At 46.0% G+C, this 144179-nt stretch overlaps 1 protein-coding gene and 1 long non-coding RNA gene across 2 annotated transcripts; one reads left to right on the forward strand and one right to left on the reverse strand.

Moving 5' to 3' along the window:
- Window positions 1–31531: 31531 nt before the first annotated feature.
- LOC144486004 (uncharacterized) lies at window positions 31532–45435 on the reverse strand. Its single transcript, XR_013496209.1, has 6 exons — window positions 44717–45435; window positions 44310–44386; window positions 41682–41767; window positions 41406–41464; window positions 36857–36967; window positions 31532–32722 (listed from the first exon to the last, which is right to left on the reverse strand). It is a non-coding gene; the product is annotated as an uncharacterized LOC144486004 (long non-coding RNA).
- Window positions 45436–46953: 1518 nt separating this feature from the next.
- On the forward strand, window positions 46954–100149 carry LOC144486002 (NACHT, LRR and PYD domains-containing protein 3-like). The gene is made up of 12 exons (XM_078204111.1): window positions 46954–47060; window positions 50945–51109; window positions 54364–54459; window positions 57466–57632; window positions 59833–60004; window positions 60091–60156; window positions 69564–71349; window positions 77921–78007; window positions 85589–85759; window positions 89760–89930; window positions 95193–95360; window positions 98273–100149. The coding sequence occupies exons 3-12, from the start codon at window positions 54396–54398 to the stop codon at window positions 98358–98360; spliced, it is 2940 nt and encodes a 979-aa protein (XP_078060237.1). The 5' UTR covers window positions 46954–47060; window positions 50945–51109; window positions 54364–54395; the 3' UTR covers window positions 98361–100149.
- The last annotated feature ends 44030 nt before the right edge of the window (window positions 100150–144179 follow it).

Below are 144179 nucleotides of genomic sequence, written 5' to 3' on the forward strand. Positions count from 1 at the left end.
TTTGGGCAAATGGGATAGACATTTTTTACACGTTGTTGGGTAGATGCATTGTAGCTGCACTGGAACAGTTGTGTTTTTAGGAGAGCAGCAAGAGAGACCATGGCTTCTTACTGTTCAGCAAATTATTCTTCCTCTAATTTCATCAGGTCTGCGAAGTGAAAATGGGCAAAATCACTAAACCCACCATATCCTGGACTTACATGACTTTGTTTCACACCAATATGATCGCATGTTGCAAACATCAGACAGAGTCTCGCCACTCCTTCAATCGCCTGTTCTAGTCTGTCCCGGTAGAATTTGGTCAACAGCAACAGTTGGTCATCTTCACAGTTTGTCAAGAACTCAGTGATTTTAGAGTTTGGATCTGTGAACAGAAATTGGAAAAAAATGAAACACAATGAGTTCCTATCTAGACTGTTTTAATTTCCCGTAAACTTAAAACAACCCACTTAAATGTCATGTGAGCCATGTTATCAACTATCTTTCAGAAAACATTCATGATATTTATCTCATTTGTGAATAAAACCCATGTATCCAGCTGACCTCCAAATCACTTCATACCCCTGGTTAGTAAGAAGCAATTAACATCAACTTTCCAATATCAATTACCTTTTTTGCAGGAAATGTTTTTGCGTTTCGAAGCATTTTTCAATTTCATTCCTGAAAGGTTTTGCCTTTATTTTAACTGCAATCGCCACAGCCGGGATTAGTCTATTCAGGAGCTTGTCTCATAAGAACATAAGAAATAGGAGCAGGAGTAGGCCATCTAGCCCCTCGAGCCTGCCCCGCCATTCAATAAGATCATGGCTGATCTGACGTGGATCAGTACCACTTACCCGCCTGATCCCCATAACCCTTAATTCCCTTACCGATCAGGAATCCATCCATCCGCGCTTTAAACATATTCAGCGAGGTAGCCTCCACCACCTCAGTGGGCAGAGAATTCCAGAGATTCACCACCCTCTGGGAGAAGAAGTTCCTCCTCAACTCTGTCTTAAACCGACCCCCCTTTATTTTGAGGCTGTGTCCTCTAGTTTTAACTTCCTTACTAAGTGGAAAGAATCTCTCCGCCTCCACCCTATCCAGCCCCCGCATTATCTTATAAGTCTCCATAAGATCCCCCCTCATCCTTCTAAACTCCAACGAGTACAAACCCAATCTCCTCAGCCTCTCCTCATAATCCAAACCCCTCATCTCCGGTATCAACCTGGTGAACCTTCTCTGCACTCCCTCCAATGCCAATACATCCTTCCTCATATAAGGGGACCAATACTGCACACAGTATTCCAGCTGCGGCCTCACCAATGCCCTGTACAGGTGCATCAAGACATCCCTGCTTTTATATTCCATCCCCCTCGCAATATAGGCCAACATCCCATTTGCCTTCTTGATCACCTGTTGTACCTGCAGACTGGGCTTTTGCGTCTCATGCACAAGGACCCCCAGGTCCCTTTGCACGGTAGCATGTTTTAATTTGTTTCCATTGAGATAGTAATCCCATTTGTTATTATTTCCTCCAAAGTGTATAACCTCGCACTTCTCAACGTTATACTCCATTTGCCATATCCTCGCCCACTCACTCAGCCTGTCCAAATCTCTCTGCAGATCTTCTCCGTCCTCCACACGATTCACTTTTCCACTTATCTTTGTGTCGTCTGCAAACTTCGTTACCCTACACTCCGTCCCCTCCTCCAGATCATCTATATAAATGGTAAAGAGTTGCGGCCCGAGTACCGATCCCTGCGGCACGCCACTAGTTACCTTCCTCCAACCGGAAAAACACCCATTTATTCCGACTCTCTGCTTCCTGTCGGATAGCCAGTCCCCAATCCACTTTAACACACTACCCCCAACTCCGTGTGCCCTAACTTCTATCCCTACATGCTCTTGTCCTCTGGACATAAAATCCAACATTAAATTGTTTGTTTTACTTTATGCTCCCTTTTCACGATATTTTAACAATCTATATTCAGGAATTCCCAAGGTTCTGTAGAGCTTCCAAGTTTCTAGGTTTTCCACATTTGGAAAGGGCCCTGTTCTATCCCTTATTGAAAGTGAAGGACCTGATATTTGCCTGCATTTTAATCTATTTGCCACAAACGTGCCAATTCACTTAATTTACTGATATTTCATTGCATAAGGCGGGTAACTACAGGTCGGTTAGCTTAACGTCCGTAGTTGGGAAGATGCTCGAGTCCATTATTAAAGAGGAAATAACAGAGCACCTGAATAAGAATGGTTCGATCAAGCAGACGCAGCATGGATTCATGAAGGGAAAGTCGTGTTTGACGAATCTACTGGACTTTTATGAAGATGTCACTAGAGCGGTTGACAGAGGGGAACCGGTGGATGTGGTGTTTTTAGATTTCCAGAAGGCGTTCGATAAGGTGCCTCACAAAAGGTTGCTGCAGAAGATTGGGGTACACGGAGTTAGGGGCAAGGTGTTGGCGTGGATTGGGGATTGGCTATCTAACAGGAAGCAGAGAGTTGGGATAAATGGGTGCTTTTCTGGTTGGCAGTTGGTGACCAGTGGCGTGCCGCAGGGATCGGTGCTGGGGCCTCAATTGTTTACCATTTACATAGATGATCTGGAGGAGGGGACTGAATCTAGGGTATTCAAGTTTGCTGATGACACGAAGGTGAGTGGGAAAGCAAATTGCGTGGAGGACGCGGAAAGTCTGCAGAGAGACTTGGATAGGCTGAGCGAGTGGGCGAGGATCTGGCAGATGGAATATAATGTTAGCAAATGTGAGGTTATCCACTTTGGAAGAAATAATAGTAAATTGGAATATTATCTAAATGGAGAAAAATTACATCGTGCGACTGTGCAGAGGGACCTGGGGGTCCTTGTGCATGAATCGCAAAAACTCAGTCTGCAGGTGCAGCAGGTGATCAAAAAGGCGAATGGAATGTTGGCCTTTATCGCGAGAGGGATGGAGTATAAAAGCAGGGAGGTCTTGCTGCAACTGTACAAGGCACTGGTGAGGCCGCAACTGGAGTACTGTGTGCAGTTTTGGTCCCCTTATTTGCGAAAGGATATATTGGCCTTGGAGGGAGTGCAGAGAAGGTTCACCAGGTTGATACCGGAGATGAGGGGTGTAGCTTATGAGGAGAGATTAAACAGATTGGGTCTGTACTCGTTGGAGTTTAGAAGGATGAGGGGTGATCTTATAGAGACGTATAAGACAATGAAGGGGCTGGATAGGGTAGAGGTGGAGAGATTCTTTCCACTTAGAAGGGAAACCAGAACTAGAGGGCACAGCCTCAAAATAAGGGGGGGCCGGTTCAGAACAGAGTTGAGGGGGAACTTCTTCTCTCAGAGGGTAGTGAATCTCTGGAATTCTCTGCCCATTGAAGTGGTGGAGGCTTCCTCGTTGAATATGTTTAAATCACGGGTAGATAGTTTTCTGATCGATAAGGGAATTAGGGGATATGGGGAGCAGGCGGGTAAGTGGAACTGATTCGCTTCAGATCAGCCATGATCTTGTTGAATGGCGGGGCAGGCTCGAAGGGCCAGATGGCCTACTCCTGCTCCTATTTCTTATGTTCTTATATTGCCAGCTATATTGACGACAATGTTTCAATAACTTTCTGTCATAATCAGTTTTATATATCCATTTTTTTATTCCAACATCTCGGCTGTCAATAAATTTGGTTAGTAATTGTGAGTCTAACACAGATGCTTCTGGAACACAGCAAGTTGCATCCTGACAGTCAGCCTAAATCACCGTTTACCTCATCTCTATCCCTTGCTTTTCCACCAATTTCACAATCAGGTCACAAATTTGCCTTCAATTGCATGACAGAAATTTTAAGAAACTCTGTCCAAATTCCTTCTGGATGTCCATGTAAACAATGCCTATCGACATGCACTAGACATTGCTTTCAGCACAACTTCATTATATCAGTTTTACTGGTTTATAATTTGCTGCCGCTATGTTCTTCTCTGCTCCTTGTGTGAACTGCAGGTTCATGAATGAGGTCTGGATTCATTAACAGGACGGTGAAAACTTGGGAGTATTTTCTGAACCTACCATTGTCCAAAGTCAATCTTTTTGAAGATATTGGATATACTCCGCTGTTGAAACCTGCAGCCATTTTTGTGACAGGTGTTTTCGATTCTGGTGCTCTGAAATAGACAAATCCAGAGCAGGGTTAAATGGAAACTGTGAAGTGAAAATGCCTTGTTTGTATCTTTAAGCAGCAATGTGATTTCCAAATTTTATATGGGGACAATCTTTTAGTATTTACAATCTCACAAACACCATGTAGATATGGTAGATCTGACGGTGACCCCACAACCTTGGTACTGCCTCTTCAAAAAATCATCTTGATCTCATTTGCCCTTGAAAATCCCTGGCCCATGTCCAGCCTCCCTTTTCTCCAAAACACATGACGATAACTTTACCTGATAAATGTAGACATACCTTTCTTGGAGCTTGTTTGAATACATCTAACTAGGTTTCCACCTACCCCACAATACTGAAACAGCTCTTATCAAAGTCAAACATTACATTCTAGCAGAAATAAAATGGTCAGTGAAGTATCTTCAGCCGACTCTACGTCTCTGAAGCCTTTGGCACAGTTGATCACATGATCATCCTCTTCACTGCCTTCCAGCTGTGTGGAAATTATCCCTGTCTTTTTGTTTATCCAGTAAATCGCAGAGCACATATCACTGGCATTGGTTTATCTTCCCAATCCCATTCTCTGGAGTCCCACTGGGTGGGCTATCCGTTTCTCATAAATATATTGCTAGTCAGCAAATAAAAAATATAGTGTTACACATGCAAGATGATCTTACAAACTGCCCTGAAACTTGTTTCTTGTATCCTAACTTGCACCACGTCTCATTAACCCTAGATCCGTGTACACCATCTGGAACCTCAATCGAGCTTTTCAAATATATCCACTGACTCACACGTCCCAGCCAGATATTATAGTCCAGCCTTAGATGTTGGCAATATTTCCGCGCTCCCGAAAGTTTGACCAGCCCTTATGTGGATTCTTCGACACATGGGCCCCTTGCCTTCAGCTGCCAAGAGACTACGCTCTGGAATACTCATCCCAAACATCTTCCAGCCTGTGGAACCCTTTCTTTAATTGAGATACTCATTTAGAGCTATGGATCTGAACAAACTGGTTTAGCATTGGGAGATATAGTGGCAGAGTGGTTAGCACTACTGTCTCACATCTCCAAGGACCTGCCTTCGATTCCCGGCTTGGTCACTGTCTGTCTGGAGTTTGCACATTCTCCCCGTATCATTGTGGGTTTCCTCAGGCTGCTCCGGTTTCCTCCCACAGTCCAAAGATGTGCGGCTTAGGTTGATTATTCATGCACGATTGTCCCTTAGTGTGGCGGGATGTGTTAGTTAGAGTGATTAATGGGGTAACTGCGTGGGGTTGTGGGGATAAGTCCAACATGCGATTGTTGTCAGTGCAAACTCGATGGGCCGAATGGCCTCTTTCTGCACTGTCGGGTTTCTATTATTTCTGTGAGGTTTCTGGGTGTCCTTCCTTGTACTTCTTTTGTATCTTGGGATACGGCATCAAGTAGGCAGACTACCAGGGGAAAATTGAAACGTCAAAACACAATCTCTGTAAAGAGATTCAATCTCTATCCCAGACCTTGCAAATGCCCTCCAGGTAAGGAATTTCTCGCTCATGCCGATGGACATGGCATGCTCCCCTTCCAGGGAAACCAGCAGTAAACCTGGCCACAGAAAATGAGTAAATTGTCTGAAGGAGAACTCTATCGAATCTGGTCTTCCTGGAGCCAGTAATAGCCAAATTGTGGAATATCTAGTTCACAAAATCATAGTGCAGCGTTCATCACTTGTGGAGGAAAAAAGCTCCAGACCCCAAGAATATGTCCGAGCTGAGGTCATTTTTGGGTTTGGTTAACTTTTACGGGAAGTTTTTGCCAGATCTTTCAGCAGTGTTGGGACCACTGTATATACTGCTTCACAAAGAAACCAAATTAAAGTGGGGGTCAGCATAAAAGAAAGCTTTCAAGGATGTGAAGGCTCTGCTGCAATTAGCTAATCTGCTCGGTCACTTTGAACAAGACAGGAACTCATTCTATCATGCAATGCCTCATCCTACGGTGTTGGGGCAGAACTCCCTCATCTGATGGAGGACAGGTCAGAGCAAGCCATTGGTTTTGCAGCTCATACGCTGACAGAAGCTGAGAAGGGATATTCTCAGTCAGACAAGGAAGGTGTAGCCATCGATTTCGCTGTGAAACATTTTCATCAGTATCTTTGTGGTCTTTCATTCACCATATGCACAGACCATAAGCCATTGATGAGTCTTTGCAGTGAATCCAAGCGCATTCCCCCCAAGGTTGGTAAGTCGCCGGGACCGGATGGGATGTACCCCAGGTTACTGTGGGAGGCGAGGGAGGAGATTGCGGAGCCTTTGGTGATGATCTTTGCATCGTCGATGGAGACGGGAGAGGTTCCGGAGGATTGGAGGATTGCAGATGTGGTCCCTATATTCAAGAAAGGGAACAGGGACAGCCCGGGAAATTACCGACCGGTGAGTCTAACCTCAGTGGTTGGTAAGTTGAAGGAGAGGATCCTGAGAGACAGGATTTATGATAATCTAGAGAAGTTTAGTATGATCAAAAGTAGTCAGCACGGCTTTGTCAAGGGCAGGTCGTGCCTTACGAGCCTGGTTGAGTTCTTTGAAAATGTGACCAAACACATTGACGAAGGAAGAGCGGTGGATGTGGTCTATATGGACTTCAGCAAGGCGTTCGATAAGGTCCCCCATGCAAGACTTCTTGAGAAAGTGAGAGGGCATGGGATCCAAGGGGCTGTTGCCTTGTGGATCCAGAACTGGCTTGCCTGCAGAAGGCAGAGAGTGGCTGTGGAGGGGTCTTTCTCTGCATGGAGGTCAGTGACCAGTGGAGTGCCCCAGGGATCTGTTCTGGGACCCTTGCTGTTTGTCATTTTCATAAATGACCTGGATGAGGAAGTGGAGGGATGGGTTGGTAAGTTTGCTGACGACACCAAGGTAGGTGGTGTTGTGGATAGTTTGGAGGGATGTCAGAAGTTGCAGCGAGACATAGATAGAATGCAAGACTGGGCGGAGAAGTGGCAGATGGACTTCAACCCGGATAAGTGTGTAGTGATCCATTTTGGCAGATCCAATGGGATGAAGCAGCAGTATAATATGAAGGGTACCATTCTTAGCAGTGTAGAGGATCAGAAGGACCTTGGGGTCCGGGTCCATAGGACTCTTAAATCGGCCTCGCAGCTGGAGGATGCGGTCAAGAAGGCGTACGGCGTACTAGCCTTCATTAATCGAGGGATTGAGTTTAGGAGTCGGGAGATAATGCTGCAGCTTTATAGGACCCTGGTTAGACCCCACTTGGAGTACTGCGCGCAGTTCTGGTCACCTCATTACAGGAAAGATGTTGAAGCCATTGAAAGGGTGCAGAGGAGATTTACAAGGATGTTGCCTGGATTGGGGGGCATGCCTTATGAGGATAGGTTGAGGGAGCTTGGTCTCTTCTCCCTGGAGAGACGAAGGATGAGAGGTGACCTGATAGAGGTTTACAAGATGTTGAGAGGTCTGGATAGGGTAGACTCTCAGAGGCTATTTCCAAGGGCTGAAATGGTTGCTACGAGAGGACACAGGTTTAAGGTGCTGGGGGGTGGGTACAGAGGAGATGTCAGGGGTAAGTTTTTCACTCAGAGGGTGGTGGGTGAGTGGAATCGGCTGACGTCGGTGGTGGTGGAGGCAAACTTGTTGGGGTCTTTTAAGAGACTTCTGGATGAGTACATGGGATTTAATGGGATTGAGGGCTATAGATAGGCCTAGAGGTAGGGATATGATCAGCGCAACTTGTGGGCCGAAGGGCCTGTTTGTGCTGTGGCTTTCTATGTTCTATGTTCTAAGGCCTCAGTGAGAATACAGCACTGGGCTCTCACACTGTCACCAAACCAGTATAACATGGTGATCAAGGCTGGCAGGGAAGGACAATGCAAACGCAGACACAGACACATGTCGTCTTCCTTTACCAATGTGCCGACCACAGGAAGAAAATGCTGCTGTGGCAAGGACTGCCAGTGAACTCTGCTTTTGGAGTGGATGACAGACATTCCTGTTTGGATTCTCAACCTACTCCTACACCCATAAATCCACATCAACTTTATATGCTGCTTCCTTTGATCTGACACAATCCTTGCTTTGTTTCCATTAGCCATGATTGGAACACATTCCTTTCTGGGTTTCAGATTGTATTGCTATTGTAAACTATGTATTAATTCTATAAATGTTAGCCATTGTCTGACAGCTGTCATATCTTTAAACATAGTTTTCCAGTCCACCAAATTCAATTTGATCCTCACACCTTCAGAGTTTCTTTTGTTTTAATTTAATGCCCTAGTTTCTAATGCAACTTGATCACTTTCAAACTTAAATGTAAAATTCTATCATGAATTATACTGTGAATGGCAGAACCCTTGGGGACATTAACATATCTCGGGACCTGGGCGTGCAGGTCCACAGTTCCTTAAATGTGGCGACACACGGTGTTTAAGAAAACATATGACATGCCTGCCTTCATCAGCCAGGGCACCGAGTACAAGAGCTGGGAAATCATGTTGCAGCTATATAAAACCTTGGTTAGGCCGCATTTGGAGTATTGTGTGCAGTTCTGGTCACCACACTCCCAGCAGGACCTGGAGTTTTGAGAGAGTGCAAAGAAGGTTCACCAGCACGAGGGTGCTCATTATGAGTAGAGATTGAACGAACTAGGATAGTTTACACGGGAAAGATGGAGGCTGAGCAGAGACCAGATAGAGGTCTACAAAATTATGAGGGGCATAGACAGGATGGATAGACAGAGGCCTTTTGCAAAGGTGGAAGTGTCAATTACAAGAGGGCACAGGTTCAAGGTGAGGGGGGGAAAGTTTAAGTGAGGTGTGCAGGCAAACCTTTTCACGCAGAGAGTGGTGGGTGCCTGGAATGCACTGCCTGAGGGAGGTGGTGGAAGCAGGCAGATCGAGTAAGGGCTGGAGGTTTTTTTTTGTTTCGTTAGGGCATCAGGATCGGCACAGGTTTGGAGAGCCGAAGGGCCCTGTCCCGTTCTGTACTTTTCTTTGTTCATTGCTCTGATAACACTTTCCGAAAGACTCCTTTACAAGATCATTCATTAACACATTTAGTCTCCTGTTTTCGATTCCCTCGTTGGTTCTTCAATATACTATTCTAGAAAATGGCTCAGGATACTTTCAAACAATTCATCCCCCACAACATTAATTAGGTTTCACCGAGTCTCGATGTAGATTGATTACTGCATTACCCTTCTTAAACACACCTCAAACTTCCTGACGTGCCTGAGATTCACATTCCATCTGCTGCTGGGTGACCTACAAACACTTCACACCAATGGATTTTGCCCCTGGCTGTTTCTTAGGGTCACCCAACTGATTTTACACTTCGATCTTCAAGAACTAAAGGTCACCTCTGACTGCACGACTAAAGCCCTCTTTAATTAACATAATTGCCCCACCACCCGCTTCCATGTTTAGCCTTGCTGCTTTGTCACTTGCCATCTCAGTTTCAAACTTCCTTGCCTGTCTGCAAGAGTGTCTCTCTCTCTCCACCTCTCTGCTTTTTCCTTTCTCCTTCACTCCTGTCTGTGTCTGTTTGCCCTGGTCTCCCTCTCCTTCTGCCTTGCATAGCTGATTGCTTTTGTCTATCTCCAGAATCCCGCCTCTCACATGGTGATCCCCTCGCCTGGCCCCTACCCATCCGATTTCTCTCCACTAATTGGTGTCCGTACCTCTGCCTCTCGTACTGAGTAAGAAGTCTCACAACACAAGGTTAAAGTCCAACAGTTTTATTTGGTAGCAAATACCATAAGCTTTCGGAGCGATGCCCCTTCGTCAGATCTCGTACTGAGGAAATCCATCAGCAAATATAACTGAAAACGGAAATAACAAAACCACCATCACACACCCTCAGTTCAGTTCAGAGGAAGATTAACCCAAAATAGTCAGTTTGTTTTAAGTTAACACTGAAGCTGCGATTCCAATATTGCACAACTGATATAACAAGGCCGAACACTGCGGTTTTATTAAATTAAAGTTTGAGACAAAAACTGATCAGCTTGACAGTAAATAACATTTTATATCCTCGATACCTGGACTCAGTGCTCAGACTCTCCATACCTCTCACTCAGCATTTCTGACCTCACCTTGTAACCTTTCTGCACTGTCTACAGGACCGGAATAAATGCAACTTTCTCTCACCTTCCTCTCCAGAAAATATACGGAAGTTCTTTCAATCTCAAGGTCTCTCTCTGGTTGGCACTCTCACAATCCTGTGCTGGTTCACCTCTTAGTCCCGCAGTCCACACTCCTTGCTTACTTCCAGCTGTGGATTTTCTCAATCAATCCAGCATTCACCGGAGATCTGATTAAAGCAGGAATGAAAAAAAAAGTGACGAATAGTGCCAGGTGAACGAGAACGACAATTTTCTCACTCCCAGGTCAGCCCATAAACCAGAACTGAAAGAAAGATTCAATAAGACGGTTGGAAATGTTTCAATTAGAATGGCAATTTCCTCAATCCTGGGACAGTCCATCCAGTGAAGCGAACAGGGAATTTCAATAGGAGTGTTGGAAATGTTTAAATTACTGTATTTTCATTGGACACATTAATGAAGGTTACAAAATGTCTCATCAGACCATCCTAATTTTCAATCTGGGGTTTCATAAAATCCCGAGGTTGAAGAAGGGGTTTATTTGACCCATCGAGTCTGCCCCGATGACAATCCCACCCAGACCGTATTCCAGTAACCCCACATATTTACTCTGCTCATCCCCTGACATTCAGGTCAATTTAGCATGGCCAATCAACCTGGCAAGGAAGGTGGAGTCCCAAAAGAAGACCCAGAAGAAGAACCAGGATTCTGTGCAAACAGAAAGAGCATTTAAGACCGATGATCCAGTCCATGTGAGGAACTTCAAGGACGGCAACCATTGGACCCCCAAGATTATAACAGAAAAGACAGGGCTCATGTTGTACAAAGTCCAAGTGCAGGTCAAGATTATCAGGAAGCACCTGAACCATCACCAGAATAGAGAACCTGTGTCAGTACAGGCGACAGTACCAGTCACAGGCATGGCCACTGCCAGCGACGAGCCATAAATGGAGATCGAACACACGCTGGCCCCTCCAAGTGATTTGATTTGTTATTGTCATATGTATTCAGATACAGTGAATAGTATTGTTTCTTGCTCGCTATACAGACAAAGCATATTGTTCATAGAGAATGAAAGGAAAGAGTGCAGAATGTACTGTTACAGACATAGCGAGGGTGTAGAGAAAGATCAACTTAATGCGAGGTCGGTCCATTCAAATGTCTGATGGCAGCAGGGAAGAAGCTGTTTTTGAATCGGTTGGTACATGTCCTCAGACTTTTATATACTTTTCCCAACGGAAGAAGGGGGAAGAGGGAATGTCTGGGGTGCGTCGTGTCCTTTATTATGCTGACTGCTTTGCCGACGCAGCGCGAAGTGTAGACAGTGTCAGTGGCTGGTTTGCGTGATGGGATTGGGCTACATTCACGACTCTTTGCAGTTTATTGCAGTCTTGGACAACGTAGGAGCCATACCAAGCTGTGATACAACCAGAAAGAATGCTTTCTATGGTGCATCGGTAAAGGTTGGTGAGAGTTGTAGCGGATATGCCAGATTTCCTTAGTCTCCTGCTACGGACTCCGACATGGAAGTGCAGAAGTCCAGTGCCCCTGGTGAAGCGGGGCCTCAAAAGGAACCAGATCGGTGACTTTGCCACACTTTCTCCAGAAGCAAAGGTCCCCCCATCCACTTCACACCCACTGATCTGGTCCGACCTCCAGCTGACCCAAGGCCGGTCACTAAGCAGCAGAAAGGATGCTTGCTGGTGGGGGTGCAGGGAATAAATTGAATTGCGGGGGGAGAGAGGGATGTTATGATGGCCATGGGGAATCATCAATAGATCTCTGCTGGACCTCTTTTCCTCTGAGTATCAGCTCCCCTAGGGAAGGAGCAGCTGGTGGGGGAGGGGGGAGGTGAGGGAAGGGGGCGTTAAAATCAGTTGGCTCCACACAGGCCAGCAGTTGTTGACTCAGGGCTTATTTACACTCTACAGCAGTCGAATGGCACTCAACTGCCGCTGTAAATAAATGGGTGTATGGTGATGGAAAACTGGCCTTGGTAAGATTACTACACCTTGATATTATTTATTTTCATGGATATTAAAATAGTTTAAAACGCAATCAGCAGGCTCTGATATCTGCACTGGCTTTTTGTGAGAACAAGGTTCAATTTTTCTCACTCTGACATCTTCTTCCTACAATCATTTCTCTAATTCCCTTCAAGGATGTCGGGGTCTGTTCTGAACCAGAAAAGATTCAAACCATCCCCTCCCAGTTTAACGCACTGTTTGATCTAACAATTCAATCCTGATGGTACCACAAGTAACCCGCTGTCTTACTGAACGGGTATTTGTTTCCTACCCATCAATCTTTCAGAACATGAACAGTGCTTTCTTTCCTTTAACAGGATTTATCATTTTAATGAATGGAATTGACAGGATCTTACAGAGTAAGATAAAAAAATGGGGGCAGAATATTAAATTATACCCAATGCTAATTCATCCTCAGAAATATAACCAGTTGAACTAGTCTATCAGCAGCTCAGTCGCTGCACCTCAGGTATTAACCTAACAATTACAGCTCAGCTCCACCTGGAGCCATTGTGGGCGCTTGGAATGGAATTCAAAGCTGAACACACTGAGCTCCAACTAACCTCATTATAGCGACCTGTAAAAACTTATTCAAACTGAATCCAACATATACTGATTTCTGTATCAAGAATCAGTCTCAGCATGACCATCTGTCATTCATTTCCTACTCCATTCAAATCTGTCGCTTTTAAATCCAAAGAGTATTATCTCACATTGTGCCCCAAGAAGGTCCTCCCACAATCTCTTCACTGTCTGTGGAGACCCTGTGCTCCCTGTCCCTGGTTAATCGCATCACCTCTTATTCAAAATGAGAGGGATGGTGGGGAGTAGAAACAAGTTGAGCTGTGAGGGTCCCAGTGTTGAATAAACTGTTTCTCAGTTACTGCCTGAGCTCACAGTGAGATAATAGCTACAGCCACAAAGGATGGATTCACTGCGGGAGCTCACAGTGAGATAATAGCTACAGCCGCAAAGGATGGATTCACTGCGGGAGCTCACAGTGAGATAATAGCTACAGCCGCAAAGGATGGATTCACTGCGGGAGCTCACAGTTAGATAATAGCTACAGCCTCAAAGGATGGATTCACTGTGGGGAGCTCACAGTTAGACAATAGCTATAGCCGCAAAGGATGGATTCACTGCCTGAGCTCACAGTGAGATAATAGCTACAGCCACAAAGGATGGATTCACTGCGGGGAGCTCACAGTGAGATAATAGCTACAGCCGCAAAGGATGGATTCACTGCGGGAAGCTCACAGTTAGACAATAGCTACAGCCGCAAAGGATGGATTCACTGTGGGGAGCTCACAGTTGGACAATAGCTACAGCCGCAAAGGATGGATTCACTGCGGGAGCTCACAGTGAGATAATAGCTACAGCCACAAAGGATGGATTCACTGCGGGACCTCACAGTTAGATAATAGCTACAGCCGCAAAGGATGGATTCACTGCGGGAGCTCACAGTTAGATAATAGCTACAGCCGCAAAGGATGGATTCACTGCAGGGAGCTCACAGTTAGATAATAGCTCCAGCCGCAAAGGATGGATTCACTGCGGGAGCTCACAGTTAGATAATAGCTATAGCCGCAAAGGATGGATTCACTGCAGGGAGCTCACAGTTAGATAATAGCTACAGCCGCAAAGGATGGATTCACTGCGGGGAGCTCACAGTTAGATAATAGCTACAGCCGCAAAGGATGGATTCACTGCGGGGAGCTCACAGTTAGATAATAGCTACAGCCGCAAAGGATGGATTCACTGCGGGGAGCTCACAGTTAGATAATAGCTACAGCCGCAAAGGATGGATTCACTGCGGGGAGCTCACAGTTAGATAATAGCTACAGCCACAAAGGATGGATTCACTGCGGGAGCTCACAGTGAGATAATAGCTACAGCCGCAAAGGATGGATTCACTGCGGGAGCTCAGAGTTAGATAATAGCTACAGCCGCAAAGGATGGATTCACTGCGGGAGCTCACAGTGAGATAATAGCTACAGCCGCAAAGGATGGATTCACTGCGGGGAGCTCACAGTGAGATAATAGCTACAGCCGCAAAGGATGGATTCACTGCGGGAGCTCACCGTGAGATAATAGCTACAGCCGCAAAGGATGGATTCACTGCGGGGAGCTCACAGTTAGATAATAGCTATAGCCGCAAAGGATGGATTCACTGCGGGAGCTCACAGTTAGATAATAGCTACAGCCGCAAAGGATGGATTCACTGCAGGGAGCTCACAGCGAGATAATAGCTACAGCCGCAAAGGATGGATTCACTGCGGGGAGCTCACAGTTAGATCATAGCTACAGCCGCAAAGGATGGATTCACTGCGGGGAGCTCACAGTTAGATAATAGCTACAGCCGCAAAGGATGGATTCACTGCGGGGAGCTCACAGTTAGATCATAGCTACAGCCACAAAGGATGGATTCACTGCGGGGAGCTCACAGTTAGATAATAGCTACAGCCACAAAGGATGGATTCACTGCGGGGAGCTCACAGTTAGATAATAGCTACAGCCACAAAGGATGGATTCACTGCGGGGAGCTCACAGTTAGATAATAGCTACAGCCTCAAAGGATGGATTCACTGCAGGGAGTGGAGGAGAATAATCTCCCTGGGAGGCGACACATTTAAATGGAAGGAAGAAAGAGATACTTCACAATAAAGTGGATGAGCTTAGAGCGTGGATTGCTGCTTCGAATTGTGATGTGGTGGCCATTACGGAGACTTGGATGTCTCAGGGACAGGACTGGGTGCTTCAGGTGCCGGGTTTTAGATGTTTCAGGAAGGACAGGGAGGGAGGCAAGAGAGGGGGGGGGAGTGGCACTGTTGATCAGGGATAGTGTCACGGCTGTAGAGAAGGTGGACGCCGTGGAGGGATTGACGACGGAGTCTCTGTGGGTGGAGGTTAGGAACAGGAAGGGGTCGGTAACGTTGCTGGGTGTTTTCTATAGGCCGCCCAATAGTAACAGAGATGTTGAGGAGCAGATGGGGAAACAGATCCTGGAGAGATGTAGGAATAACAGAGTTGTCGTGATGGGAGATTTTAATTTCCCAAACATAGATTGGAATATCCCTAGGGCTAGGGGTTTGGATGGAGAGGAGTTTGTTAGGTGTGTTCAGGAGAGTTTCCTGACACAGTATGTGGATAAGCCTACTAGAGGAGAGGCTGTACTTGATCTGGTGCTGGCTAATGAACCTGGACAGGTGGAGGATCTCTCGGTGGGTGAGCATCTTGGGGATAGCGATCATAATTCTATCTCCTTCACGATAGCATTGGAAAGAGATAGGATCAGGCAGGCTAGGAAAGTGTTTCTCTGGAGTAAAGGGAAATACAGTGTCATCAGGGAGGAAATTAGACGGGTAAATTGGAAGGAGGCATTCTTGGGGAAAAGTACCGAAGGAAAGTGGAGGATTTTCAAGGAATGTTTGTCTGGAGCTCTGCATGACAACGTTCCGATGAGACAGGGGGGTGTTGGTAGGGTACGGGAACCGTGGTGCACGAAGGTTGTGATGAACCTGGTGAATAAGAAAAGAGAGGCGTACAGAAGGTTCAGAGAGCTAGGAGGTGTTAAGGATTTAGAGGAGTATACGGGATGTAGGAAGGAGCTTAAGAAGGAAATTAGGAGAGCGAGAAGGGGTCATGAGAAGGCCTTGGCGGGTAAGATTAAGGAGAATCCCAAGGCTTTCTACAAATATGTCAAGAGTAAAAGGATGAGATGTGAAGGCATAGGACCCTTAAAAGGTGAAGGGGGAAAAGTTTGTGTGGAACCGTTAGAAATGGCGGAGCTGCTTAATGAATACTTTACCTCGGTATTCACGGTGGAAAGGGATCTGGGTGGTTGTACTGCTGGTTTGCGGTGGACAGAAAGGATCGAGCATGTGGACATTAAGAAAGAGGATGTGTTGGAACTATTGAATGGCATCAAGGTTGGTAAGTCGCCGGGACCGGATGGGATGTACCCCAGGTTACTGTGGGAGACGAGGGAGGAGATTGCGGAGCCTTTGGCGATGATCTTTGCATCGTCGATGGAGACGGGAGAGGTTCCGGAGGATTGGAGGATTGCAGATGTGGTCCCTATATTCAAGAAAGGGAACAGGGACAGCCCGGGAAATTACCGACCGGTGAGTCTAACCTCAGTGGTTGGTAAGTTGATGGAGAGGATCCTGAGAGACAGGATTTATGATCATCTAGAGAAGTTTAGTATGATCAAAAGTAGTCAGCACGGCTTTGTCAAGGGCAGGTCGTGCCTTACGAGCCTGGTTGAGTTCTTTGAAAATGTGACCAAACACATTGACGAAGGAAGAGCGGTGGATGTGGTCTATATGGACTTCAGCAAGGCGTTCGATAAGGTCCCCCATGCAAGACTTCTTGAGAAAGTGAGAGGGCATGGGATCCAAGGGGCTGTTGCCTTGTGGATCCAGAACTGGCTTGCCTGCAGAAGGCAGAGAGTGGCTGTGGAGGGGTCTTTCTCTGCATGGAGGTCAGTGACCAGTGGAGTGCCCCAGGGATCTGTTCTGGGACCCTTGCTGTTTGTCATTTTCATAAATGACCTGGATGAGGAAGTGGAGGGATGGGTTGGTAAGTTTGCTGACGACACCAAGGTAGGTGGTGTTGTGGATAGTTTGGAGGGATGTCAGAAGTTGCAGCGAGACATAGATAGAATGCAAGACTGGGCGGAGAAGTGGCAGATGGACTTCAACCCGGATAAGTGTGTGGTGATCCATTTTGGCAGATCCAATGGGATGAAGCAGCAGTATAATATGAAGGGTACCATTCTTAGCAGTGTAGAGGATCAGAAGGACCTTGGGGTCCGGGTCCATAGGACTCTTAAATCGGCCTCGCAGCTGGAGGATGCGGTCAAGAAGGCGTACGGCGTACTGGCCTTCATTAATCGAGGGATTGAGTTTAGGAGTCGGGAGATAATGCTGCAGCTTTATAGGACCCTGGTTAGACCCCACTTGGAGTACTGCGCGCAGTTCTGGTCACCTCATTACAGGAAAGATGTTGAAGCCATTGAAAGGGTGCAGAGGAGATTTACAAGGATGTTGCCTGTATTGGGGGGCATGCCTTATGAGGATAGGTTGAGGGAGCTTGGTCTCTTCTCCCTGGAGAGACGAAGGATGAGAGGTGACCTGATAGAGGTTTACAAGATGTTGAGAGGTCTGGATAGGGTAGACTCTCAGAGGCTATTTCCAAGGGCTGAAATGGTTGCTACGAGAGGACACAGGTTTAAGGTGCTGGGGGGTAGATACAGAGGAGATGTCAGGGGTAAGTTTTTCACTCAGAGGGTGGTGGGTGAGTGGAATCGGCTGACGTCGGTGGTGGTGGAGGCAAACTCGTTGGGGTCTTTTAAGAGACTTCTGGATGAGTACATGGGATTTAATGGGATTGAGGGCTATAGATAGGCCTAGAGGTGGGGATGTGATCGGCGCAACTTGTGGGCCGAAGGGCCTGTTTGTGCTGTGGCTTTCTCTGTTCTATGTAATCAGTTCAGAAACTACATTCCCACTTGACCTCAACCACACCGGCTTCACTGTCACTGTGCAGGTCCTGCCTTTGTCAATTCAATGCAGCCTGGTTATCTCAGTAGAAATCATACCAATCATCTGAGCTGACCCTGTTTATAATACCCGTGTCTGAGTTTCACCCTCTGGTAAAAGTTATGAGATTATTTCGAGGTTTCTATTTATAGGAGAGAGTAACCAATTGAACCAGTTTGACAAGTCTGCACCCAATTCAGCTGGAAACAATGTTTGAGGCTGATTAGAGAGGTTATCATTTCCAATTCAGTCAGTGCAGTGAATTTCTATCTGTAACATTACGAACAGTCACAGTGTACATCTGATATTTTGACTTTTAACCAAACACTTGAGAGTGCGGTCATTCCCCGAGTATTGGTTGGAGCAGGGAAATGCAGACTGTGCAGCTAAACTCTGTATGTTGAGGGCATGATGTGGAGATGCCGGCGTTGGACTGGGGTAAACACTGTAAGACGTCTCACAACACCAGGTTAATGTCCAACAGGTTTATTTGGTAGCACAAGCCACTAGCTTTCGGAGCGCTGCTCTTTCGCCAGGTAAGTTGGAGTTCTGTTTGCAAACGGGGCATATCAAGACACAAACTCAATTTACAAAATAATGATTGGAATGCGAGTTTTTACAGTTAATCAAGTCTTAAAGGTACAGACAATGTGAGTGGAGACAGGGTTAAGCACATATGAAAGAGGTGTGTATTGTCTCCTGCCAGGACAGTTAGTGAGATTTTGCAAGCCCAGGCGAGTCGTGGGGGTTACAGATAGTGTGACATGAACCCAAGATCCCGGTTGAGGCCATCCTCATGTGTGCGGAACTTGGCTATCAGTTTCTGCTCAGCGACTCTGCGTTGTCGTGTGTCGTGAAGGCTGCCTTGGAGAACGCTTACCTGAAGATCAGAGGTGAATGCCCGTGACCGCTGAAGTGTTGCCCAACAGAAAGAGAACACTCTTGCCTGATAATTGTCGAGCAGTGTTCATTCATCCGTTGTCGTAGCGTTGAGGGCGCCAGAGCTCTAAAATTAATTCCCTGTAATTACAAAAACCCATATCGAGGAAGGTCCAGGGCCCAGCCCGGTCTGAACTGGGATGTGGGAATGCTCTGATTCACCTCATTCCATCCCTCTTAAAAATGAAAATAATGGTGTGGAACAGGAGTGGTCTGATTCTGGGAGCCTCACTGTTAAACAGATCACCTTCATCACTGCTCCAGCTCAGTCACTGTATAAAACCTCATGGAATGGGAATGGCTACAACAGCCCATGTAAAATAATCTGACTGAGAAAATGGTTTAAAATAAAGAAATACATAAAGTACAGGAGCAGACAAATCTTACCTTGACCTGCAGATTCTCTGCTTCCGTGTGGAGTCTGCTAGTTTTCTCTTTGTAAACTCTTTGCTACCAAACGTAATGTTGTTCCTGGTTTTCTTTCAGCAAATCACAGTTCAGTAATTGGATCTGATCTCTGTAATTTGAGATTTGTATTACATCTCGATGGGTTGAATGGTTCCTGCTGTGCTGAAACGACTCTGTCTCTGTCTCTGTCCTCCGACTGGAAGTTGCTATTCAGAAAACACATCATTGAGCCAATTTAAAAACTCTTTGAACTGTGAACAAAGTTAGTTACAAACAATTTGTAATTAATTGCTGTCACACAGTGAGTTCAATCGGAGTCATGCCTCCAGAACGAATCACTGGGTTTCAACCTGAAACTGTTTAAAAACTCCATCGATTTTCTTATGTTTAGACTTTCAAACAAAGGGCCAGTGTCAGATGTTTCAATGCAGGATCTGATAACTTTAAAGGTGAACACATTAACTGTTTAACTGCTGAATGGAAGTGGGGCTGCACAGTGAGAAATGTATTTCCCCATGCTCAGTCATAGACCATAAGACCATAAGACATAGGAGCGGAAGTAAGGCCATTCGGCCCATCGAGTCCACTCCACCATTCAATCATGGTTGATTTCAACTCCATTTACCCGCTCTCTCCCCATAGCCCTTAATTCCTCGAGAAATCAAGAATTTATCAATTTCTGTCTTGAAGACGCTCAACGTCTCGGCCTCCACAGCCCTCTGTGGCAATGAATTCCACAGACCCACCACTCTCTGGCTGAAGAAATTTCTCCTCATCTCTGTTCTAAAGTGACTCCCTTTTATTCTAAGGCTGTGCCCCCGCGTCCTAGTCTCCCCTGTTAATGGAAACAACTTCCCTACGTCCATCCTATCTAAGCCGTTCATTATCTTGTAAGTTTCTATCAGATCTCCCCTCAACCTCCTAAACTCCAATGAATATAATCCCACGATCCTCAGACGTTCATCGTATGTCAGGCCTACCATTCCTGGGATCATCCGTGTGAATCTCCGCTGGACCCGCTCTAGTGCCAGTATGTCCTTCCTGAGGTGTGGGGCCCAAAATTGCTCACAGTACTCCAAATGGGGCCTAACCAGTGCTTTATAAAGCCTCAGAAGTACATCCCTGCTTTTGTATTCCAAGCCTCTTGAGATAAATGACAACATTACATTTGCTTTCTTAATTACGGACTCAACCTGCAAGTTTACCTTTCGAGAATCCTGGACTAGGACTCCCAAGTCCCTTTGCACTTTAGCATTATGAATTTTGTCACCGTTTAGAAAATAGTCCATGCCTCTATTCTTTTTTCCAAAGTGTACGACCTCGCACTTGCCCACGTTGAATTTCATCAGCCACTTCTTGGACCACTCTCCTAAACTGTCTAAATCTTTCTGCAGCCTCCCCACCTCCTCAATACTACCTGCCCCTCCACCTATCTTTGTATCATCGGCAAACCTGGCCAGAATGCTCCCAATCCCGTCATCTAGATCGTTAATATATAAAGAGAACAGCTGTGGCCCAAACACTGAACCCTGCGGGACACCACTTGTCACCGGTTGCCATTCTGAGAAAGAACCTTTTATCCCAACTCTCTGCCTTCTGTCTGACAGCCAATCGTCAATCCATGTTAGTACCTTGCCTCGAATACCATGGGCCCTTATTTTACTCAGCAGTCTCCCGTGAGGCACCTTGTCAAAGGCCTTTTGGAAGTCAAGATAGATAACATCCATTGGCTCTCCTTGGTCTAACCTATTTGTTATCTCTTCAAAGAACTCTAACAGGTTTGTCAGGCGCGACCTCCCCTTACTAAATCCATGCTGACTTGTCTTAATCCGACCCTGCACTTCCAAGAATTTAGAAATCTCATCCTTAACGATGGATTCTAGAATTTTGCCAACAACTGAGGTTAGGCTAATTGGCCTATAATTTTCCATCTTTTTTCTTGTTCCCTTCTTGAACAGTGGGGTTACAACAGCGATTTTCCAATCCTCTGGGACTTTCCCTGACTCCAGTGACTTTTGAAAGATCATAACTAACGCCTCCACTATTTCTTCAGCTATCTCCTTTCGAACTCTAGGATGTAGCCCATCTGGGCCCGGAGATTTATCAATTTTCAGACCTTTTAGTTTCTCTAGCACTTTCTCCTTTGTGATGGCAACCATATTCAACTCTGCCCCCTGACTTTCCTGAATTGTTGGGATATTACTCATGTCTTCTACTGTGAAGACTGACGCAAAGTACTTATTAAGTTCCTCAGCTATTTCCTTGTCTCCCATCACTAGATTACCAGCGTCATTTTGGAGCGGCCCAATGTCTACTTTTGCCTCCCGTTTGTTTTTAATGTATTTAAAGAAACTTTTACTGTCATTCCTAATGTTACTGGCTAGCCTACCTTCATATTTGATCCTCTCCTTCCTTATTTCTCTCTTTGTTATCCTCTGTTTGTTTTTATAGCCTTCCCAATCTTCTGACTTCCCACTACTCTTTGCCACATTATAGGCTCTCTCTTTTGCCTTGATGCATTCCCTGACTTCCTTTGTCAGCCATGGCTGCCTAATCCCCCCTCTGATAACCTTTCTTTTGTTTGGGATGAACCTCTGCACTGTGTCCTCAATTACTCCCAGAAACTCCTGCCATTGCTGTTCTACTGTCTTTCCCACTAGGCTCTGCTTCCAGTCGATTTTTGTCAGTTCCTCCCTCATGCGCCTGTAATTACCTGTACATAACTCCCATTATGGTTTTTTTGCCTTTGTGGTTCCTCAGCTCTACCCACACAGACTCCACATCGTCTGACCCTATGTCGTTTAGTGCTATTGATTTAATTTCATTTCTAATTAACAAGGCAACCCCGCCCCCTCTACCCACCTCTCTGTCTTTTCGATAGGTTGTGAATCCCTGGATGTTTAACTGCCAGTCCTGAACCCCCTGCAACCACGTCTCTGTGATGCCTACCACATCATACCTGCCAGTCACAATCTGGGCCACAAGCTCATCTACCTTGTTCCGGACACTGCGGGCATTTAAATATAGCACCTTTAATTCCCTATTGACCGTCCCTTTTTGTTTTCGTAGTGTGGTGGACCTTGGTTTACTGAGCCTTTCCAGACACTGTGTCATATTTTGTGAGATGGGGACTATCGGAACCTCTCCTGAGCGCTGTCTTTTCGTGATTTTTTGTAACCCTAAGCAGCTACGCTTCCCACTGATTCCTTCACCTCTTGGTTCCCTGACTTTCCCTTCCCCCCCAATCTCTAGTTTAAAGTCCTATTGACCACCCCATTTACTCTCTTCGCCAGAACACTGATCCCAGCTCGGTCCAGGTGGAGACCATCCCAACGGTATAGGTCCCCCCTGCCCCAAAACTGATGCCAGTGTCCCATGAAAAGGAACCCCTCTTTCCCACACCACTCTTTCAGCCACGTGTTAACTTCCCTTATTCTTGCCTCCCTATGCCAATTTGCACGTGGCTCGGGCAGTAATCCGGAGATTATGACCCTTGAGGACCTGTTTTTTAATTTGAATCCTAGCTCTTTATAATCTCTAAACAGGTCCTCTTTCCTAGACTTGCCTATGTTGTTGGTACCAACATGGACCACAACAACTGGATCCTCCCCCTCCCTCTCCAGTATCCTTTCAAGCCGGTCAGAGATGTCCCGCACCCTAGCACCGGGCAGGCAACATACCATGCGGGACACTCTATCCTGCTCACAAAGGATACTATCTATCCCCCTGATAATAGAATCCCCTACAACTACAACTTGCCTATTTACTTCCTCCCCTTGAATGGCCTGCTGAACCATGGTGCCTTGGTCAGCTGACTCATCCTTCCTGCAGCCCTGTTTGCCATCCACACAGGGAGCAAGTGCCTCGTACCTGTTGGACAGGGTCAAGGGCTGAGGCTCCTGAGTTCCTGACTGCTGGTTCCCTTTACCTGCCTGACTTGCAGTCACACCCTGCTGTCCCTGGCCACTGGCAGGATTTAAAACTGGATCTTATTCACTCCAGGCTGCCTGTCGACCCTGCCCCCTGTGTTCACTGACCGACATTGGGATTCAGTCCAGAAATGCCTTGATTTTAAAGTTCTCATTCCCATCTTCAATTTTCTGAACGATTTCATCCCTTCCGATATCTTTAACATTCTCCAACGCTGGAACCATCCAAAGTTTCAGCGTTCTTTCAATTCTGCGTCCCTCATTTCTTTCATCCCTCCATTGTCAGCCGTGCCTTCATCTGCCTGGGTCCAGAGCTCCAGAATTTACTCCCATCTGTCCCTTAGAAATCTTTTACAAATCTGCCTCTTTTATCAAGCTTTTACTCTCCTGTCCAGTAAGGACAGTAAGACAATAAACTTGCCTCATTTTGCTCCAGTGAAGGACTTTGGAATATTTTATAGCATTAAAGGAGCTATAAGAATGCAAATCGCTTTTGTTGAAATCAAAGCAAAATACTGTGAATATTGGAATCTGAACCAAAGGGTGGGATGGGTGGCCCAGTGGTTAGCACCGGTGACTCTCAGTGCGAGAGACCCGGGTTCGATTCCCGGCTTGGATCACTGTGTGTGGACTTTGGACGTTCAACCCTTGTTGACCTGGGTTTCCTCCGTTGCTCCGGTTTCCTCCCACAGTCCGAAAGACGTGCTGCTTAGGTGCATTGGCCACGCTAAATTCTCCCTCAGTGTAACCTGAACAGGCGCAGGAGTGTGGCGACTTGGGGATTTTCACAGTAACTTCATTGCAGTGTTAATGTAAGCCTACTTGTGACACGAATAAATAAACATAAACAGAAAACACTGGAAAATCTCAGCAGGTTTGACAGCACCTGTGGAGAGTGAATAGAGCCAACAGCCCTCAGCAGAGCTGACCATGGTCCTTGCAGGCATTCCCCTCGGTGAAATGGAGCTCGTGGCAACAGGCTCTGAACTTTTGCACAAGACAAACACTTCGCTGCTCTCTCCTCGATTTGGGTATCGAGCCCTGACCACCAAAAATAACTTCTTTAATAACTCAGCTTCCCTCTGGAAACTTGACTGACGATATTTTATGGTCTGTCCGGCTGACTGTGAGAAATGGAATCCTAGTATGAGGCCCAAAAAACATTGTTAGTGACTGATTATCCATTAATTCAGTACATTTCCTTCCACATCGGTGTTGCCCTGATTCTGAAAATGATTCCTGGAGCTTCCTTTTGTTGTGTGCAGAGTTCATTCCTGCTCTGTTCAAGGTCTTGGTGCAAAAACTATCGGCTTCTCTTTCCCATCGGGCATTGCGTGAGAAACTGCTGCCTCCATCCCATAAGGCGATGCGTTATGTGCCAGTTGCAAAGGTAAATTTGGATTAAAGTGTGTCAGGATTTCTGACTTTACTAGTACCTCTTTAGCTTGTACGAAGGCTTTCTCACACACATCCACCCATTTCCATTTCTGTTTCCTCTTATGACACAAAAAGTTGTGTAAATGTTTAAGAATAGTCGCTAGATTAGTGACAAACCTTTCATGAAAAATACTTTAATAAGCCCAAAGGAGAATTAAGATGATTGATGTTGAGGTGCAGGTGCGTCAGAAATGGCTTTGACTTTTGAAGGCAATTTGTGCAGTCTCTTTGCATCTATAGAAGATTGGAAATCTTCCGTATTTATCTTTCCGTAATCTTAATCCATGATCTTCTAGTCTCTGGAGTGTGGCATCTAGGTTGTGGAGATGTTCTTCCTCATTCTTTCCAGTAACTTAGATATGACCTATGAAACACTGGACTCTTTCTAATCCGCTTAGAATTTGATCCATGGCACATTGGAACAGCACAGGTGCAGACATGATGCCAAATGGAAGTCTTGTCTATCTGAATAGCCCTTGGTGTGTCACAATCGTCAAATATTGTTGTGAATCTGGATCCACATTCATCTGGAGATAAACACGATTAAGATCAATTTGACTGAAGTGTTGCCTTTAGCCGAACCAGTGAATAAATCCACCTTTCCATCATACAACATCTGTTAGCTCTGGGATCAGGCATTTCCCAAGAGTAATCATTAACTCTCCACAGCCGGTGTGACACAGACAGCTGCCCAGTGAAATCCAGAGAGTCCCACTGGTCTCCACAACCTGGTTACAGGTGGGATCCTGTTCACTGAGACTCCACACTGGGAAATCCCATTGGTTAAAGATTTACTCCCAGTGCAGGATGAAACCAGACTAATTCCCATGGCAGAGAATATTCTCAAGGGAAATGTGGAGTTTGGTGATCAATGGTGAATTAAATGATCCTTCACTTGGTTTCTAACAGCCTGGCAGGGTTGTACTATGTTAACATTTATGTTTGATGTGTTTGATTTGATGGAGTTTTGATATTAAGCTCTGGTAATGTATGAATTATATCTCTGCACTTATACATTATAAGTGGATATGATTCCTCTGGACAGTGACAATCTCCATGAGATGAGTGCCCTGGTTGAAGCTCTAACTTGAATACAGTGACCAAATTTCTCATTGTGTCAGCAGTTGACCAATGAACACTGTAGGAGGTGAAAGTAGTTACCACTCTTCTACTAATATTAACATCAATGTATAATATTTTCATTCGTAAAGGTATCATCAAATAAGGTCATATGGATTGAACTGAAGAACAAGAAAGGGACACTGACAGTTCTGGGAGTATAACATCTACCCCAGACAGTCAAAAGGAAGTCAAAGAGCAAATATGTGGTGACATTGCTGAGAAGAATGTACTCAAGAGGCGGCTAGATAGAGCATTTGGGGCAAATGGGATCAAAGGTTATGGGGAGAAAGCAGGATGAGGCGATTGAGTTGGACGATCAGCCATGATCGTAGTGAATGGCGGAGCAGCTCAAAGGGCTAAATGGCCTCCTCCTGCTCCTATCTTCTATGTTTCTCTGCATAGAACATAGCACAGGAAACGGCCCTTCAGCCCACGATTTTGTGCTGAACATGATGCCAAATTAAACTAATCCCTTGTGCCTGTCCCTGGTCCGTATAACTCTCTTTTTTGCATATTCATGTGCTTCTCTAAAAGCCTATTAAATTCCCCTATCGTATCACCCCTGGCAACGCGTTCCAGACACCAACCACCGCCACCCCTGGCAACGCGTTCCAGACACCTACCACCGCCACCCCTGGCACCGCGGTCCAGACACCAACCACCACCACCCCTGGCACCGCGGTCCAGACACCAACCACCGCCACCCCTGGCACCGCGGTCCAGACACCTACCACCACCACCCCTGGCACCGCGGTCCAGACACCTACCACCACCACCCCTGGCAACGCGTTCCAGACACCTACCACCACCACCCCTGGCACCGCGTTTCAGACACCTACCACCACCACCCCTGGCAACGCGTTCCAGACACCTACCACCAACACCCCTGGCAACGCGTTTCAGACACCTACCACCACCACCCCTGGCAACGCGTTCCAGACACCTACCACCACCACCCCTGGCACCGCGGTCCAGACACCAACCACCGCCACCCCTGGCACCGCGGTCCAGACACCTACCACCACCACCCCTGGCAACGCGTTCCAGACACCTACCACCAACACCCCTGGCACCGCGTTTCAGACACCTACCACCACCACCCCTGGCAACGCGTTCCAGACACCTACCACCACCACCCCTGGCAACGCGCTCCAGACACCTACCACCACCACCCCTGGCACCGCGGTCCAGACACCTACCACTCTGAGTAAAAAATATGCCTCTCACATCTCTGTTGAACAATCCCCCTCTCACGTTAAGTGCAGGCCTCTTAGTAGTAACTCTCGGTAGAAAATCTTCTAGTAAATGTCAACCCTATGATCATTTTATAGATTCCTTTCAGGTCTCCCCTCAGCCTCTGCCACTGCAGAGAAAAGAACCCGAGTTTGTCCATCCTCTCCTTATAGCTCATATCCCCTAATCTAGGCAGCATTCTGGTCAACCTCTTCTGCACCCTCTCCAAAGCCTCCACACCCCTCCTGCAACGTGGCAACCAGAATTGAACACAATACTCGAAGTGCAGCCGAACCAAAGTTTTATAAAGCTGCAACATGACATCCGAACTCTTAAACTCAATGCCCCGACCAATAAAGACAAGCATGCCGTACACTTTCTTTACGACCATATCTACTTGTATAGCCCCTTTCAGGGAGCTATGGACTTGAACCCCAAGATCCCTCTGTCCATCAATGCTATCCAGGGTCCTGCCATTGACTGTATACTTACCCTTAACATTTGACCTTCCAAAATGCAGCACTTCACACTTGCCCGGATTAAACTCCATCTGCTATCTCTCTGCAAATATCTGCAACTGATCTATATCCCGCTGTATCCTTTGACAACCTTCTATACTATCCACAACTCCACATACCTAGAGTTATCTGCAAATTTACTGACCCATCCATGTTATCATCCAAGTCATTTATATATATCCCAAAGCAATAGGTCCCAGTGCGTATCCATGTGGAACATAACTAGTCACGGACCTCCAGCCAGAAAAACACCCTTCTACCACAACTCTGACTTCTTTGGGCAAGTCAATTCGGAATCCAAGTGGCCAAGTCACCATGGATCCCATGCTTGTAAATCTTTTGGATGAGCCTAACATAAGGGGCCTTGTCAAAAGCCTTACTAAAGTCCATGTAGACTAAATCCACTACTCTACCCTCATCGATCACCTTCATCACCCCTCAAAAAAACCAATCAAGTTAGTAAGACATAACCTGCCCCACACAGGCACATGCTGACTTTCCCGAATAGGCCTGGCCTTTCCAAGTGCAGAAACAAAATGGCAGCGATCAAAGTGGATTTCAACTGTCCCAGAATTAACTGAGATGAATTGAGGTTGGGGGGCAAAGAGCAATCAAAATGCATTTGTCCAACAATATACTCTACACATGAAGTTTACAAAAGTATATTACAAGACTACTCAAAGCTGACAGCACACAAAGTGCAAAACAAATAAGTTTCTCCCAATTCTGTATGTTATTTACTCCATTCACAATCACAGTTAACATTTAGCGTGAACATACGTCAAACGTGTAGCCTGAGGGTTTATTTTGAGTTTTCATTCTCTCGGTGAGGGGTCTTAAAAAGCAGCCTTTTCCCTTTGTGGGAGCTGCCCCAGATTTTACTGTGGCCCCAGTACGTTATCCTGAACCTGGGAATGTGTCAGTCTGCGATTACAGAGCTGGAATTAAAAAGGAACTCGCAAAAGCAAAGAGAGGGCAGGAAACAGTAAGGGGGCAGTAAAATGGAAAGACAAAATATATTTTATAAAGACAAAAAATGCAAACAGATAACTCAGACAAGAATACCAAGCATTAAAAAACAAAATGGTAACTTGTGGATGGAGAGAGACGAAATGCACATGGTTCTTAATGATCTGTGTGTCTGTTTTCACAAAACAGGGAAGCGAAGCAGACCTCTCAGTTAAAGATGAGGGTTGTGAAATATTGAATGTGTTAAACTTAGTGAGGGATGAAGTGCTGAGATATTCACCATCTTTGAAAGATTTGGATGAAATGCATCCCAGGCTGCCAAGATGAGTAAGGGAATAAAAAGAAGAAGCTTTAACCATCACTTTCCAGTGCTCTTTGGCTGCAGCGTGATGTTGTCAGATTGGGGAACTGCTAATGTTGTACAGTTATTTAAAAAGCAGCAAGGGGTAATTACAGGTCAGTCAGTTTGATCTTGGTGGACAAATTATTCAAAGACCTTCCGACAGTTATTATAAATGCTCCTTTGGAAAGGCATCAATTGGTAAAAGAAAGGTGATGTCTGACTATCCTCACTGAATTTTTTTCAGATGAGAGAGACACTTGTTTGATGCAGTCTACGTGGGTTTTAGTGAGGTTTTTCTGACAACTGTTCAGAAAAGTAAAAGCCATTGGATCCAAGGGAAAGAAAGTGGTCATTTGGATCCAAAACTGGCTCAGTGGCTAGAATCAAATTGTAATGGTGGATGGATATTTTTTGTAATTGAATGACTATCCAGTGAGGACTCCGTACTCGGCGCCTTGCTGTTTGTGGTAAATATCAATAATTAGTCCTAAATATAGCAGTGATCGGCACAAGGAAGGTCCTCTGCTTATTTCTCCACTCTTCACAGTTCTGAATATTCCTCTGTAGTTCTTCGTCAGAGCCTCCCATTTCCAACTTCAACGAGCAATAATCCGAGCGAAAGGAGCGAAGAAGTTTCCTGACTTCCTGTAAACTAAACACAAGTCCTCTTCCTGAAGAGTGCTCCACCCATAAGCAGCCATTGTACCTCGGGTATCCAGCACTTCCAATATTGCGAACAAACATTTACTGGTTCCATCACCATTGTCCAGGCCTCATAAACCCCACATGGGAGACTTAATTGGGGCTGGAGTGAATTGCAGAAGCAAAACCTTCCTGAGGTTGGAAATGATCCTCCGACACTGACTTAAATATAGGAGCCATGATTAAGAAGTTTGCAAGTTGTATGAAAATTGGTTGAGTCGTTAACAGTGAGACAGAAAGCGTTAGAATGAAGGAAGATGTCTGTGGACTGAACAGCTGGGCAGAAAAGTGTCAAATAAAATTAATCCAGAGTAGTGTGAGGTAATGCATTTAGAAAAGGCAAATAAGCCGATGAAATACACAATAAATGGATGGATTGGGGAAAGAGAGACCAAAGAAACAGAGATATGTTGGAATCCAGGACAAGCTGCATGTACAGAATATTGGTCAAGGCATTAAATGTAAGAAGTTACATTAATCTTATCTTCTGTCTGCAAAAAATCCCTGTCTCTTCATTTCCGTGTAGTGTGTGTCAGTTCTATCCCTGATCCTCTGCATCAATGAGATAGAAATTTCTTGCAACTTGCTGAAATGAAACAAATTGGAAATGTGACTGTATCCCTTTTCAGTGAAGCTCACAGCTTTACCCTCTGTGTGAAAGCTGCTGCCCATCCTCAGCATGGAATTCAATTTAAACATTCCCCACTTACTGCAGAGAAGGGAGCGGCCCCATTCCAGGCATCAAATTCAACCTGTTTGACAACCTGCGGCTAATTCAACTGTCAACAAGCTTCATTTGAAATTTTACTTTAACTCTTCTTGTTCCAGAGATGTTCAGTAAATCAGTCAAATGATAAGAAACAAATTCCAACTGGGACTTCGGAATTTTGAGCAAATATTGATTTCCTGATATTTGTGGTTTCACCCCAGAGCCCAGGAGCCAGTTCCTTGTCAATGAGCTGAGAGAAGGGCTGTTTCTCTTCATGGAGATTAACCATTTAACTTCCAAACTGAATGATCTCTGAGCAACAATGGCTGCAGCTGTTGGGCAGTGAGCACTAACACTCCAGTTACATTTATTATTGTAAACCAGCAACTGAGACACCAGATTCTGGCCCAATGGAGTTATTCAAGAAGATGCTCAGAATTTCACTAACTCAGGATGACAAGTGAAGTGAATCTATGGCAGGTCATCGTCAACTGTCCTTATCGAGGATGACATCTACTCAGGGTAAATGGAGTTAAGATGCAGATTAGGCAACATTTAATTAAATAGAGGAAGAGGCTCAAGGGGCGGAATAATTTCATCCTGTTACTGTATTTAAATGTTGGTTGAATAATGAAGTGTGAAACTTCCGGAGGATTTGCACCTCCCTTTTAATCAGTTGATCTTGGATTGTTTATTTCAGATGGTGCAACATTTTTATTCAGAGAATGATCAGATAATCGGTTTCAAAGGGCAAACTTTAGAAACGATAGTTTAGCAAAAACACTTTCAATGTTCCATCCTGTGCCAGTTATAGAATCAGGCCCCTAAACTTACTGATAGTTTTATTCTGGGTTCAACCAAATCTCTGAACAAAAGATTTGCTATCGAGTGATTTTAAATATACAGATTTGGAAATTACTGATTTATAACCTGATCCAACATGCTGAGGATTCTAGATCGGATCCACGAGGTTAAATATCAATTTTGATGTTAAATTGATAAGAGTAAGACAGGTGAGAGCAGTGTGCACTCTAACACTGCTTCCAACTCTCCATCTCTGTTGGGCGAGGTCCACTGGTTCTCCTGCACCCACTTGGCAGGACAAGACAACAATTCAGGTTGTTGTTTTACTGTGTGTAAATTACAGACAGTGTGGGCCTCCAAATGAAAAGAGAGAATCGAGCCAAAGTTTTGAGTCAAGATGACCCTTCATCTGAACTTGTATTTTAGCTCATTCTTTAAGTTTCCTGACCTACTTGCTGTAATTGAATCAGAATTTGACCGTATTTAATTCCTAGAAATCAGGAACACAGAGGGACTAAGTGAGTTGGTAAAGCTACAGCATAAAAAAACTGGAAATCTATGAATAATGTGGAGATGCCGGCGTTGGACTGGGGTAAACACAGTAAGAAGTTTAACAACACCAGGTTAAAGTCCAACAGGTTTATTTGGTAGCAAAAGCCACTATGAATAGGCAGTGTGAGGCCATCCACTTCAGTTCTGAGTATTTTCTCTGTGGGAAGTTGGATGAAAAAGTGATTACCATCTCCAGGTAAAAGACATAAAAGCAAAGAGTTCAGGGAAGGAATTTCAGAGCTGCAGGTCAAAGGGAGTGGAGATACACAGGAGGCCAAACGTGGAGGAATGCTGAGATCTCAGAGGGGAAAAACCATAGACCTATGTGAACAGGAGGTTGAAATTCTTGGTCTGGAAGAAGACACAGTGCTAAAGAGAAATGAGGCCTCAAAGGGATATGAAATGCAGGATGAGATAGTTCTCTTCGGATGACAAACGGAATAATTTTGGCTTATACACTGAGTTGAGAGGAATAAGCGGTGATTGCGCTGAAACATACAAGTATCTGAAAGGGCTGGGCAATGTAGACACTAAGTAATTGTTTTCCACTCGTTCGGAAATTGAAAACAGCAGTGCAGAATCTCAGGATAAGCCGTGGATTGTTTAGAATTGGGGTGAGGAGAAATGTTTTCACTCAGAGGGCTGTGAATCTTTGGAATTCTCTACCCCAGAGAAGGTGGATGATCCAGCACTGAAAATATTCAGGACTGAGATTTCTGATCTCTTATCGAGTGAAGGGATATGAGGAGCAGCTGGGAAAGTGGAGTTGGGGCAGAAGAGCAGCCACGATTATATTCAATGCAGAGCAGGGGCAAGGGGCCATGCAGTCTACAACTGACACTATTTCTGATGTGTTTAAATTAAAACAGTAAGAAGTTTAACAACACCAGGTTAAAGTCCAACAGGTTTATTTGGTAGCAAAAGCCACACAAGCTTTCGAAGCTCTAAGCCCCTTCTTCAGGTGAGAAGGGGTTTAGAGCTTCGAAAGCTTGTGTGGCTTTTGCTACCAAATAAAGCTGTTGGACTTTAAGCTGGTGTTGTTAAACTTCTTACTGTGTTTACCCCAGTCCAACGCCGGCATCTCCACATCATGACTTTAAATTAAAAGCCAGACATTTGCCAACTGGGGACCAAGGCAGTAATATACAAATTAACACTTTCAGTTCACTGCCTGGCAGACAGTAAAAGAAGATATTAATGTCCATGGAGAAGTAGTCAGGGTCAAAGCGGCAGTCAACTTCACACATTTAGCCAATTAGGAATGGCTGGAACAGAAAAGAGAAAGATGTTACAATGGAGCGTGGACAGTCTTAACAACCATCACCTTGTCTGAATCCGCAATCACCAGCTTCCCCTTTCCCAAAATACAAATGAAGAACGTATCCACCCGCTGCTCTCCATTTATTCAATTGCAGCTCCCAGCTTCACTTCCAACTGAAATCCTTCATGATCATTTGTGCTGCAATTTGAAAGGGAGCCCAAAAACAGAGAGACTTGGGAAAAAGGGCAGAGATTTTTAAAGACAACACTGTTTAAAAAGCTGGGAAAAATTCCAAATGCCGAATTCGCGTAAAAACTGGAGTAATTCCCGCTGGGGTTTATTTTGGTGGGATTTTCAAATCTCCCACACTGTGCGCACTGCAGAATGCACTCGCGTGAATCTCCTTCAAAACCCAGGGCGGAGCCTATTCCAGCCGGAGAGGCCGGTGGCAGAGCACTGAGCGGGTCACTGTGCAGACGCTGCTTTGTCAGAACAGAGACTGGGGCTGGCGCAGTAATCCACACTGCCAGCCTCCCGATTGCTGTCCAGCCCCGCGACCCCACACACATTACTGACCGTGCGACCCCCCACCCCTCCCCCACACGCCCTGATCACTGGTCTCGCAGACATGTCTGGGCCAGCCATGACCTCTCTACCCCCCACCCAACCTCCCTCACCGGCCTGGAGGGGGACTGGGGGGAAATGCTTGCGGCCCCAAAGACTTCAGTCCCAGGCCCGCTATGCAAATGATCATCAGTATAATTTATACAGCTCCGCACCGATTTCTGGCACAAAGCTGACTGCGCCAAAAATCTGGCCAGTGACACACGGAGGCCGTGGCACCCAGCGGGAAGCCCGCTACACGGTCTTCGCTTGCGTCTCTTGGCTCACTGCACTGCTAGTGGACTGGGGGAATTACCCCCATAAACTACAAAAGGCGAGAGAACGTTATGTTTATCATTCACCAGTTCAGCCTCAGCTTCAGCACTGCACCCAATTTGAGGTCTCTGGAAAGAATGTAAAGCAGCATTTCTGGCACAGCTCCAAGAATCAGGATCTTTACCAAATGACTGCAAAGGTTCATGAAGGTGGCTCATCGCCACCTTCTTATCGACAATTAGGGATCAGCAACAAATGCCGGTGATGTCCCGATTCCATTGACAGAGAAGAAAAACTTCAGTTTTGTAGACCATGGAGAAACTGGCACTATTCTCCGAGAGCAAAGAATAAAGAGCGTCTGAACAGGGGAGTTCAAAATGAGGAGGCTTTGATAATGAGAAGTGTTTCCACTGACAAAAGGGTCAGAAGCAGATAAGGACAGATTTATGGCGTTCTGTAATTGGTAAAGGAACCAGAAGGGAGATGAGCTATCTTTTAAACAGCAAGTTCTGATCTGGAAAGAGCTATCTGAAAAAGTGAGGCCGCAAATAACCTCCCCTCCTGTTCTCCCTCCAACTGCTCTAACTGAGGATTTTAGGGTTTTGAATGGAATTATCAGTTGACAGAAATTTTACTCACTGGTGTGAGAGTCGCCGGGTCCGGATGGGATGTACCCCAGGTTACTGTGGGAGGCGAGGGAAGAGATTGCAGAGCCTCTGGTGACGATCTTTGCATCGTCGATGGAGACGGGAGAGGTGCCGGAGGATTGGAGGATTGCGGGTGTGGTTCCTATTTTCAAGAAGGGGAATAGGGATAGCCCAGGAAATTACTGACCGGTGAGTCTAACCTCAGTAGTTGGTAAGCTGAGGGACAAGATTTATGAGCATTTAGAGAGGTTTAGTATGCTCAAGAATACTCAGCATGGCTTTGTCAAAGGCAGATCGTGCCTTATGAGCCTGATGGAGTTCTTCGAAAATGTGACGAAACACATTGACGAAGGGAAAGCAGTAGATGTGGTTTATATGGATTTTAGCAAGGCGTTCGATAAGGTCCCCCATGCAAGGCTTCTAGAAAAGGTGAGAGGGCATGGGATCCAAAGGGCTGCTGCCCTGTGGATCCAGAACTGGCTTGACCAAAGGAGGCAGAGTGTGTGCATGGATGGGTCTTTTTCTAAATGGAGGTCGGTCACCAGTGGTGTGCCCCAGGAACCTTGCTGTTTGTCACTTTCATAAATGACCTGGATGAGGAAGTGGAGGGATGGGTTGGTAAGTTTGCCGAAGGTTGGTGGGGTTGTGGATAGTCTGGAGGGATGTCAGAAGTTACAAAGGGACATAGATAGGATGCAAGACTGGGCGGAGAAGTGGCAGATGGACTTCAACCCAGATAAATGCGTAGTGGTCCATTTTGGCAGGTCAAATGGGATGAAGGAGTACAATATAAAGAGAAATAGTCTTAGTACTGTAGAGGATCAGAAAGACCTTGGGGTCTGGGTCCATAGGACTCTAAAATCGGCCCCGCAGGTGGAGGAGATGGTTAAGAAGGCGTATGGTGTGCTGGCCTTTATCAATCGAGGGATTGAGTTTAGGAGTCTGGGGATAATGATGCAGCTATATAAGACCCTCGTCAGACCCCACTTGGAGTACTGTGCTCAGTTCTGGTCGCCTCATTGCAGGAAGGATGTGGAAAAGATTGAAAGGGTGCAGAGGCGATTTACAAGGATGTTGCCTGGATTGAGTGGCATGCCTTATGAGGATAGGTTGAGGGAGCTCGGTCTTTTCTCCTTGGAGAGACGTAGGATGAGAGGAGACCTAATAGAGATATATAAGACGTTGAGAGGCACAGATCGTGTGGACTCTCAGAGGCTTTTTCCCAGGGTGGAAATGGCTGCTACGAGAGGACACAAGTTTAAGGTGCTGGGGTGTAGGTACAGGGGAAATGTTAGGGGGAAGTTTTTCACACAGAGGGTGGTGGGCGAGTGGAATCGGCTGCCATCAGTGGTGGTGGAGGCAAACTCTATAGGGTCTTTTAAGAGACTCCTGGATGAGTAAATGGGACTTAATAGGATGGAGGGTTCTAGGTAGGCCTAAAAGGTAGGGATATGTTCGGCACAACTTGTGGGGCTGAAGGGCCTGTTTTGTGCTGTAGTTTTTCTATGTTTCTATGAGAGCTCAGGACAAGGGGACAAATATCTTATTATCAGAGCCAGGATATTCAGGAGATAAATTTAGGAAACACTTGCTCACACAAAGGGTGGGGGAAGTGTGGAACTCTCTCCCACACATAGCTGCAGATATTAGCTGTTGAATATTCTCCCCGTGTCTCCATGGGTTTCCTCCGGGTGCTCTGGTTTCCTCCAACAGTCCAAAGATGTGCGGGTTAGGTGGATTGGCCGTGCTCAGTTGACCCTAGTGTCAGGGGGTTAACAGGGTAAATATGTGGGTGTTATTGGGGTGGGGCCTGGGTGGGATTGTGGTCGGTGCAGACTTGCTGAGCTGAATGGCCTCCTTCTGCACTGTGGGGATTCTGTGAACAATTTTCACTCTGAGATGGGGATATTTCTGCTGCCAGAAGGTGTGGATCTGAAGCCCAGGCGGCTGGATGGAGTTTGTCTCCCTGATCAACAGGCAGCTCAGGCTGCAGGGACTGAATGTCTGCCTCCTCCTCTTGCTGCTGCCGGAGCTCAGAGCTTGTGCAGCTCCTGGAGCTGGGGGAGGCCATTCGGCCGCTTCAATATGGGACAGCCCACCTTTCAGACAGTTTATCCCTTGTCTGATGTCGGTGAGCTTTGTGTTATTTTTATTGAAGGGTCATTAACAATGTGCAGATTCACACAGACTCTCTCCATGTTACTGGGTCACCAATGTTGCTGATCTTTCCCCTGAGCGGGGACACTCACAATAAGGAAACAGCCTCCTCACCCAGGCCCGGCCCGTTGCTAAGGGAATGCGGTTCAATCACTGCGCAGGCGCAGCCCGTTGCTAAGGGAATGTGGCTCAGACACTGCGCAGGCCCAGCCCGTTGCTAAGGGAATGCGGCTCAATCACTGCGCAGGCCCGGCCCGTTGCTAAGGGAATGCGGCTCAATCACTGCGCAGGCGCAGCCCGTTGCTGAGGGAATGTGGCTCAGACACTGCGCAGGCTCGAGCCCGCTGAGGTCAGCTCGGCAGGTCACGTGAGGAGCTGTCAATCAATTGCCTATTCAGCATCTTTGTTCAATCATTGACTGAATAAATTCTGTTAACCTGTTGCATCAAACTCACTGTCTGGTGTCTTTTCGTCTTGTCCCAGGAACTTAGTTCAGGTCAGTGAGTCTCACACAAGCAGCTGGAGGCACTTTGTGCTCTCATGGTTATCCTGTCCACCCAAATAGTCTGAAGATTTCAAAGGTTGGTGTGAGATTCTTGAATTTACCAATGTATGGGAATAACAATAAACATATGGAATTTTAACCATATCTCACCATTGACTTCAATCATGCACACGTACAAACGCATGTACGCACACACGGAGATGGCCCGGAACTTGCACATGTTCACGTGTGATTTCAAGAAGAAATTAGATATAACTTTTGGGGCTAAAGGGATCGTGGGATTAGGGAGGGGAAGGGGAGATCAGGATATTGAATTTGATGATTAGCCATGAGGAAGAGTTCATAGAGGGTATCTGCGATACCTTCCTTGAACAGTATGTAATGGAACCTACAAGGGAGCAAGCTATCCTAGATCTGGACCTGTGTAATGTGACGGGAATAATTAGTGATCTTACAGTTAGGGATCCTCTTGGAAGAAGCGATCACAGTATGGTTGAATTTAAAATACAGATAGAGCGTGAGAAGGTAGAATCCAAAAGCAATGTCTTGTGCTTAAACAAAGGAGACTACAAAGGGATGAGGGAGGAGTTGGCTCAGGGAAACTGGGAGCAAAAACTTTATGGTGGGAAAATTGAGGAACAGTGGAGGACTTTCAAAGCGATCTTTCACGGTGCTCAGCAAAAGTATATATCAGTGATAAGGAAGGACTGTAGAAAAAGACATAATCAGCCATGGATATCGAAGGAAATAAAGGAGGGTATCAAATTGAAAGAAAATGCATACAAAGTGGCAAAGATTAGTGGGAACCTGGAGGATTGGGAAATCTTTAAAGGTCAGCAGAAAGCCACAAAAAAAGCTATAAAGAAAAATAAGATGGATTATGAGAGTAAACTCGCTCAGAATAAAAAAAACAGACAGCAAAAGTTTCTGCAAATATATAAAATGAAAAAGAGTGGCTAAAGTAAACATTAGTCCTTTAGAGGATGAGACGGGGGATGTAATAACTGGATATGAGAAAATGGCTGAGGCATTGAACAGGTATTTTGCGTCAGTCTTCACAGTGGAAGACACAAATAACATGCCAAGAATTGATGAGTGGAAGGCTATGGCAGGTGAGGACCTCGAAACTATCATTATCATGAAAGAGGTAGTGTTGGGCAAGTTAATGAGGCTAAAGGTAGACAAGTCTCCTGGCCCTGATGGAATGCATCCCAGGGAACTAAAAGAGATGGTGGGGGAAATGCACTGGTGATAATTTACCAAAATTCGCTGGACTCTGGCATGGTTCCCGCAGATTGGAAAACAGCAAATGTGAAGCCACTGTTTAAAAAAGGAGGTAGACAAAAGGCAGGTAACTATAGGCCAGTTAGCTTAACTTCTGGAGTAGAGAAAATGCTTGAAGCTATCATCAAGGAAGAAATAGCGAGACATCTGGATATAAACTGTCCCATTGGTAAGATGCGGCATGGATTCATGAAGGGAAGGTCATGTTTGACTAATTTGGTGGAATTCTTTGAGAACATTACATGTGCAGTGGACAATGGGGAACCTGTGGGTGTGGTGCATCTGGATTTTCAAAAAGCATTTGGCAAGGTGCCGCACCAAAGACTGCTACACAAGATAAAGGTGCACGGTGTTACGGGTAATGTATTGCATGGATAGAGGATTGGTTAACTAACAGAAAGCAAAGAGTGGGGGTAAATGGGTGTTTTTCTGGTTGCCGATCACTGACTAGTAGTATGCCGCAGGGACCAGTGTTGGGACTGCAATTGTTTACGATTTACATTGATGATTTGGAGCTGGGGACCAAGTGTAGCGTGCCAAAATTCGCAGATGATACTAAGATGGGTGGCAGAGCAAAGTGCGCAGAGGACGCTGAAAGTCTGCAAAGGGATATAGATAGTTTGTGAGTGGACGAGAGTCTGGCAGATGGAGTACAATGTTGGTAAATATGAGAGCATCCATTTTGGTTGGAATGACAGCAAAATGGACTATTATTTAAATAGTAAAAAATTGCAGCATGTTGCTGTGCAGAGGGACCTGGGTGTTCTTGTGCAGGAATCTCAAGGAGTTGATTTGCAGGTGCAGCAGGTATTTAAGAAGGTAAATGGAATTTTGTCCTTCATTGCTAGAGGGATGGAGTTTAAAAACAGCGAGATTATGTTGCAGCTGTATCAGGTGCTGGTGAGGCCACACCTGGAGTACTGTGTAGTTTTGGTCTCCTTACTTGAGAAAGGATATACTGGCACTGGAGGGGGTGCAGAGGAGATTCACTAAGTTGATTCCGGAGTTGAGAGGGTTGGCTTATGAGCAGAGACTGAATAGACTGGGGCTATACTCATTGGAATTCAGAAGAACGAGGGGAGGTCTTATAGAAACATATAAGATTATGAAGGGAATAGATAAGATAGAAGCAGGGAAATTATTTCCACTGGCAGTAAAACTAAAACTAGGGGGCATAGCCTCAAAATAAGGGGGAGCAGATTTAGGACTGAGTTGAGGAGGAACTTCTTCACACAAAGGGTTGTGAATCTGTGGAATTCCCTGCCCAGTGAAGCAGTTGAGGCTACCTCGTTGAATGTTTTAAGGCAAGGATAGATACATTTTTGAACAGTAAAGGAATTAAGGGTTATGGTGAGCGGTCGGGTAAGTGGAGCTGAGTCCACGAAAAGATCAGCCTTGATCTTATTGAATGGCAGAGCAGGCTCAAGGGCCCAGATGGACTACTCCTGCTTCTAGTTCTTATGACCAAAATGAATGGTGGAGCAGGCTCGAAGGGCCGAATGGCCTCCTCCTGCTTCTCGTTTCTATGTTTCACACATAACCCCCATGCAGGCAAACACTTACACACTCACACACTCAATTTCTCACACAAACACAGACACACACACTCGCACACACTCGCACATAGGCACACACCCCTCCCATGCACATATACACACACGCACACATACATGCAGAATACACACACACACATACACACACCCAAATACGCCTATGCAGACCACCTCACACCCTGATACACACACACACATACTGATACATACACCAATATACGCACGCAGACACACACACAGACACGCACACAAACAAATACAATCTCCCATTTCATTGTTTCATCAAACAAGGACAGGACAGTTCAGAAAATGCAGTTAGATACAGATGAAAACTCCCTTCATATCAGCCTCTCTTTCCCACTCTCCATCCAGCTGGAGTGGGCAAGAGAGAAACAGGGATAGAGATAGAGAGAGAGTAACAGAGAGAGGGGAGGAAAGGAATGGAGTGAGAGTCACAGAGAGGGAGAGGAAGTGATTGAGATAGAGTGTGTTCGGCAGAGTTCCTGCAATGCTGAGTACAATGGCCTTTGAAGGTACCACATAGAACACAACAAATAGGAGCAGAAGTAGGCCATTCTGCCCCTTGAGGCTGCTCCTCCCATTGATAAGATCATGGCTGATCTGACTGTGGCCTGAACTCTACTTTGCTGCCTGTCTCCCCATAATGCTCAACTCACTCTCTGGGGAAAGTGGTTAGCACTGCTGCTTCACAGCGCCAAGGACCTGGATTTGATTCCCAGCTTGGGTCACTGTCTGTGTGGAGTTTGCATGTTCTCCTCGTGTCTGCATGGGTTTCCTCCGGGTGCTCCGGTTTCCTCCCATATTCTGGTTCAGTGCATTGATCCGAACAGGCGCCAACTGGAAGAATTTCACAGTAACTTCATTGCAGTGTTAATGTAAGACTGACTTGTGACCAATAAATGAATTTTAACTTTGAATTCTAAACACTAACCACCCCCTGAGAGAACAAATTATTCCTCCTCATCTCCATCTTTAATGGGCGCTGTATGAATTTTAAACTGTGCCCTCCCTGATACTAGATTCCCCCATGTTGGCCCTGTTCTGTGATAATACAGATGTTTAAAGATTATTCAGTAGTTCTTTAAGGGTAGCAGACACAGGGAAAAAAGAAGTGACTCTGTACACAACAGATATATTTCAAGGGGATACTGCACCCAGCTGTATCTGAGTGGGCAGTAATCTTCCCTCAGAATCAGACAGATTGTGGGTTCAGCTCAGAGCCTCAAATACTAGGCCCTTAGCATCGATCAGAGACTCCGAACACAGCATGATGGGAGAGGGGACAAAGGAAACTGGTGTTGAATGTGTGAGCTTTGCTTTGTGGAAAGCTTTAGTGCTTGGGGAGAATGTCAACTTTTGAATGGACCTACCATATATTAAGCTGATCTTTCACTACACACTATCGGTAACTGCAACACTATATTCTGCACCCTTTCCTCTCATTCTCCCCTGTGTACTCTATGAACGGTATGTTTTGTCTGGATAGCGCACAAGAAACAATACTTTTCACTGCATTCCAATACAAATCAATCAAATCAAATCAAATTAACACGGTGAAGTTTGGACCCCGTGGGGTGACAGTTGTCTGAATACAGATTCTATCTTATTGTAACATTCAGGTACCACGTGTACTGAGCTCACCAGCGTTCTGTCTGCATTGTGTGAATCCAGTCTTGAAATATCCACTAATATTGCTAATTCTGCCAAAACAGAAACAGAAAGTGTGTTTGAATTCTCCGTGATTAGTCCCCTTAATGATAAACAACATGGTGGATGAGAGGGATAGAGAGATAGAGGAAGAGATACAGAGTAACAGAGAGGTAGGGAGAATGAGAGAGAGCAATGCAGAGAGTAACAGTTGTCTGAATACAGATTCTATCTTGTTGTAACATTCGGTACCACATGTACTGAGCTCACCAGCATTTGCAGAAGCCATTATATAAATACTGTTCTGTCTGTATTGTGTGACTCCAATCTTGAAATTTGCACTCATGTTGCTAATTCTGCCAAGACAGAAACAGAAAGAGTGTTTGAATTCTCTGTGATTAGACTCCTTAACGGTAAACAACATAGTGGATGAGAGGGAGAGGGATAGAGAGGGAGAGGAAGAGAGAGAGGGAGCAATGCAGAGAGTAACAGTTAGACAGTGAGGAATAGGGATTAATTCAGATGGATAGTGAGTGTCAGGGGAGTCCGAGATGCTCCATAAACAAGGTAAAGATTTGAAAATGGAGGAGTGTTTCTTACCCACTTTTAAAAGATAATCCACACTCACACCAGTCACATTTCACACTCTCTGCTCAGTCCTGTGTTGGGGGGTGTTGAGTGTGGGATCAGTGTTTGCTTTTCTCAAACCGCACTGATATTCCCAACAAGGGCAAGAGGTTTCAGTGTTTGAAAATGTAAACATTTAAAAGCAAAACTAGACTGGATTTGGTTAAATCTCATGGGATCCAGGATGAGGTGGCCAAATGGATACAAAATTGGTTGATGACAGAAGACAGAAGGTGGTTGTGGAGGGTTGTTCTATTTTCAAACTGGAGGCCTGTGACCAGCGGGGTGCCTCAGGGATCGGTGCTGGGTCCCCTGCTATTTGTAATTTATATTAATAATTTAGATGAGAATTTAGGAGGCATGGTTAGTAATTTTGCAGATGACACCAGGATTTGTGGCATGGTGGACAGTGAAGAAAGTTATCTCGGATTGCAACGGGATCTTGATCATTTGATCGAGTGGGCTGATGAATGGTGGATGGAGTTTAATTTAGATAAACGCAAGATGATGCACTTTGGTAGATCGAACCAGCGCAGGACTTAGTTAGTGGTAGGGCATTGGTGAGAGTTATAGAACAGAGATCGAGGGCTACAGATTCATAGCTCCTTGAAAGTGGAGTCACAGGTGGACAGAGTGGTGAAGAAGGCATTCCACATGCTTGGTTTCATTGGTCAGAATACTGAATGGGATTTGGGACATCATGTTGAAGTTGTACAAGACATTGGTAAGGCCACACTTGGAATACTGTGTACTGTTCTGGTCACCCTATAATACAAAGGATATTATTAAACTAGGAAGTGTGCAGAAAAGAACTACTGGGATACTGCAGGGTCTTGATGGTTTGAGTTATAAGCAGAGGCTGCAAAGACTGGGACATTTTCTCCTGGAGCATAGGAGGCTTCGGGGTGGTCGAACAGTGGCCTCGCTGGATTCACTCTGTCCTTTCAGATTCAGTCTCACAGGCCTAGAACATAGAACATAGAACATAGAACATTACAGCGCAGAACAGGCCCTTCGGCCCACGATGTTGCACCGACCAGTTAAAAAAAAAAACTGTGACCCTCCAACCTAAACCAATTTCTTTTCGTCCATGAACCTATCTACGGATCTCTTAAACGCCCCCAAACTAGGCGCATTTACTACTGATGCTGGCAGGGCATTCCAATCCCTCACCACCCTCTGGGTAAAGAACCTACCCCTGACATCGGTTCTATAACTACCCCCCCTCAATTTAAAGCCATGCCCCCTCGTGCTGGATTTCTCCATCAGAGGAAAAAGGCTATCACTGGTCACAGCCTGGCTGTGTTCACTGTGTCCTTTGAGATTCAGTCTCACAAGCCTGGCTGGGATCACTCTATCCTTAGAGATTCAGTGTCACAGGCATTGCTGGGTTCTGTCTGTCGCTTGAGATACAGTCCCACAGGCCTGGCTGGATTCACTCTGTCCTTTCGGATTCAGTGTCACAGGCCTGGCTGGGTTCAGTGCCAGGTTCACAGGAGTGCCCGTGTCAATTAGTAGTTCCCTCTAGCTCGATTTGAAGTCCCAACTATCTCAATTTGGAGTGCCCCCTATCTCGATTGCGAGTGACCCTCTAACGATTAGGAGTGTCCCATCTTGATTTGGAGTGTCCCGATCTGCAATAAGGGAGCCTTCTATCTCGATTAGGAATGCCCCCCTGTTTAGATTTGGACCAGTGACTATTTCAGTGAGGAGTGCCCCCCGTCATTTCTGAGTGTCCCCGGTCAATTAGGAACGCTGCCTACCTCGATTAGGTCTGTCCCTCCCTCGATTAGGAGTGTCCCGTATCTCAAATAATGGAGCCTTCTATATCAGTTCGGGGTGCCCCCGATTTAGATTTGGAGCAGCGACTAATTCAATTAGCAGTTCCCCCCTCCATCTCCGTTGGCAGTCGTCACCCCCCCCCCACCACCCCTCCCCCCCCCCCCACCCCTCCCCGCCCCCCCGCCCCCCCCCCCACCGTCGCCGTTAGCAGTGCCCCCCTGTCTCGATTGGGAGCACGCCGTATCTCGAATAAGAGAGACTTCTATCCCGATTAGGTGTGCTCCCATTTAGATTTAGAGCAGTGACAGTATCAATTCTGAGTGCCCGCATATCAGCTCGCACTGCTCCTGTCAATGAGGAGTGCCCAGGTGAAATACAAGTGCCCCCAATTTCGGTTTGGAGTGCCCCCATCTTGATTACATGCGCCCTTATCTCGATTAGAAGGCCATGGACCAAATCCTGAGTGGAATGACAGGAGTCCAGACTTACCTGGATGGTATCTTGGTCATGGATTCGACTATTTTCCCAGTACTTGCAGAATACCTTAGAGGTTGCAGGAGCACGGCCTGCAAATCAAGAGAGAAATATGAGTTCTTCAAGGACTCCATTGAATGTCTGGGTCATGAAATGGATGCACAAAGCCTAAGATGGAGGTCATCATGAAGGCCCCAAGACCAGACAATGTGTCCCAATTCAGGTTGTTTTTGGGTCTAATCAATTACTGTGACAACAAGCTCAATCCGGACCTGGCGGCAGCATTGAAACTGATGCTCCAGTTGCTGGTGAAAGGAGAGCCGTGGAAGTGAACAAAAGGAGGCCTCCCTGGCGGTAAAGCAGGCTTTGAAGAGATTGGAAATGCGAGTTCAATTTAACCCAAAGTTACCGCTGCAGCTTACATGCGAAGCCTCGCCCAATGGGATTGAGGCTGTCCTGTCTAACGTTCTGTCAAACGGAGAGGAAGATCCATAGTATTCGCTTCTAGATCATTGACGAAAGCTGAGGAAAAGTTTGCTCGGGTGGAAAAAGGCTGAGGCATCGTCTTTGCATCAAGAAACTAAAATCTCTGCCATGATGATGTTGTGACTGAGCTCGAAGGGCTGAATTACTGACTCCCATTCATAATTCCTATATTTTATCTTCCATCCTTGGACCATTCACTGGGATACCGTCCATGGCAGCAGTTTGATTGCAGAGGTGGGTGTTGGTGCTGTCAGTGAGAAACACGGCAATGCGGATGCTCTGTCAAGGCTGCCTTTGCCTGGAGATAAAGATGTTCCCGCTGGAATGTGCAGATAATGCTCTTCACACAAGAAGATAAAGTTCCGGTAACCGCTAACCAGTTACGGAAAGCCACCCGGAATGATCCGGTTATGAGGCAGGGAGTGGAACTTGTCCAGAGAGGGAGGATGAGTAGAAAGCACCCGGAGTTACGGCGATAAGTGTGTGGAAGCTGGGAGTTGTCGGTGTTGCTGGATGTTTATTCTGGGCTATGAGAGCCTCATTCCCCCATCATTAAGAGGAAAGGTGCTGGAACGGGAGCACCAAGAGCACCCGGGGGTGCTGCCAATGGAAGAGACAACAAGAAGCTGTTTGTGGTGCTGCCCAAATGTAAGAGAAAGTGGGATGGTGCGAATGCTGCGCTTGGGGACGGAAGGTGCCACCCTTGCTGCCTCTTGCTGGCTGGGATTGTCCCCAATGGCAGCGAATCCACAGCGAGTCGCTGCTTCATCACAATCTGCCCGACTCCACCCACACTGGCTGTCAATCATTCTGCTGGAGCGGCTTCCTATTGGCTGTGTTCAGCTGATGGACAGCAGAATGCACCAATGGAGAATGAGGGTGCAGTGATGGATTGTGCAATGAATCAATGAGGCTTTTGACAAGGTACCACATAGCAGGTTGTTGCACAACCTCCATCATGGGACCCAGGGTGAGGTAGTTAAATGGATACAAAATTGGCTTGATGACAGAAGCCAGTGGATGGTTGTCCAGGGTTGTTTTTCAAACTGGAGGCCTGTGACCAGCGGTGTCCTCTGGGATCAGTGCTGGGTCCACTGTTATTTGTCATTTATATTAATGATTTGGATGAGAATATAGGAGGCATGGTTGGTAAGTTTGCAGATGACACCAAGATTGGTGGCATAGTGGACAGTGAAGAAGGTTATCTCGGGTTGCAACGGGATCTTGATCAATTGGGCCAGTGGGCTGACGAATGGCAGATGGAGTTTAATTTGGACAAATGCGAGGTGATGCATTTTGGTAGATTGATCCAGGGCAGGACTTACTCAGTTAATGGTAGGGTGTTGGGGAGATTACAGAACAAAGAGATCTCGGGTACGGGTTCATGGCTCCTTGAAAGTGCAGTCACAGGTGGACAGAGTGGTGAAGAAGGCATTCGGCATGCTTGGTTTCATTGGTCAGAACATTGAATACAGGAGTTGGGACGTCTTGTTTAAGTTGTACAAGACATTGGTAAGGCCCCACTTGGAATACTGTGTACAGTTCCGGTCACCCTATTATAGAAAGGATATTATTAAACTAGAAAGAGTGCAGAAAAGATTTACTGGGATGCTACCGGGACTTGATGGATTGAGTTCTAAGGAGGAGTTGGATAGACTGGGACTTTTTTCTTTGGAGCGTAGGAGGCTGAGGGGTGATCTTATCGAGGTCTATAAAATAATGAGGGCACAGATCAGCTGGAAAGTTCATGTCTTTTCCCAAAGGTCGGGGAGTCTAAACCTTAGAGGGCAGAGGTTGAAGGTGAGAGGGGCAATTATTTCACACAGAGGGTGGTGAGTGTCTGGAACGAGCTGCCAGAGGGAGTAGTAGAGGTGGGGACAATTTTGTCTTTTAAAAAGCATTTAGTTAGATGGGTCTAGAGGGATATGGGCCAAATGTGGGCAATTGGGACGAGTTTAGGGGTTTAAAAACAGGGGCAGCCTGGACAAGTTGGGCTGAAGGGCCTGTTTCCCTGCTGTATGTAAATCTGAATGATGACGCAATGAGGTGCCACCCACTCAGTGACGTGGCTGGAAGCGGCCGTTAAACGGTTTCCGCGCGCGGCTGGAGGGGGCGTTGTGACGTCACTGCCGACGCACAGCACGTGACCTGGATCTGGCCAATCGGCGAGCGGGACAATCAGCCGCCGCCGTCTCGAGTGCGGAGTTCAGGCGCCGCGCCGTTTCTCACTGCGTGTGCGGGGCTTTCCCAGCGGCGCTCACACCGAATCTTTGAGTCACGGTAAGGAATTAAATAAGAGAAAAAGTCTCCACTTCAGCGGCGCCGACTCTCGCTGACTGGGATTGTCCCCAGTGGCAGCGAGTCGCTGCTTCATCACAAGCTGCCCGAGTGCGCCCGCGCACTGGCTGCCAATCATTCTGCTGGAGCGGCTTCCTATTGGCTGTGTTCATTTGACGGACAGCAGAACGCACCAATGGGGAATGAGGGTGCGGTGAGGCCCCGCCCACTCAGTGAGAGCCGCTCGCGGTCACGTGGCGCGGCCGGTCACGGTTTCATTATAATTATAAATTTCAGAAACCATAAATTTGCACAATTTGTTTTTTCTAACCGCTCGAAACCACAATTGGTTCCCACCTCCACCTCTCACTCCCTCTCTCCCTTTCCCTTCTTCTCCCACCTTTTCCCTCTCCCTATTCTCCCTCCCAGGGGGTGCAGCAGTTGCTGACACAGGAAAACCTTCTGCTCTTTGCTGAAATGAGGGGGACATTTCTGCAAGGTGACTGAGACTGTGGGGCGCTGGCATGTGAGGGAAAAGCTCAGAGATTGAAATGCCAGTGATATTCTGCATCTTGCAATATGCATCTTTCGGCCCTCCAAGCTTGCACCGACCATGCTGCCTGAACTAAAAAAACTACTCTTCCGGGGGCCATATCCCTCTATCCCCATCCTGTTCATGTATTTGTCAAGACGCACCTTGAAAGTCACTGTCGTATCCGCTTCAACTACCTCCCCCGGCAGCGGGTTCCAGGCACCCACCACCTATGTAAAAAAAAACTTGCCTCGTACATCTCTTTTAAACCCTGCCCCTCGCCCTAAAACCTATAGCCCCGAGTAATTGACTCTTCCACCCTGGGAAAAAGCTTCCGACGCAGCATCAACACTGAGTAGATCTGCGTGATTATAGAATCATAGAATCCTACAGTGCAGAAGGAGGCCATTTGGCCCATCGAGTCTGCACTGACCACTATCCCACCCCGGCCCTATCCCCACAACCCCATGCATTTATACAAGCCAGTCCCTCTGACACTAAGGAGCAATTTAATTGCAATTGTAAATTTAATTGTAACTGGATTACAGAGTACTGGGCTAATGGTAAGATACTTGGTAGTGTGGCTGAACAAAGAGATCTCGGTGTCCATGTGCATAGATCCCTGAATGTTGGCACCCAGGTTGATAGGGTTGTTAAGAAGGCGTACGGAGTGTTAGCTTTTATTGGGAGAGGGATTGAGTTTCGGAGCCAGGAGGTCATGTTGCAGCTGTACAAAACTCTGGTGCGGCCGCACTTGGAGTATTGCGTACAGTTCTGGTCGCCGCATTTTCGGAAGGATGTGGAAGCATTGGCAAGGGTGCAAAGGAGATTTACCAGGATGTTGCCTGGTATGGTGGGAAGGTCTTATGAGGAAAGGCTGAGGGACTTGAGGTTGTTTTTTTTTTAGAGAGAAGAAGGTTAAGAGGTGACTTAATAGAGGCATACATGATGATCAGAGGATTAGACAGGGTGGATGGTGAGAGCCTTTTTCCTCGGCTCTTGATAGCTAGCACGAGGGGACATAGCTTTAAATTGAGGGGTGAGAGATATAGGACAGATGTCAGAGGTAGGTTCTTCACTCTGAGTAGTGAGGGCGTGGAATGCCCTGCCTGCAACAGTAGTGGACTTGCCAACATTAAGGGCATTTAAATGGTCATTGGATAAACATATGGATGACATTGGAATAGTGTAGGTTAGATGGGCTTTAGATTGGTTTCACTGGTCGGCGCAACATCGAGGGCCGAAGGGCCTGGACTGCGCTGTAATGTTCTATGTTCAATTTAGCATGGCCAATGCACCTCACCCGCACATCTTTGGATTGTGGGAAGAAACCGGAGCGCCCGGAGTAAACCCACGTGGACATGGGGAGAATTGTACAAACTACATACAGACAGTGACCCAAGCTGGGAATTGAACTCTGGTTCCTGGCACTGTGAGGCAGCAGTGCTAACCACTGTGCCACCGTGCAGATTCTGGTCTGAATACGGACAGCATTATTACAGAGGATATCAGGGTGATTCTAGTCTGAATACAGACAGCATCAAACCTGAGTGTTTCTGGGTGATTCTAGTCTGAATAGGCACAGCATTATAACACTGAGTATACCTCCTGTTACTGTTACACTTTTCAAACACACGCTGTTTCTGTACATCTATCCTCAGCTCGGAGAGCAAACAGCCAATTTCCACTTTTCACCCAAAATGTGAACAGACCCGGGACAGAAAAATGGGGAAAGTAGTAAAACATCAGACAGTGTGTAACCCGGGGAGGATGGAGTCAGTGAGATCAGACAGTGTGTAACCTGGGGAGGATGGAGTCAGTGAGGTCAGACAGTGTGTAACCCGGGGAGGATGGAGTCAGTGAGATCAGACAGTGTGTAACCCGGGAAGGATGGAGTCAGTGAGATCAGACAGTGTGTAACCCGGGGAGGATGGAGTCAGTGAGATCAGACAGTGTGTAACCCGGGGAGGATGGAGTCAGTGAGATCAGACTGTGTGTAACCCGGGGAGGATGGAGTCAGTGAGATCAGACAGTGTGTAACCCGGGGAGGATGGAGTCAGTGAGATCAGACAGTGTGTAACCGGGGGAGGATGGAGTCAGTGAGATCAGACAGTGTGTAACCCGGGGAGGATGGAGTCAGTGAGATCAGACAGTGTGTAACCCGGGGAGGATGGAGTCAGTGAGATCAGACAGTGTGTAACCCGGGGAGGATGGAGTCAGTGAGATCAGACAGTGTGTAACCCGGGGAGGATGGAGTCAGTGAGATCAGACAGTGTGTAACCCGGGGAGGATGGAGTCAGTGAGATCAGACAGTGTGTAACCCGGGGAGGATGGAGTCAGTGAGATCAGACAGTGTGTAACCCTGGGAGGATGGAGTCAGTGAGATCAGACAGTGTGTAACCCGGGGAGGATGGAGTCAGTGAGATCAGACAGTGTGTAACCCTGGGAGGATGGAGTCAGTGAGATCAGACTGTGTGTAACCCGGGGAGGATGGAGTCAGTGAGATCAGACAGTGTGTAACCCGGGGAGGATGGAGTCAGTGAGATCAGACAGTGTGTAACCCGGGGAGGATGGAGTCAGTGAGATCAGACAGTGTGTAACCCGGGGAGGATGGAGTCAGTGAGATCAGACAGTGTGTAACCCGGGGAGGATGGAGTCAGTGAGATCAGACAGTGTGTAACCCGGGGAGGATGGAGTCAGTGAGATCAGACAGTGTGTAACCCGGGGAGGATGGAGTCAGTGAGATCAGACAGTGTGTAACCCGGGGAGGATGGAGTCAGTGAGATCAGACAGTGTGTAACCCGGGGAGGATGGAGTCAGTGAGATCAGACAGTGTGTAACCCGGGGAGGATGGATTCAGTGAGATCAGACAGTGTGTAACCCGGGGAGGATGGAGTCAGTGAGATCAGACAGTGTGTAACCCGGGGAGGATGGAGTCAGTGAGATCAGACAGTGTGTAACCCGGGGAGGATGGAGTCAGTGAGATCAGATCGTGTGTAACACGAGGGGGATGGAGTCAGTGAGATGAGACAGTGTGTAACCCGGGGAGGATGCAGTCAGTGAGATCAGACAGTGTGTAACCCGGGGAGGATGGAGTCAGTGAGATCAGACAGTGTGTAACCCGGGGAGGATGGAGTCAGTGAGATCAGACAGTGTGTAACCCGGGGAGGATGGAGTCAGTGAGATCAGATAGTTTATGAACTTTGTTCATATTTCGAATGATAATATCGTAATTGAAACATTTCCAACACTCCTGCTTCCCCTTCAGCATCTTTTGATGTCGGGTATGTGGCTAAATTGTCATTTTGATTCACACCGGCTCTATTTGACTCTCTTTCTCTTTTGGCATAATCAGATCTCCGGGGGTCGCTGGATTAATTGTGAAAATCCACAGTTGCAATTCAGCAGGGATTGTGGCCTGAAGAACTATAAGAGGTGAACCAGCACAGTATTGTGAGAGCGCCAGCCCGAGAGAACCCTTCACATTCAAACAGCTTCCATATATTTTCTGGAGAGGAAGGTAAGAGGAAGTTCCATTTACTCTGGTCCTGTAGCAAGTACAAAAAGATGATAAGGTGAGGTTGGAAATGCTGAGTGAGATATGGAGTGTGTGAGCACCAAGCACCATTATCCAGTGTAAGGCTGTGTGATGTACCATGAAGTTGGAGCAGTTTGTGTCTCGTGAAACACCGTGCCTGAATTTCACAAGCCCCCGACAGCGTCACGTTTTGGTGTTTAAAACACGCAATATTGGAATTGCAGTTTAATTGTTAAACAGAACTGGTTGACTGTTCTGGGTTAATCTTCCTCTGAACTGAACTGAGGGTGTGTTGTGGGAAATTCACCACTTCGGAGTCAGACTTGGAGGTTCAACAAACAGTTTTATTCAGACAAAGCTTTGGGAGAAGCGCTGGCACTCCGCAGTACAGGCACTCACCTTCTCAACTACACAATGGTAGTTGAGCATCTTTTATACATTGTTAGATAATAGACAGTGTGGACATTAGCCGATAGCACATCGTTACAAGTTGAGTAGACGGGTATGGACATCGACAGTTAACACATGGTTATACATAGAGTAGATACATATCTGCAGTTATGTCTTCCATCAATGGCTGATCTTGTTATATACATTTATGTCCCTCATCAGTGGCTGATCTCGTCATCAAACTCATTGTTCTGGGTCTGCTTTTATCTCAAGTTTAAGGTGCCTCAAGGTCTGACCTGTTTCCTGCAGTAATTTAAACACTAAAGGTTTTAACTCTTTATGTAATGTCAGTGCCCAAAGTCAGTGCCTCTTAATGTCTTTTTCCAGAGTCCATTTTGTGTGCCGGGTAACCATTTTGTCTCCTTTACTTTGATTTCTCTCCAACAGGGTGTGTGATGGTGGTTTTGTTATTTCCGTTTTCAGTTATTTTTGCTGAGCGATTTCCTGTGTTGCCAGGGTAACGATCTGACTGATCTCAGTACCAGAGACAGAGGTGTGGACACCAACCGGTGGAGAGAAAGCAGCTGGGTGGGGGGCCAGGCGAGGGGATCAGTCCGTGTGAGGCAGATTCTGGAGATAGACAGAGGCGATGAGATATGTTAATCAGAAAGGAGAGAGAGTTGTGGCGCACCACCATTGATCTTCTGGATATCTTTTGCATTGCAGCCATTTCGAGGCACTGATAAATTTCTGGGGTCCTCTTGAAAGTCAGTGTGGCTTCACCCAATAACTGATGCTGGCTCGGTGTGGGCGAGGCCGGGTCATTGGGGTTGATGAGGAATAAATCCGGATCTGTTCAGATGACCAGATGTGTATTTCAGAGCCTCGCTAGAATGATATTGTAAATTTAATGTTAAATTGAAGAGACCCATAAGGGGGAATGAATGTGTGCTTTGGGATATTGTTTTCACAAAGTCAGACACACTGGAAATCTGAGTTGTTGCATGAGATTAAGAGTGAAACGGGTAACTGCATTTTACATTGCTGGTTTTAAACCTTGGTTGTAAATTATTGCTGTTGATTAACTTCCAATTCTAATTTGAAGAAATTAAATGTCTGAATCACTTTTCCATTTCCATATTGGAGAAAGGAGGGGACATCAGCTGAGTTTGATTAGGGATGATGTGGAGATGCCGGCGTTGGACTGGGGTAAACACAGTAAGAAGTTTAACAACACCAGCTTAAAGTCCAACAGGTTTACTTGGTAGCAAAAGCCACACAAGCTTTAACCTGGTGTTGGACTTTAACCTGGTGTTGTTAAACTTCTTACTTTGATTAGGGATACAGGTATAGGGACACTGACACACCCACACGAGTGGAGAATATGGAGCCACGTGCATTTGTATAGCACCTTTAACGTGGCAAAACATCCCAAAACACTCAGCAAGAGAAAAATTCAGTGGGAAAACAAATAGATAAAACATTCGAAGGGGTAGCTGGGCAGGTGACTAATTTTTGTCAGATTGTTAATCTTTTTAAGGTGAATCTGAGAAGGGGGAAAAGTAAAGCAGCCGAGAGGCTTCGGGAGGGAATTCCGGAGCTCAGGACTTGGCCTGGATTGTGGACAAATTATCCTCAAGATACACAACTTGTCAGATTGGGCAAGGTAGAGATGTTGTTGGCTTCTGGGGCTGCTGTAGGCTGCATGAATAGGAAGTGAGGGGCCATGGAGAGATTGAACAGCTAGTTTGAGCATTTTAAAATTGAGCTGTTGTCAGGCTGTGAGACAGTGAGAGTTGGTGAACTCAGGTGAATGAACTGAGACGTGGTGTGAGTTAGTCAGGATTCAGGAAGCAGAGTTTCAGAGCAGTGAGAATGTGGAGCTGGATATCAGCAGCTTGCATGTTGAACCTGCTGCCAGGTTACCGAGGGGCAGCATGTTGATGAGGAATAGAAGAGGGCCAATGATAGAGATAATGATGTGGGAGTGGCAAGGGAAAGCAATGTCACTGATTCTCTGGATGTAAAGTAATAGATAAGAATTGAACCAGGGGCCTTTGATGCATTTCCACTCAGCTGGACGACAAGAGGGAGGAGTTGGAGAAGGATAACATGGTCAAGATGCTAAAGGCTGCAGACGGGTGAATGAAGATACTGCATTGACTTTTGTCAGAGTTGGATAGGATAGTATTTGTGATTTCAACAGCAGCGGCAGAGTGCAAACTTAACTGTATGGAGCTCCTGCAAAAATGGTGCTGGATTTGGGAGGTAACAACATGTTCAATAACTTTGGAGAGAAAAGTGGAAACTGGAAATGGGGCAGAGGATTGAAAGGGAAAAGGATTTTTCAACGGACGTGATGATGGCAACTGGTACTTTGTGAAACAACTGTTACTAATATCACGGTAGCATATATGAGACTGTAATATTCTGAAATATATCTTGCGTAAGGAAGTTAAAACTAGAGGACACAGCCTCAAAATAAAAGGGGGTCGGTTTAAGACAGAGTTGAGGAGGAACTTCTTCTCCCAGAGGGTGGTGAATCTCTGGAATTCTCTGCCCACTGAGGTGGTGGAGGCTACCTCGCTGAATATGTTTAAAGCGCGGATGGATGGATTCCTGATCGGTAAGGGAATTAAGGGTTATGGGGATCAGGCGGGTAAGTGGTACTGATCCACGTCAGATCAGCCATGATCTTATTGAATGGCGGGGCAGGCTCGAGGGGCTAGATGGCCTACTCCTGCTCCTATTTCTTATGTTCTTATGTATTAGTAAAGATCTCAACGCCCTGCTTCTGATTTCAATATTTACACCTGATCCTGACATTGATGTTATCCTCATTACAGAGTCTCAGAATCAGGCAAGGCCTGTCAATATCATGGCTGAAGGTTCAAACAGGGGAGAATATCCAACAGCTTCATCAAAAATGAGAATGGACACAGGTAGGATCACAAAAATACAAATATAATTTCTATCCTGTCTGCAGCTCAAACAGGGACTGAGTGGAAAGTGGGAGAGAGTGACCATCTAGAGCAGGTTTATCCAAGGTTCGGCCCGAGGGGGCTGCGTGTGACTCGCAAAGCTTCTCTACGTGGTCCCGGAGAAAGTTTCCAAATTGTTGTTAAGAAGCTGAGTTTCAATTCGGGATTCTGCTTGGAGCTGATTCTCCAATCAGAGGTAATTTCTCTCTCCCATTGCTGCTGGTTTGTCCACTATTGACTGTGATTGGGAGAAACAAACCACGATTGGTGGTGCAGTGAACAGCGTGCTGAAGGCTCGTGTGAGAAAGAAGCAAAGGCATCTCTGGGTGGGGCAAACTGCAGTGGGACTGGATCTCCCCAACATTTGCTGCGAATAGACTGACCAGTGAGTGGGAGTGAGGCATTGATTGGTGGGGTGGGGAAGGTGGGAGTGAGGCACTGAGTGGAGGGGTGTGGGGGAGTGAGAGACTGAGGGGGGGGTGTAGGGGGTGTGAGTGCACTCTGTGCACTGTTTCAGAGCACATTTCCACTCCGTCTGACAAAGGAGCAGCGCTCCGAAAGCTTATGGTATTTGCTACCAAACATACCTGTTGGACTTTAACCTGGTGTTGTGAGACTTCTTCCTTTGGGCAAGCCAGTTTTGGATCCACAGGGCAGCAGCCCCTTGGATCCCATACCCTCTCACTTTTTCTAGAAGGCTTGCATGGGGGACCTTATCGAACGCCTTGCTAAAATCCATATAAACCACATCTACCACTTTCCCTTCGTCAATGTGTTTAGTCACATTTTTGAAGAACTCCACCAGGCTCGGAAGGAATGATCTGCCTTTGACAAAGCCATGCTGAGTATTCTTGAGCATACTAAACCTCTCTAAATGCTCATAAGTCTTGTCCCTCAGGATCTTCTCCATCAGCTTACCAACCACTGAGGTTAGACTCACCGGTCGGTAATTTCCTGGGCTATCCCTCGTCCCCTTCTTGAAAATAGGAACCACATCCGCAATACTCAAATCCTCCGGCACCTCTCCCGTCTCCATCGACAATGCAAAGATCATTGCCAGAGGCTCTGCAATCTCTTCCCTCGCCTCCCACAGTAACCTGGGGTACATCCCATCCGGATCCGGCAACTTATCTATCTTGATGCCATTCAAAGATTCCAGCACAACCTCTTTGTTAAAGTCCACATGCTCAATCATTTCAGTCCACCGCAAGCCCGCAGTACATCCACCCAGGTCCTTCTCCTCCGTGAAAACCGAGGCAAAATACTCATTCAGCACCTCTGCCATTTCTACTGGTTCCGTACAGACTTTCCCGCCTTCACCTTTTATCGGCCCTATTCCCTCACGTCTCATCCTTTTACTCTTCACATATTTATAGAACGCCTTAGGGTTTTCCTTAATCCTACCTGCCAAGGCCTTCTCGTGACCCCTTCTGGCTCTCCTAATTTCCTTCTTTAGTCCCTTCCTACAAGCCGTATACTCATCTAGATCTGGAGATTGTTTTTGACCAGGGTAATCAAACATCCAGATTTTCTGCACTGTCCTATTTTTGAGCCCTGTATCTCTGGGTTGTCTCCTGCCAGGATGCTCTTTGTCCTGTAATTTTGTGTTTCCAATTCTGCACATGCGCTGTGTGTATTCGCAGAGGCACAGCCTTTCTGGCTCTGACCCATCAAGAAGCAACCTGCCCCATCAATTACAGGTTTGGTAGCCGCTCCCCTGCCCATTCCAATGCCAGAGGTATTTCCTTACCTCAGGGTTGGTCACCGTGACTTTGACTTGAAACTGAACTGGATTAGCCACATAAATACAGGAGCAGTCAGATGTGGAGCATTCTTTGGAGAGTAAGTCATCTCCTGTCTCACCAAAGTCTACAATGTACAAGGCACAACTGGAAAATTTGCAATTTGTTTACTGTGGCTCCATGAACACTCGAAGCTCTACATCACCCAGGACAAAGTAGCTCAATTGATTGACACCACCCATCCATCACCTCATTCTCTTTGCCACCGATGCAAGTGATAGCAATATGCATCATTTACAGGGTGCATTTCATCACCTCACCAAGGCTCCTTCAACAACACTTTCCAAACCCGAGACCTCTGCCACCCTAGAAGGACAAGGGCAGCAGATACATGGGGATACCATCATCTGGAAGTTGCCCTTTAATCCACACACCATTCTTACTTGGAACAATATTGCTGCTGCTTCACTTTTCCTGTATAGAAGTCTTGATATTCCCTTCCCAGCAGTACTGTGTATATAGACAGCATGTAAATTGCAGCAGTTCAAGACGGTGTCTCACCAGCTTTCCAAAAACAATTAAGGATAGACAACAAATTCCGGCCTTGCCTGGAACCCTCACACCCAGTGAGCAATTTAAAAAATGTTGATTTTATATTTGAAATTGATGGACTCTTGTTAACCAAGGGCTTAGATAGGATGGACGTAGGGAAGTTGCTTCCATTAACAGGGGAGACTAGGACGCGGGGGCACAGCCTTAGAATAAAAGGGAGTCACTTTAGAACAGAGATGAGGAGAAATTTCTTCAGCCAGAGAGTGGTGGGTCTGTGGAATTCATTGCCACAGAGGGCTGTGGAGGCCGAGACGTTGAGCGTCTTCAAGACAGAAATTGATAAATTCTTGATTTCTCGAGGAATTAAGGGCTATGGGGAGAGAGCAGGTAAATGGAGTTGAAATCAACCATGATTGAATGGTGGAGTGGACTCAATGGGCCGAATGGCCTTACTTCCGCTCCTATGTCTTATGGTCTTATGGTATGGATTTGGGGCAAAGATGATTGTTGTCAGGTCAAATATGCTTTCACTGAATGTTTCTGTGTTCCCAGAAGGTGTTTGATAATGTGGCTCACAGGAGGCTTTAGTTGCTCTCTGTAAAGGGAAGTGTAACAACATTAATGGGAATTCATTGACAGAAATGTGTTTATTTTTCTCCATTTGTGTTTACAGATCCAAACTCCACAATTCCTCAGTTCCTGACAAAGTGTGATGATTACCAACTGTTCAAATTGACAAAACTCTACCGGGACAGACTAGAACAGGCAATGGAAGGAGGAGTGGATGGAGTCAGCTTAACGTTAACATATGAGAGGATTTTCACTGGACAAGAGCATGGGGTAAGAGGGAGGGACCCAGGATAGAACAAAGAACAGTACAGCACAGGAATAGACCCTTCGGCCCTCCAAGCCTGCGCAGACCATGATGCCTGCCTAAACTAAAACCATATGCACTTACAGAGTCCGTATCCTTCCATTCCCATCCTATTCATGTTTTCATCCAGATGCCCTTTAAATGCTGCTTTCGTACCTGCTTCCATCACCGCCCCACCCCCTGGGCAGCACATACCAGACATTCACCACCCCCTGCGTTTTAAAAAAAAAAACTTCCCTCGCACATCTCCTCTGAACATTTCCCCACACACCTTAAAACTATGTCCCCTAGTACTTGACTTTTCGACCTGAGGAAAGAGCATCTGACTATGCACTCTGTCCATGCCACTCATAATCTTGTAAACTTCGATCAGGTCGCTTCTCAACCTCTGTCGTTCCAATGAGTGCAAACCGGGTTCAGAGCTAATACCCTCCAGACCAGGCAACATCCTGGTAAACCTCTTCTCTACCCTCTCCAAAACATCCACATCCTTCTGGTAGTGTGGTGATCAGAATTGTACACAATTTTCTAAATGAGGCCTAACTGAGGTTCTGTACAGCTGCAGCATGACCTGTCAATTTCTAAACTCAATGCCTTGACTGATGAAGACAAGCATGCCGTATGCCTTCTTGACTACGTTGCCACTTTAAGTGATCGGTGGACATGTTCGCCCAGATCTCTCTCCCTGTCAATACTCCTAAGGATTCTACCATTTACTAAATAATTCCGACATGCTGTATCTTCCAAAATGCATTACCTCACATTTGTCCGGAATAAACTCCATCTGCCATTTCTCCACCCAAGTCTCCAAACGGTCTAGATTCATAGAATGATTTATAGAATCCCTGCAATACAGAAGGAGGCCATTCGGCCTATCGAGTCTGTACCGACCACAATCCCACCCAGGCCTTATTCCCGTAACCCTATATGTTTACTTTGCTATTCCCCCTGACACTCGGGTCAATTTTAGCATGGCCAATCAACCTAACCCGCACATCGTTGGACTGTGGGAAGAAACCGGAGCACCCGGAGGAAACCCACGCAGACACAGGGAGGAAGTGAAAACTCCACACAGACAGTGACCCAGGCCAGAATCGAACCTGGCTCCCTGGCGCTGTGAGGCAGCAGCAATATTCTATTTTAAATGAGTTAATGAATTTGAAACTTTCCTTTGTAAACTCCAGTCTGAAATTCTCCATTGCTCTGACTCTGCACAGCCACTTCTTCAACATGTTTATCTCTCAACTATCTAACTCATCAATCCTCCTTACTGAGCTTTTATGCCAGAAATAATTTGACAAATAACATTCTGTATCTGACACTTGAGTTAATGAGTAGAAATGATTAAATGATTAGATTTTTCACCATTATTATTGCTTCATTCTCCTGACATAAATCAAGAGTCGATGTTTGGGTTAGTCAAAAGTTAATTCATCAGCTAATTTTCATTTTAGGATTTCCATTCTTCTATTTAAATAACGTAATAATCAGAAGCATCCTATCCTCGCTACCTGAGTTCTGACTTGCCACTGTTTTATTTACATACAGAGAGCAGGAGTGGGCTGTTCCACTCCTCTGTTTAACATCATTGTGGCCGATTTCATAGTGAGTTCAAATCTGCATCTTGCCGATCCCTTATAAACTATCACCCCCTTGTTTACCAAGTGTCCATCTACCTCCGTCTTAGAATTAGTCCATGGCCTTTTCAGGAAGAGAGTTCCAAAGACTTATGACCTCCTCAGAGAAACAAACTACCTCATCACCTCAGGATTTCGGAGTAAATCACAAAGTGATGCAGCAGGAATTGAGAGAAAGAAATGGATCATATTGCCAATCAGTAACCAACCAGATGTCATGTTGGACTCTGAAGGACAGACAACTAATTACATTAAAATACTGCAGATTCTCAGTGATCCCTCACTCTCCTGGAAATATATTTTTGATTCGAGTTTAGTTGATTCTCATTTCTTAATCGTTAATGACTGGAATGAGATGTGAAGTGAATTTTCAGTCCGTGTTTATTATGGATCAGGACCCGGCCCAGTGACTGATTTCTGAGCTGAAAACAACTGGGAAATCCCATCACCGAGCAGATCCTTTCCATCTCATTCTCAGTGTTTATCTTTCACTTTGCGTCTCATTATTCTTCATTACTATTCTTCATAGAAAGTCACTGAGCTCGTGGATAAGGGAAACCGGGCGGACAGTTCCAAACTTCTCCTCAATCTGGTGATGGAAAAAGGATCTCGGGCTCGAAGGGTGATGTGGGAATCCTTTGTGAGAATGCGTCACGGAGTCCCAAAACTGGATAAAATACTGAAAGAAACACAGGAGCTTGGTACGGTAAAATCACACAGCGATTTTAATTTCACATTTAAACACTGCCGGTGTTACTGATTTGATTTCATGAATTTATTTAAACAGGTTCTGATGCATTCGATGACATGAACATTACACAAGGTTTATCTGAATTGCCCAGTCACCTGGAAGGTAAGGGATGAAATTGAGAATGTAAACCGTTTCACTTCTGAGAATCAGAATGATTAATTACAGCCTTTGTTTAAGAGGTTGTCAAAAACCTGAGAATCAGAAAGTCAAAGGCTGGGATAACAGGGTTGAACATGATTGGGGTTTTGTCATTGATCCTCAACTATGCAGAGATTCAAATTGCAATTCATAGAATTTTTCTTGCATTCTGTTAATACGTTGCCATGGCATCTTTTCACTTAATCAGCTGCTGATTTCTATTATTTCTGATGTCTTATACACTTTACAGAATCTTGCTACACTATGAATCTTATACAAACCTTATGTGTGTGCATGAATGGTCTGGATGGCAATAAAGAGTAGAGCCTTGAGCCAGAAGTTAAGGCTTGTCTACACTGGGGCGGCACGGTGGCAAAGTGGTTAGCACTGCTGCCTCAGAGTGCCAGTGACCTGGGTTCAATCCCGGCCTCAGGTGGATGTCTGTGTGGAGTTTACACGTTCTCCCCGTGTCTATGTGGAACACCTCTGGGCGCTCCGGTTTTCTCTCTCAGTCCGAAGATGCGCAGGTTAGGTGGATTGGCCATAGTTAATGTGTGGGGTTACGGGGATAGGGAGGGATACGGAGGCATTGGTAACATGCTGAATTGAAGAGTTGGTGCAGACTTGAATGGGCTCCGTCTGCACTGATGGGATTCTATGGATCTATGGAAATCATTCTAAACAAACACAAACTAAAATACTGAGCAGGAAAATCCCAGAAGGTCCATCAAACAAAGATAACAAGGGTTCAAGCATCATGGCGAAAGACATCTTCCACTGGTGCCTCCCAGTCCAAATCCTGCCACTAACAATGACCACACAATCTTCTTGTAGCAGCAAAAATAGAAATGCCCAGAGTTGATATGGAAAAATGCTGTGTTTAATATTCCCCTCTAATCCCTCAGCTGATTGTTTCCAATCGTGCAGATCACGTTGAACCATTGTTCCTCATATGCACTTCTCTTCCACATGATGCAGTCTCTGTGCCAGACAGGATTCGTCTGGCTCCCTCTTTCGAGTCAGCACAGCTACTCGAAACATCTTACAGAGGCTCATAGTTCTCTGGAGATAACGAAACGCTGAACATCCACTCTATTCCTGCATTTACATAGTTCAAACATGTGTTATCAGGTCTCACACAATTTGATGACTGGAATCATCGATCAGAAGTGATTCTATACTCATTCCGATATTGATTAGACCTCTTTCAATTAGAGTTTGTATCTGTACTTCAAAGTAAATAAACCATGTAGCTGAGCTTCGCAAAGTTGTTAACCATTTTTGTAGCTTTCGTCTGTGACTTTTCCACTCTATGTTGAGTGTGAGGTGATTCACTTTGGAAGGAGTAACAGGGTTACAGAGTACTGGGCTAATGGTAAGATACTTGGTAGTGTGGATGAGCAGAGAGATGTGCACACTCTCCAGGTGTGATGTGAGCAGGAAAGTGTGCAGGCAAAATCATGTCATAGAAACATAGAAAGTAGGAGCAGGGGTAGACCATTCGGCCCTGCGAACCTGCTTTACCGTTCATTATGATCATGGTTGAACATTCAACTCATTAGCCTGATCCCATCTTCCCTGCAAATTGTTTGATCCCTTTAGCTCCTGGAGGTATAGATAAGTCTTTCTTGAAAACATACAATGTTTCAGCTTCAAGGTTTTTTGTAGTAGTCAATTTCATAGACTCATGACTCTGCATTTCAGTCCGAAATAGTCTACCCTGTATCCTCAGACTGTGATCCTCATTCTGGAAATCCCCGCCATCGGGTACATACTACCTACGTCTATCCTGTCTAGTCCTATTAGAATTTAGGTTGCTATGAAATCCCTCCGTTATTCTTCCGAACTCCAGTGAATATAATCCTAACTGACTCAATCTTTCCTCATACGTCCTCATACCAGGAATCAACCTGGTATACCTTCTTTGCACCCTGGTGGGGGCGGTGCCAGGTCGGCGGGGGCAGGGCCGGGTCAGCGGGGGTGGGGAACTCCCAGGAATCAGCCTGGTATACCTTCTCTGCACCCCCTTTATAGCAAGAACAACCTTCCTCAGATAAGGAGTCCAAAACTGCATGTAATATCCAGGTGTAATCTCACCGAGTCCCTGTAGTTGCAACAAGACATCACTGCTCCTGTGCTCGAATCCTCTTGGTATGAAGCCCAACACACCACTTGCCTTTTTACTGCCTTCTGCACCAGCATGTTTACCTTCAGTGACTGGTGTGCGATGACGCCCGGGTCTCGCTGCACATCTCCCTTAATCTATAGCCATTCAGATAGTAATCTGCCTTCCAGTTTTTGCTACCAAAGTGGCTAAGTTCACATTTGTCCACATGATACCACATCTACCTTGCATTTCCCCACTTAATCAGCTTCTCCATATGACATGGAAGCATCTCTGCATCCTTCACACAACTCACCCACCTGCCCAGTTTTGTGTAGTCTGCACATTTGGAGATATTACATTTAGTTCCCTCATCTAAATCATTAATATATATCATGAATAAGTGATGTTGTAGTAATTGGTATCAGCCTTTTAATTGATCACAACTTTATCTTTCAAGTAACTAGACCAAGTCACAGAGTTCTCTTAAACAGCTGTTTTAATCATCTATGTAGTGAAGACTCTGGAAAGTCACGGGTCACAGTCTGTAACTCGCCAGAATACAGAATTCCTAAATACAGAAGCAATTATAGCCTCAAATTCAATTCTAGGTAATTAGCATATACCAATCACATTTTAGGAGTTACCTCAATCCACTCAGTTATTAATTAAGCTCACATCATTCAGAGATTAAAACCAATCACAGTCCCCTTAAACTGGTTTTGGTGCTTATCTGTGAAAACGTTTAGAAGAACTTTTTTTTCATAGCAGCTTGTGTGACATTAACCCTTTCAGTGGTGTCCCAGCACCGATCCGTGCGGTATTCCACTAGTCACAGTCTGCTATTTGGAAAAAGACCCAGTTATTGCTACTCTGTTTCCTCCCTGCCAGCTTATTTCCTGTCCATCTCAATACACTGCTCCCAAATCAATGTGTTGAATTTTACAGGCTCATCTCTTACCTGGGACCGTGTCAAAAGCCTTCTGAAAGTCGAAATAAATCACAACCATTTACTCACCTTCGTCACCTGTGCTAGTTGCTTCCTGGAAAAAATTCAAGTAGATTTGTCGAGCAAGACTTCCACTTCATATATCCATGCTGACTGTCCAATCCTGCCACTGTTTTCAAGTGCTATTAATGAACTATAGCACTTTCCCCACTACCAATAGAATGTTCCAGAAAACTATTCCGTATACACTCCAGGAACTCCTACTCGACGTTATTGTGTCTGATTTCACTTGGCCAGTCTATATGCAGATTAAAATCACACACAATTACTGATGTTCCTTTATCACATGCGTCACTAATTTCCTTTTAAATGCCATCCCCAGCCTCATCACTACAGTTTGTGGGTCTATCTACAACCCCCATTAAAGTTTTCATAAGTTCATAAGATATAGGAGCAGAGTTAGGCCATTCCGCCCATCCAGTACGCTCTAACGTTCGATCATGCTCCTTATCCTCATTTTCATGCCTTCTTCCCATAATCCTTCACTCCCTTACCAATTAAAGATCTGTCTAACTCCTTAAATGTACTCACTGTCCCAGCATCCACCGCACTTTGGGGCAGCGAGTTCCACAGATTCACAACCCTTTGGGAGAAGGAGTTTCTCCTCAACTTTGTTTTCAATTTGCTGCCCCTTATCCTAAGACTATTACCTCTCATCCGAGAATGCCCCACCAGCGGAAGCATCCACTCCATGTCTACTTTATCAATACCTTTTATCATCTTGAACAGCTCCAATTTGATCTCCCCTCAATCTTATAAATTCCAGAGAGTATAGCTGAATCTATTTTAAATCTCTCTTCATACAACAAGCCCCTCATTACTGGAATCAATCTGGTGAACCTCCTCTGAACTGCCTCCAATGCCACGACATCTTTCCTCAAATACGGGGACCAAAACTGTGCACAATACTCCAGGTGCGGCCTCACCAATGCCTTGTATAATTGCAACAACTTCCTTACCTTCATATTCTATTTCATTCGCTTTCTTTATTCTCTGCTGTACCTGTATGCTAGTTTTCTGTGACTCAGATCCCTCAGCACCGGAACACCCCGAAGTCTCTCCCCATTTAAATACTAAGTCGCCTTCCTATTTTTGAGACCAAAGTGCATGACCTCACACTTTTCCAAGTTAAACTTCTGCAACCTCTGAGCCTTTTCAGCACTACCCATGCGGATTACACATCATCAGAGCTAATATCCTACCTCATTATTTACCTAATTTCCTCTTTAACCAGCAAACCAGCTCTATCATCTTTTCGTTTTTGACTCTCCTTCCTAGATAGTGAACACCACTGGATGTCCCATCGCTTGTCAATCTGCAGTCATTCCCAACGACATCACACCTGTTTGCATCTATTTGCACGATTAATTCATCCACTTTATTTCAAATTTTCTGTGCGTTAAAGCACAAAGTCTTTTTGTCAATTGTCCCGTTCCCACTGTGTGTTCATTGTGGCACTGTTTGATTTTGGCCCTTGATTTATCTGCCTATCACTTTTCTTATTCCCCTTACTGTCTTTTTTTAACTTGTCCATGAAAAATGTTTGACTCTAGAACGTGGGAGGCAACGTATCATCCAGGAATTTTGTCTGTGACCACAGAAGGGCCTGTCTATTTCTCTTACAATTGAATCCCCGATAACGATTGCATTCCCATACTTTTTTCTCCTCCTCTATGCAGCAGGGCCAACCCTGGTGCAACAGATTTGTCTGTTGCTGCTTTCCCCTAAGAGGTCATTTCCAAAGCGGTATACCTGATTTGCAGGGGAATGGCTACAGGAGATTCCTGCACTGCCTGCCTAGTCCTCCTGATCTGCCTGGTCATCACCCATTCCCTTCCTGCCTGTTGAGACTTGCCTTGCGGTGTTACCACCTGTCCATAAGTGCAATCCTCAATACTTGTGGATGCTCCATAGTGTCCCAGCCGACCTCCAGCTCTAAAACATGGGCTTCCAGCAGCTGCAGCTGGAGACACTTGCTGCACACGTGTGCTTCCTACATGGAACACGAGGAGCACACCACAGCTTTGAGATCTCCTGCCATGACCTAGCCCTTTACCTTTTGAAAGATATCAAAAATTAAATAATATCAATTACTCTACATCGCTTCTTCCCGGTTCCTTGTTCCTGCATAATGGCAGGGACAAACAAGAAACCACAAAATAAAGACTTTAAAAACCATAAGTGATAAAACCAATAAAAACTTACCCGATCATACTTACCCAATCGGCTGCTTCCCCTGGCCCCGCACCATTTTTGAATCCTGATGTCAACACAACATCTCCAAACTCCAAGCTAGTGTTCAAGTTTCTCACTGCACTCTTTGCTGTATATTTAATCTTCTCTTGATGCTGCTGACTGTCTGTCCCAGTGACCCAATGCCTTCCTCTCGCACTCTCCTCGAGGTGCTGCTGACTGTCTGTCCCAGTGTCCTACTCTCTCCCTCTTCTTTAGGTGCTGCTGACTGTCCCAGTATTCCAGTGTTCTCCCCTCTCACTCTCCTCTCGGTGCTGTTGAATGTCTGTGCCAGTGTCGTCCTCTACCGCTCTCCTCTAGGTTCTGTTGTCTGTCTCAGTATCCCAGTGTTCTCTTCTCACACTCTCTCCCCTAAGGGCTATTGAATGTCTGTCCCGGTGTCCTCTGCTCTCACTCTCCTATAGCTACTGCTTCTTTATCTAATATCGATTGGTTCTGTGAATGTAACCCAATGTCGTGTTACCTTTAGCTACAGATTCTCAACATTGATCACAGACCTCCAGTGATATGTGTACGCTGGCACTGAGATCTTTTTCTGTCTCTGTGTCTCAATATCTTTCGCACAAAGAATCCGTCTGTTCAATATTAGCTCGACCACTATGTATGAGACACATCTGTCTTAATACGTTGTTTTGTGAATCTGTGGAATTGGCGACCCTGAAGTGCTGGGGCAGTGAGTAAATTTAAGGAGGAGTGAGACATATTTTTAATTGGTAATGGGGAGAAGGCTGGAAAATTGAGATAAGGAGCATTTCAGCCATGATCGAATGGCGAAGCAGACTAGATGGGCCGAATGGCCAATTTCTGCTCCTATATGTTATTAACTTATGAACAATGTGTGCCCACTGCTATCACAGATCTAAACTTTTCTTTATCTCACTGCCTTCTACCATGTAAACCATTGTATTGTCGGCATCTGCAAACTTACTGTAGACATCACGTTAATGCTGCAAACTCCTAGTTCATACATTCAACCTTGCTCAGCTCTTGAATATCAGACTGTGAGGAGTAGAGAGTCCCGGGCTAACATTTTTAATAAAACTATGGATGTGGAAATCTGTAAAAACAAAAATAAAGTGTGATAGACTTAGTTTTGGCAGTACCTGGAGAAAGAACGAGAGTTAACATTTTGAGTCCAATGTGACTGAGTTCTGAGGGAGCGCCATATGGAATCAAAATGATAATTACTGTCTCCATGGATGCTGATCTTATCCAACATTTTCTGTTCAGATCATTTGTGACATGTCTTCAAGCCAAACTACATCTGGTCCACTCAGTTTTAGTTGCAATATTGAAGACGATTCCTGAAGCAGAGTTTCAAATTTCCACTGATATAACAACATTCTTTGGTGAGGAAACCTATCAACGGCTTTCTAAAAGTCTAGGGTGACAATGTCCACCGTATTTCCATCATTTATGATTCTACTCACTTCCTCAAACTCCAGCAAGTTGGACCTTTTTCAGTTCTTCTGTGAATTTCTAATGGTCTCTTCCCTTTCCCAGTGATCATAAGGAAAACTTTATATTATCCCTTGCAATGTCCACTTGGTTACGGACGTCTGGCTGGTCGACTTGCAGTTCCCGAGCTCTGATTTGCCCCACGTTAGGGCTAAACGTGGAAGTTTATTGTGAATTTCTAATGTTTCATAAAGAATAGCTCTTAATATCCCTTCCAGTATCTTCCCAATAACAGTGGTCAGGCTGAGAGGCCTGTATTTCCCGGGCTCTGATTTGTTCCATTTTGAACTGTAGGGAAAATGGTAAAGAAATGAGGGACATTGGGGGCGATTCTCCCAAAATTGTTCTATGTGCTGAATTGGCGGGAAACTGGTATAAATGCCGATTGTTTTTTCAGTGGGAGTTCAAACTCTAATCTCCCACAGTCTGTGCAATGCAGAGGTCACAAGCGTGAATCTCATTAAAGGTTTGGGGGGTGGGGCCTATTCACACCAGAGGCTGACAGTTCCTGACCTCTGCGCATGCGCAGTGGCCCCGAGCTGTCAGCCTGCAGTTTGCTGGCCAGCCACGGGACCCTGTAGTGCTGCCCCTTGGGTCCAACGCCCCTAACGGCCCCCCCAACTTCCCAGGCCAGCCCCGACCCTCTACCGTCCCGGAGCACCGCGATCTTCTCCGGATCTCTCTCTCTCTCTTACCCCCCCCCCCCCCCCCACCAATGGGAGGCAGACACCCTAATCCCACCCAGCAGACGCCCCCCACCACCAAAGAAAGCAGACACCCCGCCCACGGAGGCCACCTAGGCCCTGCCCCCTTGGCACTGCCCCATGCCTGGTTCTTAGTGCCAAGGTGCCCTGTGGGCATGGGCACTTTGCCCATTAGGCAGTGCCGGGAGCACAGTCTGGCCCTGCCACAGTGCCCATACCCAGGGGGGAACAACCTGAAGCCACCCAACCCCCTGAGGGGCCCCAATTGCACCCCTCCCTTCACTCCAGCGGGGTCTCCTGTTAGTTCCCTGAAACTGGGGAGCGAATCTGAACGGCACTGGAGTGAAATCGCACTGACGGGAGTGGGAGATGTTGCGGGTCCGGAGGCTTCAGTCCCAGGCCCGCTAATAACTTTAAAATAAGGTTAAAATAGATTAAAATCTCGTACCTGTTGTTCCCACTGGTTTCCTGCGTGGTCCCCACTGTGCTGGATATCCGGCACTCGGAGATGCGTGCGCATCGGGAATGCATGCTTGAATCCCACAATTCGGCCCACAAGCGATTGTCCCGGCCCGCCGCACTAAAGATTTAGAGCGTTGGGATGGGAGAATCGCCCCCAATAATCTTTACCATATCACAGAACAGATTGAGAGGTCAGACAACCTTTGATAAAAATGATGATACTACAGGTGTTCACACAATTGAACATTAATCTGAAGAATGTCTCTGAGGAAAAGGGAGTATTTAGGCTTAATACAAAATTACTGGTTAGTTTCCTAATGGTCGTTAAAGAGAGCACATTACTCTACTGAAAGGATAATCCCTTAATTCAGGGGTTTCCTTCAAACCCAATGTAAGAACAAAGATAAATACATTTTCACTTTCCCAAAACGAGGTGATAGGAAACAAGAAACATAATTAACCATGAATTATAATTATTGTTAAACAGTTCAAATGAACTGTGAATGTTTCCTGGTTTCATATTACACTTAGTAAAGTAGCTCCTTGTTCTTTTTCTTGTTGCCATCATGGCAGAATGGTTATCAAAACACAGTTAATGTATCTACATGTACAACTGCTGAAACATAGTTATTGATTACTGAAATACACTACATCAAAGGGGTGGGTATTCTTTGAGTTCTCTGTCTGAAGGCAGGTTTGAACCACGGCTGAATGATCTCCGGCACGGATAAGGCAAGGAGTGAGGTCCCGAATTTGCCCCAGATACAACGGGGATCGGACCCCGTGCTGCTGACACAATATGGCCCACAATCTGACCAACTGAGCCAACCGGCTCCCCAGTAACATGGGTGACCAGGCAACAGCCTGATAGAATAGGAGAACTTTCCATCTTCAAAACTGTTGGTATTCCAATGCTCACACAGTATGAAAGGGAACCTGTTGAAGGAGGGATGCAGTCACAGTCAGACTCCTGAACAATTACAATCTCTCCGTCTCCCATTCATATCCAATATCCCATTTACCATTTCTGCAGCAGATTGGGAACACCGACTCGTTCACAGACTAATGGACTCAAAAATCGTCTTATCATGTAACCATGATCCTTGCAGACTCCCAGTGAGGTGTCTGTCTTAAGGGCAGGTTGGAAAGCATTAACCATCAGAGAGGAAACATCACCTTCATAAAATGGAAAGTTATGGAAATATTAGAGTTAAGTCACGATCTGAAACTTTAATTTAAAATTGGTGCTTGTGAAGCGAGGTTTCCAATAACTTAATTTAAATTCCTGCACAAACCTTGACTGACACTGTAAAGTAAGTCTAACAATTCAGCAAAGATGGTATTTTAATGCAACTAACAGTTCTCTCTGTTCTCATTGAAGATCTCCAACAGAAACACAAGGAGACACTCCGGGTACAAACTGAAACACTGAGAGTGAACACTATCCTCATAAAGGAGAAGGTTAAGATTTTCCAGCTGGTTGATCGATACGCTGAGCTAACGGTTATTTCTACTGTTCGAGACCGGACACTTGTCGAACATGAACTGCTGGCAAGAGGCCGAGACCATGAAGAGTGGAGAAAGAAAGATCTCCGGAGAGAACTGGAAAAAATCCGAACTGATCAATTGTTCCAGAGCAGCTTTTCCCAGACGGGCAGTTTGCTGCAAAAAATTAGGAGATTATTCCACCAATCCCATTCAAGATCCAAATCTGGGAGTTCAGCAGCAATGAGTGGAGTGCCAGGAATTGGAAAAACAACAATGGTACAAAAGATTGTTTATGACTGGGCCACTGGGAAAATATACCCACACTTTCAATTTATTTTCAGTTTTGAATTCCGGGATTTGAACACTATTAACTGTAGAATAAACCTGAGGAATCTGATATTGGATCAGTATCCTTACTTTGGGAATATTCTGGGAGAGCTCTGGAAGAACCCAGAGGGATTGCTGTTTATATTCGATGGTTTGGATGAATTCAAGGACAGTATTGATTTTGCTGATAATCGGAGAAATACAGAACCTCAGTACATGTGCACAGATCCTGAATGCTGGTGTGAAGTGTCTGACATTGTGTACAGTTTAATACAGCACAAGCTGCTCCCTGGATGTTCAGTGTTAGTGACCAGCCGCCCCACTGCATTACATTTATTGGAAAAGGCTGAGATCAGTGTCTGGGCTGAAATCCTGGGATTTGTTGGTGATGAACGGAAGGAATATTTCAACAAGTTTTTTGAAGATCAGATGGTGGCAGCAGCTGTCTTCAAACACGTGGAGGAGAACGAGATCCTGTACACCATGTGTTACAACCCTTCCTACTGCTGGATCCTCGGTCTGTCACTGGGTCCCTTCTTTACACAAAGAGACAGGAAACAGCAGCAAGTTCCCAAGACCATCACCCAACTATATTCCTACTATATTTACAACATTCTGAAAAACCATGGCCGAGAGATGGAAAACCCCCGTGATGTGTTACTGAAGCTTGGTGAGATGGCCTACACAGGAGTCTCCAAGAAGAAGATTGTGTTTAGAAATGGAGATTTGATTGAGTACAATCTACAATCTTCCCAGTTCCTGTCTGGGTTCCTGATGGAGCTTTTGGAGAGAGATGATTCTGCCCAGAGTGTGGTTTACACATTCCCACACCTCACCATCCAAGAGTTTGTAGCTGCACTCACACAATTCCTGACTCCAGATCCTGGGGATATCGGGAAACTCCTCAGTGAAGCCCACAGTGAGGAAGATGGGCGATTTGAGATATTTCTCCGTTTTGTTGCTGGTCTGTCCTCCCCACAGTCAGCTCGACCCCTGGTGGAGTTTCTGGGTCCATTTCTTCATCAAACAACCTGCCGAGTGATTGACTGGGTGAAGGAGAAGGTTGAAGGGCAGATTGGAGACACACAGACTGGAACTGGGAAGAGGAAGCTCCTGAACACATTCCACTACCTGTTTGAGACTCAGAATAAAGCACTGGCTCGGAACACAGTGGGATCTATGGAAAAACTTACATTTAGCGGATTGCGACTGACCCCGATTGACTGTGCGGTCCTGTCTCATGTCATTGGACTCTGTGACACAATAAAACACCTCGATCTATGGCAATGCAACATTCAGTGTGAAGGGCTCCAGCGGCTGGGACCCATTCTGCACAAGTGTCAGGAGTTGAGGTAACTGTTTGGTCTCAGAGCGGATATTTTCATTGTTGAGAAGCCATTTCCTTTGTTCTAATAAAACAGAGGCATGTTCATTCGAGGACGTCAAGAGAGAAACAATGTCCAATGGTCACAAAGTGTGGGAGAATGGCACAAAGTAATAATGCTCATTTGAGAGCAGATGCAGATATGATGGGCCGATTGGCCTCCTTCTGAACCTGTAATAAATCCAGATTCTCTGATAAAACTACATCGTTTCAAGAAGGCAGATTCTCCTGGAATAGGCGTGGGCAATAAATGTTGGCAAAACCAGCGATGCCCACGTTCCTTGAATGAATAAAAACATTATTGGGATGAATTTTAAATAATTATTGCTGTAAAGGCCTCCCTCCAAAATCTGAAAAAGGATCATTCCCTCTCCCAACAGAAACCATCTGATTCTGTACGATGCTATACAGAAATTAGTTTCTCTTGTTCGGTACAGCTTACAGTTTGTGTTTAATTATGATCAGGATTATTTTACTGCGCTCTCCCTGTGTTATGTATTACAGTCGGTGTGTGTTATATTGGGACAATGTCCCTTTATAAGTCACGTGATCACTGGTGACATCATCAGTTCGGGTTGCTTTCTGAATGCCTGCCTTGCGCTGCCTCTACTGGCAGCCTCTGTGAACTCCGTCTTGCTTCTTGGATTAACTGGTTGTAACTGAAACTCAGAGCTTCTATCATTCATTGTGGGCCTCTGAATAGAAGCAACCATTTCTTTAAACCTCTATAACTCTTACAACGTCGTAAACCTTAAATTAAAATGTAGGGACAGTTTAAATTGAAACCAAAAACCCGCAGGCGGGCAGCTTTGTTTAACATGAAGTGAAATTAAAGTTTTGGCCCTTTCTGAGCTCACAAGCACAGAAACACAAATTAAACTTAAACTCATGAATTACTGTGTAACGCCCACAAACACAAGTTATTACATAACAGTGAAGCCCAAGATGCTGTTTTCTTTATTAATTGCTACCTACACTTGCCCTGCCAATGGCAATGATCGATGCACACATGTGTTCAGTCCCTCGGATCCTGCAATCCGTGAACAATTCTACCGATTATTTTATATTGCTTCCTCATGTGCATGTAAGAAAGCGATAAAGAAAGGAAGGATAGACTATGAAGCTAGGCTAGCAATTAATATAAAAAATGATAGTAAAAGTTTTTATAAATATATAAAAAGGAATAGAGTGGCTAGAGTGAATGTTGGACCCTTGGAGGACGAGAGGGGGGAGTTAATAGTGGGAAATGAGGATATGGCTGAGTCTTTAAATACGTTTTTTGTGTTGGTCTTCACGGTGGAGGACACAAATAGTTTGCCAAATATTAACGATAGAGGGTTGGCAGCAGGAGAAATACTTAATACGATTAATGTTACCAGAGAGGCAGTGCTGGGTAGACTAATGGGACTGAAGGTGGACAAGTCCCCGGGTCTGGATGGAATGCATCCCAGGGTATTGAAAGAAATGTCAGAGGTAATAGTGGATGCGTTAGTGATTATTTATCAAAACTCGTTGCATTCTGGGGTAGTGCCGGTTGATTGGAAAACGGCTAATGTTACGCCGCTGTTTAAAAAAGGAAGGAGACAAAAGGCGGGTAACTATAGGCCGGTCAGCTTAACGTCTGTAGTCGGGAAAATGCTGGAATCCATTATTAAAGAGGAGATAGCAGGGCATCTGGATAGAAATGGTTCGATCAATCAGACGCAGCATGGATTCATGAGGGGAAAGTCGTGCTTGACGAACATGTTGGATTTTTATGAAGATGTGACGAGGGCGGTTGATGGAGGAGAACCGGTGGATGCGGTGTTTTTGGATTTCCAAAAGGCGTTTGATAAGGTGCCCCATGAAAGGCTGCTGAAGAAGATGAGGGCACACGGAGTTGGGGGTAGTGTGTTAAAGTGGATTGGGGACTGGCTATCCGACAGGAAGCAAAGAGTCGGAATAAATGGGTGTTTTTCCGGTTGGAGGAAGGTAACTAGTGGCGTGCCGCAGGGATCGGTACTCGGGCCGCAACTGTTTACCATTTATATAGATGATCTGGAGGAGGGGACGGAGTGTAGGGTAACGAAGTTTGCAGACGACACAAAGATAAGTGGAAAAGTGAATCGTGTGGAGGACGGAGAAGATCTGCAGAGAGATTTGGACAGGCTGAGTGAGTGGGCGAGGATATGGCAAATGGAGTATAACGTTGATAAATGCGAGGTTATACACTTTGGAGGAAATAATAACAAATGGGATTACTATCTCAATGGAAACAAATTAAAACATGCTACCGTGCAAAGGGACCTGGGGGTCCTTGTGCATGAGACGCAAAAGCCCAGTCTGCAGGTACAACAGATGATCAAGAAGGCAAATGGGATGTTGGCCTATATTGCGAGGGGGATAGAATATAAAAGCAGGGATGTCTTGATGCACCTGTGCAGGGCATTGGTGAGGCCGCAGCTGGAATACTGTGTGCAGTATTGGTCCCCTTATATGAGGAAGGATATATTGGCATTGGAGGGAGTGCAGAGAAGGTTCACCAGGTTGATACCGGAGATGAGGGATTTGGATTATGAGGAGAGGCTGAGGAGATTGGGTTTGTACTCGTTGGAGTTTGGAAGGATGAGGGGGGATCTTATGGAGACTTATAAGATAATGCGGGGGCTGGATAGGGTGGAGGCGGAGAGATTCTTTCCACTTAGTAAGGAAGTTAAAACTAGAGGACACAGCCTCAAAATAAAGGGGGGTTGGTTTAAGACAGAGTTGAGGAGGAACTTCTTGTCCCAGAGGGTGGTGAATCTCTGGAATTCTCTGCCCACTGAGGTGGTGGAGGCTACCTCGCTGAATATGTTTAAAGCGCGGATGGATGGATTCCTGAGCGGTAAGGGAATTAAGGGTTATGGGGATCAGGCGGGTAAGTGGTACTGATCAACGTCAGATCAGCCATGATCTTATTGAATGGCGGGGCAGGCTCGAGGGGCTAGATGGCCTACTCCTGCTCCTATTTCTTATGTTCTTATGTTTCCTGAAAGTATCGCCTCACCCGTCTCTGCATTGAACTTAATCTGCCACCTATCTGTACACTCCACCATAGTCTGTTTTTCAATCCCAAGCTCTTCTCCTCACAGTTTACAATGCCTCAAACTGTTCTGTGATCAACAAACTTTGAAATTTTCCTCGAGACTGCAAACCATAGAAACCCTACAGTGCAGGAAGAGGCCATTCGGCCCATCGAGTCTGCACCGACCACAATCCCACCCAGGCCCGACCCCCATATCCCTACATGTTTTACCCTCTAATCCCTGTAACCTACACATCTCAGGACACTAAGGAGCAATTTTAGCATGGCCAATCAACCTAACCCACACATCTTTAGACTGGGAGGAAACCAGAGCACCCGGAGGAAACCCAAGCAGACACGGGGAGAATGTGCAAACTCCACACAGACAGTGACCCAAGCCGGGAATCGAACCCAGGTCCCTGGAGCTGTGAAGCAGCAGTGCCAACCACTGTGCTACCGTGCTGCCCAAACACCTAGATCATTCAGATATATCAGGGAAAAGCAAGGATCCCAATACCAACTGCTTGGGTTCTCCGTTACCGACATCCTCCAGCCTTAAAAATATCCATTGCTCTTTGTTCATCCAATTTTGTATCCACGTTGCTACTTTCCCAGTTATTTTATGAGCTTATGCCACAAGTCTGTTGTGTCACTGCATCAGATGATTTTTGAATATCCATGTCCACCACATCAACAGCAGAACCATCACTGACCCTTTCTGTTGCTTCCTCCAATTCACAGCAATATAAAGCCAGTCGCAAACGGCATTTTCTTTACCAACCAATGAATTTAGTTTCCTCTGTGTCGCTATTAGATTCACCATTTCCCTTTTGAACTCAGCGTGGGCCGGCTCAGAGTAGCTGAATGATCAACTGACCCTCCAACCCTCAGCTAAGTTTAACACTACTGCTCCAGGCTGGAGCCGCAGACTTGACTAAATTGGATTGACCCAGTCTTTTCGGTTGTGGTTACGACCTCCTGGCCCTCTCTTCATCCACTCCAACAAACTGAGATAGCTGGGAATTAAACCTGTATCAACTGCTTGGAAAGCAACTATGCTCGCTATTATATCACCATCATTGCATTTAGGGACTCCTGTGGTGTAGGTGCACCCACAGAGCTGTGAGAAAGACAGTTCCAGGAGTTTGACCCGGTCACTGAAGGAACGGTGATATATTTCCAAGTCAGGATGGTGTGTATCTTGGAAGGGAACTTCCAGGTGGAGATGTTTCCATTCATCTGCTGCCCTTGTCCTTAGGGATAGAAATCACAGACTGGACAGTGCTGTGTAACGAGCCATGGTGAGTTGTTGCACTGCATCTTGTAGATGGTCCAACAACCATAACTAACTTTGTCTGTGCTGGTATTACTCTATTTGGCAGATAGTTTTCATAGAAAGAAATCATAGGAACCCTACAGTGCAGAAAGAGGCCATTTGGCCCATCGAGTCTGCACTGACCACAATCCCACCAAGGCCCTACCTCCATTTCCCTACATATTTTACCCACTAATCCCTCTAATCTACGCATCTCGGGACACGAAGGGGCAATTTTTTTAGCATAGCCAATCAAACTAACCCGCACATCTTTGGACTGTGGGAGGAAACTGGAGCACCCGGAGGAAACCCACGCAGACACGAGGAGAATGTGCAAACCCCACACAGACAGTGACCCAAGCCGGGAATCGAACCCAGGTCCCTGGAGCTGTGAAGCAGCAGTGCTAACCACTGTGCTACCGTGCCGCTCATTTCCATTGACTTCAGTTTTTCTCTGGCTCCTTTTTGCTACATGTAGCCATATGCTGCCTTGATGTCAAGGGCAGACACTCTCCCCTCTCATCCTGAGTTCAGCTCTGTTGTCCGTGTTTGCATCAAGGCTGTAATGAGGTAGGGGGCTGAGTGACCCTGAGTAAGCACAAGCTTCAAGTCAGATAGCAGGTCATTGCTAATTAAGTGTCACTTGTTAGTCTCGTTAGCCTTCCATTACTGTGCTGATGATCGAGAGTAGACTGATGGGGTGGTAAATGGACAGATTGGATTTGTTCTCTCCTTTTTGTGTACGGTCAGATCTGGACAATTTCCCACTATTTTGGGTAAACATCAGTGTTGTAGCTCAACTGGAACAGCTTGGCGAGGAACAGAGCAACTTCTGGAGCAGTAATCTTCAGTACAGTTACTGGAATATTGTCAAGATCTGTGGTCTTTGCCGTATCCATTATCTTTAACTATTTCTTGACATCATGTGGGGTGAATGGAATGAGCTGATATCTGTGATGCTGGGGCCCTCTGGATGGTTCAGCCACTGAAGTTAGTTACTAATATTTGAACCGTATCTTTTGCACTGATGTGCGAGTCTCCTCCGTCATGAGGATGGGATATTTGTGGAACCTCCTCCTTCTGTTGTTTCATCATCCACTATCGTTCACAACTAAATGTGGCAGGACTGCAGAGCTTACATCTGAGCCGAGGAAACCAGAATTTCCTGAATGAGGAAACCTGCTGCTGGAAAATCTCAGTCAAACTGTCAGTGATATGAAACAGGGTTTTCGCATCATCCTTTTCCTATGTGAGGATCTACCGGGAAGAGGGAACTCCCGGTAATTCCCAGAGATAGAACACGAGCCAGACCTGCAGAAAATGTAGAGCCTGTTTACTGTGGAATGTAGCGGGAGACACCCCTCCCCTATAAACTAATCAAACAGAAACATTTCAACTTTCTAATGGGAGAATAATCTTTCCTTGTTGTATCAAATCTAGGGGATGGATCTTAAAGCAACAGTTAGCACAGTTTCACACTTTAACTCGCCCTGAGATATTATACAGATGATATAATGTCAATAGTTAAGCACAGGGAATCCCGAGCGATCCGCTCTCACAGCTTTATCATTTAACCCTCAGTAAAATGTACAATTCTCATAAAATGCTGGATTTATGTAACAGCAGAAATGATTTGAATTTTTGGAATCTTAGCAGGGTCAGTGAGATTCAGGAGGGTAATTCTGATGATCAGCAAATGAGACCAGAATGTGGGACATGTTTAAACGTTACTTGCTTGTTCACAGGATGTGGGCATCACCTCCTCTGGGGGCCATTAGCAGTGGGAAATAAATGCTGGTCCAGCCAGCGACACCCATATCCCATGGACAATTAAACAAAATATACATTTTGAGAGGTGTAAAAGAGTTAATTGTTCATCATTTTTCAATGCTGACTATTGCCTTTTCCATTCAACAGAAAGGGTTTGATATTATCTAATTTAATATTGTCACATTTATTAGTGCCAAAGCATACCGCACATAGGGAAGGAAAGGAAAGTCCAGAATGCAGTGTTACAGTCACAGCTGGGGTGCAGAGAAAGATCAACTTGGATAAGATATAATATCGTAACTTGAATCAGGTCACCACTCGTGCTAAGTTTCTGACACAAAAATAGATCCAGCTATTTTTTCTGCTGAACATTAATCTGAATTTAATGTGTTTCTCACTTTCTCCATTTAGTCTGGGTCACAATAAAGTGGGAGATTCAGGAGTGAAACTACTGTCTGCGGCTCTGAGGAATCCAGAATGTAAAATACAGAAACTGCAGTAAGTATCAGACTGTGTGAGATTGTGTTAATAATCAGTGGATGGTCTGACACTGTAAATTATTATCAGTGTCAGTAATCGTGTCATTAATAACCATTCCACATCATTCCTGTCAGTATTCGTGTTAAACACCACGGATTCGCTCTGATTCCTGAAATCTTTCTTTCTCTGATCTCCAGTTTGGAGAGTAACAGCCTCAGATATTCTCACCTCTGCTCTCTGTACAAACCAGTCAGTGATGTGTCTGAACCTGAGTTACAATAAACTGCGAGATTCAGGAGTGAAAGAATTAACTAATCATTTATAATTATTCTCAAATCCATTCATGAGAATAAAAAAGATGAACAAAACAATTAAATGTTTATAGAATTCCCAGATATGGCTGGTCGCATGTTCAATTTAGTTTAATTTGTCATTCAGATTATAGATGTTTATGTCTGTCGGCTTCTCAGTTTGATCAAATACAGAAAACTGCTGTATGTCGGTAAGGCAGATTACAAATTACATGGAATTCTGATGAGTTTTATCCCGAGGGATCCATTCTCAAATTTACGTTAAACGGAGCTTAAGGAGCATCTTAAAAGAGAATGCATAGGTCTGTACCTTTCATTTATAGGAAGCTGACAGTGGCTTTCCCCAGCAACCAGTACTGTGTTACTACGACTAATTTTCTTTACATGTACTACCAAATGAGACTTGGGTTTATCTAAAGATGAGATGTGAACCTGGTGAAGCTCCAGCACACGGCCACCAGACGACAGAGCGGACCATATGATCGACCGAGCTGAATCACACCAAAACCAATGGATCAGATCAGAGATCTGCTCTCTTGCCATATACAGTCATAAAAAGTGCTGGACATGCCACAAATGTTGGACATGCCGGTTACATGAGGCGACACGGTGGCACAGTGGTTAGCACTGCTGCCTCGCAGCGCCAGGGACCAGGGTTCAATTCCGGCCTTGGGTGACTTTATGTGTAGAGTTTGCACGTTCTCCCAGTGTCTGTGTGGGTTTCCTCTGGGTGCTCCAATTTTCTCCCACAGGCCAAAGATGTGCAGGTTCGGTTGATTGGCTATACGCAGTTGTCCCTTGGTATCTCAGGGTGTGTAGGTTACGGGGATTAGTGGGCCATATATGTGGAGTTACAGAGATAGGGCCTGGATATGATATTCTTTCAAAGAATTGGTGAGGACTCGATGGGCCAAAGGGCCTCCTTCTACACTGTGGGAATTCTATGATTCTATAAACATGCTACAAGAATTCCATCATTACTGATGAGGGAACCCAGAGCATCAGTGCCATCTTCAGCCAGAAGTGCTGAGTAGAATAATTAATCTCGGCCTCCTCCTGAGGTCCCCAACATTACAGATGACCATTTGATTCACTGCATGTGAGGTAAAGAAATGACTGAAGGCACTGCATGTTGCAAACTCTGTCAGCCTGGCTGTACTCCAGCAATGGTACTGAAGAATTGTGCTCCATAACTAACCATTCCCCTGGCCAAGCTGTTCCAGTACAGCTACAACACTGGATCTACCGGACAATGTGGAAAAAAACAGGGCAAATCCAATCTGATGAATTGCTGCTCCATCAGTCTGCTCTTGAACGTCAGAAAAGTGTCATCCTTCCAGTGCCTCATGAACATCACTGCAGGAGTTCCTGAGGGTGATGTCCAAATCCCAACCACCTTCAATTGCTTTATCAATGTCCTGCCTTCCATTATAATGTCAGAAGTGAGGATGCTCACTAATGATTGCACAATGCTCAGTACTGTTCACAATTCCTCAGAGACTGAAGCAGTCCATGTCCATAAACAGCAAGACCTGAACAAAACAGAAAATGGTGGAAAGGCTCAGCATGTCTGACAGCTTCTGTGGAGAGAGAACAGCTAACCCTTCGAATCTGGATGACTCTTCGACAGAGCTAGCGTCTTAAGCTCTGAAGAACTTTCAGGCTTAACCTGATAAATGGCAAGTAATGTTTCACTGCACAAATGCCAGGCAAGGACCATCTCCAACAGACGGGAATCTAACCACATTCCCTTTACATTGAATGGCAGCACCATCGCTGAATCCTCGACCATCAACATCCTGAGTGGTGGGGGCGCACTGGGACCATTGAACAGACACTGAACTGTAAACACTATGGCTCCAAGGGTAGATCACAGTCTGGGAATTCGGAGATGAGGAACTCGCCTCCTGTCTCCCAAATGTTTGCCCACCATCTCCAAGACACAAGTCAGCAGTGTGATGGAATCCGCTCATCTTGCTGGATTGTCTGCAGCTTCTAAAACACTGAAGAAGCTCATCCATGGAAAAGGAGCCCACTGGATCAGCTGGCCATTCACCAAACTAAACATTGACTGTCTCTACCACTGACGCACAGTGGCAGTATTTTACCACATACAAGGTGGAATGTAGCAGCTCACCAAGGTTCCTGAGCCAGCATCATCCAAACAGGCACTATCCATCACCGAGATGGCCAAGGATATCAGAAGGATGGGACACCAACCAGCTTCAGATTTCTTTCCAAACCCCACACCATTCTGACTTGGAATATATTGCTTTTCCATCACTGATGCGGGATCATAATCCCGGATGTCCCTTCCTAGCGGTTTTGTACCAGATGCTCTGCAGAATTTAAGAAGATGGCTCACCACCTCCTTCTTAAGGGCAATTGGGGATGGGCTGCAAGTGTTGGCATTGCCAGTGATACCATCATCCCTTGAAAGAATTAATAAAGACAAGCGCTACCCACTGTAGAGGTGGGTAATTGTGCCTGTGTGTAACCCAAACACAGTCACGGAAGAGAGAAAAAACAGCTGCGACAGGACACATAGTGTGACCATTGCACAGGCCAGAGGAATTCTAAAGATAGACCTGGTGGAACTATTTAATATACTCAGCGAGGGTCTCAAATGTCCTGGTGTTGTGCTGTGTTCCATACAACCTGGATCTAGAGTGGAGAAGCTTTGAACAAAGTGTGATGCAATACAATGTTGACCAGATGCTTCATGATGAGGAACCCCATGGACCACAGGCCAGGGACATGGGATATGTGTCAGGGAGGATGGAGATTCAGTAATGCAGACATGTTTTCCAAGAACCTTAACTCACACAGCCATTCAGTGTAATAAATCTTCACCATCTCCAGCACTGTTGCTGTTTCTGTGAATGTTTTATAATTTCCCTGGAGCCATCACGACATGAAACAAAGGTATTGGAATTGTATTGACCTGATTCAGTGCTGTATTTCCCATCTCACATTCCCGGTGAACTGTTAAAGACCCAGTAATATGGTGAGGGATTTTTTTAGTGGTGCTCCATCTCTGAATTTACTCAAAATACAGACATAACAAAGTGACCAGTAATAACAAAGTATAATCCTGTGAAAGCCAAGGAAGCAACCCCACCATGACAACCACCGCCATCCCCGCACTTTCCGCTGAGCTGCAGGCAGCATCTTACCTCTCTCCTCTCCTCTGGGAATTTCGATGACCGTGGCCTTTGTCCTCCGATTTCCTGAGTCCTGGAAGGATCCGGCCAACTGCGGGTCCTCTGCACAGATGCTGGAGTTGTCTCTGTCATCATAGCTTCGTGAGGTGCTTGTGTCACAGTCGGAGCAGAAGGGGACCCACTGCCCACACCAGAGGCATCCTGAGAGGAGCTCCCCAATACTGCAGGCAGCCGCACCTCTATCCATTCAGGGCAAACTGGACCCTCCCTGCTCAGCTGGGGAGCTCCTGACAGTTACTCCAGGCACATTGTCCCACCCCTCCCACAGCCCGTGTTCCACAGAGCTCATGGAGGTGGTGAGAACATGCAGGTTCATGTGTATTTCCTGTGGGTGATGGGCTGGATGTGACTCTCCATGAAGGTCACCAATCTCTCTGTGGAGGATGCTATTTGTGCTCAGACCTGAGACATGGTAACACTGCTGGCCTGGATTGACTCCTCCATCCTTTGTGTATGGATACACACAGCCTTTGGAAACTCCACCAAATGTTAAAGTATCCTACGCTGCAGCTCCAGTATCTGCTGCATTGTTAAAGACTCCAGTCACATTTCATCTTCCTGAAGCTGACAATGACCTGTCCTCTCGAGAGTGTGAGTGAACTCAGCTATTGCTGCCTTCATCAGCTGCTCGGGTTTGTGTGTGCTCTCCTGTGCTGCCAGATTGTAACCCCTTTGCGAATCGGGAGAGACATTATCTGCTCTGGCGGACGTTATAGAGTATAATGTGACAATCCATCCTCTGACCCCTCCCCATCTTCAGAGCTACACGCCTGTCTCCCGCTCACCGCAGCTGTTGATTTGTGAGAGAGTGAAGAATGTTAGAGGGTAATACACATTCCAGCATGTCCTGCAGACTGTTCCTAACCCAGAGCTCCATGTGACCAATGGAAGACACACAAGCACCAGGTTTTGGACTCAGTAGCAGAGTCTCTCCTGTGCCCATCCATTCACTCACTCACTCCCTCTGGATCCACAACCCATCTCACCATCAGCGATTGCCCACCCAGCCTCCAGGTCTCCCAGCTCCAGCACTGCATCTTCCATTGGCATAAGGCTGACACAATCCAGACACTGTCACTCTTGGCTCCTTCTCTGACGCTGTGTGCCCTCTTCTACAAGCACATAAATTTCCATTGTTACTCACCCATCAAAGACACACACAAACCTGACGCTAATTTAGACTGCCCATCATGGGACCACCAGGATGGTCAGTCAGTGTCGGCAGTGCAGCAGCCATCTCTGACTGACTCTTTACTCAGAGAGCGGTTGGGGTGTGGAATGGACTGCCTGCTGTCATAGTGAAGTCGGACACTTTAGGAACTTTCAAGCGGTTATTGGATAGGCAGATGGAGCACACTAGAATGATAGGGAGTGGGATAGCTTGATCTTGGTTTTGGACAAAGCTCGGCACAACATCGTGGGCCGAAGGGTCTGTACTGTGCTGTACTGTTCTATGTCCTATGTTCCATGTAACCCTTCACAGAGAGGCTGACATGTTCCTGAAGATTGATGCTGCTCTCTGGACATTGCCAGTGTCTGGGTGGAGATGTTCTTTCCACAATTTCTCTTTCATCCTTATTCACATATCAGCCTGTAGGCTTAACGCTCACCTTGTCAGAACATATCAGATTATTCATCTTTTGCCTCATTGCAGCCACTGCTCAGACCCTTGGCAGTGTCTATCCAGACTTGCTTGGGTTGATGTGACAGGTCTCGTTCTCCAGTCCTGAGGGAACAGAACCTTCCTCCAAACCGAAATAGCCTTGAGAATTTCCAGGGTAGTGTCAGCGAATTGGGTTGAATCTGCCTTCTGCCATTTCAGCCCTTTGTTCATTAACCAGGGCTCCCTCACTGCTCCCTACAGAGCCTTTAAAAGTGCTGCTGGCTGCCTTTAAATCTGGTGCCAGCATTGCCAGAATTGTGCTGTCCCCTGCAGCCAGTGGTTAAGCTCTGGAATGCACAGGGATTTGGGGAAATGCCACTTAGTGAATTGCTCATTCGGAGAGTCAGTGCAGACACGATGGGCCGAGTGGCCTCCTTCTGCTCTCTAACAATACTGTGATTCTGCCTGTGCTGCCTGAGTGGACGGATTTCCCGAACCTGTCAGACATTTACTGTGCCCGTTCTGGCTCTGTGTGGAGTTGGTTAGTTCAGTTGGTTCGGTGTCTCCAGCGTGATGTAGAATGACGCTGTTGTTGAGGGTTTGGTCCTCGTACTGGCTGTGGGGTTAATGGAGTCCCAACTCTTCCCATATCCCCACGTTTACTAAGTTGTATCCCTGAAGCGACATGTACCAAATTGTGTCTCTTTCTATTGGAGAGATTTCATTGGGGACTATGGCTACTAACACTGTCCACACTGCAACATCACCAACTTCCAGTTGAAATATCGATAACATTTTCAACCACTGTCTCCACAGAATTCTTACGGTGCACAATGAGGCCATTTGGCCCATCGTGTCTGCACTAGCTCACCAAATTGACATTCGAAATTCGTGTCATTCTCCAGCCTTTTTGTCGTATCCATTTTCGTAGCTCATTGCCTATCTTCAAAAAATCATCTAATTCCTTTTTGACTGCTTCGATGCAGCCGACCTCCACCACACTTCCCGGCTGTGAATTCCAGACCCGAACCACTGGCAGTGTGAGAAAGGTTTCTGTCGCATCATCTTCAACCCCACCACACACTCCATTCCTGAGCCCCAGTTAGAATACTCACTGTCTCCATCTCCTGGTGTCCCTGTCTAACTGCACTCAGTTAGAATACTCACTGTCTCCATCTCCTGGTGTCCCTGTCTAACTGCACTCAGTTAGAATACTCACTGTCTCCATCTCCTGGTGTCTCTGTCTAACTGCACTCAGTTACCCCCCTCACTGTCTCCATCTCCTGGTGTCTCTGTCTAACTGCACTCAGTTAGAATACTCACTGTCTCCATCTCCTGGTGTCTCTGTCTAACTGCACTCAGTTACCCCCCTCACTGTCTCCATCTCCTGGTGCCTCTGTCTAACTGCACTCAGTTAGAATACTCACTGTCTCCATCTCCTGGTGCCTCTGTCTAACTGCACTCAGTTAGAATACTCACTGTCTCCATCTCCTGGTGCCTCTGTCTAACTGCACTCAGTTAGAATACTCACTGTCTCCATCTCCTGGTGCCTCTGTCTAACTGCACTCAGTTACCCCCTCACTGTCTCCATCTCCTGGTGTCTCTGTCTAACTGCACTCAGTTAGAATACTCACTGTCTCCATCTCCTGGTGTCCCTGTCTAACTGCACTGTTAGAATACTCACTGTCTCCATCTCCTGGTGTCCCTGTCTAACTGCACTCAGTTAGAATACTCACTGTCTCCATCTCCTGGTGTCCCTGTCTAACTGCACTCAGTTACCCCCCTCACTGTCTCCATCTCCTGGTGTCTCTGTTTAACTGCACTCAGTTACCCCCCTCACTGTCTCCATCTCCTGGTGTCTCTGTTTAACTGCACTCAGTTAGAATACTCACTGTCTCCATCTCCTGGTGTCTCTGTCTAACTGCACTCAGTTAGAATACTCACTGTCTCCATCTCCTGGTGTCCCTGTCTAACTGCACTCAGTTAGAATACTCACTGTCTCCATCTCCTGGTGTCCCTGTCTAACTGCACTCAGTTAGAATACTCACTGTCTCCATCTCCTGGTGTCCCTGTCTAACTGCACTCAGTTACCCCCCTCACTGTTTCCATCTCCTGGTGTCCCTGTCTAACTGCACTCAGTTAGAATACTCACTGTCTCCATCTCCTGGTGTCCCTGTCTAACTGCACTCAGTTAGAATACTCACTGTCTCCATCTCCTGGTGTCCCTGTCTAACTGCACTCAGTTACCCCCCTCACTGTTTCCATCTCCTGGTGTCCCTGTCTTACTGCACTCAGTTAGAATACTCACTGTCTCCATCTCCTGGTGTCTCTGTCTAACTGCACTCAGTTAGAATACGCATTGAATGTCCCGCGCTGTACATTATTATTGTTAATGACCTTATTCTTAAAAACACTGTGGATTTACCCTGATTCCTGTTATTTTTCTCTCTCTGATCTCCAGTCTCCGTGGTAACGATCTCACAGATTCTTGTGCCGAGGACCTGGCCTCTGCTCTCAGTACAAACCGCTCACTGATAGATCTGGATCTGAGTGTCAATAAACTGGGAGATTCCGGAGTGAAACTGCTGTCTGTGGCTCTGAGGAATCCGGACTGTAAAATACAGGAACTGGAGTAAGTAGCAGACTGTGTGAGATTGTGTTTATAATAACTGAATATTCAACAATATAATTTCACCACTGGTATTTGTATAAAAAACACTGCCCATTACTATTGGCGTCAGTTATGAATCAGGAAAACTGCTTTTCCTCTGACTCCTGTTGCTTCTCTCTCTGATCCCTGAGCAATGGGATGTCAGTCCCACAGATCCTTATGTTGAGGGACTGGGGGAATAATGTTATGGTTCACCCTCTGAGGTCCAGTCATTGGCAACTGCAAACTGTATTGAATTTCTACCTTCGGGTGTGCTGACTCTCAGAATCCCCAACCTGATCCAATCACATGACTTCATATTATAAGATCTGACAGCTTTGACAAATCAACAGAAAAGGCAATGAGGGACAATTCGCCTGGGAGCAAAGGTCGCCAGTCACAAATCTGATAGGTTTGTGGTCACAGCACAGCTGAAGTAACGTATATAGTTTTGGTCACCTTATGAACGTATTTTATAAACATTTGAGAAAATGTTGGCTTGAGTCTTTCATGGCATGCCAGGCTTATCTTACGAAAAAATATAGAAATTATTCGTCCGATACTCACTGCAATTGGGACGAACCACGGCTGATCATGGTCGGCAGGGTGGTAGAGCTGTTAGCACTGCTGACTCAGAGCGCCAGAGACCCGTGTCAATTCCGGCCTTGGGTGACAGATTGTGTGGAGTTTGCATGTACTCTCCGTGTCTGCGCAGGTTTCCTTCAGTTACTCCAGTTTCCTCCCACATGCCAAAGATGTGCACGCTAGTTTGAGCGGCGATGGTAAATTGACACTTAATGTCAAGGGGATTTGCAGAGTTAATATGTAGGGTTACTGTTATAGGGCCTGGGCGGGATTGTTGTTAGTGAAGGATTGATGGGCCGAATGGCCCACAGCTTGTCTGGACTTGCAGAATCTCACTGGCTGTCCTGTCTGGAGACAATACACATCTCTTTAACCTGTGCTTAATGCTCCCTCCACTCACACTGTTTGTACCTTTAAGACTTGATTATCTGTAAAGACTGCATTCCAGTCATTATTCTGTAAATTGAGTTTGTGTCTCTGTATGCCCTGTTTGTGAGCATTTCTACACTCCACCTGACGAAGGGGCAGCGCTCCGAAAGCGAGTGGCATTTGCTACCAAATAAACCTGTTGGACTTGAACCTGGTGCTGTTAAACTTCTGACTGTTCCTAACCCAGAGCTCCATGTGACCAATGATGAACACACAAGCTCCAAGTTATGGACTCAGCAGCAGAGCCTCTCCTGTGCCCATCCATTCACTCACTCACTCTCTCTGGATCCACAACCCATCTCACCATCAGCGATTGCCCACCCAGCCTCCAGGTCTCCCAGCTCCAGCACTGCATCTTCCATTGGCATAAGGATGACACAATCCAGACACTGTCACTCTTGGCTCCTTCTCTGACGCTCTGTGCCCTCTTCTACAAGCACATAAATTTCCATTGTTACTCACCCATCAAAGACACACACAAGCCTATGGTGCTGCCAGACTGCCCATCATGGGACCACCAGGATGGTCACTCAGTGTCGGCAGTGCAGCAGTCATCTCTGACTGACCGGAACCCTTCACAGAGAGGCTGACATGTTCCTGAAGATTGATGCTGCTGTCTGGACATTGCCAGTGTCTGGGTGGAGATGTTCTTTCCACAATTTCTCTTTCATCCTTATTCACATATCAGCCTGTACGTTTAACGCTCACCTTGTCAGAACATATCAGGTTATTGATCCTTTTGCCTCACTGCAGCCACGTGCTGCCTGCTCTGGCCCTCGGCAGTTTCTATCCAGACTTGCTTGGGTTGATGTGACAGGTCTCCTCCTCCACTCCTGAGGGAACAGAACCTCCCTCCAAACCGAAATAGCCTTGAGAATTTCCAGGGAAGTGTCAGCGAATTGGGTTTAATCTGCCTTCTGCCATTTCAGCTCTTTGTTCATTAACCAGGGCTCCCTCACTGCTCCCTTCAGAGCCTTTAAAAGTGCTGCTGGCTGCCTTTAAATCTGGTGCCAGCTCTGCCTGAATGGGGCCTTCCCCTGCAGCCAGTGGTTAAGCTCTGGAATGCACAGGGTTTTGGGGGAAGGTGGGGGGATGACACTTAGTGAGTTGCTCATTCGGAGAGTCAGTGCAGACACAATGGGCCGAATGGCCTCCTCCTGCTCTGTAACAATTCTGTGATTCTGCCTGTGCTGCCTGAGTGCACGGATTTCCCGAACCTGTCAGATATTAATGTGCCTGTTTGGTTATATGTGGAGTTGGTTAGTTCATTTGGTTTGGTGTTTAGAGTGTGATGTAGAATGATGCTAAATCTGAGGGTTTGGTCCTCTTACCGGCTGTGGGGTTCATGGAATCCCATCTCCTCCCATTGCCGCACGTTTATTAAATTGTATCCCTGAAGCTACATGTAACAAACTGTCTCTCTCTCTATTGGAGAGAAACACAAAGAACAAAGAAAATTACAGCACAGGAACAGGCCCTTCGGCCCTCCAAGACTGCACCCACCATGCTGCCTGACTTAACTAATACCCCCTACCCTTCCGGGGACCATATCCCTCTATTCCCATCCTATTCATGTACTTGTCAAGACGCCCCTTAAACGTCACCACCATATCTGCTTCTACTACCTCCCCCAGCAACGAGTTCCAGGCGCCCACTACTCTGTGTAAAAAATCTGCCTCGTACATCTCCTTTAAACCTTGCCCCTCGCACCTTAAACCTGTGCCCCCCTAGCAATTGACTCTTCTGCCCTGTGAAAAAGCTTCCGACTATCCACTCTGTCCATGCCTCTCATAATCTTGTCGACCTATATCAGGTCTCCCCTCAACCTCCGTCGCTCCAGTGAGAACAAACCAAGTTTCTCCAACCTCTCCTCATAGCTGATGCCCTCCAGACCAGGCAACATCCTGGTCAATCTTTTCTGTACCCTCTCCAAAGCCTCCACATCCTTCTGGTAGAGTGGCGACCAGAATTGAACACTATATTCTAAGTGCGGCCTAACTAAGGTTCTATAAAGCTGCAACATGACTTGCCAATTTTTAAACTCAATGCCCCGGCCGATGAAGGCAAGCATGCCGTATGCCTTCTTGACTACCTTCTCCACCTGCGTTGCCACTTTCAGTGATCTGTGGACCTGTACACCCAGATCCCTTTGCCTATCAGTATTAACATTTTATTGAGGACTATGGCGACTAACACTGTCCACACGGCAACATCACCAACTTCCAGTTGAAATATCGATACATTTCCAACCACTATCTTCACAGAATTCTTACGGAGCACAATGAGGCCATTTGGCCCATCGTGTCTGCACTAGCTCACCAAATTAGCATTAGGAATTTGAGTCATTCTCCAGCGTTTTTCTCGTATCCTCGCTCATTCTTTATATTCAAATAATCATCTAATTCCTTTTTGACTGCTTCGATGCAGCCGACCTCCACCACACTTCCCGGCTGTGAATTCCAGACCCGAACCACTGGCAGTGTGAGAAAGGTTTCTGTCGCATCATCTTCAACCCCACCACACACACCATTCCTGAGCCACTGACCATCCCATGTCCCTCCCTGTGACTCAGGGTAAGGACATGGGAATCCTGTGCTCTTCCCTTTCACCATCATCCTTTTTTGTCCTTTAATCACTCTGGCACTTCCATTTTGTTCTTTCCTTGTCACCCGCCCATCCCCAGCTCCCTGTCACTTAAAACAATTTAATTCATTGCTAAGTTTCGCGAATTGAACTGAAACTAAATCTGTTTCTATCTTCACAGATGCTGCCTGTCCTGCTGAGATTTTCCAACATATTTTATTCATATTTCAGATTTACAGCATCAATAGAATTTTGCCTCCTGTATGAACTGAAGTTGTGTTTCTTGAATGTCCCGCGCTGTACATTATTATTGTTCATGATCTTATTCTTAAAAGCACTGTGGATTTACCCTGATTCCTGTTATTTTTCTCTCTCTGATCTCCAGTCTCTATGGTAACGATCTCACCGATTCTTGTGCCGAGGACCTGGCCTCTGCTCTCAGTACAAACCGCTCACTGATAGATCTGGATCTGGGTAACAATAAACTGGGAGATTCCGGAGTGAAACTGCTGTCTGTGGCTCTGAGGAATCCGGACTGTAAAATACAGAAACTGCAGTAAGTAGCAGACTGTGTGAGATTGTGTTTATAACAACTGAATATTCAACAATATAATTTCACCACTGGTATTTGTATAAAAAACACTGCCCATTACTATTGGCGTCAGTTATGAATCAGGAAAACTGCTTTTCCTCTGACTCCTGTTGCTTCTCTCTCTGATCCCTGAGCAATGGGATGTCAGTCCCACAGATCCTTATGTTGAGGGAGTGGGGGAATAATGTTATGGTTCACCCTCTGAGGTTCTCTCCTCCTCCTCAGATGTGCACAGCTCTCCCCGGACACAACATCCATTGATTAGTGAAAGGGGGGAGAGTGAATAGATGACAGTAAATGGAGGACAGGACATGGTGGTGGAGTCACTCTGTTAGTAACAGATGTCAGTACAGCAGCGAGAGCTGAAGTAAGTTCAAGATGCAGAATCAGTTTGGATAGAAATAAGATTTAACAAAGTTAAAAGATCACTTGTGGGAATCATTTATAGGCTCCTAACAACAGTCACAATCTCCGACACAGTACACAGGAAAAATAACGGGGCCTTGTAAAAACATATTGCAATAACCACGGGTGATTTTAATCTTCATATACAAAGAAGAACCAAGAACCGCACAGCACAGTAACAGGCCCTTCAGCCCACCAAGCCTGTGGCGCCTCCTAACGCTTATTCAGACCCAGAACTTACTGCCAATTTGCGGTTTCTATTCCTCTGTTTGTCTCTTGTTCATGTATCTACCAAGATGCACCTTGGACATTGGAAACGTGCCTGCTTCTGCCACCTCCATTGGCAGTGCCTTCCAGGCACCCACCACCCTCTGGGTTAAAACTTACCCCACACACCTCCCTCCAAACTTTGCTCCTCTCACCTTCAACCTGTGCCCTCTTGTAGTTGACCATTCCACCCTGGAGAAAAGTCTCTGACTATCCACCATATTGATGCTTCTCATAATTGTGGACACCTCCATCATGTCACCCCTCAGCCTCCCTTTTTGTAGTGAAACAATCTGTGTTTATACAACGTCTCCTCATAACCTAACCCTCCTTGACCAGGCAACATTCTGGAAAACCTTCCTTCCACCCTCTCCAAAGCATCCACATCATTCTGGTCGTGTCGCGAACGGAACTGCAAGCAATATTCCAATGTGGCCAACTGAAGTTTCATACAGCTGTAACATAACTTGACAACTTTTACACTCGATGCCCCGGTCGATGAAGACAAGCATGTTGTCTGCCTTCTTGACCACCTCATCCACCAGTGTTGCCACTTTCAGGGATCTGTAGACTTGTACACACAGATCCCTCTGTAGGTCAGTGCTCCTGTGGCTTCTTCCATTTACTGTATAAATCACTCAGATTGTCAAAAGTTGAAAAGAAGATTCGTTCACAGAATCTATTCAAGCAATTTCTTGGAGAAGCACGTTCCAGTGCCAATCACACAACAAGCTGTTTTAGACATGGTGATGTGCAAATGTGTGGCGTTTCCAACAAAAATAGATTCCTTTCATTTGGAGAAGAGCAGCAGAAGTGTTCCAGCCGTTGCTAATTCAAGGAGTGTATTAGATTAAGCGAAGATGTGGCACCGGGGTTGGCACTGCTGCCTCACAGCGTCAGGGACCCGGATTCATTCCAGCTTTGGACGACTGTGGAGTTTTCACGTTCTCCCCGTGTCTGTGTGGGTTTCCTCTGGCTGCTCCTGTTTCCTCCCATAGTCCAAACAAACTGTGCAGGTTGGGTAGATTGGCCATGCTAAATTGCCCGTTAGTGTCCAATATGTGTAGGTTAGGTGGATTAGTGGCGTAAATATGTGGGGTTACGGGAACCCGGGCAACTGCAGATCTATTAGTCTGACATTGATGGTATGGAAATCCTATAACAATCTATAATAAAGGAAGTGATAACAGAACACTTCGAAATTAATGGCAGGATTAGACAGGGCCAACATGGATTTATGAAAGGCTGGCACGGTGACACAGTCGTTAACATTGTTGCATCCCAGCCAGGGGCCCGGGTTCAATTCCAGCCTTGGGTGACTGTGTGGAGTTTCTACATTCTCCCCGTGTCTGCCTGTGTTTCCTCTGGGTGCTCCGGTTTCCTCCCACACTCCAAAGATATGCAAGGTAGATGGATTGGCCATGGTAAAATTGCCCTTCGTGTCCCAAGGTATGTAGGTTAGGTGGATTAGCCCCAGTAAATTTGTGAGTTTATGGGGAGCGGACCTTGGTAAGTTACTCTGTCAGTGTGTCTCGATGGGCCGAATGACGATTCCTACACTAGGGATTCTATAGTTGCATGATTCACTCACAAGAGGTTATTAAATAAAATTGGAGCATGTGGGATTGGGAGGAATATACCAGCATGGATTGAGAACTGATTAATGGACAGAAACAAGGAGTTGGAATAAATGTGTATTTTTTTGGGTTGACAGCCTCTAACTAGTGGAGTACGGCAGGGATCAGTGTTTGGGTCTCAGCTATTCAGAATCTATATCAATGATATGGATGTGGGGATCAAATATAATATTTCTAAATCTGCGAATAATAGAAAACGAGGTGAAAATCTGAATTGTGAGGAGGATGCAAAGATGTTTCAAGGGGATGTGGAGAGGCTCAGGGAGGCTCCACAACTGGAGTAATGTGGACAGTGTTGAGCTCTTTACTTAAAAAAGGATAGAATTGTATTGGAACCAGTTCAGAGAAAGTTCACTCGGCTGATTCCTGGGATGGAGAGGTTTATTTTACGAGGGAAAATTGAGCAGATTGGAGCAATATCTATGAAAGTTCAGAAGATTAAAAGGTGATCGCATTGAGGGGATGAGACAGGGTGGTTGCTGAGAGGCTGTTTCTTCTTGAAAGAGAGACCAGAACAAGGGGACAGATTTTAAAATGTAATTGTCAGTCCCTTAAGACTGAGATGAGGAGAAATTTATATTTTTAGATGGTGGCTGGTCAGTGGAATTCTCTTCCCTGGAGACTAGTGGTGGCAGAGTCATTGAATATATTCAAGGCTGAGTTCAGAATGATTTTGGATTGAGAAGCTAATCAAGGGTTACGGGGAAAAGAGTTGAGACTATAATTAGATCAGCCGTGATGGAGTATGCTCGAGGGGCTGAATGACCTTCTGCTGTTCCGAGGTATTTTGTTCATATCCCAATACGTCCTTCAGACTGCTCTCTGTGACCAGTGATGGATAAACAAGCTCTATGTTTTGTCCTCATCAGACGCTCTCCTGTGCCCATTCATTAGGCCACCCACTCAACCCATCTCACCAGCAGTAATTACCCACTCTGCCCCCAGGCCTTCCTGATCCAGCACTTCATCTTCCATTGGCGTAAGGATGGCAAGACCTGGACGTCTCCACTCTTCTTCACTCATTCCCTGATGATGTTTGCTCTCTTTCCAAACACATAAATTGTTACTCACCCATCAAACACATGCAGTAGCCCAGGGTTGTCCAACGTGTGGACCAAGGGGCGAATGTGACCCTCGAAGCCCCTCAATGCGGCCCCCGGAGCGAGTTTCCAGAATCTCAGTCACACAGTTCAGTTTGAATGGAAGAATCTGCATGGAGCTGCTCCTCCAATCACATCCCGTTTCTTTCCCATGTTTGCTGCTGATAGGTTTTTGAGCCGATCTGCAGCAAATGTGGGAGAGAAACAATTTGTGATTGATGAGGATTAAACTCTAATAATCATCTTTATTTATTACTCATTATTGTGCTCAGCAAGTTGTTTCTTTTCATATCTCAGTTTAGTTTTTAATTGAAATTTCTGCTGTGCCAAACTTTATCATTCTGAAATTTACTCATCGGCCCCTTGAGTGAGAAAAACATTGACGTGTGTTTGCCCAGTGAATATGTTGGTCAGCCCTGCTCGAGCCTATGCTGGTGCCAGCCTAACGGACATGTCTCTGACAGTCAATGCTGCTGCCTTTGCATTGTAAGAGTTTTAACAACACCAGGTTAAAGTCCAACAGGTTTATTTGGTAGCAAATACCATTAGCTTTCGGAGCGCTGCTCCTTCGTCAGATGGAGTGGAAATCTGCTCTCAAACAGGGCACAGAGACACAAAATCAAGTTCCAGAATACTGATTAGAATGCGAATCCCTACAGCCAACCAGGTCTTAAAGAGACAGATAATGTGAGAGAAGGCAGCATTAAGCACAGGTTACAGAGATGTGTATTGTCTCCAGACAGGACAGCCAGTGAGATTCTGCAAGTCCTTTGCATTGCCAGTGTCTGGGTGGAGATGTTCTTTCCACAATTTCCCTCTCATCCTTATTCACATATCAGGCTGTGCTGCACTCCCCGTGGCAGAACACATCAGGACATTGACCCTTTTCCACTCTGTAACCACGTGTCTGAAACCTGCTCACCTCCCAGCAATCTCCATCCAGACTGGCTTGTACCGATGGGATAATCTCCTCCCATCCTGAGGGAACAGGACCTCCCTCCGAGCCTGAGCAGCCGGGAGGAGCCCCTCCAGGGAGGGGGGGGGGCGCAAGCCTTGCTCTGCTTTCTGAAATTTCAGTCCTTCATTCAGTAAGCAGAGCTCCCTCGCTGCTCCCTCCAGAGCTGCTGTGTTTGAAAGTCCTGCTGCCTTTGGAGATGGTGCCAGCATTGCCTGAACCGGGACTGCCCCGTGCCCGGGCTGCCTCAGTGGGCAGCTCCCCCTGCCTGCCAGCCGTTAATTGTCCGCCTCTGACAATATCACCTTCATAACTCTGCCTATCCTGCCCACACGGACACACCACCCATTTCCAATCCCCATGCTGGGACTTCAGAGCTTCTGGTAAAATCACAGCCATTATCTTCAACCTCACCACAAACTGCATTCCCAAACCACTGACCATCCCATGTCCCTCCCGAGCCACTCCGAGTAAGGACATGGGGATCCTGTGATTGTGGTCCTGTCCCATCATCACTTTTATCATTTAATCACTCCTGTAATTCCAGTTTGTCCTTTCTTTGTTTCTTCCCCAGCCACCCACCGCTGTCACTTCAAACCTGTCAATTCACTGCTCGTTCCCAGTTCCAATGGAGGCTCAAACTTTACCCCTGTTTCTCTCTTCACATGTATTTAGCTAACCTGCTGAGCATTTCCAGTTTATTTATATTTCATTTTCAGCATTGAGTATTTCCTCATTCTACAGAAATGCAGGTTGTGTTTTTGGACTGTCTGATACAATACATTATTATTGTTATTAACAGTATTATTTAAAACACTGGGGATTGAGCCTGATTCCTGTTGTTCCTCTCTCTGGTCTCCAGTCTGTATAAGAACGCTCTCACAGATTCTTGTGCTGAGGATCTCGCCTCCGCTCTCTGTACAAACCAGTCACTGAGGATTCTGAACCTGGGATTCAACTCCTTCACAGATCAATCTGTCCCTGCTCTCCGCCGCCTCATACTGACCTGCAGGAGTCTGGAGGAGATCAAGTGAGTGTTTGTGTGAATTTTTAGTGTAACAATTCAAACATAAATCGATTTAATTATAAATGGGCCTGAATCTTCCAAGTAGCAGCAATGGTATGTGAAAATTCCCCCAAACTGAAACTGCTGCATATTTCTCCCAGGATCTTCGGTACTGCGACCCTGGGAGCTCCATCAGAGCAGACGAGAGTCGGGGAAGGGACAGCACACACCCTATTTACAGCACAGCGACCCCGGGGAGCTCCATCACAGCAGACTAGAGCCGAGGAAGAGACAGCACACACCCTATTTACAGCACAGTGACCCCGGGGAACTCCACCAGAGTAGAGTCGGGGAAGAGACAGCACACACCCTATTTACAGCACAGTGACCCCGTGGAACTCCATCAGAGCAGAGTTGGGGAACAGAGAGCACACACCCTATTTACAGCACAGTGACTCCAAGGAACTCCATCAGTGCACAGTCCTGGAAGAGAGAGAGCACACACCCTACTTACAGCACAGTGACCCCGGGGAGCTCCATCACAGTAGAGCAGAGTCAAGGAAGAGAGAGCACACACCCTATTTACAGCACAGTGACCCCGGGGAGCTCCATCATAGCAGAATAGAGTCGGGGAAGAGAGAGCACACACCCTATTTACAGCACAGTGATCCCGGGGAGCTCCATCATAGCGGAGTAGAGTCGGGGAAGAGAGAGCACACACCCTATTTACAGCAGTGACCCAGGCGATCTCCATCAGAGCAGAGTGGAGTCACGTAGAGCGAGCACACCTTATTTACAGCACAGTGACCCCGGGGAGCTCCATAAGTGTTAGTTGATTGTGGGAGTGAATGGGTTGGTGTGTCGTTGGATGAATGGTTAGTCAGGGAGCTGAGGAGAGGTTCAAGGATTAGTTCTGGGTGTCGGGAGGGTGGTCGAGTTGTATTGTGTTGGGTTGGAGGGTTAATCAGCAGTTTGGATGGTGGCTGGGAGTTGGTAATGTTGTTGGGTGTCTAGTTAGATTTGGTTACGTGGTCGGAGGTTGGGATTGGTTAATAGCTTTGGAGAGTAGTGGGTTGGGGTTGGTTCTTGAGTAATCAGTTTAAGTCAGAGATATAGTCAAGAATGTATTGAAGAGGCGGCTGCATATAGCACTTGGGGCGAACAGGATCAAAGGTTATGGGGAGAAAGCAGGATTAGGCTTTTGAGTTGGACGATCAGCCATGATTGTGATGGATGTTGGAATCGGCTTAAAGGGCCAAATGGCCGCCTCCTGCTCCTATCTTCCATGTTTCTATGTCAGGTTAGGGGAGGGTGGGACGGATGAGGCCAAGTTGGGAGGTTTAGTCAGATTTGTTCAAGGGCTAGTGGGAGGTAGTCGGGCTGGAGGGGAGGTAGAGATGATTTACGGGAGTGATAGCCTGTCAGGGGGAAATACCAGCAGTAGCCAGGCCTGTGACACCACAGCTGGTTCTGCTGTGGGACAGGGTCGGGCAAAGAGCAAGCGAGCAGTAGTAATAGGGGACTCGCTAGTTAGAGGCACAGACAGGCGTTTCTGTGGCTGCAATCGAGACTCCAGGATGGTGTGTTGCCTCCCTGGTGCCAGGGTCAAGGACGTCTCTGAGCGGTTGCAGGACATTCTTAAGGGGGAGGGTGAGCAGCCAGAGGTCGTTGTACATATTGGTACCAACGACATAGGTAGGAAAAGGGATGAGGTCCTGAAATGTGAATACAGAGAGTTAGGCAGAAGGCTAACGTGTAGGACCTCGAAGGTAGTAATTTCAAGACTGCTACCGGTACCACGTGCTAGTGAGAGTAGGAATAGGAGGATTAGGCAGATGAATGCTTGGCTTGAGAGCTGGTGCAGGGGGCAGGGATTTAGATTTTTGGATCATTGGGATCTTTTCTGGGGAAGGGCTGATCTGTTCAAGAGGGATTGGTTACATTTGAACTGGAGGGGGACTAACATCCTGGCGGGGAGATTTGCTCGAGCAGCTCGGGAGCGTTTAAACTAGTTTGGCAGAGGGGTGGGATCCAAAGCAGTAGGGAGACAGAAGAGATGTTTGAGGACAGCACGGAAGTTAAAGAGAGCACATTAATTAGTAAAGGCAGTGTCAGTAATCCTCATACCAGACACATCAGACAGAAGCAAGACAGAGAGCAAGGGAATTCCAGATTAAACTGCATTTATTTCAATGCAAGAGGCCTGACGGACAAGGCAGATGAACTCAGGGTATTGATGGGTACATGGGACTGGGATATTATAGCAATTACTGAAACATGGCTAAGGGAGGGACAGGACTGGCAGCTCAATGTTCCAGGGTACAGATGCTATTGGAAAGATAGAACAGGAGGTAAGAGAGGAGGGGGAGTTGCACTTTTGATTAGGGAAAGCATCACGGCCGTACTGAGGGGGGATATATCCGAGGGTTCAGCCACTGAGTCTATATGGGTGGAACTGTAGTTTCGGGTGTTTTTTAAAAAAGGGTGGCATGGACAAGTTGGGCCAAATGGCCTGTTTCCATGCTGTAAACCTCTGTGACTCTATGAGTGGGTCTAGTCAGATTGTGGGAGGTGGAGTATGGGGATCAGTGGGAAGTGATTGGGGGACTCGGTTGTGCTATTCAGGTATTAGCCCAGGTGGTGAGCTGTCTAACATTACCTGAGTAACTATCCAGGTAAACTTTGTGGATCTGTCCCAAGTATCTGACTCTAACTGCAGCAGGGGGGTTCCCCAATAGTAGTTAATACCTCTGGGACAATTCCCAGGTAGATCAGTGCGTCGGGACATCCACAGGGTCCCGATGCTCATCTTCGGATGTGTGTCTGGCCTCTGGCGATCCAGAGACCAGAAGATTTGTCCCATTAACTCCAGTCTCCTGTTATTTACTCTGTTGTTCAATCTGTTTATTTCCTGTTTCATCTTTAATCTGTTTCAGGCTGGGGTGGAATCAGTTCAGTCCAAATGGGAAGACACAGCTGGAGCTGCTGCGGGGATCCAGACCGGGACTGAGTGTGAAAGTGTGAACATTTCAATCTATAAACATTGCTGCTCCACCGGTTACAGTGAAATCCTGAATTGTGAAGATCTTCGACAGCTCCTTCCAAACCCTTCATTCCTGCCCCTCTCCCTCCCTATTCCATCAGCCCCTCCAGCCTGGCACTGATTTCCCTGCTTACCTGGTTTCCCAGCTGGAAAACTGTTGTAGTTTTAGTCTCCACATTGAAGGAAAGATTGCTGCAAACCAGTGTTTAAGCAGCAATGTGTTGTCAGTGTTCTCAGCAACAGAGTCTTTAACCTCCTTTCAAAATGGAGCAGCAGAGATCATTCTCCAGAGAGAGAACAGTGTGTGTGTGATTCTGACAGTACCCAGCAGGGGGCAGATTGGTCAATCTTGTCAGAGTTTCCTCTCTGTCTCTGTGAATGAATTAAAGGCTCCACCAGCCTCTCCTCAAAACCTCTTTCACTATCTGGTGATTAAAGTGACACAATGCCACCATCTGCTGGCGGCTCACAGCTACTGCAGGTGCTGCTCTCTGTGAGCCTCAGACAAGTTCAGTAAGTCCCATGTCTGCATCTGGGAACCGGTTCCTGCAGCGTGAATATTGAACAATATTGACAGGGATTGGAGTTTGCAGCAGGAACCCCGGCTGGTGAATTAACCCTTTTATCACCAGACACTGTACATGAACTCTGTTCCCTCATTCCCTATGGGAGATATTGTCTGGAGATTGTAGTTGGGGATGATCTCAGACTGTAATGTGTACATTTGGTGCAGTTATCAGACACTAATCCCATTCAGAATGGGAGTGGGTAAACTCTGCTGCACTCTGTAATTCCTGTTTCCAAGATAACACACCTGCACCTATTTCCAGACACACAGGCCCAAACTGACACCCACACACTCACAAACACAGACAATTGTACACTCTTATCCACGTACTGACACAGAGAGAAACACAGAATCTCTCTTAAATACTCTCAACACGCAGCCATAAACCCACAGAAACGCACATCACAAACCACTATCAAGCAACAAACCCATGCATTGCAGCGGTTAATGAAACCGCAGCGCCCTGTAACCAAATAACATTTCAGTTGGACAAAAGTGATAACATTTCCTCTGAAACCGACATCCCTCGAACAAAAGCAACACAGGAACACTGGCGCAGCATTGCACAGGATCAGAGCCTCGGAAATGCAGTTTCCTCTTTCCTTGTTCCTTATATCTCACTGAGCAGATGCAGAGCGAGAGCATAGAAAGGTAGAATTCACAATTTCACTCTGTTCGTGCACACTCACCTCAGCTTTATTTAATTTCTGAATGTATGATTTATGTTGGATTATCCCAGAGATCTCAGGACAGATGCATGATGTCAGATATTGCCATTATTTATCAAACTGTTTATTTTACCATGACAGATATTACCTGGTGTTTGTCGGATTGTTGCTTTTCATCCATCTACAGTTGCAGATGCCGGTGCTGAAAAGTGGGTAGAAATTCTACACCATTAAAAGCATCACATTGAACCGGGGAAATTCTTCAAAGACTATGAATTAATCACTTTCAAATTAATATCATTTCTTCAGAACAATCTCCTCGCATCACCTATTATTTCAATTTAAATTAACTTTGTGTTGTCTGGTCTGGGCTAGTTTTAACTGAATACTGCTCAGTTTGTGACATGATCTATGTTATTGAGTCTTGGAAGAGAAAGGGTTAGTGCTGCTGCTCTGTAATTGTAATGAATATTCCTGATTTTATAATATGTATAACTAGTTATTTCCAATTAAATGCTTATTGATTAATTAGTTAAATGCTAATTGTGAATCATTGGAATGCTGAAACTAATATATACACAAGCTAATAAAGAGCGGGGGACTGGTGTAAATAATTGTGTAATAATAATAGTGTAAATAGTGTAAACGCTAACAGTGAGCGTGAAACTGAAAAGACCATAAGATACAGGAGCAGAATTCAGCTATTCTGCTCATCGAGTCTCCTCCACTATTTAATCACGGCTGATAAGTTTCCAACCCCATTCTCCCGCATTTCCCCCATAACATTTGATCCCCTTACCAATCAAGAACATATCTATCTCTGTCTTAAATACACTCAATGAGAGAGTGAGTGAGCAGGAAGAGTGAGGGAGAGAGTAGGTGAAGAGCGAGTGAGGGCGAGTGAGGTTGAGGGCAGATGGTGTGAGGGGAGAGCGCGATGGGAGGTCGAATGAGGGGGAGAATAGGTGAAAAATGAGGGAGAGAATGGGGGAGGGAGAGTGAGGAGGGGAGGGAGAGTGAGGAGGGGAGGGAGAGTGACGGGAAGATAGTGCATGAGGGATAAGAGAATGAGAGGGGAGTGCGGGGGACGCAGGGGGAGGGGAAGGGTGAAGCGGAGAGATAGAGGGGACGGAGTGAGGGGGAGAGAGTGGGGGATGAAAGTGAGGAGGAGAGAGAAGAGAATGAGAGGTAGAGTGAAGGGGAGAAAGTGAGCGTAGATGGAGTGAAGGGACGGAGTGAGGGGGAGAAAGGTGAAGAATGAGGGAGAGAGTCAGAGGAGGGAGAGAACGGGGAGAGGAACTGACGGGGAGAGAGTCAGAGGAGAGAATAAGGGGGAGAGTAAATGAAGAGCAACTGAGGGGAGAGAGGTTGATGGGATGGATAGTGAAGGGGAGGGTCTGAGGCGGGATAGTGTGACGGAAAAGACTGAGGGGGAAGAGAGTGGAAGGTCTGAGGCGGGATAGTGTGACGGAAAAGACTGAGGGGGAAGAGAGTGGAAGGTCTGAGGCGGGATAGTGTGATGGAAAAGACTGAGGGGGAAGAGAGTGGAAGGTCTGAGGCGGGATAGTGTGATGGAAAAGACTGAGGGGGAAGAGAGTGGAAGGTCTGAGGCGGGATCGTGTGATGGAAAAGACTGAGGGGGAAAGACACTGAAGGGGAAGGGAGAGAGTGAAGACAGAGAGTGAGGAGGAGAGAGAGGAGAGGGCGAGTGGGGAAGTGTGAAGGGAGAGAAACTAAGGGATGGAAAGTAAAGGGGAGAGTGTGAGGGCAGAGACTGAGGGGGAAGAGAGTGAAAGGGAAGGAATTGAGGGAGTGAGGGGGAGGGAGAAATTAAGTGAGGAGGAAGGGAGTGAGGAGAAGAGAGGGTGAGGGGAAGACAATCAGTGGGAGAGGGAGTGGAAAAGAGAGGAAAGTGTGAGGGAGGCAGAGTGTGCAAGGGGGAGAGATCAAAGGTTCTAGAATGTGGGTCGCGAGAGGGAGGGCAAGAGTAGGGGGAGAGAATGAGGTGGAGGAGGAGGGAGGGGGAGAGAGAGGGCGAGGGTGTTTTTTCACTCACTTTCCTGCAATCCTTCCCCGTTGCTCCACCTATTTGCTTCTGTGTTGCACCTTGTAATAAAGTCGAGGGAAATCCCAACGTGATTTGTTGTTTTCATGCGGGGGGGTGGGGTGGAAGGGGCAGGGTCTGGAGATCACTGGCTCCACCCTCATCCCCACTCTCCCTTTTCCCTCTCACTCCTTCCAGTCGTGTCTGGGACAGTTCCGGGGCTGGAGAGGATTGTTCTGTTTCACTGTGGGAGGGGGGGAGAAAACTGTTCTCTGTCCCCAAGGTTTAATGCAGCCTCTGTGACTAGGCCTCAATTCAAGGCCTAATCTCAGAGGGCCCTCAGAATGTCCTTTTGTCTTTGCTTCATTCCCGAACAGTGTCAGTGCTGAAGTGGGAGAACTCGATGGTTAAAAACAAAATAATGCATTTAATTCAGGATGTGATTGTGGGTTTTCCTGCTCTCTCTCTCTCTCTCTCTCTCTCTCTGTCTCCCATCGTTCTCCTTTGATTGCGAGTTATCAGTGAGAGAAATGGGAAATGGAGGGTAACAGTGAGGGGCGGGGGGAACGGGAGGGTAACAGAGCAGTTTGCTTGTGGGATCTTGCTGTGTGTATTTTCCCTGCAGCCTATCCTGCTGGGAGACCGTGGTTCCGCTCCCCAAATTCAGTGTACTGACAACTGACTGTGATTGCTTCCATCTCCCACCACTGCCCCCAGCCTCATTTCTCAATGTGAATCAGTGATCAACACAAACAGTGGTCACAGGGTGACATGATTTAAAATGGTCAGACAGACACCTTTCAGAGAGCATTTCAATCCAGGTTCATCATCAGAGAGAGAGAGAGATTATCCAGAGCAGGCGAGAGAGAGAGAGAGGAGGGCGATGGGTACGCACAGAGATAGGGGGAGATAAACAGGCAGAGAGAGAGAGAACAGAGTTAGATCATCAAGTGCAGGAGAGAGAGAGAGGAGGGGGGTGGATAGGGGCAGAGATGGTGGAGGTAAAAGAGAGAGGGAATCAGAGAGGAGTGACTGTGCTAGAAGTGGAAGGTTCCCTGTTCATGTCAAATGTACAAACAGCACCAAACCAGGAGCGATGACCCCTTATTTTAACTGGGGAGGGGTGGAAGGAAGAGGGGCGGAGAGAGGGAGAGGTGTGGTCCCTCATTCCCACTGACTTCACCTCAATCCTCACTTAAATATCACATTGTATCTGGCCATGTTCAGACTGTGTGGGATCTTGCTGTGCACTCATGCTCTGTGCCTCCTCCCTGCCCCATATTCCTAACACTATATCAGTGTCCACATTTTAAACATAAAAGATTGAGGGACAGGAGGGTGGGATATCGAGAGGAACAGGGTAAGGCAGAGCTGCAGAGAGGGCGTTTCGATCGAGTTCTCACAGGGGCTTGGAATGAAAAAGGCTGCGATTGGGACCCGGTTTAATTGGCCAATTGGACAGTGCCTGTGTTTTACTCTCAGTAATGTCACGGTGCTGTGTGAGAGCCCAGGGCAGTGCTTCAATCTACTTTTACTGAGTTTCTCTTTGTAACATTCTCAGTCTCCCTCTCTCACTGTGAAGCACTCGGGAGGGAGAGGGAGCTGAAATTCATATTCCTGAGCCTGAGGAAAGGCTTGTTCTCCATCCCAGAGTCCTCCTTGTGTTTTTAGACAGGGCACTGGGATTTGTGGATGGAAAGGATTGTTCTGTTTCACTGGGCCTCAATTCAAGGCCTGTGTGACTAGGCCTCAATTCAAGGCCTGTGTGACTAGGCCTCAATTCAAGGCCTGTGTGAGTAGGCCTCAATTCAAGGCCTGTGTGACTAGGCCTCAATTCAAGGCCTGTGTGACTGGGCCTCCATTCAAGGCCTGTGTGGCTAGGCCTCAATTCAAGGCCTAATCTCAGGGGCACCTTTGCATTCCCTTAATTCCCGAACAGGGTTGAAGTGGCTGAATTCAATGGTTCAATAAAATGTGCAGCAGCCACTTCAGGGTGGGATTGTGGATTTTCCTGCTCCCCCTCCCACTGTTCTCTTCTCATTCTGAGCTTTAAAACATGATGCACGGCGCACATCATTATTTTAACAGCAACTTATCAGAGAGAGCACTTCATTCCAGATTCACGCTGAGATAGAGAAACAGAGCAGAGATCAGGACAGATTATCCAGAGCAGGAGAGGGAGGGGTGCAGAGATTGTGTATTGGATAGGTCTAGATCTGGGGGGAGAGTGAAAGAGACAGAGAGGGGGGCGGGGGTGATAGAAGCTTCATTGCTGAGATTGAATGTATTGATATCGAATGAGGGAGATTCTCAGTGTTGGTGTGGTTTGTAAAATGAGTCAGAAACACAGCTGGAGGTGGGGGTTAAACGCAGAGGGAGAGACACAGATCAGGGAAGGGATGGGGGAGTGGGGAGCCTCCCTTGTTTCTTTACTGCCCAGCCTCTGGAGTAAAGCCCCCACCCACTCCCCCCACCAAAAATGTTTTGATGTGTTTAATTAATTTAATACTGGGACAGTCACCAGGCATTTGCACCTTCATTTCATTTTGAAATCTGTTCCCCTTTGGTCAGAGTTTAATAATGGGAAGGATGTGGAAATGAATGTTTTCTCCCCGCACCCCAGAGAAAACAAGGCTGAGAGGAGACTTGATAGAGAGATTCAAGATCCTCAGAGGTATGGACTGGTTAAAGAGTGAGAAAATCTTCCCTCTCAAGAGATGGTCAGGAACAAGAGGGTACAGATTATTAATGATGGGGAAATGGATCAGAAGTGAAGTGAGTAAAATCACTTCACCGAGAGGCTGCTTGGAATCTGGAATAATCTTCCTGAAAGCCTGTTCCAGTATTCAATAAGATGATGGCTGATCTGTGATCTAACTCTCTACCTCTTTACCCCTTGGACTAAGGGAAATCTATCAACCCCAGATTAAAAATAATAACAAGTGACTGAGCATCAATAGCCATTTGCAGAAGATTGTTTCAAACTAACTCCACACCACATCTGGCAATGATTTCATTCCCACATTTCTAAAATCCTAAACTGAGGCTACATCCAAATGTCCCCAAATCCTGGAGTTCCCAGCCAGCAGAAAAACTTGTTCTTTATCAGCCTCTCCCTTTACCTCATTATTTTCAATGTTTGATTAAATCAGGCTCTAATTTAAATTCCAGCGGTTAAGAATAATGTTTAATCTGCACTGTTCATCAAATGTTCCCAACACAAATACTGTAATGGCCTAAATACAGAGTAAAATTCCCTCTGCTCTGTCCAAGGAATGTTTCATCACAGGTTTTTATTAGTTTAGGAAAAACAGGAATCAAATTGCTCAGCATCCCAGTGTGGCCTCCTGTTTATTTCAATCAGCCCTTCACATTCAAACATGAAGTTGAAGCTTCGAATACTGTCTGTGGCAGCGTTTGTGGATTCAGTTGTTCTCCTGCTTTTTCACTTGTCTGAAGGATTTGAATTATAGACATTGTTTAATCATTCCTTTCTCTCAGCACATGGAACTGGTGAATCATCAAGGGAGACAATGTCATGAAACTAACGAACTGTATCTTTATTCATCCGTCATTTCCAATCTCTGAATGGATCACACACATTTCCAGAATGCAGGAAGCTCTCAATGGAAACTGAATCCAATTATTTCCCAATACAATTGTTCACACTTTACTGTGAACTACATTCCACTGACACTCCCAAAGCAGCCACAGAAAAGTGACTGGTTATTTTAAACATTGAAACTGAACTATATTAACTTACGAATCCCTCACATTGTACAGAAATGTTGACCCTGTTTTGATGAGAGTGATCAGATTAACATTGAACCATGAAAGCAGCCTCCGTACTGAGATTAACCACATTTGCAGCAATTCCAGAGTATCAGAGACATTGCTCTGTGTATTGTGTGAATCCAGCTGTGAAATATCGGAACATTTTGAGCTTCCACTTTTCATCATTTATTAAAGTACATTGTTCCAGCCCTTTTCAATCTAAGTTGTGTCGGTTTACATTTCCCTGAACTCAAACCTCTCCATCAGTTTTGTCAATTTACAAAATATGAATAACTTTGCAATTTGATGTTTCCAGCGATGCTGCTGACGATGCTGGATCATTGTTTGTGTCATTGGCCAGGATGTTTCGTATTCTGTCACATTAAATGGTTCAAAAAATATGACAAAACTGCAGATATCTTTCTGTGGCTGGGTGGGGAGGGAGGGGGGGGTGACAGCATGCATCTGTATCAATATATTTAAATCTCAAATATGTGTAGGCCATTTAACCCATCGAGCCTGCTCCACCACTCACACACACACACAGACATAAACACACAGAGACAGACACTCACACACACACACACACTCAGACACACATTCACAGACACACACACTCAGACGCAAACACACGGAGACACACACACAACAGAGAGACACAGACACACATTCACAGACACACACTCAGACACACATTCACAGACACACACACTCAGACACAAACACACGGAGACACACACACAACAGAGAGACACAGACACACAGACACACACTCACAGACACACATTCACAGATGCACACTCACAGACACACACACACTCATTCACAGAGACACCCACAGTAATAAACACACACACACACTCACAGTGATATACATTCACTCATGCGCAGACACACATTCACACACACGTGCACACAGAAATACACACACAGATACAGACACACACAGAAACACATTGAAATACACACACACAAACACACACACACAAACACATGCACACAGTTGGAAACTCTCTCACACAGACACAGAAATACAGAAACATAAGCGCACCGACGCTCACACACATTCCGTTTTTTTGACTCCTCAATGCTCCAACTAAAAAGTACTGGGATCTGAACTCGAGACGGGCACGGTCGCACAGTGGTTATCACTGCTGCCTCACAGCACCAGGAACATGGGTTTGATGGAGAGATCCAAACTCACACCACACCCTGATGTGGCAAAGGGGACACCAGGCCGAGCTACAGAGTTGGATGCAAAGAATAGCGGCGTGTGTTTGATTCTGGTGATGCTCACACTCCGAGCCGGTGTTGAATAATTCTGAGGCAGAGAGACAGCAGATTGAGACCATATGACACATTGGGCCTTTACATCTCCCATAACAATCCCCCCTCTCTCTCTAATACGATCTCCCTGTGTGTGTGAATAGAGGGATCTCAGAGTGAGTGTCCAGTGATTCCTGAGGGTAACAGGACAGCTCGATAAGGTGGTTTCGACCGGCAGACGGAATACTTTCCTTTACTGGCTGATGTATAGACTACCAGAGCAGGGCAGGTTCTGCTTGAGCTATATCAAACACTATTTAGATCTGGACTGAGTGTCCAGAGAGAATTATCCCCGTGTCTGTGTGGGTTTCCTCCGGGTGCTCCAGTTTCCTCCCACAGTCCAAAGATGTGCAGTTTAGGTTGATTCGCCATGGTAAATTGCCCCTTAGTGTCAGGGGGATTAGCAGGGTAAATATGTGGGGTTACAGCAATAGGGCCTGGGTGGGATTGTTGTCGGTGCAGGCACAATGGGCCGAATGGCCTCCTTCAGCACTGTCGGGTTTCTAAATTTACAGAGGAAGTTATCAATTGTGGCACAGATTCCAAAAGCAGGGAACTCATTTCAGGGAAGTTATTTCCATTTCTTCAGTTTTATCAACATTAACTTTGTAACCTGAGTAATCGCCAAACTTTATAATATTCTCTTTTCAGAAAGAATATGGATGTTGTAGGATCTGATAAATATAGCAGGATGTCATCAGAATATGTCAATTTGTGCTCTTCTTCTCCAGCTAGAACACCTTTTATGTGCTGACTGTCTCTCACCATTTGTGCTCAGGATTCTATGCATATAGTGAACAGAAGGGGGGACAGAGGACAATCCTGTCTTGTCCTCCTCTTGAGTCCAAAGACTTCAGAAATTTGACCATTCGCTCTGACAGAGGCCTGTGGAATTGAATAAAGGATCTGGACCCATCTTACAAAGTTGGGTCCAAACCCCAGGCCGTCTGAAGTCTGAAATAGGAACACCCATGATTCCTGGTCAAAGGCCTTTCCAGCATCGAAAGATAAGACCATGGCCTCAACTCCACGACCTTGGGCATGAGTCATGATGTAAAGGAACCTGTGGAGATTGTCCCCAGAGTAATGCCCTGTTCTACTAGTTTGGTCTGGGTTTATGATCTCAGTTTTTATCCTATGGATAATATAGATATTATTATCTATATCGATAACATAGTACAGATATTAGATATTGAAAATTGAGTACAGCGACACAAAAAGCAGCACTCAGCAGCTTTTGATGGACTCCCTCACTATGGCCTTTGAGTTGTTCTGAAAGCAAACTATCAAGAGCTCTACGCGCCGTTGTGAGGGAGGCCATCAAAAGCTGACGAGTGCTGCTTTTTGTGTGGCTGTACTCAATTTTCAATTTAATTCAATCCATTTTAATTTATTTTTCTTCCTTTTGGGACAGCGAATGAGATGATGCAACCTCTGAAACACACCATCACTCAGCCCCAGTAATGTCAGGGGTGAGGGACCTCTTGCTGCATTGAGTTGTTGATGGTGTTGAGATTGTTGAAGGGTCCAGTGCCTGGAGCTGGGAGCGGTCACAAACTCCCCGTCCATTCAAACTGGCCACTGCAGCCGCTTGGGGACATCATTGCAGGCCGCCGTGTGATTGGCTGCTGGCTGCTTTGTGATGTCACCTGGAGACAGGTCATCACCCCTGGTTACGGCCAATCAGTTTGGGGGTCACTCTGGGAGGTTGGGTTTCAGGGCTGGTCTGATGCCAGCTACAGAGGATGCTGCCATGTAAGGCATGGGACACATCAGTTAGAATATGGATCTTATTCAGTTATTAACGTGGATTGGGGACTGGCTATCCGACAGGAAGCAAAGAGTCGCAATAAATGGGTGTTTTTCCGGTTGGAGGAAGGTAACTAGTGGCGTGCCGCAGGGATCGGTACCCGGGCCGCAACTATTTACCATTTATATAGATGATCTGGAGGAGGGGACGGAGTGTAGGGTAACGAAGTTTGCAGATGACACGAAGATAAGTGGAAAAGTGAATCGTGTGGAGGACGGAGAAGATCTGCAGAGAGATTTGGACAGGCTGAGTGAGTGGGCGAGGATATGGCAAATGGAGTATAACGTTGATAAATGCGAGGTTATACACTTTGGAGGAAATAATAACAAATGGGATTACTATCTCAATGGAAACAAATTAAAACATGCTACCGTGCAAAGGGACCTGGGGGTCCTTGTGCATGAGACGCAAAAGCCCAGTCTGCAGGTACAACAGGTGATCAAGAAGGCAAATGGGATGTTGGCCTATATCGCGAGGGGGATAGAATATAAAAGCAGGGATGTCTTGATGCACCTGTACAGGGCATTGGTGAGGCCGCAGCTGGAATACTGTGTGCAGTATTGGTCCCCTTATATGAGGAAGGATATATTGGCATTGGAGGGAGTGCAGAGAAGGTTCACCAGGTTGATACCGGAGATGAGGGGTTTGGATTATGAGGAGAGGCTGAGGAGATTGGGTTTGTACTCGTTGGAGTTTAGAAGGATGAGGGGGGATCTTATGGAGACTTATAAGATAATGCGGGGGCTGGATAGGGTGGAGGCGGAGAGATTCTTTCCACTTAGTAAGGAAGTTAAAACTAGAGGACACAGCCTCAAAATAAAGGGGGGTCGGTTTAAGACAGAGTTGAGGAGGAACTTCTTCTCCCAGAGGGTGGTGAATCTCTGGAATTCTCTGCCCACTGAGGTGGTGGAGGCTACCTCGCTGAATATGTTTAAAGTGCGGATGGATGGATTCCTGATCGGTGAGGGAATTAAGGGTTATGGGGATCAGGCGGGTAAGTGGTACTGATCCACGTCAGATCAGCCATGATCTTATTGAATGGCGGGGCAGGCTCGAGGGGCTAGATGGCCTACTCCTGCTCCTATTTCTTATGTTCTTATGTTCTTATTCAGTATGGACATTGCACAGAGAAACTGTCAAAATGGTAGGTTAGAAAGGAGGTCACTGCGTTCACAAAGCTGCCTCTGACCATCCGGTGACACTGCTGTGTGGATCCCAGGACCCAGTCAGGGAACTGACTCACTGCCTCACAAAGAGAAGGGATTGTGACTGTCGGTGACAGCAGCCCGAGCGAAGCAGCAGATTCTGGAGAAATCTGAGCACAACCACTGCTGGTTTGAGGTTAGTTATTGGTTTGAGTAAAAACAATTAAACTCATTCTGACTACAGCCAGGGAAGAGATCCAGACACGACACATCAGGAAAAACATTAAACTGCTTTTCTGGCCACAGTCTCTGAAGCCTCAGGACACCACAAGAAGAATCCGTCCATTCTGGTGACAAACCAAGGAACAGACGATTCTCTCCCTGAACCTCAACCCACACAGGAACTGACTGTTCATCGATTGAAGAAACGACCAGAAACCAACTTCATCCTTTCAAGAGGATCCCAACAAACATCTTCTACCCCGGCTGTCAAAACCCCTTCACTGATCCTTCACTAAAGGAGATCTCTCATCAGGACTGCAACTTCGATCATCAGATTACAGCAGAGAAGTGGTGTGGGAACATTTCCTGTTTTACTCCTGTAATCTTTCTAGAGTGAGTTAGTGAGTGAATGTGAGACTGTGAAGTAGCATCAGTTTCTTGGTTATTTAGCTTCTTGTTTTATTTTTAAATTGTTTTTCATACAAAAATGGAAATAAATGAATATAATCTGAGCCGTTTTGTGCTGCAGGATGACATAGATTGGGACTAGAATATTGAAGGGTACAAGATGTTTGGGAAGGACAGGAAGTGAGGAAAAGGTGGAGGAGGATTAGCTCTATTAATTAATGATGGTGTTAACACAATAGAGAGGGATGGACTAAGCTCAGGAAACCTGGATGTAGAAACGGTTTAGGAAGAAATTTATGAGAAACGATAAAGGGAAGAAGTCTCTTGTGGGATTGACAGGCCCCTAAACAGTAACCACACAGGAGGAACAAGGTATAAAGGAGTTTGTCAGAAAGAGATGGTGATTATCATTCCGGATTTTTAATCTAGATAAAGACAAAAATCAGACGGACAAAGGTAGCCTCGGTGAGGAATTGATAAATATTTTCAGGATAGTCTATTAGAACAACATGTTTTGCCACCTACGAGAGAGCAGCCTATACTAGACCTGGGAAAGTACACAAATAAGGATTAATTAATGACCTGATAGTGGAGGCACCCTGAGATAACAGCCATCAGAATGTGATGGAATGTAGCATTCATTTTGAGGGAGGATCTGAGTCTAATATTCGAAACTGAAATAAGTTTAATATTTCACAATCCACAGACTAGATATATTCAAACAAGAATGCTAAATTCCCAGGGGGAGGGCCCACCCTCTGTGGTTAGTTAGAACAGATAAAGACAGTATCAAAGTTAAAGATAAAACATATTTGAGTGACAGATCAGAAGATTTGGCAGATTATCAAAAATAGTAAAGAATGACTGAAAGATGAACAAGGAGGGGAAGTTTAGAGTTCAGTAGAAAGCTCGTCACAAATCTGAAGACAGATATTGAGAGTTTCCACAGATATTTTAAACAGAAATGACTGAAAGTGAGTGTTTGTCCACAGAAAGTGAGCCTGTAGAATTAATAATGGGAAATAAGGATATGACATGCGAATTGAACAGATATTTTGAATTGGTCTTTACAATCGAAGAAACAAGTAATACCCACCCTGCCCTATGATGTTGAGAGACCTTGTTTCAGTTATGTCAAAGTCCTCCAATGATTGGATATGACGCTTAAGGTGGAGGGTGGTTGTTTTCCATGTGTTTCCATGTTTTCCTGTAAGCAGTTCTTACCATGTTTATATGTTTGCTCCAATGCCTGCATAATGTTTAAAATTGTGTACATATGTTGTTACTGAGAGTTGTTGAAATTAAAGGGGAGGAGTGTTATATATGTAGTTTGGGGTGTTATGCCCCTTTAAGAGACCGGGATCGGTGACCCAGGGAACAAGCTGGGGAAGCAGTATTAGAATGACTATGCAACTATGAAGACGTTAAATAAACTGTTCCTTGTTTTAATTATACTGACCTAAATGGTTGTCTTTTTATTGTTTATAATTAGATGCAAACATAATAGTTGGGCCTGGGACACTACCCTGAGGAACTCCTGCAGTGATGTCTTGGAGCTGAGATGACTGAGACCCATAACCACAACCATCTTCCCATGTGTCAGGTATGACTCCAACCAGTACAGAGTCCCTTTAAGAAGCACTGTCTGTGATCTTTCCCCATCATTCTGTAACTCTCATCAGAAATTAGTTTACAACAAGATTCTGAACTTTTACTTCAATCCTAAACCCCAAATCTATCCAATACAGCACGGTGATAGTGCCACACAGCACTCACTGTGAAGGTGGGACTTTATCTACACAAGGAGTGTGCAATGGTCACTCCGACCACTGCTGTCATGGAGAGATGTATTTGTGGCAGGCAGGTTGGTGAGGAAGGGGTCTTGTATGTTTTCCCTCTTGTTGTTCCCTTCACTTGCCACAGACACTCTGTGTCCTTTAGCGCTCGGCCAGCTCAATCTGTGCATGTGTGTGTGAGAGAGAAAGAGGAGGCTGTGTGTGTGTGAGAGAGAGAAAGAGGAGGCTGTGTGTGTGTGAGAGAGAGAAAGAGGAGGCTGTGTGTGTGTGAGAGAGAGAAAGAGGATGCTGTGTGTGTGTGTGTGAGAGAGAGAGGAGGCTGTGTGTGTGTGTGTGAGAAAGAGGAGGCTGTGTGTGTGTGAGAGAGAAAGAGAAGGCTGTGTGTGTGTGTGAGAGAGAGAAAGAGGAGGCTGTGTGTGTGTGAGAGAGAAAGAGGAGGCTGTGTGTGTGTGAGAGAGAGAGAAAGAGGAGGCTGTGTGTGTGTGAGAGAGAAAGAGGAGGCTGTGTGTGTGTGAGAGAGAAAGAGGAGGCTGTGTGTGTGTGAGAGAGAGAAAGAGGAGGCTGTGTGTGTGTGTGTGTGAGAGAGAAAGAGGAGGCTGTGTGTGTGTGAGAGAGAGAAAGAGGAGGCTGTGTGTGTGTGTGAGAGAGAAAGAGGAGGCTGTGTGTGTGTGAGAGAGAAAGAGGAGGCTGTGTGTGTGAGAGAGAGAAAGAGGAGGCTGTGTGTGTGTGTGTGAGAGAGAGAAAGAGGAGGCTGTGTGTGTGTGAGAGAGAAAGAGGAGGCTGTGTGTGTGTGAGAGAGAGAAAGAGGAGGCTGTGTGTGTGTGAGAGAGAGAAAGAGGAGGCTGTGTGTGTGTGAGAGAGAGAAAGAGGAGGCTGTGTGTGTGTGTGTGAGAGAGAAAGAGGAGGCTGTGTGTGTGAGAGAGAGAAAGAGGAGGCTGTGTGTGTGTGAGAGAGAGAAAGAGGAGGCTGTGTGTGTGTGAGAGAGAGAAAGAGGAGGCTGTGTGTGTGTGTGTGAGAGAAAGAGGAGGCTGTGTGTGTGTGAGAGAGAGAAAGAGGAGGCTGTGTGTGTGAGAGAGAGAAAGAGGAGGCTGTGTGTGTGTGTGTGAGAGAAAGAGGAGGCTGTGTGTGTGTGTGAGAGAGAGAAAGAGGAGGCTGTGTGTGTGTGAGAGAGAAAGAGGAGGCTGTGTGTGTGTGAGAGAGAGAAAGAGGAGGCTGTGTGTGTGTGTGAGAGAAAGAGGAGGCTGGGTGTGTGTGTGAGAGAGAAAGAGGAGGCTGTGTGTGTGTGTGAGAGAGAAAGAGGAGGCTGTGTGTGTGTGAGAGAGAGAAAGAGGAGGCTGTGTGTGTGTGTGAGAGAGAAAGAGGAGGCTGTGTGTGTGTGTGTGTGAGAGAGAAAGAGGAGGCTGTGTGTGTGTGAGAGAGAAAGAGGAGGCTGTGTGTGTGTGAGAGAGAGAAAGAGGAGGCTGTGTGTGTGTGAGAGAGAGAAAGAGGAGGCTGTGTGTGTGTGAGAGAGAAAGAGGAGGCTGTGTGTGTGTGTGAGAGAGAAAGAGGAGGCTGTGTGTGTGAGAGAGAGAGAAAGAGGAGGCTGTGTGTGTGTGAGAGAGAAAGAGGAGGCTGTGTGTGTGTGTGAGAGAAAGAGGAGGCTGTGTGTGTGAGAGAGAGAAAGAGGAGGCTGTGTGTGTGTGAGAGAGAAAGAGGAGGCTGTGTGTGTGTGTGAGAGAGAAAGAGGAGGCTGTGTGTGTGTGAGAGAGAGAGAAAGAGGAGGCTGTGTGTGTGTGTGTGAGAGAGAAAGAGGAGGCTGTGTGTGTGTGAGAGAGAAAGAGGAGGCTGTGTGTGTGAGAGAGAGAAAGAGGAGGCTGTGTGTGTGTGAGAGAGAAAGAGGAGGCTGTGTGTGTGAGAGAGAGAAAGAGGAGGCTGTGTGTGTGTGAGAGAGAGAAAGAGGAGGCTGTGTGTGTGAGAGAGAGAAAGAGGAGGCTGTGTGTGTGTGTGTGTGAGAGAGAAAGAGGAGGCTGTGTGTGTGTGAGAGAGAAAGAGGAGGCTGTGTGTGTGTGAGAGAGAGAAAGAGGAGGCTGTGTGTGTGTGAGAGAGAGAAAGAGGAGGCTGTGTGTGTGTGTGAGAGAGAAAGAGGAGGCTGTGTGTGTGTGAGAGAGAAAGAGGAGGCTGTGTGTGTGTGTGTGAGAGAGAAAGAGGAGGCTGTGTGTGTGTGAGAGAGAGAGAAAGAGGAGGCTGTGTGTGTGTGAGAGAAAGAAAGAGGAGGCTGTGTGTGTGAGAGAGAGAAAGAGGAGGCTGTGTGTGTGTGAGAGAGAAAGAGGAGGCTGTGTGTGTGTGAGAGAGAGAGAAAGAGGAGGCTGTGTGTGTGTGAGAGAGAAAGAGGAGGCTGGGTGTGTGTGTGAGAGAGAAAGAGGAGGCTGTGTGTGTGTGAGAGAGAAAGAGGAGGCTGTGTGTGTGAGAGAGAGAAAGAGGAGGCTGTGTGTGTGTGAGAGAGAAAGAGGAGGCTGTGTGTGTGTGAGAGAGAGAGAAAGAGGAGGCTGTGTGTGTGTGAGAGAGAAAGAGGAGGCTGTGTGTGTGTGAGAGAGAGAAAGAGGAGGCTGTGTGTGTGAGAGAGAAAGAGGAGGCTGTGTGTGAGAGAGAGAGAAAGAGGAGGCTGTGTGTGTGTGAGAGAGAGAAAGAGGAGGCTGTGTGTGTGTGAGAGAGAGAAAGAGGAGGCTGTGTGTGTGAGAGAGAGAAAGAGGAGGCTGTGTGTGTGTGTGAGAGAGAAAGAGGAGGCTGTGTGTGTGTGAGAGAGAGAGGAGGCTGTGTGTGTGTGTGAGAGAGAAAGAGGAGGCTGTGTGTGTGTGTGAGAGAGAAAGAGGAGGCTGTGTGTGTGTGAGAGAGAGAGGAGGCTGTGTGTGTGTGTGTGAGAGAGAAAGAGGAGGCTGTGTGTGTGTGAGAGAGAGAAAGAGGAGGCTGTGTGTGTGTGTGTGAGAGAGCTGGTATGTTTGCGTGTGTAAGAGAGGGAGGTGAGGGACTGGAGTCTGTGTGTGTGAAATAGAGAAATTGTCAGAGTGTGTGTGTCTGTGAGATAGAGTGGAGTCAGTGTGAATGTCTGTGTGTGAGAGAGAGACAAGAGTTGTAATGTGTGTGTGAGTGAGAGTGTGAATGTGTGTGAGATAGAGGAGAGCTGGTATCTTTATGTGTGTGTGTGTGTGTGTGTGTGTGAGAGAGGAGTGAGATTGGGATCAGTTTGTGAGCAGACATGTGTGAGAGAAACACTGTGTGTGTGTGTGATAGAGAGGTGAGCGCATGTATGTGTCAGAATGAGGGATGTGAGTGAGAGGGATTCAGTGTGTATGGCTGTGTGTGTGTGTGTGTGTGTGGAATAAAGAAAGAGGTGTGTCTGTGTGAGAGAGAGATGACAGAGTGAGTGTGGGGGGGGGCCAGTCCGTGCTGCGCGCCGGGTTGGGTAGGGACACTGGGGATCAGCTTGTTAGTGTGTGTCTGTTTGTGTGTGAGCAAGGAGGAGAGTCTTTCTTTATATCACACACACACCCCTATACACAGAATCTCTCCCCCCTCTCTCACTCACACCCATCATTCTGACTCACACATGGAAGCACTCAACTCTCTATCGCACACCCACACACTTTGTTTCTCTCACACATGTTCGCTCACACACTGATTCCAATCTCTCTCTCCTCTCTCACACACAGAGATATCAGCTCTACTCTGTCTCTCACACACACACTCTCCTTTCGCACTCTCACTCACACACATTGCAACTCTTGTCTCTCTCACACACACATTCACAGTTTGTGTGTGTAAGAGGAGAGTGTGGTGTGTGAGAGACAGTATGGAGCGCTGTGTTTGTGTGTGTGAGAGAGGAGTCTGTGTGTGAGCCTGTATGTGTGAGCGAAACAAGATGTGTGTGTGTGTGTGTGTGAAAGAATGAAAGAGGAGTGTATGTGTGTGAGTGTGTGTGTGAGAGAGAGAGAGAGAGTGTAGAGTGTGTGTATGTGAGAGAGAGTACTGTGTCAATTTTTGGCATGTGTGTGTAAATGTAAGATAGGGAGGGAAGTGTGTGTGTCTGTGTCTGCGCATGCGTGCATATTTGTGTGAGAGAGAAAGAGGAGGGTGTGTGTGTGAGAGAGCTGGTATGTTTGCGTCTGGGAGAGAGAGTGTTGAGGGACTGGAGTCAGTGTGAGAGAGTGTGTGTGTGTGAGAGAGAGTGTGTCTGAGAAAGAGTGTGCGTGTGAGGTAGAGCGTGTGAGAGAGAGAGTATGTGTGTGTGCGTGTGACAGAGAGTGTGTGCATGTGAGCGAGAGAGTGTGCGCGAGAGAGAGTGTGCGTGAGAGAGAGTGCGCGTGAGAGTGTGTGTGTGTGTGCGTGTGAGTTTGTCTGAAAGAGTGTGTGGGAGAGAGTGTGTGTGTGTGACAGTGTGGGCGTAAGAGAGTGTGTGCCTGAGAGTGTGCTTGATTGTGTGTGTGTGAGTGTGCATGTGTGAGAGGGAGTGCGTGTGAGAGGGAGTGCGTGTGAGAGGGAGTGCGTGTGAGAGGGAGTGCGTGTGAGAGGGAGTGTGTGTGAGAGGGAGTGCGTGTGAGTGTGAGAGTGATGTGTGTGCATGTGACAGAGTGTCCACGTGTGAGTGTGTGTGTGTGCGAGAGAGTGTGTGAGAGTGTGAGAGAGAGTGTGTGAGTGTGAGAGTGTGAGAGAAAGTGTGTGCGACAGAGGGTGTGTGCAAGACTGTGCGAGAGAGAGTGTGTGCCAGAGAGCGTGTGTGTGAGAGAGTATGTGAGTGTGAGAGTGTGTGTGCATGAGAGAGCGTGTGTGTGTGCGAGAGAGTGTGTGTGTGTGCGAGAGAGTGTGTGAGAGTGCGAATGGTCATCATTATTTATTACTCATGTTTTAACATTATCAATTTATTGCTTCAAAATTGTGTTCATTGCTCAGCAAGATGTTTCTGTTTATATCTGAGCTTTATTTTTGAACTCATGTTTAATGTTGTGCCAATCTTTTTCTTTCCAATATCTGTTCATCGGCCCGTTGAGTGAGAAAATAACTGAACCTGGCTCTACACAAGAAGGTTGGAGCAGCCGGTAACCACTGGACCAGAGGAGGAGATTGCAGGTTTCTCACCTTCCTTTCTCAGACGGGCTGGAACAGAGATAATGAAGACACAGAAACATACGCTGACCATCCACCAGAGGAGCTTCTAGATCTTGGCTGACTCTTTGCTGACAGAGTTTATGAGAAGGAAGTTGTTGCAGAAACAAGTGATCCGCTGGAAGAGGAGCTCCTGGTTCTTTGTCTCCACTGTCAACGCAGACGCAATCTCTCTGGTCTTGAGGAGTTTGCTCCAATTGCTGAAGGAGTCATGGGAAAGATCAGCGGCCGGATGGCAGCAGTGGCCAGAAGCTGCTGTCCCGCTCCACCAAGGTGTTTGTGCCCCAGGAAAAGGACAAGTGAAGGCAAATGTCCACAACTGGCGGCAAGAGAGCAAGAGCACTGTTGGAGATTGAAGACTCGGGGGACAGTGACCCCCCCGGGGGGTGGTGGAGGGGGTGGAGGGGAGAGGAGCTGGACACAAACTACAAAATACAGGAGGGAGGGGAGTTACATTCGTATTATCTGTGATTTTCATTTACAATTAGCTTGATTCTGTTGTCTGGTCTGCGCTAGTTTTAAGTTAAATCTGTTCCACATGTGACGTGTTTTATATGCGATTGAGTCTTGTAAATAAAAGGTTAATCCTGCTGCTCAGTAATTGGTGCGAATATTCCTCTTTTTACAACCTGTATAACTGTATTTATTCACAATTAAGTGCTGTTAAAGCCAGTTAATAATCAGATTCATGTGTGTTTTCTCGTGAAGTTTTATTAAATCAGTCTATATTTCAACAATTGCCGACCTAAATTCCCAATGGAATTTCACAATTCAATCCCTTTCATTTGAGTTGTTAGATTCACTCAACCTGTGATGTGAGACATGCAACTCCGCCTGGGAGTTCACTCCCTCCCGCTGCAGCTTGACAGACATGTTCATCGATATGGTGGGGAATGCGGAATAGTCTGTATTTTGTCGAGTGTTAGCCGAGGTTCATGACACCAGACGACAATTTCATGGTCACCTTACACAACGTAGGTTCCGGAATAATGACCATGAAATCGCCGTCTCGTGATAAAAGCAAACTATTTGGTCCAATACAAACCTCACCCCCCAGCCTCTCTATCCCCCTCCCCAACAACTACCTGAAGCTAAATTAATGTCACAACATTACTGCCATCTTTTACCCAAAACTTAGCTTCAGACCGTGTCCCTCTATATTTAACCAGCCCGTCTCTGACATCTCCTCCAGTCACACAACCCTGTGAGATGTCTGCACCGCTCTAATTGTGGCATCATGAGCGTTCCACATGCAACATGACTTGCATCGATAAACTCTCATCTCCAACATTTCAATTGAAATTTCAAAGCTCAATGGCTTTGAAGCCGAATGGTCCAGATTGCCATGGCCTTCAATGTGAACAGGTTGTTTGTGATGTGACTACAGAGGTTGCCTAGGAAACAATGACTGAACACAGGGGGTGAATGTGAGAAGCTGAAGTTTCCACTTGAAGACATTCCCAGTGTCTCTGAGCAGCTGAACTGGGGAAGCCTTTGGGCAGAGACTGTGCTGCTGCTATTGCCCTTCCCGGCCACCAGGCGTCGCTGTAACGCTCCCGGGGGCTGCCTGTGCGCATGTGCGGGGCGGGAATGCTCCCAGAGGTCAGCGCGCGGAACGCCGCCGCATTGATGCCGTCTCCCCTGGCAACCGCAAGATGGCCGCCGCCGCCGCCTCCCTTGGCAAGGGAATATGGCCGCTGGCGGCGGGTGTCATTGCGGCGCTTGCGCAGTGAGGTCTGTCTGCAGCCATTGTCCAGGTTGCCCCCAGTGGATGGGGTTGGGATTGTGCAGCAGATGGAGCAACAATCCCAGTTTCAATAGGGGGACAGAAGCTGCAATGCTGCCCCCTGTTGGTCACTTCTCCCAGTCTCAGCATTGCAGAGTGTTTCAACAAGAGTGCATTGTCACAGCAGCACCTTGACCTTCAGTTTCAGTTTATTTATTAGTCTCAGAAGTAGGCTTACATTAACACTGCAATGAAGTTACCGTGAGAATCCCCTAGTCGCCACACTCCGGCGCCTGTTCGGGTTACACTGAGGGAGAATTTAGCACGGCCAATGCACCCTAACCAGCACGTCTTTCAGACTGTGGGAGGAAACCGGAGCACCCGGAGGAAACCCACGCAGACACGGGGAGGGGACAGCCCGGGGGAAAGCTCCATTCCAACTGTCCCTGGAGTGTCAGATTAACCTGGGTCACTCACGCACCCCCGGCTAAGACTCACCTCCCTCAGACAGTGAGACCCTCCTGTATCACTCACCTTACTGTAGTCAGATACCCTCAGACTCAGCACTGGGCCCTGGGCGTGTTCTTTAAATGCTGCGATCTCTCATGGAGGAAAGAGTTGGGAGGATTTTGATTTGATTTGATTTATTATTGTCGCGTGTATTGGGATACAGTGAAAAGTATTGTTTCTTGTATGCTGTACAGACAAAACATACCGTTCATAGAGTACATCGGGGAGAAGTAAAAGAGAGGGTGCAGAATGTAGTGTTGCAGTCATAGGTAGGGTGTAGAGAAAGATAAATCTAATGTGTAGCAGGTCCATTCAAAAGTCTGAGGGCAGCAGGGAAGTTCTTGAGTCGGTTGGTACGTGATCTCAGACTTTGTATCTTTTTCCTGACGGAAGAAGGTGGAAGAGAGAATGTGTGCATGAGGTCCTTAATTATGCTGGCTGCTTTTCTAAGGCCGCGGGAAGTGTAGACAGAGTCAATGAATGGGAGGCTCGTCTGCGTGATGGACGGGGCTACATTCACGACCTTTTGTAATTTCTTGCAGTCTTGGACAGAGCAGAAACCAGACCAAGCCGTGACACAGAAAGAATGCTTTCTATGGTGCATCTGTAGAAGTTGGTGAGAGTCGTAGCTGACATGCCCAATTTCCTTAGCCTCCTGAAGAAGTAGACGTGTTGGTGGGCTTTCTCAATTATAGTGTCGGCATGGGGGGACCAGGACAGGTTGTTGGTGATCTGGACACCTAGAAACTTGAAGTTGAGACCCAAATGACAAGTTGTCATAGTGTCATAGATGTTTACAGCATGGAAACAGGCCCTTTGGCCCAATTTGTCATGCTGCCCTTTTTCTTTTAACCCCTAAGCTAGTCCCAATTCCCCACATTTGGCCCATATCCCTCTACATCTATCTTACCCATGTAACTGTCTAAATGCTTTTTTAAAGATAAAATTGTGTCCGTCTCTACTACTACCTCTGGCAGCTTGTTCCAGACGCTCATCACTCTCTGTGTGAAAAGATTGCCCCTCTGGACACTTTTGTATGTCCCCCCTCTCACCTTAAACCCATGCCCTCTAGTTTTAGATTCCCCTTTGGGAAAAGATATTGACTATCTATTGTGTGTCAACCATAGAATAGCCACAGAATGAAGGAGGCCATTCAGCCCATTCAGCTGGTGTCGACTCTCTGCTAGAGCAATCGAGCCAGTCCCACTGCTCCACCTTGTCCTTGGAGCCCTGCAAATCTTTTCCCATCAGCTTCCCATCCCATTTCCTCCGGAAAGACAGCGAGGAGCAGAGAGGAAAGAATGGAAGGTTTCATCTGATGTTCTTGTTGGCAGATGCTCTGTGGCGGATAAAGCTGGCAGCCTCCTCCAGAAAGCAGCACAGAGTGAATGGAAGGGGCAGAATGTGAGTGAGAAGTGACACGAGTGAGAGAGAGAGAGAGAGGGGTGAAAGCTTTCTGTTTGTCAGCAAAAAGCACAATGGTGGCCCTGTGTCCTTCAGGGAGCGGCCCAGGCCTCGCTCAAAGCCTGCCCTGTCCTCACACTCACTGGGAGACGGCCATTTCTAACATGTTGTCCATGTTTCTGAGCTGACACTGAGACAAACACAACAACAGCAGCCACTATCCGGACAAGTCCTCATGGAGAATGAAATGTCCAAAGCCACTTCAAAGGAAGATTGCGCAGCAGGATTTGTCCCCAAGCTGCAGAGGGAGAGATTTGGATGGATGACCAGAAGCTGGGTCAGTGAGGTTGTGTTTTAGCAATGGAGGTCCAGAGAACAGAAAAGGCCCTTCGGCCCATTGCATCTGTGCTGGTCAAAGACAATGACAGGGAAGGTTGAAAATAAGTGTCGGCCTTACGATTGAAGCTCACACACAATTACAAAAATTGGTCCAAAACTCAGGGAATGTTCTACTGGCGTCATGATGCAGGGTGAGTAATCCAAAGTGACCCGACCTCATCATCTCCATACTGACAGATACAAGAAGGTCACTCGCTGCTTCAGTGAGGTGAATATCAGTGTTTTACACTTAAAGTGCAAGCGGAGAGGATAATTAATTGATTAAGGAAATGCTGGTTCAAACAGGATCAGGTAAATTCTTAATCATACACTCTTATATTTTTACTCAAATGCATTGAAACCTTCACAGTGCGGGACAGTTTTGAATAAGACATCTCACTCCAGTTGCATTGCAGGATCTGGAGTTTTAAGTCTTCTATCTCAGAAAATTTCCTCCTCCCATTTCGAAAGGTTGTCCATATTTGAACAGTTCTTGCCACAAAGCTGTCAATAACATTTGATCAAACCTTTGCCGCTCTACAGCGGTACACATACGGTAAGCGAGGCCGTGCAGCTCTGATATTTAAGGATGACATCAGGGCGGCACTAAGAGATGATATAGGTTCTATGCAAAAGAAAGGTTGAATCCATTTGGGTGGAAATTAGAAATAGTAAGGAGAAAAAGTCACTGATAGGTGTAGTCCATAGGCCACCAAATAATGACATCATGGTGGGGCAAGAAATAAAAAAATAAATAACTGATGAATGTAAAAATGGTACAGCAATTATCATGGGGGATTTTAATCTACACATCAATTGGTCAAACCAGGTCTGTCAGGACAGCCTTGAGGAGGAGTTCATAGAATGTCTCTGCGACAGCTTCCTTGAACAGTATGCAATGGAACCGACAAGGGGCAAGCTATCCGAGATCTGGCCCTGTGTAATGAGATGGAAATAATTAATGATCTTGCAGTTAGTGATCCTCTTGGAAGAAGTGATCTCAGTATGGTCGAATTTAAACTATAGATGGAGCGTGAGAAGGTAAAATCCAATACCAGTGTCTTGTGCTAACACAAAGGAGACTACAAAGGGATGAGGGAGGAGTTGGCTCAGGCAGAATGGGAGCAAAAACTTTAGGTGGGACAATTGAGGAACAGTGGAGGACTTTCAAAGCGATCTTTCACGGTGCTCAGCAAAAGGTATATACCAGTGATAAGGAAGGACTGTAGAAAAAGAGAAAATCAGCCATGGATATCTAAGGAAATAAAGGAGGGTATCAAATAGAAAGAAAATGCCGACGAAGTGGCAAAGATTAGTGGGAACCTGGAAGATTGGGAAATCTTTAAAGGTCACCAGAAAGCCACGAAAAAAGCTATAAAGAAAAGTAAGATGGATGATGAGAGTAAATTAGCTCAGAATATAAAAGCAGATAGCAAACGTTTCTATGAATGTATAAAACGAAAAAGAGGAGCTAAAGTAAACATTGGTCCTTTACAGGATGAGAAGGGGGGATGTCATAACTGGAAATGAGAAAATGGCTGAGGCTTTGAACAGGTATTTTGTGTCGGTCTTCACAGTGGAAGACACAAATAACATGCCAAAAACTGATAATAGAATGGCTATGGCAGGTGAGAACCTAGAAACTATCATTATCACGAAAGAGGTAGTGTTGGGCAAGTTAATGGGGCTAAAGGTAGACAAGGATCCTGGCCCTGATGGAATGCATCCCAGGGAACTAAAAGAGATGGCGGGAGACATAGCAAATGCACTAGTGGTAATTTACCAAAATTCGCTGGTCTCTGGGGTGGTTCCCGCAGATTGGAAAACAGCAAATGTGATGCCACTGTTTCAAAAAGTAGGTGGACAAAAGGCAGGTCATGATAGGCCGCTTAGCTTAACTTCTGAAGTAGGGAAAATGCTTGAATCTATCATCAAGGAAGAAATAGCGAGACATCTGCATATAAGTTGTCCCATTGGTAAGTCACACCTTGGGTTCATGAAGGGAAGGACATGTTTGACTAATTTGGTGGAATTCGTTGAGAACATTACATGTACAGTGGACAATGGGGAACCTGTGGATGTGGTGTATCTGGATTTCCAGAAGGCATTTAACAAGGTGCCGCACCGAAGACTGCTACATAAAATAAAGGTGCACGGTGTTACGGGTAATGTATTAGCATGGATAGAGGATTGGTTAACTAACAGAAAGCAAGGAGTGGGGGTAAATTGATGTTTTTCTAGTTGGCGATCAGTGACTAGTGGTGTGCCTCAGGGATCATTGTTGGGACCGCAATTGTTTATGATTGACATCGGTGATTTGGAGTTGGGGACCACGTGTAGTGTGTCAAAATTTGCAGATGACATTAAGATAGGTGGCAGAGCAAAGTGTGCAGAGGACGCTGACAGTCTGCAAAGGGATAAGTGAGTGGGCGAGGATTTGGCAGATGGAGTACAATGTTGGGAAATGTGAGGTCAAAATGGACTATTATCTAAATGGTAAAAAATTGCAGCATGCTGCTGTGCAGAGGGACCTGGGTGTCCGTGTGCAGGAATCTCAAGGAGTTAGTTTACAGGTGCAGCAGGCGATTAAGAAGGCAAATGGAATTTTGTCCTCATTGCTGGAGGGATGGAATTTAAAAGCAGAAAGGTTATGTTGCAGCTGTAAAAGGTGCTGGTAACGCCACACCTGGAGTTCTGTGTTCAGTTTTGGTCTCCTTACTTGAGAAAGGATATACTGGCACTGGAAGTGGTGCAGAGGAAATTCACTAGGTTGATTCCAGAGTTGAGAGGGTTGGCTTATGAGGAGAGAGTGAGACTGGGGCTACACTCATTGGAATTCAGAAGAATGACGGGAGATCTTATATAAACATAAAATATTCTGAAGGGAATAGTTAAGATAGAAGCAGGGAAGTTGTTTCCACTGGCGGGTGAAACTAGAACTCGGGGGCATAGCCTCAAAATAAGGGGAAGCAGATTTAGGACTGAGTTGAGGAGGGGCCTCTTCACCCAAAGGGTTGTGAATCTGCGGAATTCCCTGCGCAGTGAAGCAGTTGGGGCTCCCTCATTGAACGTATTTAAGGCAAGGATAGATAAATTGTTGAACAGTGAAGGAATTAAGGGTTATGTTGAACGAGTGCGTGAGTGAAGCTGAGTCCACAAAACGATCAGCCATGATCTTATTGAATGACGGAGCAGGCTCGAGGGGCCAGATGGCCTACTCCTGCTCCTAGTTCTGATGTTCTTGTGTTCTTATATAGCGGAGCAGTCACCTCGATTTCAGCTGTGCCCATTCCTTTCTTTCATCTGCTTTCAATCCATCAGCGGCGCTCTGCACAAATTAATAACTGGCTTCGCAAACAATTGACACAAATACAGCACCTTTCAGGAATAATCAGGAAAATTCCAGAGTGGCAGGTAGCTGCTGGCGAGACCAAACATAATAGCTGGTATAAATGTCCTTGAAAAATGTGGCAGGACGGTCTCCGGTGTGTTGCTGATTACAGTGAAACTCGTCTGGGAAGAAAAGCAAAATTCCTAAAGGAGGGACTGTCCTTCATTGAGCAGTGACTGAGAGGATAAGTCCAATTGCTTTGGGACATTGATCAACTGGGCCAGTGGGCTGACGAATGGCAGATGGAGTTTAATTTAGACAAATGCAAGGCGATGCGTTTTGATAGATTGAACCAGGGCAGGACTTACTCAGTTAATGGTAGGGCGTTGGGGAGAGTTACAGAACAAAGCGATCTAGTGGTAAATGTTCATAGCTCCTTGAAAGTGGAGTCACAGGTGGTCAGAGTGGTGAAGAAGGCATTCGGCATGCTTGGTTTCATCGGTCAGAAAAGGAGTTGGAATGTCTTGTTGAAGTTGTACAAGACATTGGTAAGGCCACACTTGGAATACTGTGTGCAACTCTGGTCACCCTATTATAGAAAGGGTATTATTAAACTAGAAAGAGTGCAGAAAATATTTACTTGGATGCGACCGGGACTTGATGGATTGAGTTATAAGGAGAGGTTGGATAGACTGGGACTTTTTTCTCTGGAGTGTAGGAGGCTGAAGGGTGATCTTGTAGAGGTCTATAAAATAATGAGGGGCACAGATCAGCCAGATAGCCAATATCATTTCCCAAAGCTAGGGGAGTCTTAAACTAGAGGGCATTGTTTTAAGGTGAGAGGGGAGATATACAAAAGTGTCCAGAGGGGCAATTTGTTCACACAGAGGGTGGTGAGTGTCTGGAACAAGCTGCCTGAGGTAGTAGTACATGGGTACGATGGGTATAGAGGGGTATGGGCCAAATGCGGACAATTGGGATTTGCTTAGGGGTTTAAAAAAAGGGTGGCATGGACAAGTTGGGCCGAAGGGCCTGTTTCCATGCTGTGAACCTCTATGACTCTATGACTCTATGATGACCGTGGCTGCAAAGACAAGATTTTCTCCGAAAACTTTTGCTCATTCCAAAACATTGGGAGAATGTTGTCACATAATCTGCTTGCAGAGAGGAATCGCAAGGTAAATACAACTGAGTTCAGCCGAGTGTAACCCGAGGCCTGTGAAATGGGGCTCCTCTGTGACTGTTACAGAGGTAAATGCATCAATCACAAAGTGAGTTCGGCTGTCATTTTTTTCTCTTTCAATAATTTATGACTTGCTCTAACCGGTAAACAGATCTAGGTTGACGGCCATTCAGGAATATATTTCAGTTCACTGCAGTTCCAACTCCCAGAACCACAGCCCCACATTTAAAATTCAACAGGCTCCGGGTAATTCCGCGCTGAAACACCGGCCATGAGTTTGGAAAACTGAGCGCCTGACCTGCAAATGGTGAAAATGCTCCTCAAACTTCAACACATCAAAGCTGGGAAGGAGTGGCATTTCAAAATATTTTGACTGAAAGGTCTGAACAGATCTTGCTTTTTAAGCTGAAAAATAATTTCAAATGGAATTGGGGTGAGCATATCATGCAGGTGATGAGAAATGTACCCAAACGACATGACAGTAAATGTTTTTACATGGGATTGCATCAGATTTCCGATCATGAGGAAACTTGCAGTTTGAGATTTGCTTTGTGCAGAATATATTCATCATTGCGACAAAGAAAAACGCAGCTGTTGCTGAGCAGGTTTATGAAGGTGGAAACATTCAGAACGCTCTGGAGAAAAACAATCCTTACAGCAGGCTGAAAAGCTGAAGCTTTGAATTTACACATCCAGGAGGTCCGAAATTACCAAAATTGTGCGATTCGTCAGCAATAAAGCTATCCACTTCGTGCTGCGCTGAATATGAAAATCTGCTGCTCGTCTTAAGAACTGCAGTCGTCGGTGGCCAGTTACCTCAGGTGATTAGAGTGTGGTCATAATGAGAGTAGAGATCTCCCTGTGCACTGTCCCTACCAAACATCCCCAATACTGGTACAGCACGGGGTTAGATAGAGGGTAAAGCTCGCTCTGCAATGTCCCATTAATCACTCCCAGGACAGGTACAGAACGGCGTTGGATACGGAGTAAATCTCCATCGACACCGTCCTCATCAATCATTCCCAAGGCAGGTACAGCACGGGGTTATACAGAATAAAACTCTGGATCTTAGATGTGTAAGTCCTTTCTGGATATGGGATAAGAGGTGCCGGTGATGAGAAAATCAGCCGACACAGCATTCCATATGAGTTACATTTGCTTATCAGACGCGGTTGGACTTCCATCTTCAGTGTACCTGAAGAGTCCACCTGGAAATAATCGACCAGAGATCACAGACCCAACCCTAAAAGTATAAATGATTAAATCATTATTGGCCTTGCTTCCAATCTAAATTTACTCAAGGTGACACGAATCTATACTTACTACTTCAATATAACTGGAAATTGTTCCAAACAACATTACTGGTCATTCCTCCATGTTGACAATACAGGTGGTAAAGTGTTGCTGCCTTGTTCCCAGGGAAAGCACAACGGTAATGATCTCGATGATGCACATGAGTTTGGCCTCCGAGACTATGATCTCCCTGATTGAGGTAATATATTGAGGACTGTCAGGGCGACTGAGATGCTGTGAAAATTTATACCAAACCAGGAATCTATCTGTCACCTGTTAAAAAGGAGTCAAGCTTGGGAATGATCACCCCGTCAGGACCTGGCTTTTAAAAAAATAAAGCAACAGGTGTCATCGTCGAGTGTCATGCAACACTCCAATCCTAGAAAAGAGTTTGGGCTAACCTGTGAAGCATCCCTGTATGGCTTTGGGGTGGTAATAGCACATAGATAGCTCAGTGGAAAGGAACATCCAATTAAAAATGCCTCCAGGACCTTCGCCAGAGCAGAAAGAACGCACGCCCATATTGATAAAGAAGGGTTGGTGTTAATACTTGGAGCAAAATAAAATCCATCAATACATCTTTTGGTGGACATTTGTGATTGTCAACAATCACGAGCCGATATTGCGACTATTCTGAGAGGACAAAGCGGTGCTACCGGTAGCATCAGCCCGTGTTCAGCCGAGGGATATATTATTCTCCCACTACAACTATCAGTTGGAACACCGGCTGGGAGGCCACGTAGCAAACGCAGTGGTCATGAGTAGCCTGCTTTAGCAGACACACCACTGATGGTGCCACAAGTAGAAGATACAGGAATGACCATGAATTCTCTGGATGTCCGTCCTGTGGCTGCACGTAACAGAACTTTGGATGCAAAATCCTGGGTCCTCTCAAAAGTGAAACAGTTAGTGCTGATGGGAGAAATGGAAAGACCAGTACAACACCAATTCCATCCTGATCGGAGGAGAAGCGAGTAGCTCACTGTAGAAGATGGAATACTGCTCTGTGTGGCACGATGGGTTTCTCCGTGTCAGGACCGCTGTTCCATACTGGCTGAACTAAATCACAGGAGTGTCCAGAATGAAGATGCTGGCCAGGAGCTATGCTGAGTGGCTGGGAGTGGACACGGACATTGTGGCGCTTGTGTGTTGTTGCCAACAATGCCAGCTAGGGCAGTGCTGTCACCAGCAGCTCGCCTACACCCGTGCAAATGGTTTGGCCATGGACTCTGCTCTGCATGGATCATGCAGCCCATTCATCGGTTCGATGTCTCTATTAATATTGGCGACCGATCCCAAGTGGGTGGACATCCATAGCGTGCACCCGGCGACCACAGCGGTAACTGGAGAGAAACTTCACACCTCCTTTTCCAAGCAAAGGATCCCGGAAGTACTGATCTCTGACAACGGGACATCACTTTTCCAGCCAGGGCTTCACCAGGTTCATGAAAATGAATGAGATTCAACATATCAGAATGGCACCACACCATCCATTGTCGAACAGCCTAGTGGAGAGAGTGGTCCAGACTTTAAAAGTTGCTGTAAAGAAAGCATCCCGCAGCCTTAATAGACAACAAACTCTCCCAAATGTTACTTGATATCGGAGAAAACCCTCATACCATGATGGGAATAGTGCCTGCGGAGTTGCTCACGGGCAGACGACTCCACCTTTGATCTTCCTGAAACTGGTGATAGAAGAATGGAAACGCAGCAAGAAGCTCAAAGCGGAGGCCATGGCACCAGCAGCCATGGGAGACAATTGGAGGCAGGTGAAAAAGTACTGGCTGAAAAATTACGCCAAGGTTCCCGCAGGGTACAGTTGTGTCTGAGGGGGTCCGGCATCCAATAAAATATGCGTGGGTGAGGCCATCCAGTAAAAATCGTCTGGACCAGGTGTAGGCTTCCAAAGCCCAGTTCATGCCGAAGCCAGCTATGGCCAGCCGCCCACCACCCCGGACCGGGCTCTCCATCATTCGTATTTAGGATTTTGCAGCCGGAAATGAACAGGACACATGAAGCCACGGATACTCCTTTGCTTCCTGAGAATGGAGTGAACCAACACTCTGGCAGTCGCTTCATCAGAGAGGAGTGACTGTTCGATGTGCGCCACTCATGTCAGACACTGTCGGCGGAACCAGACCGGTGCCGAAACACGACAAGGGAGGCATGCGGGGCGTGAAGCACTGAGGTTCTTTGGACTTAACGTGGGAGGGGGTAACGACCTCATCGAAGCACATGAGGTTTGTCTCTTGGTGTCTCAGCTCCCTGATTGAGTTGATGATTGTCTGCTCAATCAGGGAGCCTTGCCTGTATATATGTTGAGGAGTGTCAGGGCTACTGACGATCTGGATTCTGACTTTGTACATGAAACACTTTTAAGAGTGGAACTAAGATTGTAAATAAAGGGAATCTGGTGAAGGGACAGCGGCCTCTGGGTAATTATTTCAACAATCAGACCTGACCCGTGATCCTGAGCAATGTGAGGTTGCAATTTTGCAAAGTGATACTCGGTGATTCACATGCGCAGGTAAAACATAAATCTGTTCCAGCAGAGAATCCGCCGAGGCCCTATCCCCTTTACACTCACGTACTTACCGCGATATCTCTGTAATACACACACCTTGGAACAGACACTAAGGGACAATATAGAATGGCCAGTTCACCGAACCTGCTCATATTTGGACTCTGGGGGAAAGCTGCAGGAAACCCACACTTACAAATTCCCCACAGCCACCCAACCCCATATTCGAAACTGGGACCCTGATGCTGTAGGACCGACAATATTAGGGTGAGGTCTCACCAATCACTGTATAATTAAGGCATAACATCCTTATTCGATGTTAAGTTCCTCTGATAATTAAACATATCTCTCCATCAGCCTTTTAACCCACTTTCTGAGCCTGTGTGCTAACGTCTTACAACTTATGCACTGGAAGACCCAAATCCCTCTACAACTTGGGATTCTGCAGCTGTTCTTCCTCTAAGTAATATTCCCTTTTTGATTTTTCCTTCCAGAGAGAAGAACTTCACACTTTCCTACCTCACTCTCCACCTCCAGATTGTGCACACACACAACTCTTCTAGATCCATATTCAATCTCCTCATGCCCCCCTCACGATATGTTATCTTCCATACCTTTGTGTTAAGTGCGAATCTCGACCTCCTATCTTCACTGTCCTCAATTCAATCATCCATATAAGATGGAAAAATGTAACGTGCCAGCACAGACCTCGGACAGAATGTTGGAATCAATCATGCGATTGAAACACTGAATATTTCCATTATAATATAAGGACGAACAAGATACTTACGAAAAAAGGTAACAGAGGCAGCATCACTTTGTGATGCGGAAATTAGGATTGAGAAATGTCTTGATGCTCACAGAGGCTGTAAGAATCAACGTGGACTAAAGGAGAATCACTCAACTATTGTACATAGCTCATAAACCCATGCCATCAAAAAACATGCCAGCTGTTTGCTCACAAGACTGGTGGTGATACATTAGCAGCGAGAGAGGATAAAACATCTACCAGGAAACGGGAAATCCGGATAACTGCTCTCCAATTAGGACGATAAAACTATTATTTTGCCGCTGGGATCAAATAAAGGTTCCCTAAGTATTCAGAAGGTCGATATATGACCAATGTTTTAGATGATGAGGCTGTGTGCATTGCACACAGTTGTGCTCACACTCACAAAGTGAGTAAGGGAAATGTGAGGAGGGCAGATGGGATGTTAAAAGTGTCAGGGAATGTGCAGGAAATGTCATATTGAGTACAAACTGGGACAATTGTAGTTCATACACTCTGTCAGAAGAACAGAAACACGGGCTGTTGTTTAAATGCAGGGGGACTCCAGAAGATTGCAGTGGAGAAGAGCTTGTTTTTTTCATTCATGGATCAGGAAATGTCATCTTACATACACAGCAAAAAATGGAATGTTGACCTTTACTCCAATAGGACTGCAGCTCACATCTCGGGAACTCCTGCTACAACAGGCCAGTGCATTGGTGAGGCCGCATCCAGAGTTGCTGCGGACAATTCCTCATATTTACATCGTAATAAACTTGCATCGCAGGCAGTTCATAGAATTTACTCGGCTGTTTCCAGGAATGACGGAGTTGTTGTCTGAGAATAAACTGAATAATTTGCGCCCATACCAATGGGAGTTTAGAGGAAAGAGAGCGAATCTTACAGACATATGTCATATTCTGACCCTTTCAATGTCATCGGATATTGTCATTCATGGGACAACCAAGAATGACGGGAAACCGTTCCAAAATAACATGAGAAAACTTCAGATTCTGTGTGGATAAAAGTATAGAGTCCGAATGTCAATTTACCAGTGATGACGAATAACAAATGTTCTTCGAGGAAAGATCAGTAAGGGGGATAAACACACTCTGATGTGGTGCAGGATGACCAGTGTGTGCTGAATTGGATATGGTGGCTGCGAGAATTCACCCCAAACAACGACAGATGTGCGACATGTTGCTCATTGGAAAATGGCCATCTTTGAGTGAATGCAGCTTCAACTTAGCACTCATGAGAAATGACGTGGAACTTTCTTTCCAACTTAAAAACAGAGCTAAAAATAGGTCAGAACAACAGGGACTTAACACAGGTGCCGTCATCTGTTTGTTCAAAACTTCAAAAAAATACTGAATAATTATGTAATTTCTAAACCCTGTGGACATTCCGCAGAGTATAAATTAAAGACTTTCTGAAAACAACTCAAAGTTTATCTGAGGCAGATTTCCACCAGTATACAGAGAAATTGACTTCTACACGGAATACAATGCATCGTCCAATAGGTTGGGTCAAGAAAATATTCTATACGGTCATTGCTGTCGTTGGTGTTCCTGGTAAATCACACATCCATTGAAATTGTGTGAATCTATGTGTGAGTCTGTGCCTGCTTTTAATCTGTTCAATGTGCCATATGCTGTTCAATGTGTTATACGCTGATCTGATGCTGACCATTGTGCAGATATCTGTGATAGTTTCCCAATCGCTTGCATGATTTAATTCTGGTTCCTGCACGGAAAAGCAATCTGTGGCCACAATTCCGACCAACTGTAAAGCGATTATTTCTTGAGTCCCACAGTGGGACTGTTGAACTAGATATCAGACCACGGAAAGTTTCTGAGGGAAAGTTATAATACAGGTATCTGTGATTGTGTGTTAGATTGGCACTAATTCGAGGGGACACTGACCATGCAAAATCTGGGCTCTGAGTCACAGGGAAATTGTGCTGATTGTGACTATCAGAGCATGTGAGAATGGAACAGGAGTATTGCATTAGTACCTTCCCCACTATTCAATAAGATCACGAATGACATGACTTTTTCTCAATTCGAATCTCCTCCCGTCTGGCACTAACACTTTAGTCGTTTATTTATCAAATAAATCTACTAAAATCAGCATTGAATATATTGAGTGTCACAACAGCGGCGGCTTTCTGAGGAACAGAGTCGACAGACAACTCACTTTCTGTGATTGAGAGAAATAATCTCTAAACATCCCAAAACTAAGAGAGGACTCTTCTTTTGACTTGGGACCTCCATTTGTAATCTCCCTTCCAAGAGGAGACTCCCACTTGGTACCCATCCTTTCAAGAGCCCTCAAGATCTCAAAAACATTAAAGTAAAATACCGCTGGTGCTGAAAAACAGGCATTGAAACAGCAAATGTGGAAACATCTCAACCAGTCTGGCAGCGCTGGCACATTATCACATTGTTTGTGGGAGTGGAATGAGATGAGTTTGCTCAGCACAACAGGAGACCTACCGGGGAGAAGAGAAAAGCAGATTCAAGAATGAGGTTTTCCACGACTTGTGGAGAGTGGGGAATGGAAGCGGGAACAAGAACCACGCGAGGATCTATCAGGGACAATATTGATCCAGACCCTGGTTCAGGGCCACTCGCTGACCAGGAAAGAGCAGGAAGAGGGATCCAGGGAAGTTTTGGGGAGTTTGAAATTAAAACAATTCCTGTCATCGCAGGAAAGTTCGAAGTTAAATGGTTGGTGATGGAGTTTACTTAGAGGTGGGGCCAGAACAGATGGTGAGACTTTCGTGTTATTTAAAGTTTTATTAATCCGACTGAAACTAATTAAAATAGGGAAGTAAATTCTTCATATTTCTAACATTATTAATGCAAGAAGTCAGGCTATTTATTTGGCAATATGTTTCAATGTTGATGAGGTTGATTAATATTTTTAGAATGTATCAATATTTGTAAGTGTTGTGGTTTATTAATGATGGTATGGTTTGTTGAAACTGTTGCTTTTATTAAAGTAGAAAGGAATAATGGCATTGAAAATTGTATATTGAGTCATTATGTTTACTCGCAGCAGTGTCCAAGTGATCAACTGCAATGAACAGTGAACAGCAGAAGCAGCACCTCTGGAATGGGCCATCATCATCTCAGGGATAATTCGGCCACAGTCAACGTTCATTCCCAGCAAAGGGAGAGGCAGAGAGAACAGTTACAGAGCTCACTGTATCCCGAAAAAGACAGGGATTAAGCTCAATAAGAAAAAGTAAGAAAAAGTAAGGGGCCTGGAATGTGTTGCCGGGCAAGGTGGTGGAGGCGGACACACTGGGAACGTTTAAGACTTATCTAGACAGCTATATGAACGGAGTGGGAATGGAGGGATACAAAAGAGTGGTCTAGTTTGGACCGGGGAGCGGCACGGGCTAATTGTTCTTTGTTTCTCATTTCAAGGCTTCATTCTATGATCATCTTGCTGGTGCCAGTACAGAGCGAGACTGCGGATAGTTGGGAACCTGTCTCGGGGGCAGGGAATTCAGATGGCGTTCGAAAAGCAGAAGTGGAAATGAATAGGGTTGGGAAGCATTTTCTGATCAGGGCCAGTGTGATCTCCTGGACTCGTTTTGATCGCCTCAGGGGGTCGGAGAGGAATTTCCCAGATTTTTTTCCCCATATTGGCCCTGGGGTTTTCACTCTGGGTTTTTGCCTCTCCCTGGAGATCACATGGTCTGGAATGGGGGCGTGGGGGTGAGTAAATGGGTTGTGATGAACAAAGCATCGTAGCTGTGAGGGACAGCTCGGTGGAAAGGATATTAGGATGTAGATAGGCTGGAAAATTGGGCGGGGATCCTGGATTCAGGATTCAATCCTGGACCAGGGAGCGGCGCGGGCTTGGAGGGCCGAAGGGCCTGTTCCTGTGCTGTATTGTTCTTTGTTCTAAATATGGAGGATGGGGTGTGGAATGGACTGCCTGCAGTGATAGTGGAGTCAGACACTTTAGGAACATTTAAGGGGTTATTGGATAGGCACATGGAGCACACCAGGATGATAGGGAGTGGGATGGCTTGATCTTGGTTTCAGATAAAGCTCGGCACAACATCGTGGGCCGAAGGGCCTGTTCTGTGCTGTACTGTTCTATGTTCTATGTTAACATGACGAAGGACCAGATTCACTGTCGAAAGAGAAGAGAACTTACAAACAAATCAAATAAGAGAAGCAAAGAGAGAGCAGGATAAAATAATGGCTTCTTGCTGTAAGAGAATATCACAGTTTTAGTTTGAATTACAGATAGTACGAGGACGATTGGGACGAATGGTGGGGTGGGGGGGGGGGGGGGCGGTGGATGATTTATGATTGGCGATATAGGTCATATTTACCATCAAATGAAGAGTCAACATTCAGTTTTAAGAGGGGAGACTGCAAATCTCAAGTACCCAATACCAACCAAGCAATCCACCTATGGGACTCATGCATCCTCAGTTTGAATTCTTATCTGTAACTCTTCCCCTCCTCCATCACCCACCTCACTGTCAGTTCAAGAAGGCCGATCACCTTCTCAAAGGCAACATGGGCTTTCACACAAAGTGTTGGCCTTATCAGAGGCGTGCCTACGCCATGAAATAATATGTTAATCAGAGTTGCTGTGTCATTTCCATGTTCTGTTCCCTTCTCTGTCTACAGTTAATTTAATGGCGATTCTGGTCCTGCTCCGGGGGAAGTGTGACCTCTCCAGCTGCACCACTCGCTACCTGCTGGCCATGGCAGCCGGGGACCTGATGGTTATTATCGTTGAGATCATACTGCGGCGGTTCTCTTTGTATTATTACCCACGGTGTTTCCTGGACTTGACACCCGTGTGCAGTGTAGTCAATGTCCTTCGCCGTGCAGCCATAGACTGTTCTGTCTGGTTCACCGTCATGTTCACCTTTGATCGATTTATCGCCATTGGTTCCCAGAAGCTGAAAGCTAAATATTGCACCGAAAAAACTGCGGCTGTGGTTCTTGCAACAACAACCATTCTACTCTGTCTAAAAAATGTGCCTCATTACTTAAGATATGAACCCAGTAAAGTAATCAACAATGTATCGTGGTACTGTAAAAGTAAGAGAATCTATTCCACTGATCCTCGATGGCGGGGGTTCATTAACTTTTCAACAGCATTAACTCCAATGATCCCATTCGCAGTAATTCTGATCCTTAACGCTCTGATTTTCCGACGCATTTTAATGGCCAGCCGAGCTCGCAAGTCACTGAAGGGTCAGAGCAAGGGAGACAAACAGAGTGACCCAGAGATGGAGAGTAGAAAGAAGTCTATTATTTTACTCTTTGCCATATCCAGCAACTTCATAATTCTGTGGTTATTCTATGTTTTATATATGCTTGGTGTGCCAGAACTCTTTTTAGATGGCAGTGGTTATGGTATCTTTGGGACAGTCGCCTATATGCTGCAGAGTTTAAGCTGCTGCACAAACACCTTTATTTATGTGGCCGCTCAGCCCAAATTCAGAACAGAGTTAAAGAAAATGCTGGAATATCCGTTTGTATCGATTGCTCAGTACATTGATTGAAACAACCGTTTAAAAAAAATCCAGTGTGTAAGGGACAGGAACATGGTGCCCCTGTGAGCAGAGATATGACAGATATCCAGCTCAAGAAGAGCAAGATGAAACTGGGGAGGAGGTGACGTAAAGTGTCTGCAGGAATGAACTGCATTAGAGAGATGTGCGCGGCGCAGGGAGAGAGAGAGAGCGGAAGAACCAGAGCTCTACTTCTACAAGGAGGTCAGACAAGGCGAGGAGAATTCGCGAAGGGCAAGAGGTGAACTTGACATAACCCAGAATAAAGATATCAGGTACAAAGTCTCTTCTGAATGTATTGATTTAAACAGTTCCTAAACTTGACAACTGCGGAAAGGGAGGTTGTTAATTTCTCATTTCAGGGTATCTCCTGGACCGAGGGGGGTTTTTAGCTGTCAGCATGTTCCCGTTTCTGCGATTCTGTTCTGTGAAGAGGACAAGTGTGTGGCTTTCTACATGGCAGTAATGTTGCAGAAACAGAGAAAGGGAGAGAGGGAAAGACAAAGAAAAAGAATCAGGGAGAGAGATAGAAACGGCTGGATGTTGTGTGTTAGAGGCAGAGGGAGCGGTGAAAGCTTCGAGTGAGGTGTGGGGGGCCTAAATGGGGGAACAGGGTCTCCATTTAATTCTGAGGGTCCCGGGATTTCACTGTCCCAGCCTCACTCTGCCTCACTCTGTACCTCTGTATAAAAACTGACCACATTTAAAACGCACTCCACACTGTTGACTGCATCTTGTGGGATCTTGCTCACCACCAGGGGCTCCACTTTAAAAAAGCCATCATGCTTTTCACGAGGGTCGTTTACCCTTTGAGGGACTGAAGGGATATATCCAGACTTGAGAAAATGCCCACTGATACAGAGGTGTGTGTGTGTGTGTGTGTGTGTGCTTGTCTGTTTTTCGGGCCGTGTGTCTTGGTGTGTTTTAATGTATGTGCGTGTGTCTGCGTGTGACAGTGTTTGTGTGTCTGTTTGTGTGCATGTGTCTATGTTTGTGCGTGCTGCACGTTGCTGTGTGTTTGTCTCAGTGTCAGTGTATGCATCACTGTGCGATTGTACTTGCGTGTGTTGGTGTGTGTGTGTGTGTGCGCACCTGTGTGTGCGTGTGAGCCCGCCTGTGTATGTGTCCCAGTATCTGTGTGTGTGCCTCAGTGTTGTGTCTCCATGTGTGTCTGTTTGTGTCTCAGTGCGTGTGTCTCAGTGTTTGTGTTTGTCTGTGTGCTTGTCTGTGTGCATGTGTCTCTGTGAGTGCATCTCTATGCGTGTGACTGTGTGTGAGTGTGTGCGTTTTTCTAGGTGTGTTTTGTGTCTGTGTTCATGTGTTTGTGTGTGTGCATGCGTGTGTGTCTATGTCTCAGTTTATGTTTCTGTGTGTACAGCTTTATGTGTTCCGTGTGTTTGTGTGTATGTGTCTTGTGTGTGCCTATATATATGTGTGTGTATGTGTGCGAGCGTGAGTGTATGTGTGTTAGTTTGTCTCAGTGTGTTTGTGTGTATGTGTCTTGTTGTGTGTGCCTATATATATGTGTGTGTATGTGTGTGAGCGTGAGTGTATGTGTGTTAGTTTGTCTCAGTGCGTTTGTGTGTGCATGCGTGTGTGCATGTGGGTGTGACGGGAGACAGAGTGAGGGAAGACAGTGAGGGGCGACTTTGAGGCATCGCACAGTGCGGGAATAATGCGAAGGGAAAAAGAGTGAGGGGGGAGAGAGTGCGATGGAGAGAGCAAGGCGGAATAGCGCAAGAGGAGGATAGAGCGACGGGTAAAGAGTGTAACTGGAAAAGAGTTGGGGAGAATGTGAGGGAAGAGAAAGTGAGGGGGAGAGTGAGTGAGTGGGAGAAGGGTTTTAGGGTGCGAAGGAATAGTGTGATAGGAGAGAGTAAGAGGGGGAAGGAATAAAGGAGTTGAGGGAGTGAGATACTGGGTAAGGGACGAGCAGATGGGAGAGAGATTGTTGAGGTGAGAGGGGAGCTAACAGAAAGCAGAATATACTGGCCAGTTTGAATTTAATCTCAATTCATGAATTCTAACTTTCTATCTGAAGGAATTCACATCTGAGGATTCCAGTTAAAAATCCCAGTGACTCTCCCACTGTGATGCTGCTGAAGATGCTGTATTTAGTAAGTGGAAGTATTATATCTCACAATGAGAAAATTAAATTTAATGCAGATTTCTAGAGCAAGCAAATCCTAATTGAGTTAAGAAGAATAAAACTGTACACAATGCTCCAGGTCTGGTCTGGCCAAGGTTCTGTGCAATTGCAGCAAGACATCTTTACTGCTTTACACAAATCCCCTTGCGATGAAGGCCAACGGACCATTAACCTTGCTAAATGATTGCAGTCCCTGCATGCTAGCTTTTAGAGCCCCATGCACAAGGACACCCAGAACTTTCTGCTCATCATCTATTTCCAATTTTGCACCATTGCATAATTACCTTGTTTCTCTGTATTTTCTACCAAAATTGGAGAACTCGACACTTATTCCCGTTATATTCCATCTGCCCTGTCCTTGCCCATTTACACAGCCTGTCCAAATCCCGCTAAAGAACCATCACAAGTGTGTGTGTGGGTGGGTGGGTGGGTGTGTGTTTGTGTGTGTGGGTGGGTGGGTGGGTGTGTGTTTGTGTGGCTTCAAGGTGATTTAAACAAGTTGATTAAGTGGGCAAATACATAGGGAATGCAATGTAACGTAGATAAAAATAGTATACTGCAAGTAAATGTGAATTTACCCATTTTGGATGGAGAAACAGAATGGTATAGTATTCTTTAAATGGTGACATAATAAATCAGAAATCAAATTCACAACAAAGTGTTGGATTGGACATGTTCAATTATAAACCCAGGATTAAAGTTCAAACATACAATATGTTCACACTCTTCATTAGTGTCCTCACAGTTGCTTCCCTGCCTACCTTAATATCATGAACAAATTTATAATTGATTGATATCGTTCCTTCATCCAACTTACAGATATAGGAACAGCAGCACAGATCATCGTTACGTATACCATTAAAAAGTGGATGGAGAAAATCACAAGGAACACCAATCAGAGCGAGAACAGGATAATAAAAGTACTGAATAACATAAAGTGCGTATTCGATCCGTGTATCCATCCATCTGGCTGTAGTGGCAAGGTGAAGCCACACTGATAAACCCCTTTCCAATGTTGTAACTTTCGAATCTATTGTTCTGAGATCCTGATCCATTGCTGTTTCATCCCAAACTATTGTTCTCAGATTCTCATCCATTGCTGAACCGTCCCAAATTATTGCTGTCAGAATTGGATCAATTGTTGTCATCTTTCAAACTACAGTTCCAATCCCTCCCATAACTCTCACTTGAGCCACCGTTCCCTGTTGCTGCTGTTACCAGTTCATAACTTATCGAGGTGACCCCCTTATTAATGAAACAATGACGCCCTCCCGTGAGGCAGAATTGTCACGAATCCATGGAGAATGAAATTAATTTCTGTCACTAAACAAACAGGTTACGTTAACCCGTTTTGATTTTTGGATTCCGGGTCTTCAAAAACAACAATGGTCAGTTGACTGTCCGTGACTAGTTTAACATTATTTAATATAGTTATTGATAACAAACAGTTTGGCTGCAGCAAATTATCTGCATTGCCGAGACAAATCGACAGTTGACAGCTGATCACTGATCCGAGAGGAGCACCGAGAGAGTGGCAAGGAATGCACACTTTGTTTTCCCGCGTTCTCCAGGCACATCATGTGTCACCACTTTGATATTTGACATCAAAACGGTATATTCCCTGAGACAGATTGGACAGCCAACCGCATTCGAGATCAGCATATTTGAATCATCGACTCTACCCACCATCATGTGCCCCCCACCCCCCCCAACGTCCCCTCCCACTCCCCCCCCCACCCCCGCCACCCACCCCCTCCCCCCCCCCCCCCCCCCCCAAGAAAAATTACCATTCACTTTCCCCTTGCCCTATCGTATGTCGCCACTCAGGCTGAATCTCTAAGCCTGGTTTGTCGCAAACCTCAATCCAGACATCCATTCACAAAGGTCACCTAAAAATGGGGTGTGGGGTTTCTTTTGGAGGGGGGTCCGAATGTAAGTGAGTTGATAGAGTGGAAGTAAGATGACAGAGACTGAAAGTGCATGGGCATTAACACAAACTAGCGGGAATGTTCGACGTAGAGGAATATGAGAGGGGCGATTAATTCTGGGGTTGAATGGCAAAACGTTGGAGTGTCAATTTGAGGTGAATTGAGACCAATTGAGACCAGGATCCTTCAGCAAGATAACTGATGAGAGTTCAAATAATTAACAAAAAAAGCAGAGTCAATTGCTTCGAGATACATTGAAGTGAAATTCAATGATATTCAATCCCACCAAGGCCCTCTCCCTGACCCCATATGTTTACCCTGCGAGTCCCTCTGATATTCAGTGGCAATTGAGCATGGCCAATCATCCTAACTCACACATCTTTGGCACGTGGGAGGAAACCGGAACACCCGGAGGTAACCCACGCAGACATGGGGAGAATGTATAGACTCCATACAGACAGTCACCCGAAGCCGATATTGAACACGGGTCCCTGGCGCTGTGAGGCAACAGTGTTATCCACTGTGCCACCGTGCCGCCCCTGTGAGACTGCAAATCCCAAACTTAACCGGGTGAATGGCTTCCCAAAAGGAAAACCAAATGTGAAACTTCGATTCTGCAAGGACAGAAATAATTTTTTGCAATGTATGATCTGGTACATGTAAGGAATTTAGGGGATGGTTCCGATGAGTCCATGGCATTGTTATGAAAGAAAAAACATGACCAGATTCTTACAAGGCAAGTTTCAGGCAAAAGTGCTAAACAGAGAAATATCGAAACCAAAAGTAGGAGTTCGCCATTCGGCCCCTTGAGCCTGCTCCGCCATTCATTTCGATCGTGGCTGATCATCAAATTCAATATCATGATCCCACCCCTCCTCCCCCCTCCCCACCTCCGCCCCCCCCCCCCCCCCCCCCCCCCATCAATATACCTTGTCCCCTTCCACCGCAAGAGCTGCATCTCATTTCTTCTTGAAATCAGACAAAGTTTTGGTCTCAATTACAATCGGTTGTACTGAACTCCACATGCTCACCACCTTCTGGGTGAAGAAAATCCTCCTCACCTTAGCTCTGAAAGGTTTAAGCCGTATCCACAAACTATGACCCTAGTTCTGGACTCCCCCCGCCATTACAGAGATTCTTACGGAATCAACCCTGTCTAACGCTATTTGAATTTTATAAATTTCTCTGAGATCCCCTCTCACTCTTTTAAATTCAAGGGAATCGAATCCTAACCGGCTTAATCTCTCGTCATATGGCACACCTGTCATAGAGCCATAGAGGTTTACAGAATCGAGACAGGCCCTTGGGCCCAAATTGTCCATGCCTCCATTTCTTAAACCCCTAAGTGAGTCCCAATTGCCCACATTTGGCCCATATCCCTCTGTACCCATCTTAGCCATGTAACTTCCCAAACGCTTTTTAAAAGACGACGTTGTACCTGCCTCTACTACTAACTCGGGCAGCTTATTCCAGACACTCACCACCCTCTGTGTCAAAAAAATGTCCATCTGGGCCCTTTTGCATCTCTCCCCTCTCACCTTCAACCTATGCCCTCTAGTTTTAGACCCCCCTACCTTTGGGGAAAGATATTGACTATCCAGCTGATCGATGCCCCTCATTATGTTATAGACTTCTATTAGATCTCCTCTAAGCCTCCTACGCTCCAGAGAGACAAGTCCCAGTCTATCCAACCTTTTCTTATAACTGGAAACATCAAGTCTCGTCGCATCCTAGTGAGGCTTTTCTGCACTCTTTCCAGTTTAATAATATACTTTCTAGATTTGGGTGACCAGAAACTGTACACAGTGGTCCAAGTGTGGCCTCACCAATGTCTTGTCCAACTTCAACAATTCGCCCCAACTCCTGTATTCAATGTTCTGACTAATGTATACTCTGTGACTCCGCTGCCACACACACACTCACTCCCTCATTCCCACACACTGTAACACTCACACACCCACTACAGTATAAACTTACACTCTCCAACCGCCCCCTCCCCACCAAATACAAACTTACCCGTTCACGCACTCTCTCCCTCACTCCCACACACAGCAGCACTCACACCCTCACTACAGTATAAATTTACACTCTCCAACTCCCCCATCAAATTCACACTCACCCGCTCACAAACTCAGTCGCTCTCTTACCCCACACGTTATCACTCACTGTCTGACTCAGACAGATGCACATGAACAATCTAGAGTCTCACTCTCTCTTCCAGTTAGTCACACTCAAGCTTTCTCTGCAACACACTCACTTCCTCAATGCAACACAACCACAAACCGAATCTCTCCACACACAAATATAGACTAACCACCTCACTCACTTGCATAGATACACTCAAACAAGCACAGACAAAACACCAAGTCTATATCCCTCTCACATTCATGCATGCACTCCCAATTTCACATGCAAGCCAACATTCACAAACACACACAAACACTCTCTTTGTCTTTTCCCACGCTCACAGACACACACACACACATTTCTCTCTTGCACACCTTTCTCTCACACGTACAATCACACTCATTTTCACATTCCCACAATCTCTCACCCACACTCGCACATGTCCTGTCTCTGGTCTTTCTGACACAACACACAGACACACACACACATGCACGCACACAGGCAGAGTTTATTTTCTTTTGTTCAGGTGCAATATTCCCAGGCAACAGTGAATGGAGCAGTAACGCTGAACATTAAAATAACTTTTTAATTCAAGTGTTTACTTTGTTCTATGTCCAGTGTCTATGTGACTGTGTATTTCACTTTCTTGCAACTAACCTATTTATTGGTTTGATACTAACACGTGGAACATGTGGTCTCTCCAAATGTGTCACCTGCTAGTTAGTGGCCATGGCAACAGCAGAACTATTTGTCATTATTTTCGACGTGATAATGAAGCAGATTCCGCATATTTACCTTTTACATTTTTTATTATTTGCTGCACTCTCTCAAAGTGTGCAATATCCACAGTACAATTCTTCACACAGCCACGGACTGTTCTGTCTGGTTCACCGTGACTGTCACCTTTGATAGATTTGTGGCCAGATGTTGCGGAAAGCTAAGAAGTAAACACTGCACCGTGAAATCCGCAGCGGTGGCTCTGGGAACAGTAACTGGGTTGAGCTGTTTAAAAAAAACATGTTCTGGTGTTTTACGTTCATAGGTTCATATGCGTTTATAAAAAGACTATGGCTTTGTAGACTGACAGGCGGCTTTATAAGCTCCCCTATGCGGGCATCAATCGAATTGCTGCAATATATTTTAACACCTTGTATTCCACTTGTCCTGATTATAATGCTCAATACCTTCACCGTCAGAAACATTTTTGTGACCAGCAGAGCCCGCAGGAGACTCCGTGCTCAGAGCATTGAGAAGACTCACCTCGACCCAAAAATGGAGAATAGGAGGAAATCCATCATTTTACTGTTTGCTATATCAGCGAATTGTATTCTGTTATGGGCATTGTTGGTGTTTTCTTCGATACAGACACGCATGACATTTCTCCCGATTACGGATATTGCTGTGGGCTATTTTATCACACAATTGGGCACCATGCTTCAACTTCTTAGTTGCTGCACAAACACTTGCATCTATGCAATAACACAGACAAAGTTCAGGCAGCAGGTGAAAACAATGCTAAAATGCTTCAGTAGAATTGTGAAATGTATCCAATGATTCGAATAGATGATTAATTGAAATTTCCCATGAACTCAATATCTAATTTTACTTGTAAATGGACCAATTCTTTTAAGTTGTAGACAGCGTGTGGTTGGTTTATATCGCTGTCCATGTGCAGCAACTGTCCCTGAACTAATAGAACATGTGGTGCATCTTAATCTATAATAGGAAAGGTTGGGGGGGGGGGGATGGTAGGGGAATGACAGAGCAGGGGTGGGGAGTGGGGTGCAGAGCCTGTCATTATGGCAACAGAACTGGCTGAACAATATCTCTATTGCAATAGAGATGGAATGCAGGCAAAATGATGGTAGCAGAGAAGGGCGGAGGATTGCCGCTAATCAAACAAAGCATGGAAGGTGCCAGGACTGTGCTGGCAGAGCATGGGTCAGAGCGCGATGTGTTTTCACAGAGTAGGGATGGGACCTGTCACTATGGTAACATGTTGATGAGCATCTGTATTGGGGCAC

The sequence above is a fragment of the Mustelus asterias genome, unplaced genomic scaffold (assembly GCF_964213995.1).
Source record: "Mustelus asterias unplaced genomic scaffold, sMusAst1.hap1.1 HAP1_SCAFFOLD_263, whole genome shotgun sequence".
Taxonomy (NCBI): Eukaryota; Metazoa; Chordata; class Chondrichthyes; order Carcharhiniformes; family Triakidae; genus Mustelus; species Mustelus asterias.

Bases quoted from the DNA above. Each gene is read 5' to 3' on its own strand.
- LOC144486002 (XM_078204111.1), top strand. From the start codon at position 54,396: ATGGCTGAAGGTTCAAACAGGGGAGAATATCCAACAGCTTCATCAAAA. The intron at 57,633-59,832 runs GTAAGAGGGAGG...TATTCTTCATAG, and splicing joins TCACTGGACAAGAGCATGGG to AAAGTCACTGAGCTCGTGGA. The intron at 60,157-69,563 runs GTAAGGGATGAA...TTCTCATTGAAG, and splicing joins ATTGCCCAGTCACCTGGAAG to ATCTCCAACAGAAACACAAG.